The sequence below is a fragment of the Nesoenas mayeri genome, assembly GCF_963082525.1.
Source record: "Nesoenas mayeri genome assembly, chromosome: 8".
In the NCBI taxonomy this organism is placed as follows: Eukaryota; Metazoa; Chordata; class Aves; order Columbiformes; family Columbidae; genus Nesoenas; species Nesoenas mayeri.
This window is the reverse complement of record NC_137554.1, coordinates 22,116,628-22,259,913: the sequence shown is the minus strand read 5'-3', so window position 1 is coordinate 22,259,913 and position 143,286 is coordinate 22,116,628. Positions and strand designations below refer to the sequence as shown.

At 43.8% G+C, this 143,286-nt stretch overlaps 4 protein-coding genes across 10 annotated transcripts; 1 reads left to right on the top strand and 3 right to left on the bottom strand.

The window, feature by feature from the left end:
- Positions 1–47,935: 47,935 nt before the first annotated feature.
- USP24 (ubiquitin specific peptidase 24) lies at positions 47,936–112,061 on the top strand. 7 transcript variants are annotated; one of them, XM_080348563.1, is made up of 67 exons: positions 47,936–48,374; positions 60,476–60,641; positions 61,592–61,659; positions 62,920–63,063; positions 63,574–63,696; positions 64,557–64,592; positions 65,169–65,234; positions 66,130–66,195; positions 67,095–67,169; positions 67,921–68,079; positions 69,350–69,464; positions 69,970–70,073; positions 71,273–71,380; positions 71,862–71,957; positions 72,068–72,229; positions 74,068–74,175; positions 74,831–74,980; positions 75,733–75,864; positions 76,392–76,503; positions 76,748–76,824; positions 77,732–77,872; positions 78,017–78,070; positions 78,255–78,370; positions 79,008–79,074; positions 79,242–79,352; positions 79,542–79,640; positions 79,724–79,894; positions 80,552–80,637; positions 80,785–80,878; positions 81,135–81,290; positions 83,440–83,537; positions 84,294–84,389; positions 84,545–84,773; positions 85,718–85,877; positions 86,168–86,323; positions 86,898–86,968; positions 87,677–87,837; positions 88,703–88,764; positions 89,012–89,203; positions 89,485–89,602; positions 90,887–91,031; positions 91,489–91,608; positions 91,847–91,972; positions 92,181–92,279; positions 92,491–92,573; positions 92,809–92,950; positions 93,358–93,477; positions 93,856–94,076; positions 94,488–94,612; positions 95,244–95,385; positions 95,725–95,875; positions 96,655–96,750; positions 97,592–97,695; positions 98,103–98,216; positions 98,981–99,077; positions 100,530–100,646; positions 101,260–101,352; positions 101,692–101,797; positions 102,690–102,811; positions 103,304–103,417; positions 103,679–103,744; positions 104,009–104,075; positions 105,804–105,882; positions 106,250–106,325; positions 107,335–107,421; positions 107,745–107,855; positions 110,661–112,061. In XM_080348563.1, exons 1-67 carry the CDS (start codon positions 48,075–48,077, stop codon positions 110,679–110,681), a joined length of 7,749 nt encoding a protein of 2,582 aa, XP_080204689.1. In that variant the 5' UTR covers positions 47,936–48,074; the 3' UTR covers positions 110,682–112,061. The 7 variants fall into 7 exon arrangements, 5 of the variants coding, with proteins under 5 accessions (XP_080204689.1, XP_080204688.1, XP_080204687.1 ...); XM_080348562.1 differs by lacking the exon at positions 110,661–112,061 and adding an exon at positions 108,013–110,647 and having other exon boundaries at positions 101,263–101,352; positions 101,695–101,797; XM_080348561.1 differs by lacking the exon at positions 110,661–112,061 and adding an exon at positions 108,013–110,647 and having other exon boundaries at positions 101,695–101,797.
- Positions 112,062–112,606: 545 nt separating this feature from the next.
- Positions 112,607–117,216, bottom strand: PCSK9 (proprotein convertase subtilisin/kexin type 9; the record flags this gene model as incomplete). The annotated part of the gene is made up of 12 exons (XM_080349082.1): positions 112,607–112,774; positions 113,061–113,242; positions 113,825–113,990; positions 114,103–114,251; positions 114,408–114,578; positions 114,883–115,066; positions 115,200–115,396; positions 115,498–115,639; positions 116,189–116,322; positions 116,527–116,647; positions 116,776–116,964; positions 117,055–117,216. 12 exons carry the CDS (start codon positions 117,214–117,216, stop codon positions 112,607–112,609), a joined length of 1,965 nt encoding a protein of 654 aa, XP_080205208.1.
- A 3,964-nt stretch (positions 117,217–121,180) lies between these two features.
- Positions 121,181–124,603, bottom strand: BSND (barttin CLCNK type accessory subunit beta; the record flags this gene model as incomplete). The annotated part of the gene is made up of 4 exons (XM_080349225.1): positions 121,181–121,466; positions 122,176–122,409; positions 123,276–123,355; positions 124,427–124,603. The coding sequence occupies 4 exons, from the start codon at positions 124,601–124,603 to the stop codon at positions 121,181–121,183; spliced, it is 777 nt and encodes a 258-aa protein (XP_080205351.1).
- Positions 124,604–126,233: 1,630 nt separating this feature from the next.
- Positions 126,234–129,160, bottom strand: TMEM61 (transmembrane protein 61; the record flags this gene model as incomplete). Its single annotated transcript, XM_080349160.1, has 2 exons — positions 126,234–126,516; positions 128,811–129,160. The coding sequence occupies 2 exons, from the start codon at positions 129,158–129,160 to the stop codon at positions 126,234–126,236; spliced, it is 633 nt and encodes a 210-aa protein (XP_080205286.1).
- Positions 129,161–143,286: the final 14,126 nt, after the last annotated feature.

Here is a 143,286-nt window from a genome sequence, read left to right as displayed (position 1 = left end):
GGCACCTAGAGCTTTTGCACTAGGCACATGCAACAAACTCAAATTTTCTCCCCCATCTCGGGGAATATTTTCCCTAACAAATCCATTTCTTTGGAACTTGAAGAGAGCTTCTACGAACAGGCCTTAGCAAGATAAGCCATGATGAAATAATTATGAAGTTTACGGTGTTGGTACAATCTTTCCTATATATATTTTAAGAGCACCCAAGCAAGATTGTATAATGAAAAATCGGCTTATAAAAGTGTCATTCAGCTGCTCTGTATTCACAGTTGTGATCAGTGTTAAGTCTTCACAAAGACAGAACGCAAATACTGTGGATACTTTGAGCTCGGAGTCAGCAATTTTCTTTAATAATGGCTTTTGTTTAGTCAAGTACAGTCAGGAACAAAAGGAAGGCTCTGAGAAAAGCTGCAGTAATTCCTTGAAAATAGGAGTATTTTTCTTCTAGAAAGCTCCTAAACATCTTTTTTCATAAAGAATTGTAGAGTCTGTTAAAAGTTTAACAGGACTTTAGATAGCAATTACAAATGCCTATAAAGTTTCACTATCTGCTGAGATTTGAGGGGTTCTGGGACACTTCTTGCTCTCTTCAATCTTCCTCCACAATCCTGCTAAGGATGGCTTTGTCCTTCCAAAGCCCCCTTTCTGTTCAGCAAGCCAGTCTCTATTTGCTTCTGCAAGCATCATTTTCCTATTAGAAATGATGTTTTTATTATTCTCCTATCATGCTGAGCAGTGGGGGATATTACTTCTCCAACAGCTGGAGTGCAAGGCCTCTTACCCTGTGGGGATTTGGCAGTTACCAGTTGCAAACCAAGCGGTGCAGCGAGCAAACTCTGCAAAGAGGATGTCTTTACTGTCGGCTAACGGCACACAGATCGCTCCATTCCTGCAGAACTAAAACCAGGCCACTGTTTTGCTTTTTAACAGACAATAGGTCTCTTTCTCCCCTCCTCCAAAACAGGCCAGGCACAATAGATCCAAAATGAAAACCTTTTGTGCGCACATATTATTTGATTTCAGGCTGCCTAGAGTATAATGATGATTTTTTCAGCTCCTCGCAGCAGCTGCCAGCATTTCTGACAGCCTGCACAAGGAGATGGGAGTACCAAATATCTTTGTGCGTGTTATTTGCTAGCATTTTTATTTTTTTCAAAGGCTTTCAAAAGACTGTTTAAGAGATTGCTGCCAGCCCTCCTGGTAACCCCACTGCATCTTCCTTATGGAAAGAAGTTCATCAGGGAGAGTCACCACTTTGCTTCAGAGAACACTAACCTATTCTGTGCTAAAATAGAAACTTGCAAAGCGCAGGAGGAACTCTGGAGATAGAATGAGAAAAAAAAAAGCACAAAGACTCTCAGAAACAACAGAAAGACTCTTCTCACACTTATATAAGAAACATTATTAGTCAGAAGAGTAGGACTCAGCCTATTTATCTTTCCCTCATCTTTTTCCTCCACCTCTGTCCTTTTATAAGAGAGAAGCTCTGGATTCTCACCTTTTATACATTCCCTGGGTGGGGTTACAGCCAAGCATAAGTAATCGCTAATGCAGCCTCAGGTATCTGGCTGTGTAAGTGGCTCTGCAGGACTTAATTTTTTAAATTATTATTATATTTTTTTAGGAGTGTAGATGGGAGAACTCTTTTGATGTCTTGGGTAAGTACTAGCTAAGATGAAAATGAAATATAGGAATTTTGCGGGGCTCTGGTTTATTTTTGCTTTTTTTAGTTGTACCACATCTTTATAAAGGCTTTTCAAATAACTGAAGCTTTGCTGTAGATTGTCCAGGTAAGAGCAGCCTGAACAATGTCTGATGAACTACAAGATCACTACATTTAGACACCCACCATGTGAACGAATCCCTATACTTGTAAGAATGAAGACGAGGCCTGAGCTTTAAAATGCTTTCCCGCTTTTCTCAAAGGATGAGATCTGTGTTGTATTTGGGACACTCGAGGGCTGTGAGCTTGCGAAAAAGCAATCTTCTCAAATCTTGCTAGACCTATACATCTCATTGTACAACTTTGCATTTCCTTAGTGAGTTTAGATTTCATTCGTGGATAGTTTCTGTCTCACAGGAAAGGTTAGAAGGCCAGCCCAGGGGAGGTGCTCTAACTGCAGACACCTTTTCTTTTTAGAAAACTGCCAGTTCTCTGTATCTTGCACCACTGTAGAGGTCTGTGGGTTCTTCTCTTGTCCTGCTTCAGCAAACTCCTTGGATGCACAGTGGCACACTGCTTCTTTCATCATTAGTTAAAACACCCAAAGCAAATCTTAATGTGCTTCTCCAGGCACAGCTAATGGGCTGATAGTTGTCTTACCCTAAACATGCTGAACACTTTCTGAAGCTCTAAGGCAGCTCTTAGGCCACCTCTCGGGCTTGGCTAAAGCACTCTCTAGTCTCACTGCAGATGATGGAACTAAAGCCCAGAAAGCTGGAGAGAGGCTGTCAAGAGATGACAGTAAACTTTACCATACAAGGCCCTTACTTCCAGCTACCTGGTTATCTGCATAAATGGCTTTGAAAATCCATGCTTTGGCTGTGACAAGTAATGGATGTCTTGGAGGAGAGATCTCAGAGCTGTGACATCTTTAATCAATAGTCATTGTCATGTGCTCAACGGTAGGTGATTTTAGAAGCCCGGAATGTGAGATTTCACCTTTAAACTTAAGCGTTGCTCTTCCTAAGGCTTATAAACTTATTATCTCAGGTTTGTCATATGACAGTGAAGTGGAATGGATTCATCCTGGAGAAAGGAAGAAGATACTTACAAAGGGCTTTTTGTTCTAGGTTTGTCCTGCTTGGAGAGGAGGAAGGAAAGAAACCAAGCCCAGGGTGTTGCTAAGCCACATCTTTCACAGGAAGAACAGGATTCGAGCATGTTCTGGCTCACAGCACTGTAGTCCAACTCTCCCAGCCTTGTGGAGTCCCAGGCTCTGGTGGCTTTTAGCTCAGGCCTATCTCTAGAAACAGGTCCGAATGTTTGCAAGCTGGGGAACACAGCTGCTGCTATTCACCGCATGCTGTCACAGTCTAAGCCAGGGGCCTCCTGCCTTGTGATTGCTGATTTCAGTTCATTTCTCTGATTTAGTGTTTCCTGATTTGCAGGTTGTTAAAATACTTGTAAAAAACACTGGTCTGGAAAATGTTCCTAAATAGTTATGTTGATGACTAAAAATCAACCTGAAAGAGCTTTAATTCATAGCAGCTTATATAATAAGGGAGATTTAGGGAGAGCTTTTATTCTCAACTCATATTTTTAATGTTTCATTCATGTTCATATCCTGTACTACAGACCCCAAAGTGAATTTATACAGCTAAACTCTAATTCTACAGTCAGGAACTAGTTCATTCTCTGGAAAAGTTTTCTTAGGCAAATAAATTCTTCGATCCGAAGGTTTGTGTTGTGTTTATGTTCTGGAGGGCTTGTGGAGAATTAGAGTCCTTTCCCCTTTGGAAGGGGGTTCTGGGAATTGAAAAGTTAAAGTTAAAATAGTGAGACTAAGCATCAGTGAGAAACTGAGGTCGAGAGTGTGTCCTGTTTGCTTGCTGTAAGGAAAGATCACAACATGGTCTGTGCGAGGGGATTAGTGCAGTACAGCCTGAAACATCCTGGGTCTGCAAATGAGCAAGACACATCCAAGACTATTTTGATTGTTACCTTTGGCGCTGAGAGGAGAGAGATCTGTTGTCATTAGCCCAGGCTAATGTTTAGGCCTGCAATAGTGTCATCGCAAGTCTCAAGTTTCTTATTTAACCAGTCCCAGCTGTGTCAAATCCTGCCTGCAGCAGAACTAGAAGCTGGAATTAACCATTGAACCTCCCAAAACGTATGACCAATTGACTCTATTGTAAGGTCTGGTTAGGACCATTTTGACATGTCTTCTGCTGGAAAATGTCTTTGTTAAAACTCTTCAGAAACGCATCTGCTACTTGATGCCAAGACAACTCAGAATATCCTGAGTGAGGCGTGGCCTGGATAGAAGATGGGCTTTACCACATCCCAGGGGAATAAGTTTAGTCTATTGTGAGCTGTTTCTGGTTTTGTAATGACTCTCAGCAGGGAAAAAGCTGGAGATACCCAGTTTTTTAGAGAACGAGAGAAAAATTTTCTGCTCAGCTCTGTTTTCAAGTCTTATGTTATTTAAGGCCTCAGCTTGCAGCGAAAGAAGTTAACACAAATATCTGACTACATTCAAAAAGCCCTCAGTTTCTGCATTAGTGGAGAAGTACAGGAGTTCACCTGTCAGATGCAGGCAGCCGCAAAATAACTCCCACATCTTCATGCAGCATTGCAGGTCAAGGCACGGGTATTCATACACTCCCATCAAACACAGCAGGTACTGCCTCAAGATGCCACAGGCTCACGTGAGAGTTTACTTATTTACACAGAAACAGAATTTCTCAAGGTCTTGCTAGTACAGAATTTCTAAAAATCTGGATCTTGCTTAGTGGCCTAATATATTAACAGAAACATTAGGAAAAAAAAAAAAAATAAAGAAGAAAGAAAAAAAAAAAGGCCCTGGCTAGTTAGTGCAGGTGCCTGCTTAGCCTGCCAAGGGGCAGGCGTGAGGGGGTGTAGCTGTTTTCGGCTGAAACCAATTACCTTGATGAGCGAAGTAATTTGGGCTATAAAGACACTGTCTCCTAGTCTTGTCAGCAAGGTTGCCTTTTACTTGCTCAGCCTGTAAGGAGGAGACCTTCTGGTAATAGGCTTTGTGTTGGGCAGGTGATAGAGTCACCATCCCCGGAGTTGTTTAAAAGGCGTTTAGACAAGGTTCTTAGGGGCATGGTTTAGAGCTAAAGTTAGGTTATGGTTGGACTTGATGATCTCAAGGGTCTCTTTCAACTGAAATGATTCTACGATTCCAGTGCATTAGGAAGTTGGATGTACCCAATATCTGCATTTGTTAGGCCAGATCTAAGTGAGATGACCTCCCACCTGCCATGACTTGCTAGACTTCTCTTTGTAGAACAGTGCATCTTCCTTGTCCTTCTGTCAGGAAACATCTGTCAGCCAACATTTGCTTTGCTTTATCATTCTACTTCTCCTCACTTCTCCCTGTGCAGAACAACAACATGCTAAGATACTATGCTAGCTTTTTGAAGATTACTGTGACAAAATGATCCTGTCATGTGATCTTCAGCAAGAAGGGCATCTGCAGGTAAGGTATGCCTGAGCCATGGCTGCCCTGGCCCTTCTGAAAGCTGTTTTGAGATTGCAAATCCATTGTATGGTGTTGGGACAGTTCATGGGGTCAGTTCTATTGCACAGTTATCTGAAAATTAAATTGAGGTCTGAGTTAACTGTAGAAGGCTCCACAATCTACAAGTGTGCCATATCTGCAGAACCACATGCCAGCCTTCCTTGAGGGGAGAACAGCCAAACAATCCAATCCATTACACCAGACCTAACCAGTCAGAATTCAGCACTTCTTACCAGTGCTCTGGGGCAAGTGCACTAGTAACTGAGCAGAGCTGCAAGCAACTGGCTTGGAAAACAGTACAGTGAAGGAATGTCCATTGGTACTGTGTTAAGTTACTGAGGAAAAAAACCTCTATCTGCTAGAGGAATTGATGAACCAAAGAAGAAAGAATTGAAAGATTTCATCAAGCTTTCACATGTAAAACAGCAGAATGGTAGAACATGACCTAGTTCTGGGAAGGAAGAAAGTAGGATGTTTTAAGAATTGCCCTGTTATGGCTACAAAGGTTCTGATGGGCAGAAGAGAAGAGCAACAGCTTACTAGTAACCCGAGATGAATTTGGAAATGAGATGTACACATTTCTGAGGGACAGATGTGTAACGTTGGTGCCAAATAAACCGAACACTGAGATCCTGAGCTTGAACACAGAGATCAGCAAGTTCTACCCTCTCCTTTAGCAATTTCCTCAGCTGCAAGCAGTTTAATTTGTCGTTATCTCCTTGTGTGCAAGTGAGAGTGAGAATACGGAACTCAACAGTTTTAGCATGGAAGTGTGGGTCTTACCACTGAAGGAGAGAAGTCTTCTCTGCTCTACCAGAATGTGTGCCACTTACATCCCTTAAGGGATCCCTTAGGAAGCTACGAAGGATGCAGCACAGACTGAGGCTGAGAGTTTTTAAAAGCCATTTCCACTTTGTTATTAACATGTGTGAATATTGGATTTCATTATTTCCCCTTTGATTTTATGACTATGGCAGATTATTCAAAAGCAAACTGAAAAAGGCACTTATTGCCTGGGTTTGTTTTGTTATTTTAAACCTGTAACATTTTGAAGCATCATGAAGAGTTCTGGATCATATTCATAACAGGGAGAATGCTTAATGAATTAAAAGAATTTGCCTGCAAGTCTGAATACCACCATAAATGGAGAGCCAGGATGCCATGTGGAGCGGTAAGGTCAGTTATGGTTCTGAGAACCCCATAAAATTGTGCTGTAACTACTGACAGAAGCACCTTAAATGTCTATTACCCTTGCTAAGGCTTCCTGCTCTCTCCAGATGACCTTCTATAACGAGACTGATGATCTCCTGATAACAGGTTTTCTTGGTACACTTCCATGTCTTCCTGATATTTCGGATCTTGCTAAAAAACAGATGTTCTTGGAGTACTTGACAACCTCACTTTGAGCACTGACAGGAACCAGAAATTGAAGAACACAGAAATAAGAAACCTTCTTCCTTTTTTTTTTTTTTGATTGCACCTGATCATTCTTGAGTCTTGACACTGGGGACTAAGATTTGGGCAAGGATCCAAATTGGTTCTTCCCCTCAAAATCCATCCTTAGGTCCCTACATGCACATTAAGGTGAGCATTAAGTCTAGTGTTTCAGGCTTAAATCTCAATTCCCTTGCTTAGGTTCTGAGCCAAATATTTGCTAAGGGAGAGACATGAACAGCAGACGAGTAGCCTTCTTCCAGGATACCTGTTTCCACTCAATGTGTGATAAAATTACAGATGATACTGAGTGGTTCTAGATGTTTTGTCAAAGAGACCAGCTAATTAAGCAGCACTGTGGCCCCACCTTGAACAAATATATGGGTTTTGTTCAGCACTTTTCACAATATATTGCCAAAGTGCAGGCAGCACCGTGACCTGAAATTATTGCCTATGTCATCTGCATTTCAGACTCTCTTCGGGTCACAAAGTCTTGTTAAGTCTTCTAGAGGTGCTGCTTCAAAGGATGTCCAAAAGGGGAAAGGGCTATGGAGGGTGTGTCATTAAATACCTGTACCAAAATGACACACTGCAAACTAGAAAATCCAGGCTGTACCCATAGATATTTAAACATGTATTTTTTTCTGTTATGTCTCCCTTCCTCAAACAAACCTCTTTGGCTTTTTCACCCAGAGACAACTGCATTTGACTGTTTACATGATGTTTACAACTTAAAATGCATCTTTTGTGTTATAAAGGTTTTCCAGTACAGTGGGTTATTAAGTAATCTTTTAATGGCTTCAAGGATCATCTTATCAATGAAAAAAAAAGGCTGCTGAGCACACAAGTCATCATAATTTAACATAATTGTGATTTGAGTAACTGGGAAACTCTCATTCAGTCGAGCAGATGGCACCTGATAAGGTGAGTACATATTCACAAAACAGGTTATTGTCAGCTATGTGCATATTGGATATAACCACAACACTTCTGGACCTCTGGGCTTCCTGAAAGAAATGTGAATCCATAGGTACTCTGATATCTTGGCTACTGACCAGTTTAATATGAACTGAACACACCATCCAAACAAGGGGCTCCTAGACAGGCTGTCAGTAACAGAGGTTGAACGTGGGGCCTCTGGAAGGGGAAGCGCTGAGCTCTGGTGCTCTGAGGTTAGAGGTGAACAGCCAAGACTATGGCAAAGCTATTCTCCTTCTACTGCCCTGCTGAAAACAGTGCCCCACAGATCAGACAGAGGTTATACTTATTGTTGCTTCTGGGGTGATTAGTTTTGGTTTTTTGTTTTGTTTTTTTTCACTTTATCTCACCTGGCAGACCTAGGTAGCACTGCTGGGGGTGGCTGGGTGACAAACCATTCCAGGAAACTGATCCATGTGGAAAAAAACCACAGGTTTTGTTTCACTGGCAGACAACACAACCTCTTGTATCCGCATACCTGAGGGGCAGTGTAGAATGGGTGCTCTGAAGCTTGTGCTATTGTCACAGGCAGTGCTGGTGGCCTGGGGACCGTAGATGTGTCAGTCAGGTGGTGGCAGTAAAATCCTGCAGCTAAAAGTGCTTCCATTGTGTCAAGCTGCTCCTCCAATGGGAATTCTGCACAAATCATGGCAGTGCTCTGCATCAAGCTTTCTGTAGGAATAGAAGGTAAAATAAGTAGTAAGTAACTTAAGTGATGCTACTGGCTTGCTTCAAATTATTCCAAATTAAGTCATTTTTGAACTTAGAACCTTTGGTTTAAAATAAACCAGAGAGTCATCAGGGAAGAAAAAACCTGCATGCCATGAAAACTGAGCTGTAAGTTCATGGTATGATTCATTTTCCCCTTTCTTTTCCATCCATTCGCGGCCAGCCAAATCCAGCTCTTACCTGGCCTTTCTTTACCCTGGAATTCAAAGTAATGGGAGGAAGAGAGGAGCTGATGTGACAGGATGTTTGTAGAAGGCTTTTCCATGGGTGTCGCATGAATTGTTCTTGACATCGCTCAGCCAGTGTGCTGCTTCTTTGGGTACAGACAGAGATACTGTAGTGGTACAGAAACTGGGCCTTAGTAGGTCTGGATGGTATTAACGTGGGGTTTGGACAAAATCACGTCTCTCCATTTTTTCTAAGCCAGGGATGGAGAGATCTCTCTCACACACACCCCACACATACACATACCCCCATCCAGGGTATGGCACGAACATCTGAAGGCCCTGTAACTACCATTTTTATTGTTGATGCTCACTTTCATCACACCTAGTATTTGCTACTTCTAAGAACGGCACTCTTTGCAATGTGTACGGAGATTAATCTTCCAAAGAGGAATTTAAATGGCAGGGTGGACCCTCCAACCTAATACAAGGGAGGTGATGCCCTGTCTGTTTTTAATTAGAACTAGCTTTCTTAATGAGGTAATGTTCTGTTATGCTGGGTTATCATCTCCTAGAAGTCAGGGCAGCAGGCGAACTGTTGGGGAGGGACACTTGAAAAACATCAGAGGCAAGCTGTTTAATGTTAGTGCTATCATTCATCACCCGGGCTCTTTGGAGAGCCTGACAGACGGAGCACGTCCTGTGGGGACTCCATCAGCCTCTGGCGTGCTGCTTAATGCAATTTAGCCAGATGTATCAAAGCGGCAGGCGAGACCCTGCTATTTGGACAGCATTTATAGCATCCTGGGCAAATAGTCAGGAAATGTTCAATAATGTGCCTCGTGCAAGTGTGGCAAGAAGCAGATTCTTAGAATGACAGGTTGCCAAGAGGAATCCTGGCAGTGCCTCATTCCAGCTTTTAGTCATATGCTGGTTTTGTTGTTATTGTTTGAGGGCTTGGGTTTTTCTTTAAAAGCTGCCTCAGTCTGAGGTTTCAAAGACCAGATTCAAGGTGATTTGAATACGCTCATCTGGTTCTCGATCAATGTGTACAGCAGAATCCCTGGCTCGCGCACGCACAGCGTGGATCTGGGCCCTGTGCCCACTGGTGTCATCCCAGCAGCTGGAGCAGCGCAGAGCTGACTCTTGCAGCAGCCATGAATGCTCGTGAGGCAAAGACATCGGTGTTGGGGCAATCAGAGAGAAAACGCCATCACAGACAGGGAATTTAGTGGGGACCTTGGCTACATCTCTAGGCTGCAGCATGGGATGCAGCCTGGTACACTGACAGCCTCTGCTGTGGAATTTAAGAGGGGCTCTGCAGAGTGTAGTTTAAGTATAGCTAACTGTTTGATACTTAAATAATATTAATTCCCAATTTTTGCAATCTAGACCTTTTCCTGAAATCTTCTCAAACTTCTCTGCCAGCAATGGGAGGAAAAAACAAGGTTAAAGCACCACTCCGTGGGCTGCTGGCAAAAAGATGTGTAGGCTCCAGAGGGGGAAAAGCTCCAACGGGCCTGGAAAACGAATAGCTGGGACGTGTATTTTCAGCCTAAAGATCAAAGCCTCATTAAATTCCGAATGCAGAAGCAAAGCTGTCCTTTGCACCATTTCAAAAAAGTTATTACTTTTAGCAAAGTTCTCCCCAAAACCACCTTTCTGAGAAGACCTTGACTCCTCCTGGGAGCCAGAACCGCAGCCCAGGAGGGATGGACGTGCAACCCAGGCACGTCCCCATATGCTGCGGTGTCAGCTTCACCTGTGAATTCAGCTTTGGCTCAGGGCTGGCACATAAAGATGTAAAATCCAGCTGGGCCTTGCAGCTTTGGAAAGTTCTTTGATGAAGTTTCCAGCAACAGAAATGTAGCATGTGCAGAGCCTTGCATCCTGTTGCTAATAAGTCTGTTTTTACACCACTCGCTACACTTATTAACTTTCATTTACATATTTTTCCCATAATCTTTTTAACATGTGACTAGATGACCATAAATCCTGGAGAGTGAGGAGTGCAGGCTATGTTGGAAGAACAAGTGCTTGGGGCTCAGTTTAACCCTTTAATTACCACTAGAAAGACCAGGTCCAAGAAGCTGGGTCCTGCCCAAGGCAGATGGGTTGGCAGGGAAGGAAAACGGCTGTGAAGGGAACAGATTTTCTTCTTGCAGTATCCCAAAACAAATACAAAATGCCAAGTCCCAGAATAGAAATTAATGAAGAATGGGGCATTTGAAATGTTCTGCTAACAAATACTTGCCATGGTTCTGCATTGGTATTTAGCTGTTGATGAAAGCCCCACCTGTGGATTTAGCAACCAGGTTCACTAAACCAAGTGGCTTTTCCATGTTTCACAATATATGATGAAGCAAAGGACATCTGGTAGAACTTCTTAAGGCAGGACAGAATGGGATGGCTGGCCAGTGGATGTGAAACACCACCTCCCACTGCACAGCACAAGTGCCCAGCGATATCCAGATCCATGCACCCCTATGATGAAATAGGGGATTATGTGGGGACAGGAGGGTACCAACACTGAATTTCTAGGTTTGAGCACTTCCCCCACTGCCCTTGGATTTTGGACTTCGCACTGAGAGAAATGATGACAACTTGAAAAATTACGCGATACATATTTCTAGATATTTTTTATACATATATGCACATGGTTGCTTCCAGTTACCCTGGAATAACTGTTTCCTCTATCGAGCCAGCTGCATAGATGCCTGCGCAATCTATCTGTTCAAACATACTTCAGTCAACTTTCTCTAGCTGATCTGGCAAGAGTTTTTCTTTCTACAACTGGATCTTGGCCAGTAACTACTTAGACAGCCTTTTGACTTTAGGTCATGGCTGTATGACACTGAAGGATTCCTTTCATTTGTCTCTCTACAAGTAATGACGCAAAAAGCAAAGGACTGTCATGCCTGTAGTTGAGAAGGGACAGTTTAATTTTCTGTGCCGCCTATCCATGTGTCAGCTGGTTTTACACCACAAAGCAGAATGCAGGATGGATTATCTCAAAAATAGTGTTTTGGACTGGCACTCGAGGGTTCAAATCCTGACATATGTCCTAGAGAATCACCTATTTTTCCATCTGATTGTATGGAAATCACTTCTCACCTCAAAAAGTTGCTGTAGGGACAATATCCTGTTATGACTGGAAGGCTGAGAGTAGTGATGAGTTTTAGGGGAAAGGAATCTCAGTCCCAGGCAACCAAGAAAGATCTGGAATAAGATCTGCCAGCAGCAGCAAGGGTGAGCAGAAGGGGACAGTGTTGCCATGAGGAAGCTGAGGTCCACTCCACCTTTCCCAGTGCCACCCTCTGTGACAACTCTACTCAGACTCTGAAAAACTCCTGGCAGGTTATGGCATATACATTTTGCATGTGTAAATTTATCCTGCTCTTGCTAAAACTTCAGCTTGGAATGACAACCATTCACAAATGTTTCACATGCACCAACTGAGAGGCCAGAAGAAAATGTGGCCTTGATTAACAACTGTTAATCAATTTCCATCTCAATTAAATCTTGTTCCAAATACAGCGTGAGACCACTCAGTTTATAATGCACCAAACCTTATGTTGCTGCTCTGCATGAGGAAATCAGACCCCAGTCTCCAAGACTGTCATCCGAGGGACTTTCACAAGCAGTAAAATTCTATTTTCACAAGAATCAGCACTTTACTTTTCTGCAGCCATTTCCTAGATGACTTAGGGCATATGACTTAGGGCAGTCTGCTGGGACTGTTTGATAAGGGCTCCTGATCTTAGTAATACAGCTTAATCTTCAAAAGTCGGATTTCAGCACTACCTAATCACATTGATTTGCCTTTGCCAGTCATTATGCTGCTGCAGGCTTCAAAGATTTTGGTGGCATAAGGACATCTTCAGACCTATCTTTACTGTATTTCCAAACTCCCCATGCAATTCCATGTCTCAGAGCCTATAATATTATTTTAATTGCCAGTTCACTGCTTTAGAGGCACCTTACTTCATAACTTCTGCCTTGCCTGTAATGATGAGATTTCTTGCAGACGCAGTTCCTCAGAAAGATTACAATCACTCTAGAAACACCTGCATTGGAAATAAGTCTGGCTTTTATTAGTATGAATTCCTACTGCTGACAAGCTCTGGGAAGAGAGGATGGGGGAAAACCAAGATCCCTTTGCACAGCTGGAATATAAATGTGAAATTTTCTTCCCATTTATTTTTCTTCTGTAAATGATTTAGCTGCTATTGATCAAGATTACCACCAAATAAAAATCAGAATCTACTAGCTTGTGGTGTTTCGTACAACACACTCATAAAACAAATCTATGCCTCCACCACTGGATCAGGCCATACTTTTTACTGTGATATGTACAGAACTGGAAGTAGCTAAGAAGGATCCTGTGTTAGGACTCCATAGCGCTTATGGGAGACAAAATAATTTAGTTGTTCCAGTGTCCTGCATCCTCTTTAGTCTTATGATATTAAGGACAAATATAAAAGACTGACCTCATTAGCTGTAATGAACAGGTACACTAAGAAGCAGAGAGGTCAGAAGTATTAAGGGAGCAGAATAAAGATGTGTAATTGACTGTAACATGAAAAGACATTCTTAAGCCTGATGCAAGCATTTTGGGTCATAGTCCTATTACTCTGCTCTCGAACTGTTGGGAACATGATGGCTCATTGTGTCCAAGAAAGACTAAGTTTTCAACAAAGCCCTACAGTGGTAGAGATGACACTGTTTCAAAAACCTGAGGTTAAGATAATAGAAGATCTTGGGACCCTGAAAACCAGCTAAACAAGAAATAAAAAGCCATCCCTTACAGGAAACCGAAGGTCATTAACATCCTTCAAGGATGGGCAAGTCACCATCTAAGAAACAGCTCAAGATGTTCACATTTTTTAAGGAACGTTAAACTACTAAAGTTTGCAATTGTCCCAGGCTCTGGACAGAGCGATGGATCTGTTTAAAAATTAAATATTACATTTAAAAGCTGTGAAAGATGTCACAATATTTCTTATTTTTTAAGAAGCTGGAAAGTGCTGTTTTTACAGTGATCTACTAGCACAGGAAAAACAAAAATGAAAAAGTCTCACTGTCTGCAGGACTGATTTCTCAGTCCACACAGAGTCAGTATGAAACACTTCCAATCCACAACATCCTGCTTTCTCTTACTGGATAACAACTCAAGCCCAATATATGATCAAAGAAATGATATAGTGGGGGATAGTCTGTCCCACTGCTCCTGCAAGAGTTACAGGAAAGAACCTCTAATGCAAAAGCAGAAAATGTAGCCCATTTACTGACTTCTGATAACATTTTCTTTTACCTTCTCTAGGTTCTTACCTTATCTATCTTTTCAGACCCAGAAACCATCAGAGACTGGGCTGGCACAGTTACCACCTGGTTTTAAATAAAGCTATTTGTCATGCATATCCATGTAACTTCCATTCATTTAAATAGCCTGGAGTTGGTGTAAGACAACTAAGAAAAGGAATGGCCTTATCAGAGATGTTCCTTTAGTAGGAAGGTGACACGTCATATTTTGAGCGGAAGAAGTATTTAGGGGAGGATCCAGCAAACCACTTGGGTACCTACAGTGCAAGCTGGATGGATTTCAGATATCAGAGTCCAAGAAGGTAAGACAAAAACTCCATGAAACTAAATAGTTTCTAAATTTTGCATTATGGAGGCACCCAGTGAAATATGTACAGAGTTTTAAAAACTGAGACCACTGGAAAACAAGGGAATATCTCCTGTGGCTAGAGTAATGCTCCCTCTGGCCCTGGCAGCTTCAATGGGAAAGTTGGAGAATCCCCTTCCCTCATCCCAAGTTATCATCCAGTATGAAATGGAAAGAGGAGGATCAGAAACCCTCTGGGCCAAGGAAGGTCTGAAGTGTTATCTCTTCCACCTTGCCAAGTGTTGTAGCTTGAGGTCTGTCACCACTGTCACCCCACCTGGCTGCATTTGGACAGAAAGCCTGTCCCATGGAGCAGCACAGCACCACAGACCGCTTTGGGCAGCGAAGGACAATCTCATAAAGTTGGTTAAATCCAGCCTGCAGGTACTTCGAGTAACACAAAGTACCACGAGAGGAAATATTTCAGACACCCTTTTCTCTTGGCTGTTTCTCTTGGCAGCCTTTCACAGCCCTCCCAGCCAGCTGGCCGAGGTTAGCGCTGGTTTTGGGTGCCTAACTCTTCATTCAGTGCACAACCCAGTGCCTAACACACATTAGAAATGGCAACACACTGTTGCTCACCACATGGTTAAGTGTTGAGCTGCCACTAATAAGGACTCGTCCACTCACAATCAAGCTCCATTTCTTCTTCCCAGAGTAATGTTGTATTACTGAGGAGTATCTAAACACAGGCTGCAGAAACAGAAGGACTTTGCCTACTAGGAGATAGGAGGTCACTGCGGTAACAGGCATTGCTGACTTCAGTATACTTTAGTCAAACTTAGCCTGTGGTTAAATATACAAGTCCTTTGCCCTTTAAGACTTAAAATAAATTTGTCTTAAACTACTGCATTGGCTTACATTACAACATAAATTATGAAAAATAAGTTGGCCTCAAAGCATAGTTTTGCTTAGCTGCTCTGGGCATGAACCATTTCACTCGGACTCTGTTTTCCAGACCACCTATCTCCCTCACCAGGAAGATGAAGAGAAAATAATCAAGAGGGGCTGAAGCCTATTTAGACAACTGGCCAGCTCCTTGCAAAGGGCTCCTTCTCAGTTAGAAGATCCACCACAGAGGAAAAACAAAGCGTGCTAAAGGCTGAACATGGTAGCGATGCAATGGTATGGTGTTACTGGGCAGAAAGGATCAGGTTCATTGGTTTAAACAGGAACACAGCACCTGGTCAGGATCTACACCTTTCTTCTCCTGTCTCAACCCCCTCTCTTGCTCTCACAGTATTGCAAACTACAACTCTCATCATACCAGTCACTTGACAATGATGATCTCAGTGCCCTTTATGAGACCTGTAAACAATTATAGTTGAAATTAATATGAATCCATCAGTACGAGCTCTTGAACTTTACAACCAAGCAACAGTGACATGTACATCCTGAATCTTGTCTAACAGCATGATCAAGCTAATTCAAAGGGGAGCTCTATTAAAATATAGTACTGATACAGTACGTCGTATATCAGCTCTAACAAGAGGGAACAAGAAAACTCCAAAGACACGTCTGTAAAGGCACAATTGCACTGTATTGAGCAGTGCCTTTCAACAGCAAGTCAATCATCACCGCCCTTAAACTTAGCTGCAGAAACAACATTTCTAATTCTCATTCCCAAATGTGGCCCAGGGTCGTGCTGCCTTCCCAAGTTTTACAACAGCTCTGCAGAGGTGGCCCCACTCCTCATGATCTCATGGGGAGATTTTCATTGACTGCCTTGCTGCCTCCTCTTGGTCACTATAGGCAAGCCTCTGAAACTGTGAAGGGAACTGGCTGCACCTCACTTACATTTAATCTGTACCCTACTTTGGGTTTGTGCCTAGACTTGAACTAGGAAAAAAGAAAAATTAAAAAATAATTTATGATCTCATGAACCTTGAGAGCAGAGGCCCCTGAGCATCTTGTGAATGACAGCAGCACTCTTAAGTCTGGATGCTAGCCTGCGTTTTCAATCCAAGAGGATTGAGAGATGTTTGGAATTACATAGCGAGGAATCTAAACTAAACCAGGTGTCTTCCCAGTTTTGCCAAAAAAATAGTTTGACACATACTAGCTTATAAATAGATGATTCTGCCAGATCAAACAATGATATATTACATTGACCACTCAAACGGCCCAACAATGAAGCAATTTTCATGAGGATGCAATAATTTTTTACTTTTTAAAATTGAAAATAATAAACAGATTGGCTTGTATTATCATGAAAAATGTGCTAAAGGGTAAGGTCTGTGAAGAAAAATCTGACAAGTCATAGGTCATAAAAGTTTCAGTTCAAGCTTGTTCATATTATAGTGAAATAAATTATTGCTGAAAACTTCTTTCAAAGAGTTCCTTTTTGATTGGGTCTTGGTTTTAAGATGAGCAAACACTTTAAATGTGAGCTATTTCCATTGTTTGTGAGCAATAAACAACAGGCTGAATAGAAAAGCAGAAACCACAGGTCATTCCCACTGGTGTAAAAAAAATGCTCCACAGCGTTTTCTTCCAGCCACAGAACACCCTTTATCTAACTGTGACTGTGCCCTGCACAGGCACCTAAACAGGGATTTCTCAGCATCTTACAAGGTTTTTCTTCCTTGTACAGGTACAACCCATAAACTCAGCTGACACCTGGGAAAATCAGACAGGCCAATGCAATGCTGATGTGACTGACTAGAGCATATTCCAACAGCAGTGGGAGCATCAGTCTTTTTCTAACTCCATTTATTGGAACTGTTTGCCATTTAATTTTCATTTTGTTCTTCCTGAAATATGACTGTTTTGATCAAGATGAGCGGTGACTCCGAGGACAAAAATTATTTTGAATGGAGATGTGATGTAGCTCAGTATAACTGCATCAAACCACAGCAGCACAGGGCCCCAGTGCCTGTGCTGGCCTCTGAAACCAGGAATTGTGGGTTCGAGTCCCAGCTGCAGTGACTCACCACCCTCCCAGCAGGTGCCTCTGTTCAACTGGTTATGAGGCCCTGGATGGGGAATGCGGTGACTTGAGGAACAGAGGACAATGGCAGCACATTGCTGCCCAGCCGAGAAGGAGGAGGGTCCATTCCTGAATAGGAATGGACCGGACTGAACCTACTGAATAGGTACGAGGCCTTGCGAGCAGAACCAAACTACAACATTGAAGAAGGTGAGAGTCATCCTGCATCCTCCATCAAAAGCAGCTCCCACAAAGCAAAAAAGGCTGGTCCTGCTTGAGGAGACCCCTCTCTAAAGGGCACAGAAGGCTCTATGTGCAGGCCTGGCCCACTTCTGAGGGAAGTGCTGTCTCACTGGGGCCAGCGTTAAAGGCTTAGAAAACTTACTGCCCTGGTTAAAACCATTTAATGGTAGAGTTACGTTGTGGTTGGACTCCATGATCCTGAGGGTCTCTTCCAACAGAAATGAAAGAGTGCCTTGCACCTAAGGTGTCTGCTGCAGAACTAATCAGGGCAAATAATTCACTGAGAAACCACTTTTTTCTGACAGGCTCTGGAGAGATGCCTGAAAATGGTGATAAGGAGCTGACAGGGAACCAGCCACACTCAAATGCCTTCCAGTTCATTTAAAGATGCAGAGAAAATCTCCTCGCCACATTTCATGTCTTTGGGACCCTTCCAGTCATGTCCTTCCTTTCTGACAGTCTTCCAGCTCCCTGGAACTTTCTGGCCCTCCTTAGAATTCTCCTGTCTCCTCCCGGCCAGGACAGGTCTTCTCTTCTCAGCTGTTCTGCTTCTGCTCGGGAGGTTCCTGTAGAAAAAGTCGCAGGTGGTGTGCAGCATGTTGCTGGGACATGCTGCCGTCAGCTGCTCCTCTTCCTCACTCAGAGACCCACTGGATCCTTCCAGACAAAGATTTTATCTGATGCAGCAGCCGCAACTCTCCCTCAGTGGCTGTTTCTAGCAGAGAGGCCTGTGCTCCAGCAAGTGAAAGTGCTCTAACACACAGCACATAACTTTTCCAGGCTCCACCACAGCATCAAGCTTAATGAAACACTTAATTATCAGACCTCAGGATTTCCAAGCAAGACAAATGGATGTCCTGCACTGGGGCCTGCCTGTGCAATCCCTCCTCTGCTGAACACCTGCTGTAGGGGACAGGTAAAACTAACAGGCTGAGAAACAAAATAGAGCATGCTTATTGATAGCAATGAGGACATGCTGGTAATTCATTCTGCCAGCATGAGGAAAGCCTGGTTACAGGATCTGAATAGCTGCTTGGCATTTGAGAAGCAAGGAAATAAATCCAAGGCCAGAGACCTCAGCATTAGTCCAAGAGCTAGAATAGGAAAACCTGAAATGATGGCATTTGTTGATTGAAGGAGCCTCACCTAGAACAGGGAGATCAGCTGGAAGCGTTTGGCATGAGTGGACACAAGAAACAGGTGCAGACCAAAAGACACCACCAAAAAGATGCCACTGAAACTGTGGCTCTTGCCCTCATTTCCACTGTCAGAACATTCAGTGAAGTCTGCAGCAGCTCTCTCCTAGCACTGAGGCATGGGACCCGACACGTAGGGAGCACTAAATTCTTAGTTTCCAGAAAGAGCTGCATACTCTCGTCCAAAGGACAAGCACTCAAACCATGGTGGCAGTGTGCAGGTTTCACGGTACCCGTGTCACACCGAAGCACAAGGGGTCTGCAGAACTGACTGTTCCTTTTGTACTGAACACAAGGAAGCCCCCAGAGTTTTTCCCACCCCGCACATTGTTTTTCCCTCCCAGCCTGCCAGCCACAAAACACTCACCAGCTTTCCTTACATTACAAATTTAAGATCTACCTGCAAAAAGAACCCAAAAACCATGCAGCATGACAAATGTGCAGAACAAGAGCAAGAGAGCTTAAGGCTGTCACCACTGTCTCTAAATCTCTTTGGTAGCTGGGAATTTGTGAGGTGGAAGGTTTTCAGTACTGATCTGCTATTATCTCAAATGGGTTGTTTGATGCTCTGAATTTTTTTTTTGGATCTGTAAAACCAGTAAAACACAATAGTTCTGGTTAGAAGAACTCTTTTGGGGTGAAGTGAAAAAGAAACCATTGCTGGAGAGTATCTGGTGTTGATCACAAGGAGAATAAGTACTATTTGCCCAGAGAAAACAAGATTTTTCCACTAACCTCTTCTGCTTTCTCAGCAAATTTTTCTGTTTTCTCTAGTCTGCAGTCCTTCTCTAGCCAGTAAATTCAATATCTTGTGAGATCTAGAGAGAACAAAGTGAGCATTAGACAGACAAACAAGGAAGGGGTCAATTATTGTATTAAAATCCCCAAGTGCACTGTTTTAGCACAAATTTCACATTTGCTTTCACATGCTTTTAAGTGATTCCTTATTTTGTACCTTATAAACGGGCACCAGATGCCAGAGAGAATGAAATTGCAGTGAAACTCGAGATCAAATAAGTTCTGCCCTGACCTAAATCTACTTTAAAAATATCATACATGTTTTTCCCCCCCAAAAGATTTAGCAAAATTAAAAAAAAACCCCTTTCTCCTAATTTGTCACCATAAGAAGTTGACAAGGAGAAACGTGCACACAAGTTGCAAAATCTCAAAGATTTTGTTACTCCTGGTCACTCCTCTTTTGAGGCACTAAAGGACTAGAATTATCCTTGTCTTAAAATCACGAGTTAGCTTTCCTTTCCCAAATTCAAACATCCAACAGCTGTAAAAATGGCATCCAATCAAGTGCTGATTCTGCCAGTTTTGCAGTGTTCCTGCTCACGTCCACGTGTCTCCTCCCGCACACCACAGCACATCAGCGGTGCCAGGAGGAGGTAGGGCAGAAACTGGCTCACGACTCATGTGCATGGGCCAGTGGCCAAGCGATCCCACTTAACGAGCTGGCCACAGATCCACATTTCATGTCGAAACATGGGGAGAATTAGGAAACTTTCTAAATTAAATAATTCTACAATAGATGTTCTTCTGTTGTTGCCTTTTTTTTCTTGAAAACTTTTTTCAAATTTTTAATTAGAAACACTTTATTTCTCTCCTTTTAAAGCCCTCCTGGATTGAGTTAGTTGGATCAAAGAACAGCAAGTTCTATACAAGTAAGATCATGTTAAGTTACTGAATCTTTTTATGAACTATCTGGCTGCCTGCAGTGTGGCTAAAATATTTTTTTGCCACCATATGAACTGAAGAAAGGCTGCGAGTCTTTCATGAGACACTGCTCTCTGAGAAAAATGTAACTTAGATGTAACTTGTTGCCCCACATTAATCTCAGGCTATCTCAACAAGTATTTCTAACTATATTTTTAACAATTGGACATATTGGGACTGACCTCCTGCTCTGCCAGAGCACTGTCATGATGCCAGGGAGCTGAGCCTGACCCATGCAAGGCCCACACAGCTTTCTAGAAGGTACAAGTCACCACTGTCTTGCTGTAAAACCAAGAGCAATGCTCTCCCCTCTCCAGAATGTCATAGAAGTTTCATTTTCCCACACCTTGGACTGATAAAATGTTATTTTCTGAGTTTGCCCCTCCTGTGATAGGAACTGTACTCCTCTTCATAGCCCACTAATTATAAACTTTGAACCAAATGCGTCCTGCTGCCTTTTCATCCCATAGCTGTTTACTGCCAATAGAGAGCTAATGCTCACAAGTGGATGGTGTCTTCAGCCACCCTGAACACACCTCTGGTCAAGACACCACTGTGTGAGCTCACCACGGGTCTCACCAGGCAGGTGGTTCTCTGCAGAGAACCTCTGACACCTTCCCAGGCTTTGGGAGACAGAAAAGCCAATGTCCAGCACTGGAGAAGGGAGACACAGTCCTTTCTCTCCATTGGCATTCCAGCCACCTCTGCCCTTCCCAGGCTTCTGGAAACACTTTATTCCTCCTGGGCTTGCTCAGGACCTACAACAGCTTCCACATCACAAACAGGGTTTTGTTTGCACAGGTCTCACTTGAAACCCTCCTTATATAAATAAGTTATCTTTTTACAAGCAAGAGAGACATGAAAGAACTGGATATTCCTATCATTTGTCCATTAGTGTCTTCCACAGTCCAAACCAGAGGGTGCCTGCCATGTTTTCAGAAGTTGGATCAGTTTGGCTGATCATAAAGACATCTTCCAGGCATAAGCCACCTTAAAGGACAGGTGCCTCCAGTGGCTGAGTGAACATCCACCTAACCCTTACACATGTAAAGAAAAGGTGTAGTTTGCATCATGTTATTCTAAGCTTAGAGAACCAGCAGGCAACCACCGCCATGGGTCTTGTTCCCTTAGGGCAATGGGATACAACTTATCTCCATCCGTCAGGAAAAGAGAAAGAAATGGTATACGGGCATCAAACCTACAATTTCAGTATTGGCCTATGAATGCCATGACTTAAACCTCTCTTCCTTTCTGTTAGGGAAAATGGCACTTGAAAAGAAGCAGCTGGAAAGACAAGAGAAGTTAGAAAAAATGGAAAATGCTGTATCACAGAGCTCTGACACAGGAATGAGTGTTTGCAATGTAACAAACTACCACAAACAGCTTCCCTCAGTCCACATGCAAGCTCATATTCCTAGGGGAGCTTGTTTTTCAAATATGGGGTAGCTTTCCCATGAGTTAAAGAGAAAAACATCAAATCTAATTATTTTCCATTTATTGTGGATTGTCACAGGGTCAAAATATACCAAGTTATTACTGGGCAGCTGACAGAGGCATGCTTGTGTGTCAAACCCTTTAGATCAGAAGGTGAGCTGAGTCCTGTTCCTTTTGAAGTCAACAGAACTTCCCTGAGATATTTCACTATGTCCTAACTAATGCTGCTCTTTATGGCAACCTTTAACTATGAAACACTGGGGATTGTCTAAGTTAGACACCTGGTTTTAACTTGAATTCAAGGTAATACAGCTCTTAACACAGGGGCAGGATGCTTAATGCCTTTGAAAAGCCTGATCCATATATTTGGAGAGTGCAGAACCACAGGGAGTAAGTTTGGAAAGTCACTTGTGTGATCTCTCACTAAAACTCCGTTGTACTGTTCAATAATCCAGCCTTTTAGAAATTTTTGCACGCTGCTTACAGGACACACTTAATCCATTTGACATAAATAGGAAAAGTTGTTTGTATCAAAGCTTGATAGGTTGGAAACCTTCCTCTTTCTACATATAATATGTAACAGAACAACTTCGGGAGCTGAAGTTGCTGAGGGCTAAACCCTGTCAGTGGGACCTTTGCCACTTGCTTCATTAAAACCCCAGTGTGGACCTACAGGAACAGTACATACAGTTAAATTCAGTGTTGTTGCACAATATATTCTCTCTCCAACAGACGGCACAGGGAAATTATGCCCTTTGCTGCACCTCTGTATTTGTATTCTATACGAAAGTCTTTCATGTCATGCTCTCTTTCTTGTCAGGTGGCGGGCTCAGTTTGTCAGCCCCCAATTCCGCAAGTGAGACTGATGAATTTACCACTTGATCTTAACAGGCATTTGAATTCCACCTCCTATTAAAAGACATCTTTATTCTCCTGCTTAGGTTTTGGAGAGGAGCTCACAGGATCAAACTCTTCCACCACTTTGAGGTCATTAATGATTTGCACCACCAGAAGCTGAGTTTAGCTCAGAAAATGTCCTTGGCTGACCCACCAGCAAGCGGTCATCACTATATATACAGCTCTTAATCCAACACTGTACCTATGATATGCACACAGAATTTGGCATTTCACTCCACTGCATAAAACCTTTGAATTTCCTGGAATTTAGAACATTTAACTTCAAAGTTCCGGCTCATCTGCTGGTGATGGGTCGTCTCAGTTACTCCTGTGTGTTTACTTCTAAGAAGTCTGCCCCACATCCTGTTTTCTGTGATGTTTGTAAGCGCTTTGGGGATGTTCATTGCATCACCCCCATTCAGACAGAACATCTTAAGTGTGGGATGACACACTGGGATTTGGAAGTTGGAGGAGGTGTCATTACAGCTCTGTGGATGCACTTTACTTGATGGCCAAAATATTGTAGATTAATTGCCATTTACTAGGTTCCTGTGAGGCCTTCTTAACCTACTTGTATGTAATGAATGGGGTTAATTAACTGTTTCTAAAAATACATTCATTTCCCCAGTAATAAAAGCCAGGGTACTCTTCGAGTCATCCAGCCTCCAAGTTGGTCCACCTGAAGTTACTTAGAATACATCTGCAGCCACAGTACAGCCATCACTCCTGCCACTCCTGCTATGACTGGATCGCCCAGAACTACAATCCTGATGCAGATCAGCTACTGCAAATAAATCTACTATCTGGTTAGCCACGGCACCCCACTGGTGTTGATAACTAAGGCCAGGGTAGATAGTAGCAAGTAGGCATTTAGCAGTGGGCTGCTAAAGGGCAGCAGAATATTCTTTCATCCTGGTGGCCTAACTTGCCTGTGTGGTGCCCTGGAAAGCCAGGCTGGCTGGGAAAAGGCAGGATAAGGACATCACCTAACCGCATTTTGAGCAGATCAAAAGAGGAGGGGAGAATAAGAGTCTGAACAGCCAGAGGCAAGGAAGCTGAGAGAGTCCTGGACAAAGGTAACCACCAAGAAGAGTTAATAATAAACCAACACACAAGGGCACATGAGAGACAAGCACTCCGACATAAAAAGCTGTTCACAAAAATCTGCAAATGAGCTAACACGAATGAAAACAAGGGGTTTGGAAATTGGATGGTGGCAAGAGAAAAGGAGAGGTTGTTGTATAACTTGTTCCTCCTGCCCAGACCTGCCGATGCTGGGATTCTGACTCGCAGCATCATCACTTTTCCAGTCTTGGCCTCCTGAACCTGCTAAACCTTTGCTATCCAAACTTTTCTTCCTTTGAACAGCCTGATAAGGGGCCAACCTGTGCAGTAGCTTCTCACTGTGCCCCGAAGGGAGAACACAATGAGGCCTATAAAGCCAATTGCACTTGTTACCCGAGGCAGCTTTTGAACTCTACACGGAGAGGCTGGAATGCCCCCTTCCATTTAGTAGAACAAAGGGCAGCCAACCTGCAGGGTTTTACATCTGAAAGTTAAACATGAATGTGATTAATGTGTGGCTTTGAATTTCATGTATTATTGAATTGTATACATTACTCCAGGCTGGGAGGTTTTTCCCTTTTATACTGCAAAACAAATATATGTTCTGTTTGGGAGGGGTGAAGAGTAGAGAATACCAGGCAAAAGTATTTCCATATGTATTCCCCAAATCCTCTGCCTGAAGGACTTGAGCGAGCCAGGATTTATACTGTGTTCCACTGACCCTGAAAAAACAACTTGAAACAGATTCAGAGAAGATGCACTGGAGCTCATTGCAATTGCAATGCTGGATACTTATTTGACAGCCTCCAGGAATCCTTCCAGGTCCACCCTTTCCTGTGAATCTGCTAAGGCTCCAGAAGATTATCAGAGTTAAGCTAATGTGCAGGATGCTGGATTTGAGGAGATGGGTTGCCCCTGGTAAGAGTCATAAAAATGATCATCTCTTGTAGCCAGTGCTTCGACTCAAAGACTGAGTCCTTGATCCCATTTAAGTCATCATCTTCTGACAGGAGCCAGAAAGCTGGACCACACCACTCCTCTACGATTCTGCTCGTTTCGGTGGAATGTTGCACGACCCGAAGAGTACCCTGGCTTTTATTACTGGGGAAATGAATGTATTTTTAGAAATAGTTAATTAACCCCACTCATTACATACAAGGGACAACTGTGAAGTGCACCCAGACACTTCTAGTCAGGACCTTTTCATTCTCTGTATGGCTTTGGGCAAGTCTTCTGACTCTACCAAAACATAACACAAGACTACCAAAGGTGCCGAGAAATACTTGAAAATTTTATTTTAGGGAATATAGTTCTTTTTTAATTAGAGCGTTTCCCTGGATAAATGTTAAATACAGATCATCAAATGGCCAGTACCTCATATGCACTACCTGCCTTTCTGTGGCAATGGATCTCCTTCTGCAAGTCCTGTGCATTTTCATTCATTCATTCATTCATTCATTCATCCATCCATCCATCCATCCATCCATCCATCCCAGGCTCCTGATCTGCCAGCTAGGTGCTCATTACATTAGCGATTATCTATAGAATTGAGCAACATATCTGCAGAAATGATGCAGCTACACAATATTAATGCTCTGACAATTTTACTCTATCTTACGCTTTTGATTTCCTGAAAAGCACCTTCAGCTTTGCCTCAAAGACAAGACACTGGTCTCTCTCCCACCATCCAACTTGGTCAGTGCAGACCCAGGGTGATGAGTTTATTGAGATCACTCTTCAGCATCCAGTCAGATCTTCAGAGAACTGTTTGCATTTTGATAAGACCACTGGGAGAAGGGATTTGCAATTGTGTTATATACCACCACTCAGCTCTTCTACAAGGACCATTACTAAAATGTCTAGTGAGTTGGGCTTTCATAGGATGCCTCTCATAGGTCAGGGCAGGGAGGACCTGGAAGAAATGAGAGACGATATAAAGAGCTCCCCTTTTCCAAAGCTCAGATCTAGATGGCTTCCCATAATTTTCTATGCCAATTTGCATCTGGAACTTCATTTCCTTGTGGAATGGAGCATGGCGGTTATGGAAGCCATAAATAGTTTCTGGCTTAGGAAGGTGACTGACCTATGTTCTGGACAGGAACACTGTAACCTTGTCTCCTGTGCTTTGGCCATTACTAGCTCTGTGATTCCAGGACATGAATATGGGTTTATCCTAACAGCACTAGTGGCTTTCCTGACTTGACAAAGCTTATAACAGAGTTATGCTTCTTTAATTCCTTACTTCCTAATCAAAAGGTCCAAAGAGTAGACATGGGAATTGTAGCAGTGATTCTTAGACCTGATCTATGTCCAGTACTAATTTTGCTAGAGTCTTCCTGAAATATATATAGAAAATATATTGACCACTTAGGACCTTTTAGGAACAGGGGAGCCCAGAATATCATATCATTGATTCCTGGCCTGAGATCAGCCCAGTAACTTCATCCTCAGCCTGAAATCTGGCAAATGCTGCTCACTTGCATGTAGCTTACAGAATTCAACTGAAGCTCTGGTCTCTGAACTGTAAAAACTAAACCTGTTCCATCTCCAGTTCACCTTGGTGCAGCACATATGCAAACCAGACAACGTATGACAACTACATTTCTGTCAAATGTGTGAAATTACATTATATGGTGCTGATCCTGGCTATAAAATTTATGCTTGGGCCAGAACGACAAATAAGCTTTGAGCACAGGACTGTGATCCTCCATCTAGCCATAAAGCATGCATCAATGTAGCAGTCAAATGTAGCAAAAATACATTTTGGTCCAGACCCTAGAAACAAGAAAATCTCTACAGCTCCTCTGCAAAATGATGCTTGCAATGGTCCCATACTGCTCCCCAGCCCAGAGAACTGCCCATTTGCTGGGGACATCTGCGTCACTTTGGCTATTGTCTGCCAGCAAGAAGGCCTGATCTGCATCTGAACTCATTCCAGGGATATTTCAATAAATTTACAGTTTCCCAGTAAGCCCAGAAATCCTTGGTTAGGACATCCATGTCCTGGGCAAGCTAAACTAACTCTCGCATTTTTAATTTGGCATGGCTGGTCCTCCCCCAGCCTCTTAATTAAACACAAAAGGAAAACATAGAAAGTCTGACAAGACCCACAGAGTGCACTCTCTTTCTGTGTGCTCATGTGGCTCCATTCTTGGAGGCTGACCCAGGGCAGAGCTCTCCTCTTCTCCATATATTTTCCAGTGGAAGCACTTTTTTTTCCCTTCCATAGATTTTTCAGACTCCAAACTTCAAATTCATCAAAACTGTCATGGGGAATTTGTAGGATGGGGAGATATTGCGGGTCCAATCAGCGTGGGTGTCACAAACAATTATCCGCTGCAGAATGATCCCAATTAGTAAACACCCTGCTAACAGGCCACCTCCCCAAGGATGCTGATTGCCTGTGACAAGTGTTTTTTTCAGGATGTCTGCTGGAAAACTACAACTTGAGCCTTCGTGGGCTGACTTCTGGCAAATTCCTTGTTAACCCTACAAAAGGATCTACACAAGAATAATTAAAAATAGATTGGAGTAGAAACTTAGAGTACATTTAGCTTTGTCACCCAAACCCTTTATAACAAGACCTACTTCTCATCTGGAATAAAATGGAAATTCTGTTCCCTGTCTCAGCTTGTATGAGGCACTCCGTGTTTTCATGCTTTGCTCTAGGCTTTTGGAACTAAATAAAGATTTCAATACAAACACTCCCAGTTTCTCCTTTTTTCTCTCCTTTTCTGTTGGCGCAAAACTCTTAAAGACTTGCCCGAAGCACCAAGCTCAGTGAGTATTTGAAACCTAGCTGCTTACTCCTTGCTTCAGGCATGCTGCCTTTTCTGCTGCATGCCACTATCTAAAAGAACAGCCTTTAACAATCCCAGAGCTATTTTTATGGGATGAAATCACAAAGTGGGAGCAAATAAAGGTATAAAACTAAGTATTTTTTTTAAAGTAACCTTTTGATCACCCGGTTCTCTCCTAAAATGGACTGGGGAGTGATTAGGCACGCATCTTCACCCTGATGTGCTAGCAAATCAATAGACAGCAGGCCCAAATCTGGTGTAACCCAGGAATAATGTCACTATATGTAGTGGAGCTGCAGAGAGACTGAAGAGAGGAAAAACAGAATTCTGCTTTCCACCACATGAACTCAGCCTCTGCAGTTCACACAAGACAGGCCAGAAGACAACTGGGTGTAGCTAAAATTCAACACATGGTAAGTAATGCCATGAGTACCCAGTTTGAAGCTGCAGTATAAGATCATGCTATGAACTACCAGTTGTCTGGATCAGAAGCTTTCAGCTGAACGGCTTTCACACCAAAAGCATGCCATATTAGCATTACTGCTTATAACCAACGGCTATAGTATGACTAGCCACCATTTTAAATGCTCGCATGTCTAAGTCACTATTTCATACTGCTATCAGCAGATGCTCCAAAAGACTAAACTGCCAAATGCCACATAAAGCAACACAAAAGGTCATGCTTCGAGCAAAAAGCACTGAAGAGTAGCACCAGTTTGCAACTTCCTAAAGAATTTGCAATTTCCTCACTGGTAAAAGCTGAGAAGGGCCCAGGCAGCACTCCATACAAACTGTGGAAATCAGCTGAGGAAACCCTTCATCTTTCTCCAGTTCCAAAAGTAGCAACCAAGCTCAGCGATGCAAGAGTGTTTCAAGTTTAGCTCTTCCATCTTCACAATGCTGACTGTGTTTTACAGTGTTGCAGATGATGCAGGTGGAAACTCAGCCTGAGCAGGGGAGAAGGATAACCTAAGTATTCCTATTTTTCAACCAGGTGGTCAGAGCTTTATTGGATGCAAGTTGGACGGAGAAATACACTGCTGAGGCACACAGATTCCTTCCTGAACTGACCACAGTATGTAAGTGACCTGCATGCATACATCTTTCCAAGGATAGGAGCTGAGTATGGACTACACATTAATGTTAAAGTCATTGTATTTGGACTCCTCACACCGCAAGTGGGAAGCTTTCTGGAAGAAAATCTCGTATTGAGCCACAATTGGTTGGGCCAGACAATACTCACATCTACTACTGGGCAGAGTAATTTCTTCTTCTGTGGGACTACTGGGTAAAAATCTCACGACCTCCCAGCCAGCAGTCTTGCTCTCAAAGAATGGGCTTTAGTGCCATTCTCCATTACGTTTCAGGTGTACCAAGTCCTCCCATACCATTCAGTAACACTCTCACACTTTTGCAATTTTGGCAGGTTCCTGTACAACCTCCCTCCTTCTCCTCTGGCCTGGGGTAAGCAGACTCTCCTCTTTAACATGTGGTGAGAAGTCGATTCATTTAACTCATCCCTCTGTCTTTCAATTCTGATTTCAATCCAGTTGACTGGTAATTTCTTGGCAGTAAATTCTACCCCAACTGTATCTTCTGTGGGGGTAAACTGCCAGATCGCTATAGATTTCCACAGAGGTAATGCTGCCTACCCCAGTTTACAGTCTGGCCCAAAAACCTTGACTTCAGCTACCTTGTTGTTAGTCTATCACAAGCACCCAAGTATGCAAGCCCAAACTATAAACTGCTCAGTTCACTGTCTCTTAAATTAAAGCTTTCAGGGTTCCTTCTTCCTAAAGAATTTTGCTTTCAGATATTTTTCCCAGGTAGAAAAACTTACTTTCCTCTTCTCATATTCCATCACTTTCATTATTTTTATCCCACTAAAATTACCCAACTTCCCAGTTTATACCATGCATCATGTGCAAGGTACTCAGTAATGTTTGCAAAACATCACACCTCAAACTTTCATTAAAATGCTCCTCATTGCTTTGCTCGTGCACAGGAGGAGCCCTCAATAAAACAGATGCACCAACAACTTTCATCAGTCAGAAATCTGCATGACCAGAGCCATGTATCATTTGTCATTTCTACTGATCCACATGACTGAGCTTCTATCCAAGACCAGCCAAACAATTTTAGAGGGAGGACAAGATCTTGTAAGACCCTCTATCAAATGCTCTACTAAGCTCCAACTGCAATATATCTAATACGATCCCTTTGTCGGATAATTTGCCTTTGCATGATTGAGGATGAAATTGCTCAACTGTTCTCTCCCTGCCTCTCCTCCAAGCACAATACCAAGTGGTTTGGGCAATTTAAGAATTAGTCCAAGAATTTGTCTTGCTTCTCTCCCATCCTGGTGGCCCACACTAAATCCCTTCCTTCCATATCCACTAGGGCCTCTGCATCCAGAGCTTCACCATTCTTCTTCTTCATCTCGAGAGTGCAAAGTTATCAGGACAAAATGTGAGAGAATATGTCCAACCTGCTCACATAAATCTAACAGCAGGGCCATTGCTTTCCTATACACCTCCCTCTTTCCAAAGGAGGTTAAGAAAGACTCTGAATTCCTGTCTCAGTTGAAGAGACTCTTCAGCCCTCTGTAAAACTGCCAGGGGTACAGACAATTGTGAATTCGGGAGAAAAAGCAGGCTCGCTGTCCACCAGGGGAAGGACTTCGCACATCAAGCTGAAGACAGAGAATCTGGCTCTGCTTTAAAGCGAAGGGACATAGTTCTATTTCTAGCCGGGACATTGCATGAGTAACTCCCTCTGAAGTCAAAGGATTTTGCCCTCAAATCTCCAAAGGGCAGAAACTGGGAGCCATGGAGTCAGTCATTGTGCACACATACGCAGGCACGTCGGAAAAAGAGCCAGAGGCTATGAATGCATTGCAAAGAGCAAGTTTTATTTTAGTTACCTCTCTACTGGGGGATCTCTGAAGTAGCACCTAAGCTCCCAGGCAGAGGTGACACCAGCGGGGACGCAGGCGCTGGTCAGTTCAGCCCTGCTGGAAGATCACTGAGCTCGCCTGTATTTCAAGGCTTCGGGCAGGTGCAGCCTCCCGCTCTTTCTCACAACAAAGCAGGAATCTCAGACATAGTGATAAGGTGCCTAGGGTTTCTCACAGGCCTATGTTATCTAACATACAGGTTATACTCATCAAGCACACAAGGTCAGTAAAACAACATGTGATGTATGTGCTTTTCTTACAGACAGGTACAAGTCACTTGAGTGTATTTACATTTAACTAACCTCCTTGCCAAATCTTCCGCTATATCCCCATACAGTCATTGTGCCAGCTGATGGAATGAGCATCTTCCAACTGTAAAAAAATAGCTGTGAACACTGAGATAAAGCTGGAGTCACTGGAAGTGTCCTTGCAACCACAAACAGATTTATGACCCAAAATCCAAACAGGAATTATCATTGCAACCACTGCTAATGCTAGAAGACATTCACTGCCTGCTTATCCATCCTGTTTGGCTCACAGATTTCAGTGGTCCTCCTCAGGACAGCCACACAATCTATGGGAAAGCACTTGGCTCCTGTAGATGCCATGAATTTTCTGCGTTCCCTACTCTCACACTCGCCAAGTAAGTCTTGATTTAGCTACAGTAATCTCTGCTGCTTGTTCCCATAAAAAGAAATATTTATTTTATAGGCTCTGATCTCAAATGGTAGGTAATAAATGGCCTGCCCCTGCATCAGAACTAGGTCACTGACCCACTCTGCTGCCCTGCAAACATGTCTAAATTCACCCAGCCCCAGAACCGCAGTAAAAGCCAAGCCTGCCCCAAGTACCCTGGGCTGCCAAGCTGGTAACCCTGTGTTGGTGTATCATAGGCAGAGAGAGCCTGGCCTGGAAATGCGACCTGAGAGATGATGGGACATCAGCTAATTCCATCCCTCGGAAGAACAGCAGCCTCTAATTGCTTTCTCCATTGCAGATCAAATATAAGCTACACAACCCAATGGGAAAGACTTCACAGCTTGGGCAGTTGGAGCTTTCTGAGCCATGAAGGAGCAACAGCACTTTGTTCTAAGAGGGAAGTGGTCCTGAGCTGGAGCAGCTCGGGCCACCAATCCTTCTTGGGGAACGTACACTGACCAGCTGACACACTGTAGATCAGCTTGAGAACTGAGAATGTTCTGACAGACCCTGATTTCTAGCCACAATGCTTCCAAGTCATGGAGGACTCAGATAAATATCTGAGTTGGGCTTGAAGTGTTTTAACGCAAATAGCCGCTCTAATACCACCACATGCACAGGTACTGCCAGGTTTAACAGTAGAGCTCATGACACTACCAGAGCCAACAGCTTCACAAAGCCTCACATCAAGTTAGCGAAGAAGTCAGCATGTGGCCACTGTGCCTTCTTCAGCCTCGGATCCCTGACCACACCATCTCAAGCCTTTTGGGACTCTGGTGTGGGCCCACAGTCTCATTTCTGTCTACTTAGCCAGGACACAGTTTTCATCAGTTTTATGAGCCTGCACCAGGAAGGCAGATGACACCTGGCCCAGCAGAAGGCTTGCCACTACCCAGGAAATCTGCCAGAATGGTTTGAACCAGCAGAGAGAGCTTGTACTGGACCAGCATGCTCTCTTGTGTGGCTGCAGAGTTTTGGATCCAGTACTAACAGCCCTAAAGACAGTTTTATGGTATCATTGGGGTAAGGACTTTGCTTGAACTCCTTTGGTTTAAGCCTTGATTTAAGCTAATGCATAATTCATAATGGGGATGATAACAGATGGCAACTTGTTAAGCCACAGGAACTCAATCAGTTCTGATCACGTGACAACACTCTAAATAATCTAAATCATATCTTGCTGCAAAAGCTGTTCTGCTGGGGCCCTGTGTTACAGAGACACCATGGCACACCGTGGGAGTCATCCTGTTACCAAGTCCCCCAGTTTGCAAAGGGAGAAACCAAGACACAAGATTGAGTGGTTTCCACGTGCTCACTCCTCCTGCTCCTCTACACCAGATCCCAGCCATGAGGCCCTGGTCTTTCCTTCTGTATATGTTGTGCATGTTTACAAAGATATTTGCAAGAAGTAAATTCAGACAAAAAGCAACACTTAAAAGAGGAGGTGGGGGTGCCTGTCCTCCACAGCATGGCTGTTAACTTCAAGCAGACTCTCCAGAGAAGTTTGTCACCAGATGCAGGAGAGTGTATTCAGATCACTTCTGACTACCATTTTTCATGGTCTGCTCAGCAATGTAGGCAATCAAAGAGCCAGAGGGAAAAAAAGAGACTCCATAGGGAAGGATTCAAAACTGAAGCAGTCCAAGCCATTGTACCCTGAAATATTAAACCAAATTCTAGGATTCCTAATATTGGGTATGACATGGCAGTGAAATGTCAACCCCCATTCTTATGCCAGAATATCTCTTTCTTCTTCAGCTACAGAAGGAAACTACCTTTCCAACATGCAGCCTAGACCCCAGTGACACAAAGACCCTTCGACGTGTCTATCAGAACCAGAAGGCCCTGCTGAACTCCTCAGTCATTTCAGCAAGCACTGTGGGATAAAGGGGAGCAGGGAGTTTTCCTCTTACGAGTTTCAGCACCTTCCTTTTCTTTCCACCAATTCCCAGGCTGCCGCTTGCACATGAAATCTGGGCTCTGAAGGAAAGATTAATTCCCAGTAAGAAGAAGCAGTCTTCTGAACGAGAATACTCTTTAGGAAAGAAATGTTCCAGGAATATTCCAACACACTCTCGATTACAGATATGCTTCTACCAGCACAATGGACAAAGCACTATAAAGAATATAAAACTTTAGTGAATTATTATTATCATCTCAGCATACTTATCTATCCCTTTGAGAAGACACAGAGTTTGAGTCTTCTCTGGAATTCCAATCAATCATAATCAGCCCATTTAGTCCTGGCTGAAGCACAGGCATTGGCTGCTAACTGTAAGCATAATTAACACAGACTCCTATCTCCCGCCTCCCAACATATTACAAGGGAACACTGCGTGCACTCCATTCACCCTTAAACATCACTTGACTGCCAGAACATTTTTACTCTTCACTTCTAAAATCACCATCCCCACCCCCTTTTTTAAACACTTCAAATATAAAACTGCTCATGAGCTGACCAGCTAAATTTTCCTATAGTAACTGTTGCAGGCACTTCATCTCCTGAACAGAAAGGAAACTGCCACCTAAAAATCTTTCCCCATCCCAGAGGTGCTTGAAGCCCTGTTTGTTGGTCTAAACACAACACATGGAGTTCTTTGGCACACTAGTTCTCACCAAAGCATAAGCGTGAACTTTTTCCCTGGTGCACTATTAACACTCAGCAAAGATGTTTGCAGAAATATTATTACATAAAACAAAGCCCTGTGCATAAGATGGACCAGATTCTCAGCTGGACTAAACTCTTTTAATTCAAGGCAGCTATGCCAAATGACATGAGCAGAGATACAGATTCATGGTTTCTCTAAATTTGTGTTAGAAGTGAAAGACATAACAGTAGATGGTAACAACCCTGTCCTGATCTTCAGGCAGTGCTGTAAATCAGAAAATATCTCGTACCATGGAGGATCCTAAAATAGAGGAGCTTCCCCTCCAAAATTATAACAATCCCAAAACTTCTCACAGACGAAGCAGTTTTACATTCAGAACAAGGCCCTGCAAAATGCCTCTGTGCTGCCTGGGGTAGTGTCCAATTCTCCATCACTTTGCAAAGTGACTCCAAAACTCTCGGGAAGTTGCAGCCAGGGGCTGTACTGAAGCAGGCCCCAGGGAAAGTGCAAGTGATGGGTTTAACCACAGAGAAACAGTCAATTCCACTTTTGCCACCATGAGTGAAGACTCCCCAGACAAGGCTCAGTCTCTATTCCTCTGTCCCCAAGGCTGCTCTCCCTGTGACAGCCAGCACAGCCAAGCTGCTCTCCCTGGGTTGCGGTGCCAAGAAGAATGTCTCAGCAAGAGCGATGGACGCTGCCTCTCTGTCTCAAGCCCAGACTCAGCAATCAGCCCTGCAAGAAGGCTCTTCTTACACACAAGTAACTCAGCTTGCCTTTCTTAGAAGGAAACCTGCAGGAACCCATATCACTCACATGCCCACCTGTTCAGGCTCCTTAAGGAACGAATGCCTCTTTCCATCTGAAAAAGCAACCTGACAAGTTTTATTTCAAGCAAGTAATGACATGTCTGTCTTATTGCAGAAACCATCAAGGCACTAACTTCAAAAGCAATGAATCTTACACTCCACTCTTATTACAGGGAATAGAATTATAGGACATTTTTTAACATAGGGAACTGGAGTGGTCTGAACCCAGACTGAACTTAATCTCTCAAACAGGCCGAAACCCAAATCTCCACTCCGAGTGCTTCCAAACTTCAGGGCAGGTTGCATCTGGCTTATGTCTCTCGGCCCCAAACATGCCAAGTCCTGCATCTCCATGCAGGTCCTTGACAAAGTTCCCAGCAAACCGGTGCGTTGGCTACTGGCCTCTGAGGAGGAGAGAGAGAATGAAATGCAAGATACTGCAACCGGGTGACCTAGGGTGATAAAATTGCCAAAGGAAAACAGATAGCTGGGGTTGCAGGGAACAGCTCTAAAGAAACCAATGCCAGAGCAAGGAGCGCCAAGGCCAAGAGCTTTGCAGAGGGTGGTGGAGGGAAGGAGGCTGGGGCTGTGGAGTGCGGGATGATCAAGCTGAGCCAAACCAGAGAGAGAAGGTGGCCCAGGGTCCATAGCCTGTCCAACAGTGTCCTCTGGTGGCAGCTCCTGCATTGCCACCCACAGCCGGTGCAAAATACAGGTCTCTTTTATCTTCTCATCACACGAGTGACTAATGTAAGTGGACAAATAACAGTTGCTAAGTCAGTTTGATCTGGCCTGTAGCTATAAGGCCAGGGTATGGTTTTGGTCAAGTTGAAGCGTGAGCAGTGCAAAACAAATTGTCGACGTGAATGCACACGCTCCCGCCTTGGACTTCCCGTGGTGACCTGCGGACTTGCCCAGGCTGGTCACTGACAGCTGGACCTGCACAAGGTAATCACTCAGCAAGGAGGCTGTCACCTGCACAAGGTCTTCCATGCAGCTGGCCAGCAGGAATCTGAGCCTGTCTTCAAAACCTGGCTTGTTGCATCGGAAAGAAAAAAAAATCCTTTGGCTGTTTTTCCAGCTTTCCCTTTTCATTGTGGTTTTAAAGAAAATTCTGGTTCAAAGGCCTGATCTCAGAAAGGTGTAAATCACTATGAAAATATGAAGTGGTGATTTGGAGTGAACACTTGTTAGGCTTGGAGACTGCCTTTCCCTTGAGTGAGCCCAGCCAGGCAGCACCAGCACAGAGCCGCTGACTGCTGGCACTGAGCTTGCAAGGCCACGGGCGTAAATGAGGCTGGGCACGAAGTCAGGAACTTTCCACTTTCAGATGGCTGGTTTCTCACCTGCACAGGAGTAAGGAAATCATAACGCAGCCACTAATACACATGAGCATTCACTTCATGGCAGACTCCCAAAACCAGATGTCACATACCTCAAAAACCACAGAGGCGACACGTACACTCCCCTGAAAGAAGGGATGGAGGAGCAGAGGCAGGGGAGATGCAGCAAAAGAGAAACCATTTCTTCCTGTGATGTAAAATTTGTGCTGAATTTTTTCATGCAACAGTTCTCCTTCCTGGCACCCCAACTCCTTCCACTATAATCTGACTTCTGGTGGTCCGCAGGCCAAGATTGCCAGGTGTAGCCCATGGCTCGAGAAAACCCATGGGCTGCCAGAGGAAAAGGCAAGCCCAAGGAATGGGCACAGGGCTTCTCTCCTGCTCACCAGACCCACATGCCACATGTGTTGTCAGCCTGAGCAGTGCAGAGAAACCCCAGTGCTTTGGGGTTGTGGCTGACCCATGCTCCTCAGCACTATGGGGACAGATACCAGCCGAGCTCTGCTAGTCAGCATATGCTTTCCCACCTAATACTGTGTTTTAGCTGTCACAGGACAAGAAGACCTGGTCAGCTAACCAGCTCCCTGTTAACCCAACATACGTCTGCACCTACAGCCCCCCGCCAGGATTCAGAAACCCACCTAGTAAGCATTAGGCATAAAAAATATATTTCCTGGAGTGGGAACTGGCAAGGGCAAGCAAGCAGAGACATTATTTGGATGCCCCTTCCTCTGAACACTATTTGCTGACAGGCTTCTTTACGTCTGGAGCTAGCAATGCTCTTCAAAGAGTAGGCACTGTCTGCTGTGGGGTACTGCAGATCAGAAGTGATTTTTTTCCTTTAAAAAGCAGAAGAAGGAGTAACAGCCTGGCAGAGCACAGAGCAGGTGTCCTGTGCCCCAGGAAAGTGGGTTCCTAAAACAGAGATATCTCATCATGATCTTGGCAAAAGCAAACTGAGAGCAGAGCCCAGAGCCTGCTCCTCCTGTCTGAGCGCACGAGGCTTTCTCATGTGGGTAGCTCTGCCCCCCTCTACCTCCCCACTTCCCCAAGCCCTCCCTCAGCCTGCCCTGGCCTTGCCTGGCATCTCGTGGTTCCACACAGTCTCACGGAGGTGTGTACGAACTCCTCTGCAACGCATGAAAACCCAGCTCTCCCACTCTCTGTGTAGGTGTTTCGACTTTGATTTTGGGTTTGACTCACAATGTGGGCACAGCCCCCAGGGACTTCCTGGCTGTGGGGAGCCAGGCAGCGACAGAGCAGAGCAGGCAGCCCTGGGATGGTGTAGAAATAGAGCTACAGGCACACCGGGAGATCTGCAATCCCCATGAGAGGTGCACAGTGAGGGGAAGTGACCCCTCCAGTGAAACAGGTAAAAGAGGTGAGACATTTGGGATCACAGCATATTTTTCTTTTCTTTTTTTTTAGAATTAGCTCTGTGGCTCCATGTGCATTTACATGAAAGGAGAGATATCCATTAACTTTGCAGCCCCAAGACACTCACCGTTCTGAGGCTCTCTGACACAAGCACTGCCTATTTCCATGTATCACTCCTTCAAGAGTACACGCAGTGAGTGAATCTGTACACTTCCAAGCCACACTGAGTTTTCTTGCTAACAATTATTTTGATAAAAGACAAAACAAAAGAACACAACTGCTCTGAAAAACTCTCCCTAGCTGCCCCCATGTTGCTGTAACATGACGTTTCAGTAATCTGAAAAGGAGATAGAGCAGATAAATGAGCTTCTCCAGGACACAAAAAAGGTTGAACACAATGTCAGACACTGCCAGTACAAAACAACCTACACAAGGGCAGGAACAAAAACAAGATGCAGCAGAAATGTGCAGATGTGAAACCAAAACATCCCATTTGTTAAAATACCTGTATTGAGCAGTCCAGTGCTCAGCTTCATGCTAAATTACTCAGTAAGAAGCCAGGGACAGGCTCTAAGCTAGTATAACCCCAAACGGCATCACTGAGATCAAGTCAGAGATGCCTCTCTCAAACAAATTTCTGTTCCCAAATTGGTCCCACAACTCCATTACATCTGGAAGTGTAAATGCTCCGAAATGTTTATGTTGCAATTATGATTTTCCAACATTTACATAAAACTCTCGTTTACAAGAAAAAACAGATTAAAGTCTTCCACCATGAGTTCAAGAATCCAGCTAGCAGATTTCTGCAGTTTCTTACATCGCTTTCTTGTATACAATGATAAAATCACTTATTAGATACTTTTCCCATAATTGATTTCATATGAAGCTCCATATAAACCCTCTCGTGAGGTCCTGGAGGGGATGTTGGAATCACCTACAAAGTCTGTAACTCTGACCAAGTTTACAAATCACAGCACATATCACATTCTCACACAATGCTCCAGCAATCGTCCCTTGGCCACCTGGACACCCATGAACAGCAGGTTCCTCAGCCCAGATCCAGAGCCCACCAAGGACCAGAGCCCACCCCCCAGCATGCCAGGATCTCTTAGGGGAAGAACAAGAGTCTCATTTCCACACTGCAACCACATCACATTAGCCTTGTTTCTTATGGCAATCAGGCTCATGCTATCCATATGGGGTGCATCTCTGTCTGTTTAATCCTACTCAAGTCCTTTGGTCAGTCCTAACCAAGCTGGACACTGAAGTGCAGGCCTCAAAGGTAGATAATTTCCCTCAGCTTCATAAAAACTAAGAGACAGAAAAATCGTGTTCCCACTGAGAGAAGGCTGAGAAGCTTACCACTTATTAGTCATCAGCAAATCCATATGTGGAAAGGTAAAAGACAATCAGATACACTAGAAATACAGCTATATCAATCTTGCTGTTCAAGAAACCTCATGCTTTACAGAGTGAGGTAATTTGCAACTTATAGGCGAGGAACAATGAAAGCAAGTTTCTGTATCTACTTTCAGAAGACTAACTCAGAAGAATATTTAATAAGTACAGAGACTAACTGCCATGTGTTTAGAACTGGACTGCTCAAGAAAAAGGGCGATTTCCCCCAACACACCAGGCTGAATCCACTCCAGACATGAAGAGTAAAAGTAAGCAAATGCTGAATCCAGACCAGGACAGAGCTATGTGCATCTGCTGTGTAGAGGAAGACAGGAGAGGGGGCTGTGCAGCAGGAAAAGTGCCTCTCTTCACCCTGAAAATAGGAGATCATGCTCTAACAGGCAGAGCCAATGTGGAGTGTGCTGCCACTCCACTCCAGCTCCTGTCTCCATAAATCTATCCCATTGTAAAGAGAATGCTGAAGCTCAGAAGTGGTGAATTAATTTCAACTCTGCCACTAACCTCCTTTGCAGTCCTGGATCAATTCTGCCCTCCTTGTGGGGATTACCCTTAAATCAGAGCACAAGATAGAGTTGTGGGATCTCTCTGCACACTTATAAATAGCTCACGTACACATTTCACAGGAGGGCAAATGCCAGTAAGCAGCTTTAACAGCAGCCCCAGCAACAACAGCAGCACTGAGAACACTATCACCTTTCTCCACTGAGTCCTTATTTCCAGAATCCATCATACTAATATGGACAATTAAAACCTGGAAGAAGTCCCAGGACACTGATAATTAGTGACTGTAGGCCAGGCCTGAAACATAGTGAAGGATCAGCAGTTATGAGTCTGTGAAACAGGCTGGACAAGTCACATGAACTGAGCATACAACTGGCACCTCTAGTCCTCATCTCATTCTCCCCACAAGCCTGGACCACATCTCACATGTTTTCCATACCAGGCCCTTCTACCCACACACCAGGAAGAGCTTTTAATTTGCCAAACAGTTTTGCACAAATCACAGTGTGGGAGAGAGGAGATGTTTTAAGGCATAAATAAAACAAGCCCAACCTGGCCAGTGGAAGGATAGTGATTCATCACTATTAAATCACGTTAGATCAACATACTGTGGTCAGGACTCCCAGTGTTAGGGATATGTTGCAGATCTGGGCTATGCCACTTGGCTGGACCCCATTAAGAGATAAACACCCAGGTAGCCACAGCTTTCCATGACCTAGTGCAGCAAACACGTCCTCCATCCATTGCCCAGCCAAGGCCCGCTCTTGAGGATACTGACAACACGAGTCGGATTGCTGATCCACAGAACCATCGCAGGAATCGACTGCTCTGGAGGCTGTGAGATGGCATAGGTTTCTTATACCAGAGTTTTTGGCCCAAATCCTACAAGTCAGGAAAACTTTGCCAGCTCATCTGATAAGCACCACCTCCAGCAGAACTGAGATGCTGTTACTGGTGTTGCTTCCAGCACTACTAGGAATTTAGCTGATTTTAAACAAGTAAGTTTTAAATTATTGTGTGACTATAAAAAACCTGTAAAACACACAAAGCATTTTCAGTCCTGCTGCACACAGAGCACCTTTCTTTCCACTGAGGTCTCTAGATTTGACATAATCAACCTTGAATTAAACACGACCAGCCTGGCCAGCTGAGGGGACTACCTGCTGCCGGACGGGATTCTTCACTGCTCAGTAACATCAGGATTTACAGAACAGTCAGAGCCCACAGCATCAGGAGCTACATGGATGGACTAAACAGACCCCACTCCATACTTTTTTAAAAGCAGGAGCCAGACAAATGCCACAGGGAGAAGGGAAGAATCAATCATATCATTATATCTCCATGTAGCATGTGATGGAAACTGCTATCTTGTAGTAAAAATTTTGCCTATGATTATTTGAAGATTGAAGGGAACAAGAGTTTATTTCACCTTTTAAAGTACAGACATACTTGTGAGAGCAGCGCACAGGCAGCAGCGACTGCAGCTGACAATGTAGTGCAGCATTAAAAAACAAGGGAAGTTGTCACTGCAGTATCGTTAACAGATCAAAGGCTAGGAGCACCCTCGGAGTGAAAGGAGTAGCTGATAACAGGGTACAGTACCAGAACTGATACATGGGTGCGACTCAGCCCTGAAGCACCTTGCTGGTGAAGACAGAAAGCCTTCAAATGAGTCACTGACAGATCAAACACATTGTGAAATGGACAACATGGCTGTGCGTGCCAGCAGGCAGATGAGGCAGGAGGAATCCAAGGCTTTAGGCTCTCACAACCTTGAAGAACCTCTTGGTATTTCTTAGAACTTAGGCCTTGTGTTTGAACCAAAAATAATTGCATGCTTTCCACCTGCAGATCCCTACGCAGAGCACCAAGGCCTTTTTCTGGCACAGAACAGCTGCTGCCTTCCACCCCAGCGCTGAGCTTCAGTTTCAGTTGCCCTTTGGTCTGCACTTAATATTCTGCATGAAATTACAGAATCCACCGAAATGAGAAACTGAGAAAAAGTGTGCAAATACAACTGAACCAATAGTAATGTTAAAGACATTTAAAAAGGGAGATTTTTCCGTCACAGCCCCTCTGCCTAAATAGCCCCAGATTTTCAGTCAGGATAGTGGTTTTCACCTCTCCCACCTCCAAACTCCTGCATGGGGCTGCTGGTGCCTAGCAGCTGCAGTGCTCTGGTACAAAATCCTGGCAGCAGGAACACGACTGCAGGTTTCCACATCACTGAGGGGGGTGTTTTATTCAGGAGGCAGAGGTGCCTCTTAAGAGCAGGAAAGGAGTTGTGAACCATTCTTCAATATAAAGCTTTTTTGGTTCTGATTTAAGCCCAGCACTACACAGGCCTCTGTTGCTGTGGAACCAAGTAAAACAAAAAATAAAAGGCACCAGATCTGTAAAATGGATTCTCTCCCTCAGCAGACTGCTTCCTACCCATTCTGCATTTCACTAATTAGAGCTTTAAAAAATCCTCCAGCTTCGCAGATTTGTTTCTTAAGCTTCAGCGTAGAATTTAGACAATAAGAAACTGAAGAAGCAGGTCTTACTTTTAAGGTCAAAACCTAATTCAAAAGGAATCTGCACAGGGCAAAAAGTCAGCAAGGAGCTCCCTGTAGCTCTATCACATTGCACCACATTTCAGCCTACATCAGGGAAACACCAGCCGCTTTTGTTCCTGGATATCAGATACACGCACGCTACAGAAAACAGCGTTCACCCTCAGAGTGCTGCATGTTCCCACATGCACTGCCACCACTGCACTGCCTTTAGCAAGGCTGACTCAGTCCGTAAGTTGAGCACATCCCATCAGCGTTGGGCTCACTGTACTGTTTCCTAATTTCCTGAATAGAGTCTATATGCTGTTCCCCTCCACAGTCTCCTGCTTGTCTGCATTAAATTCAAACTCCTGTTCACAGCTTTACTGATTATAGTAAGACTGCAAAGCCTGTAAACATTGGAATGGTATCACAACCGCCATGACACTCACAGTGTCATACCACAGCACCCCTTCCTGCAGCAGCGTATTAACTTCAGTGGCTCTATATCACGGGATTGGAAGGATCTCTGAGAAGGGATCAGTATATAAGGTAGGACAATTTGAGGAAAAAATAAATGCACCCAAAGGCTACCACGTGAAACTGCATGGTGCCTCACAGACTTGTTCAGTGTAACAAGAACACCACAAGTTTCCATTTCAGATTGGTTTGCTTCTAAAATGTCACTGAGTGAGTTTGTCCCTGCACAAACTGTGCTGTACCATCTACTATTACGTAAAGTTTCCTCAGCTAACTTGGTGGCAGGATGGAGTGAGCATTTGAGTGCCTGTGTCTGGGTGGGACTCTCAGGGTGCTGCTGCAGCTTGACACCAAATATCCTGTTTGTACTGTTTCTCCCCATTGCTTGTAGCTCAGCCAGGGCCCCTCCAGCATCAGAAATAATACTATCATTGCAGTTTATGCGATACTAAACTCACATGTCAACATGTCATTTATCTAAAATGACAGTAAAGAACTGTAACCAACACAGGGAGAGAAATGATCTTTAAAAGAATTGATCTTACCTACAACCACACAGATCAAAAATGGATTAGTCATAACTGCAGGTTTTTTCAGGGTTCTGTTCCAAATCTAATTCTATTGAATAGCTTCACTCTGTATTTCTGCATCTTAGTGCTTTAAGCTTATTTTAAAGTTCAACCTTAGCTTTCATTTTTCACAGCTTATGAAGCTTGTTTCAGGAAGAATGAACAACCCCCTTGCAATTGTTTCATTTTCCAGCCCAGAGCTGTGGAGATGTGTTGTGAGACCCATGAGATGGTCTGAGTTGAAGAGCTGAAAACAAACTCATATAATGAAGCAGAGGGAGCAGATCTGCTCAGCCCCTGGAGTCTGCTGTTCACTCATTGCAGTTGAGTTTCCTTAACATACTGTTTCACTCTTTTCATACTCACATCATGCTGCTTCCATTCAAGGGAAACAGTATGAAACTTCCATTTTTTCTATTCAGGAGCCGAGTGGGAACTCAGCTTCTGCTCCAGAAAGAAGGGTCATGGTTCAGCTCCTGTTCCCTTTGGGTACTAGAATAATAACGGGGAGAGACTTGCTGGAGTAGGTGCATCAACACCACGAAATCTGTTCACCTTTCTTCTTTCCCTTTCAGCCTCTCTATGGTTTGTAGCAGTTGTAAAAATTAATATATGTTGAAGAGCTAATGATAGCTCCCCATCTCCCCATAAGGCTTGTTAGATACCCATCTTAAAACAGCTAAATATTGTAATTATGATTACTACTGTGCATGAGTCCCAGCTTAAAACCAAGGTAAACTGCATCTTTGCAAATCAGTGCTGACAGCAGGCTTTGCCTTGGCAGCTACCCCAGTACAAATCTCCTTTCTAACTAGACAAAAGCTGTTAAGGCAGCAAAAACTCCTAGCACAGACGAAGTCTAGAAGTAAAATTGCATGAATCTGTCAGCTAGTACACACGAACAGATTCACACACTTCTTGTCTCTGCTGTAATCTTTGTTTTGTGTGAAGCTGCAGAGCTACCTGAGGAGTCAAATGCATTTCATTAGCTGTCTATTGCAACTGTACTTTTCAGGGTGTTTACATAGTTCTTCACTACACTTTTAACCCCTCTACTAGAGTCAACCAAATACAATTCATCAATGCCTACATGTAAGAAATGTGATTTTCCATAATTAGAGGGGATTTGCACTATCTGGTCCCCGAGACACTTTTTTAAAAGACACCTACTACATTTAGCTATAAATAAAGCAAAAGCAGGAAACTGGGAGACTGGGTGGGACAAGGAGTAAAGGGAAGGAAGGACAGCTAAAGTAATTCCAGAAAACCTAAATTAATTATTTGCAATGCTATACAAAACCCAGGTTCTGTGATATCTCAGATATCCTTTCTTAAGGCAGTAAAAAGTTCCTTTGCTTCAACAGCCAGCTACACTAAAAAGCAAGAAGTGCTTTGCCTATCCACACCACAAACTTAGGGAAACCTTTGTAAACATGTTTTTCTTGCCAGTGCTTGGTATGCTCAGGGGTACAGGGACAAGATGTTTCTCACCAGCAAGTTACCTTCTTGTCTCCATTGGGTGATGAGTTTTCTTGCAAGACAATATAATTTGCTTTTGTGCCCCTTCTGTTAACCTAATTCAAGTCTACAAAAAAAGAATTTGCCCTGCAGCCTGTGGAGAGTGTTTCTGTTCATCTGGCACATAGGACAGAAGCCTCTTCTTATCATCATGAGATTCGACTACATTAGATGTTTAAAATCAGTGAGAAAAAGTTTTCTTCCCTTACAAATGAAGGAGCTGGATTTCATACAGACTCACACCCCTCCTCATTCATGCAACAACTGCAAAGGAATTTCTTCCAGCTGCTGCAACTCTAGTTTTCATACAACTCCTGTGATTACGTACCATATAGTGGTGAAGCCCTGTAATTAAATTTTGTCCTGATTTCTCATATTTAGTCATGATTTATAAAAGATTTATGAACAGTAAGTTTTAGCTCGTATTAAGTTTCCCTTGGTAATATATTCCAAAATATAAAACACGAGAAAGATGCTCTTTTATCCTGAGTAAAACATGTACGTTAAAATAAAGACTTGGTGGCAACATAAACTTTACATTCCCTTCTGTCGAACTCTGTAAGTATATATGTAGCAGTCGTGGCTGCGAAGGTACAGCAAAGAGGCAAACAAAATGAGGGTAGCAAAGGATGTTTTCCAATTACATATGAGATTTTGGTTGGAATTCCCCAACAGCTGTAACCAAGGGAAACCTTCAAGTTCAACAAGGCAGAGTCACGTCTTAGTTTGGCTGCATGTGTACGTTCCACCAGAACAAAACGGCTGTTTCTCTTTAAGGGAAAATGCTGCATTTGCTTGTTCAAATAGTAAATGAGCTGTAAACACAGGATTTGCTTTAAAACAGGCTTATGAAGAAAAGCATAAAAGTATTTTCAGTTAAATATTGAAAAATGCATAAAAGCATTTTCAGTTAAAAAACACAAATTAACCAGACACTTCTATTGTAATACCTCTGCAGAAGTGATTGCAATTCTCCATCAAACTCTATTTTTAGATTACCTGACAACTCCATGGTCAACCCAAAAAGCCATGTTCTATGTCACAGCATGACCACTTACCAAACAGTTGTTTCTGTTCCAAAATGTCTCTTTCTGTAACATAGGGGTTCCTCATGTCCAGACATGCTTCAGCACACACATATGATGCATTCTGTAGAAAGTAACTGCCTTCCATAAAGTAACGTGATCAAATAACTAATAAACTTGTGTCATATCGAACTGGCAAATACACAGGCACAAACTCCAAATTATTCAAAGGCAGATCTTGAGGATATTTGCTCCCCACTTCTTTGCCTTGTCTCCTTGCACCTCCTGGTGCCCTATCAGATTCATTCGCTGCTTTTCTCGCTCTCAGTTAGACAAGTCTGATGTGCTTCTCTCTGCAACTTTTCTTGAAGTGACAATGCATGAGAAACATTTGCAACTTGGGATTTCCAGGCTGAATAACTTCTAGAAAAAGATGCAGCCATTCTTTCACTAAGCTGGAAGGTACAATCTGGTCCTTCAAGTCGTCTCAAGAGAGATGCTGTCAGGGAAGTGTGTAAAAACTAATTTTAGCACTAGCACACCTCACTGTCATTTATGTTCAGCTGCTGTGTCCAAGTGTTACCCTTACACACTGGTAAATTCAAATTCGCTTCAAACTTCCTTCAGGACAGCTGGACTACAGAGCAAAGGTAATTTAACTGTAAAGCATTCTCTTCTTTCTTGGCCACCTGGGATTACAATCAGTTCCTCCATTACTTTTGGTATGTTTTCATTAGTTAGCTCAGCACAAATTTACAGGAGCACTTCCTTGAAATAAATCTGAAAGCAATAATGACATCTAATAAAAGATATTACTTTTTCCTACAAACTTTTCTTCCATTAGGAGGGGAAAATGATGCCAACTGACTTCACCAGGCTGTGAGGATTCAACCGTTATTTATAATATGATTCAAAAATGAGAAAGTGTAATTTAAGTATTGGCCACATGAGTAAGCAGTGAGTCAATATTCAGCATATTAATTGAATGTATTTGAAGTGCTGGAATGTTTCTGAAGCCTGCCAGGCTTGAGCCATAATCGTTACTTTTATAACAGTTCCTTTTATAACTGGAGATCAGCGTGAATGAAAGACCCTCCTTAGATCCAGAAGCTGAAGTTCAGAGTCATATGCACAGTACCTCCACACTACTGAATGTCAGACTACAGAAAAAAAAAAAAAAACAACAGAGATGAATAAGCAAGATAAAGGAGTCATGATTACCTTTTGGGTTAGTATACAAGGAATATGAGGCCACTGGTGGCATACTGCAACCTAAAAATTAATCCAAAACCTTGCCAATCTAACAGACCAATCCATCAGTTTGCCTCTACAAACAAACTCAGGAGGAGAGACAAGACACTGAGCTCTGAAAATTCATGTAGTTTAGACACCTGAATATTGTTAGTGTCCCATACACCTGAACGTTTCCTTTACACTGAATGTGATTTACATCTAAAACTGCAAACAGCTGCTTCTAGATTCCTAACCCCAGTGCTTTCAGTGATATCAGCCACTGTGAACACAAAATACTTTGCCATAAAACATGAGCCTCCAAAGACAAATGAATATACACAGATATCAGCACTGATCTTGGCAAATCTTTCATCTGTTTCCTCCTTCCTCCTCCGGACATAGAAAATACATGTTTAAAACAAAGTGATAAATTTTGCCTGAGAGATTGCCAGGAGATCCAGATCTACTGACTTTCATGCAGTACCAGAGCTCACTAAGTGTGTTTAAGAAACACATACAACTTACTTTCTGCTTTGGGCAGCATTTTTTTGTTGTCGTTATCTGATTGCACTCTACTTCATCCTGTATGGATGTGCATTTCTGTTTGCTGTATTACATACTTGAAGAACTCATTTCTCTAGAGCAATCCCCTGGCAGCTGGCAGTGAGGGCAGCACTTGGCCTGTGGTCACAGAGAGCTCTGGGTGCGCTGGGACCGTATCCTACCCTGGGCAAGCCCCAAACGCCATCACTCACCTCCTGCACCCCAGGACTCGCTGTCCAACTGCCGCCCACAAGTGGCAGGGGCCAGGGCTTCGTTTCTCCTTAAAACCGACCCTCACCACCTCAGAGAACGCTGCCCGCCGCCTCCCCGAGCGGCTCCCTCGCTCCCGCCCACAGGCGCTCACCGCGTGCGCGAGCGCTTTCCCGCCTCGCCCGGCCTCCCCTCAGCCCCGGGGCCTGCTCGTGTTCCGCAGTGAAAGCCCAGCCACCGGCCCGCCGGCCGTGCCCCTGCGGGACTTATTCACTAGTAAGAGCCGTAATTAAAGGAGGAACTACCAGCAGCGGGCAGGAGGCCGGGCACGCAGCCCGGTTCCCGCTAGGCGGGCTCCGCCGCAGGGGGCCTGCCCGGCCGCTGAAGCACCGCCAAACCCGCCCCTCCGGCTGGGGTCCCGTTGCCCTGGCAACGCCTCTCCCCCTCACGTGACTCCCGCCGGCCACGCCCGCCTGCTCCCGTTACTATGGCGACGGCCGCTCCCTCCCATTCCTCTCCCCCCTTCGCCCCTGCCAGTCCATTCACGCCCGGGCTGCACCACCCCCGTCACGTGACGCGGGGCCCGGCGTGCGCTTCCCCAGCCGGGCTTCGGCCGCCGCTTCCGGGCTGAGGGCGGGGCGGAGGGGGTGCGGGGGCGGCCGCGGGGAGAGGCGCTCCCGTCAACATGGCGGCGCGCGGGGCGGGCAGCGCCTGAGCCCGGTGCCTCTCGGTGCGCGGCCGCCTCCCCTCCCCCGGCCCGGCCCGGCCCGGCCCGGAGCGGCCATGGAGAGCGAGGAGGAGCAGCACATGACCACGCTGCTCTGCATGGGCTTTTCGGACGCGGCCGCCATCCGCAAGGCCCTGCGCCTGGCCAAGAACGACATCAACGAGGCCGTGGCGCTGCTAACCAACGAGCGGCCCGGCCTCCACTACGGCGGCTACGAGCCCATGGAGAGCGGGCAGGGCCCGCCGGGCGGGCATGGCTCCCCCGCCGGCGGGCAGGGCCCCCGCGGCGGCGACGGGGACGGCGGCGGAGGCGGCTTCGACCCGCCGCCCGCCTACCACGAAGTGGTGGAGACCGAGGTGAGCTGCGGGCTGCCCCGGGACCCGGCCTCCTGTCAGCGCCGGCCGAGGAGAAGCTCCCCGGGAGCCTCCCTGCTGCGGGTGTGCCGGCGGGCAGGCGGGAGGGTGGCCCAGGGGAGCCCTGGCTCCCCGCGGGGTCGGCCTCGTCACCCCCGGGCCGGGCGCTTCTCCCGCCTGGCCCGCTCGGTCCCGTTCGCTGCCGGGTCGTGCGCGCCGTGGCTGCTGGTTGCAATCGCTACAAGGTGAAGAGCACCCAGGCTATTCCTCGGCATTCCAGGAATGTGTGACTACCGTAGGATTATTTCGTGTGCACCCCCTCTTGTGCCTTCTTGCATAAGCCGAGTGACTAATGGCTATTTTTTTTTTAACTATTCACACAATGTGAAGGAAAGGGTGTTACTTTGCATACGATTTTATTTGGATAAGCTAAATATAAATTCAGGAATAGAAATGCAGTGAGTTCAGATATTTTCAAAACAAAGATTTGAACTTGTTACTTACATTACAGCTGTATTCTAAAATGGACCTGAAGTAGAGAATGCCAACCTTTCCTAGTTCCTCTCCGTCCTCCTTGTATACCTTATTCTCTCTTCCAGAACTCTGAACTCCTTAGCCAGCAGATACACTCATGGCACTTTCCCTGTGGCCTGGAACAGTCTAGTAGCACTTACCTGTAAAGCTTTCTCCTCCTCCAGGTCTTTTTTCCAAAACTTTTCAGAGTGCTCATATGAAAAGAGCTAATTAATAGTGTCCAGACCCTGGAACTCAAGGGGTGAGAACAGAAGAACAGCCCTGCTGTGTGGTACTGAAGGGCCACCTTGCATGGTTTGTCTCAAGAAGTGGCCAATAGCAGATTCCTAAGCACATGAATAAAACCAGGGAAACTCACACACCCTCCCAGGCTTCAGTGAACAGTGTCCTGAGGATTTCCTGCACCAGAAGTGGTATCTTTCTGTGTATATATCTGTAAATATTTATATATATTAAGAATACATGCACATACCTTCTTGTACATGACTGCACTTGCACAGATCATCCCTATCCATAGACTCGGTCTGTTGAAGTTCAGTCTTGGAGGATAAAGATATGTGATTCTGTTAACTGAGTAAATTGGGTTAGGTCCTCTGCTCATATAAGATGATGATATATGCTTGTGGAGTAAGGTGATCTGTGGGATGGCATGTGTGCTGTGCAGAAGAGGAGTCACTGTTTAACTTCACTGATAGAAAACAGTTCCCTATTGCTTCAGACCCTTGCTTTGAAGGCTTGGGAGTGAATTCAGATCTCTAGCCAGCAAGAGGGTGGATTTTCCTATCAGATACAGTTATGGTTGGGACAGTCTGGGTTGTCAGTGTGACATTTTGAGAGAAACTGTCAGTGTAAACTTGAAAGAAGCACTTCTTTTTCCCTCTCCTGTTCCTATTACAAGTGACACTTTGACAACCCTGACTAAGAGGGCTTTTTTTCCCTTGTTATTTCAGCTTGTATGTCTGATCAAACTTACACATTATAGTTTCCTTTGTCACTCTTGTTCTTGTTTGCTTTGACTTATATTCTTGTTAATCCACAGGAGGGAAAACAAAACATTTCAATATAGGTAAATGACTGCAAATCCACAAAACAGGCATTTCAGAAGTATCTTGGTACATGAAACTTTGTACAAATTTGGGCCTCAGTTTAGTAATTGGATCCATTTTTACAGGAGCATCAGTCAACTCTTGCATGTGTATGCAAAACAATATTTTTGTAATGTAAGAGTTATATAGCTGTAAAAATCTTAAGACTTGGGATTGTTGCCTGGGCTTATTTGTCTAATATTGCAGTACAACCTAGCAGCTTTTGACATATATTTTATAAAGAGAAGGAAAATTAAATATGATCAGTTGTTGTTTTCTCTATTCTTCAATGTAATCTAGAACCACATTTAGTAAACTACAGCTATTATTTAGGTGGTTAATCAGCAAGTAGCTTTCCATTCAGCACAAGCTTATGGCATAGGAAGCAGTACAGAAAGCTATCACACAAATAGCTATAGTATTCATTGTAGTCATATACATTATGTTGGAACATATTGTACCCCATACTGTCTTGTGGTAATTCAGATGTTATTTCTGTTTATCTTCTTCACAGTATCATCTTTCTTTCTGCCAGCCCTTAGAGCGTATGTTCCTCCTTCTTATCATCATAGTAGTTTTAACTTTTATTTAGTGGGGAGGTAGTGGTGTGCTAGATTTTTGGTGTGATTTATCAGCAATGTCTGTGAACATATAAATCAAATTAGCACAACTAGTAGAACTGCTCTCCTAAATAAGAATTTCCAATCTAGGAGTCTTTTCCATGAGCAAAAGTTAGGATTAGATTCATTTTTTATTTAAAAAATAAGAAAGCTGTAGTGATTCTCCAAGACCTGTGTGTAACAGGACTGTACTTTCTATTTACATTCTTTTTTTTTTGACTCAGTAGAGTTTACCATGCATATAAGAATAGATTTATGAATGGTTAAACACTACATTTTCCCTAATCAGTAATGAATCCATTATGTTTGCATATGCTTATTTGGTTTCTATTACATAATGTTAGGATCTGTTGTGTTCATTAAGCAGGTTGATCAAAGAAAGGCCTGTCTGTTTTATTTGAGAACAGCACACCAACCAGATACGTATCATACTAGTAAAACCACTTTTTTATTTCAATAAGCGTAAAACCAGTGTGAATCCTCTCTGCGTGATCCAGCCTGCTGGTCTTCAGAGGTGTCTGGAAGCGTTACAGAAGCTTGACTTTGGAAAAACTGACCCAGAAGCTAGACAGCTGCTCTGAGCTGGCCTGACACATACTGTATGCTTTATATGTGAGACTTGAGATGAAGACCTATATAAATTCATTTTAATGAAGGCTGACGCTTCAGTTTCAGCAGGTTAATGTCTTCCAAAGATTGTACAGTTGATTCAGTTTTACGTTAATAGCTGTGGTGTGCCTCTGGAGTTGACACTGTTAGAGTGACCATGCTTAACTTATTAGAAGAAAAAGGGCCAGGCAAATTTGGAAATACAAAGGTGGCTTCGCATTGGTTTGTGTAGTCTTCTGAAATATCAGGAAGTTCAATTTTGGGCTTACAGTTGGTTTGAAGTTTTGCCTTGTATAGTACCAAACCACTTTGATAGGCTGAGATCACCTGTTTTTACAAGAGGTAACTTTGCCTGACATATCTTCTATGTTTATGTGTATTGATGAAGTGAATCTCGTAAGTACACTTTGGCAAGAATTTGGGATTTCTGCATTTATTCCTTAGGCAACATACAGATTTTTACAGTGTGATTCTTTGCTGATGGGGAAGGGTGAAAGGACGGTGTGCTCCTCCTTTCATTTGACTGACAGATAAACTGTTTTATGAAGTGCTGGTAAATCCATATAATTTAAGACTATAAATTGGTATGATGACAATGTCTGTCACTGTGTCCATGAATTGCTGAGAGTGACACAAGTGGTGACTTTCCTGAGTTGGGGGGCAAGGGATAGAGAAGAGCAAGTCAAAATGAATGTGGGGATTATGACCAGAGAACCTCAGATTGCAGTTGGGGGTAGGAACCCACTTACACTAAAAATGTTGAAAATATAACAATAGTTTGTATAACCTTTACTCAAGTAGTCTCGGTTGGTTTTTAAACAGCTTCTGAGAGTCATTACTATGACCTTTGGAGTAAATTGTTATTAACAGATTATATTACCTTCTAGCTATTCTGTCTCATTTAGCATGTGCTCAAAGATGTGTGTGTGCTTTGGTTTGTTTTTTCTTTTTTTTTTTTTTTTTTTGGTTGAACTGGATCAAAAGCTCGTATGCACCAGATTTTACTAGATAAGATTTATAATAAAACTTGTCCAAGATTGCTTTTAGAGGTGCTATTTAATTTAGAGAGAAGAGGGTTTTGTGCAAGAAACAGGCCAGCAACTGTAGTGAGTAGCAGTGCCAGGAACATTCTCGCTAGTCATGCTGCAGAGCTGTGGTGTTCACAGCCCTCTCTCTCCTCATTATCAGAGCTCAATACCCACAGCAATTCTGCCACAGAAGTGCTGTGTCACAATGCAGGTGTAATTTCGCTTTGGATTTAGCTTTGCGTGTGTAAAATGGGGATAATGGTGTGTGCCTTAGTAGTAGTACCACGGATGTAACGTTTGTGAGGTTCTTTGATCCTTGAATGGAAGGAGCTGTATTTATTTAAAGAACAAAAAAGTATTTAGCCTTTGAGCAAATTAGAAGAATTTCACACTACAATTTTATAAATTTAAAGTCAGTCTCCTGTTTTGTAAGTAGTGTGGAGCTTTGCAAAAGTGAATCTTTCTGGCATTCTCACATGGAAGTTTTACAGTGTGGCTTGTCTAGGAATTGGCCTTGTAAAACAATTAAGCAATCAAATAAAGCTCTGTGGTGGATTCTGGCATCGAGTCCCTGGCTGGATGCCATCAGAATGTCAAGTGGAATTAGTATTTTAGTGCCTCTGTTTTTTGGCATCACTGTTTTCAAAAATCAGTGGCCCTGGTGTAGAACCCTTATTTAGGTTCTGGTTATGTTAGTGCTTTCTTGGACTTTGAACAAAAATACCCTAATTTTCATTCTTGATATAATGCAGACAATTAGAGATGCTACATGAAGTTGGGGAAAACAGGGTTGATACTGACAGGTGCAGTGGGTTAATTTTAAGTGTAAGCTTTGTTTTGAATAATTTATAAACTCATTATCATGTAATGTGATTGTCAGACTAATCCTTGGATTGCGACTAGCGCTTTGTAATTAGGGGTTCATCAGCAAAGGTGATGCCCGCAGGGTTGATGGAGGCAGGAGATGGTTCTGCACAAGCAGCTTCTCAGCTGGGCAGGAAGCGGCTTTGATAGAATGTTCTCTGGAGGCATTTTCTGGTCATCTTCCCAGTTTACAGTGCTATTCTGTGGCAGCTGTTTAATGAGGAAGTAAAATACCAAGGAAGAATGAGAATAAAAACAAATTAGCCAGTGTTAGTAGTTAATTCCAACAAATCATTTGGATTGCTTTTGGATTAAGGAACAGTAGCTCTTTGTATGAGAAGGGCAAAGATGGAAAGGAGGTCCCTGTTTCATTTGTAAGCTCTTATTTAAAAAAAACTGTGTATTTGTACTGCCATAGGAATAGTCCTTGGTATGTATGTTTCAGTGATGCCTCATGAGCCAAATTAAAATGAACTTTAAAAAGCCAGTGTGCTCAATGTTCTTGGTGCTTGAGCTTCCTGCTCACTACTTACCAGGAGTTCTGGCTTCCCTTGTTCTGATACCTCTCAAGAGGTATTTAAAGTTTCTGGTTTTTTTTTTTTTTCATATTAGTTAATCACGATTTTGTAGTGATACATAGTATAACTTGAACTTTGTCAGCTGCTTTGTCACTTCTAGTCTCTGTGTCACTCCACACCAGCATGCAGCCATAGAACAGAAGTGTAGATGAGTGAATTTATCCTACTTTCCAGAGCCTGACCTTTGACCCATAAAATGTTATAATAAATACTTTCTCTAGTGTTTCTGCAGCACTTCTCTATGAATGCCTGGTGTTTTGGCAAAGGAAGGTAAAAGCATTTACTTGATTTTAAGTACTGAAATGCTAAGCATTTGTGATTCATTGTTTTATCACATTAAAGCACAATGTTTATCTGATTCCACACAAAGTTATTTTGAGTTACTTGGAAATAAGCGTGGAGTGGGGGGGAGGAGTGCTTATGAAAACTCAAGGGCTGGGAGGAATAATGGTAACAACTCAGTCTGGCTGTTTGTAGTTACGTTAGTGGAGTAAGTTTTTTAAATATATCCACCAGCAATACTGAAAACACATGCAAGATAAGCATGTTTTCCTTATTTCCTTATGAATGGCATTCCTCAGGGTGCTTTCCATGGCCTCTCCCTTGCCTACAGCTAGTTATCAAACTTCAAAATACATTGCCAAAAGTGGTTGTAACTAATCTGTCTGCCTCGTGTTCCACTGAATACTATGGTAAGAGTAGTATGAAAGGGCGAAGATACTCCTTTTTTAAAAAGTTAAATAGATCTTCTAATTCAAATTATTTTTGCAGGGCCTCAATTATTTTGTTTTGCTGTAATGCTTAGTACTGTGTTTACATCTCAACAACTAGGCAAGTACATTGGGGAATATTGCTTGGTAATATCGCACTGTCACCCTGGAAATCAGGGAGACCTGTACGAGCAATATTTCTAGAAGATTCTAGTTAAATTTTAGCTTTGCTGAATTTATTTTTATTTCTGTTTTTTAAATGTATATTGTGTCTTTATTCCCAGTCTTATACAGTTCTCACTTGTGAGAAATGGGGAAAGAGGGGAAGCCATGGGCTTTTTTGGTTGATTTGTTATAATCCCTTACAACTACTAAGAAAGGTTTAATTTAACCATACGTTCTTGCTAATGCACTTGTATGACTCTCAGTTAAGGTCAGTGTCCAAAACGTTCTTTGAGGACATTCACTAAATAAATCAGAATTTTCTTAGGACATCTTTATGGCGAGGTGAGAGTCTAAATCAGCTTCACTTAGGTATAGTCTGTAACACAGGATTTATTTTCCTTTAGTGATAGACTGGTTTCATTCCTTTATATTTACATGATGAAATACTAGCTTTTTTCTTATGAAAAGACTGCATAGTAAAAGTTTGGACTAAAGAGTTTAATTTTGATGCAAAAAGAATAAAACATGCATATATCTCCCCAACAGTCTTACTTTATCTTAGCAGAACATAAATACCAAAAAGCATTCACATCTGTTGCTGTACTCAGAAGTTTTGCCCACAGATATTTTCCTGTGGATGAAAATGGAAGAGCAAGATGCTGTATCTTTTTAGGACTTAAAACAGTTAAAAAAATTTACTATACTTTGCAAATAAATAGTTACTCACCAGTAAAGCATTTAGAAAAAATCTCAGTGGGTTTTCTTATTGCCAAATATGAAACATAACGTGGAAATTCCATATACGACACCATTTTTCTGAGGGTTAATAATATTGTCATATTCTTAAAAGGTTACCCAGCTTGCTCTTAGCAGTGTGAGTTGAAGGAGCTTCATCTGCTAGCAAGAACAGGCAGCTGGGAAATACTCTTCAATTTTGTTCCCACATCTGCCTCTTCGTGTGAGTTCGAAGAAGAATACAGATATGAACATGTAACTCTTTTTAAACATTCAATACCTCATGCTTAGTGTGTTCAAGTGTAAGTACAAAGTAGTAGCTTTGATTTACTTGAAAGCCTTTCAATTCTTACCCCTGTGATTTGGTTCTAGGTAACAGAATATCCTACTTTTAGGAGTTAATTAAAAGAAAAAAGAATTGACATCCCAGCTTGAAAGTAAAAGCTAATTTAATCAATAGTGTGTCAGGTAGAGGGACTGTCAAGTCATGACTTTAGGATTCATAGCTTCTCCCGCAGACTGATGGACATAATAGATCAGAGAGCAGCAAAATGCTCTGTTTTTGTGGGTATTCGATGTGTTTCTCTTACCTCCACCTGAGCACCTTGCAGTCCTTGCAGACACTTGGGCTGGTGCAGCAGCGCTGCGGCACAGGGCAGTGTCACTGCTGGCACTTCACAGCTGGGGAAGCTGAAGCGCTGAAAAATTGATTTCCGCCTTATTATTTAGTATGTCCGTGACAAAAACTGAATGGTGCACCTAGAATTTTTGGCTTCCCATTCTGGCTTTAGTTATGTTTTTCATTACTGCTTTTCAGAGCAATTAAATTTGATCCTGTTTGTAGGTATGTAGCAACAAAGCATGTTTTGTTTGGGTTTTTTTAACAAAACAGTGAAGCATCAAAAATCTGTTTTCTTACCTACAAAATGATGGTAATTTTATGAAAATCACTTACTGTAGAGGCATGAGGGTGAAGAGAACTTCTTGATCTGTTGGTGTCTTAGAAAGTCTGATTCTGTTGCTTGTTGAAAGAAACATCACCTTAGGGTTCTGCTTCATAAGTTGCACTAGATTCTCAAGCACATAATGTGACTTAGCTCTGGTGATAATAAATTCTGCTGGTAACCTTGTATCAAAATCAAATTAACTAATTTAAATTATAATATGACTGTAATTTCATTACTAAGACTGCCAATTAGCATCAAAACACTCTCTTAAACTTATTGTTTTATGGAAAGTGACTGGTATGGTAAATGTCAGCTTTACTTAAACAGTGTTGTGTGAGTTAATTAGCTGAGTATTGCAGGAATACATTTTGCAGCTTTGAACTGTGACCTTTCAGCAATTAATTTATATTTCACTTCTTGTAGGAAGGCTGATCTTTGTTCTGTGTTACTCTCCATGGAAGGTTTTATCCTACAGACTTATGCAATGCTTTATTAATCAGATACATAACAATTTTTGTTTATTCAGCCTTGCAAACAACTCTGGGAGGTGCCAGGTCCCCAGAGTGAGAATCTTGAATCAGTACTTGAGACTGTTCACATGAGGATATTTCTCTTGGGGGCCCGTGTGTGTATGTTTTGATATCACTGCGTTTGCACACCTTGAAGATAACCCAGAAGAGTCAAGTAGTGCTGTTAGAATGGAGGGATCCTCAGGGCTTTTGTGTAATAAGAGGTGGATCAGAAGGCATAAAAAATGTTTGCCAGCAAATGTTTTTTGGTCTCAAGATTCCGGCTGCAGAAGGGAGAACAGTCACAGGATGTGCGATGTGCACTGTGATTTCCTATCTCAGAAAACAGATAGTTTTTTTGCAAACTTTTAAACAGCTTATCTTTGGATGAATTCTTGACGGCAAGGAGTAGTTTCTTTACTTTTTATTACTCTGTTGTTGGAAAATATCCCTACAAATCCTTAACATGTCAGGTGCCAGTCCAGTATAAGTCTGTTCAGCCACAATTGTTTAGTCCTGATTTAGGTCATCATCAGCTGGTAGATGCCATTCTTAAGTCATCTGTTTGAGAGGAGGGACTTTCTATATATTTTTTAAAAATGTAATTCCCCAAAAAAAAACACTTTATGGGAGGCTGACATGGCCTTGTGTACTATTTATTATCATGTATAGCACACTCTTTGTTTAAAAGCTTTTATTTCAGCTGTGGACCCACATTAGTGTCTGCTGTGACAATTCCTGTATCCTTAGTTATGATATAAAGTGTTAATTGTGGCTGCCTGTTCTGAGCTGCAATGTGTTGCAGTTGTGGACGTCAACAGAGTAAGATCTTCAGCCTGTGTTAATTAGCAAGCAGCATAACATAGTGCAGAAGCTGAGCTGAAGTTGCACTGTGTGACCACAGCTGCTGTTGATAAACCCCTCACTTTGAAGAGCAGTACACAAATTGATGTAAAAGGTGGATGGTGAACAGTTTGGGGGTTTTTTGTAGAGAAGGACACTGATTTTGAAAGAGCAGCAATGAGCCTTTGAAGAGACTGTTACTCGTACTAGGTACATTGTAAGAAACAACTTGGTCTGTGCTAATAGAAACTAAACATAGTAGTAATCTCCAAAAATACAGCGTGTTAAATTTATGGATTATTTGAAGGGGAATTTGAGTTTTGAACTGCCTGGGCATTTATTTCAGCCTATTGCAGATTTCACAGTAGCTGTGAAGCTACTTGTATATGGTATGTTCTAAAATTAATAACTTTATACTTTCCAGACAGGGTTTTAGTAGCAGAAAAGGGAGAAGGAAGGAAGAAGACAACAACAAGGAAGAAGACTTGTCTCTAATTAGTGGAATATGCCCAAGATGTGCTCCTTCAGTGCAAATAGTTCCCTTTGTTATTAGGGCAATATTCCCAGTATCATACCTGTTGTTATATCTTGTGTTTAAAATAAAAAATAAAAAAACTTTTTCGCTACGTTTTTGCTAGACTCAATGCAGCAATAGGCCAGACATATCCTTAGCACAATTTATGATAATGCCCTTATTTGTGGCAGCTGATTGTACAGTGAACACATGTTTTTTCACTCTTTCCTTATGAATTTCCATAATATTACAGACCTGTGGAAAGAAGTAAGGAAAGTGCAATGTGGCTTAGAGGCAGATGGGGAAGCAGAACAACAGATGGAGTTTGTCAGCAAGAGCTGGAGATCTGCAGCACTATTAGGCTGCACCTCTGGAACTAGTGTTAGCAATGGATATTTTTATTTGACGTGGACACGTTCCTCCAGGGAATGCAGCAACCGTAGCTCAGTTAGTGTAATCTTTTGTTGAAGTGTTGCTTTCCTTTGCTACAAGTCTAGGCTGAGCTGAAATGTTGGACCTAGCAATTAAAAGTTTATATTGTACTCAGTCTACCTTTATTAGACTAATCGTTGTATCCCACACTGTTACTTTAAGGGTTTTCTTTGTAACTGCACCTTTATTTTCTACAGGAAATGGATTTGTGTTCTGGATGGGTGTCCTTTAGAAAAGCTGTAAACTTAACTGTTGCTAATACAACAGCATATTTCCCAGAAAACTTTTGCTTTTAAATGCTTTTGGTGTCTTTTCATTTAGACCTTCAAACATCTTTTCTCCAAAACATGAATTCTTTAAATGGGGCATAATTTGGTAGATGTGAATTACATTAAACTTCATGCACAGTACTGGGTCAGCTGACTGCACTTTCAGAAGCTGATATTCAGGTCTGTTAAAGCACAATTTTCCATCATGACAAACTTAGGACTAAACGTTCAGTAGTGGGTTGGGGGAAGGTGGCACCTTACTTCCCAAACGCTGACATGTTTGGAGGTTTTTTTTGAGTGCTGTTCTGTGTTCCATTCCTATAAACTTCACTGCTGCTCCCTAGAACCTGTCAGTAAGTCCAGCACTGTTTGCTACCATCACCTGCACCAGTGAACTTTAAAGGGTCAGCTCTGTACCATTGCTGTTTCCCTGGCTTCATATTCTTGAATCATTGTGAAAGTGAATGTGGCACATTTGTTTCTTAATAATAGCAAGTGCATACAGAAAGCTGGAAGCACACTCACCCGCATCCATAGATTTCATTCTTTGTATCCATGTCCTCCCCAGTTCGGTTCTTTTTCTGGTTTATTCCTCTCTATTTGTTCTGTTCAGTTCCCTGGCACTGTTTTTTAAACTCTGAATCGTGTTTTCTGTTTGTCCTTTCTCTACACGTCCCTGGCTTGTCTCTCAGGGGATCTTGTTACCATCACCGCACTCATGTTTTCCTCCATCTCTGACAGTTGCTCCTGGTTGCTGCCGGGCCTGATCCAGACATTCTGGCCTTTCTCCTCCTTGGCTTGTCTGCCCTTGTCAAGGCAGGGAAAGTTAGTCCCTGTGAGCTCTTTGACACATCAAGTAGTATGTGAGGTTAAAAAATAAACAAAAATAAATGAATAACTTGTCCACTTGTTTGTTTGGCGCTCCTGAGACAGTTACCTTGTATGGCACTTAGCAGAGAACGTGGGGCTAATTCTGAGTTCTGCCTGTATGCAGAAATAGCTGCTGTTTAGTGGCACTAGCAAGGAAACCCGTGAAGCTTTGCCGCAGGCATCTGCTTGCTTTTTCCGTATTTGCCTTCCAGAACATTTTCCAGTAATTCACTTTAACTTCAGGAAAAGGACAATTGTAGTTTCCTGGTTGGACAACTATATTTGAGATGTAAATTTGTCTTTAGATAATTAGCTATTAAAAAAGAATCCTGATGTACTGCATTAGTGTCTTATGTTTCTTAATGTGATGGGGTGAGAGGGTGATGAAATTGGCTTCCCTTAGGATAAACTCTTCCATATTCTACAGCAGTTGCTGAGCAGAGGATTAATATGCAGATCTATGAGGATCAAGGTTTGTACTCTACAGTCTCACAGGGACTGGAAATACTTACCACTTGGCTGTAGAATCTGATATGCTAAGGAACAAGATTTGCCACTTAAATAGGCAATTAGTTATGTAAACATAGTAGTTATCACCTACATGAAATACATAAAAGTATATAATCCCTTCAATTCAACTTGAAATATTAAGTTCTGCTTTGAAACACACTAGCAGCCTCAGGGTTGCTGAGAATTTAATACGTTTGTCATGAGCACAGTCACTTTTTCTGAAGCCTTCAAAGTGTCTAGGAGAGAAAAATTGTTTCACTTGAACTTCCTTTTTATTCACAGAAAAATGATGAAAATGGGAATTGCTCTGGTGAAGGTATTGAGTTTCCAACAACTAACTTGTACGAACTGGAGAGCAGAGTTCTAACAGATCACTGGTCCATACCCTATAAGCGGGAAGAGTCTCTAGGCAAGTGCCTAATTGCATCCACCTACTTGGCAAGACTGGGTAAGTTCTTTTTATGCACATACGAAGTTTACCTGTTCAAAGGTTTTCATGGGTAATATGGGGAGTCATGTCTTTCCTATGAATCTTGCAGTTGTTTACTTGGCACCCTGCAGAATGATCACATCTCTGTGAACTGTTCTATCCAATTCTCTAAAAAGAATGTTGGAATATTTTTTTTTTTTCTCTAAAGCAATTTGTTTACTTAAGCTTTTTTAAAAAATGGAGCACGTTTCTTTATTTTCTAAAGATCATAGGAATTACTGGTTTTCAGAGCTGAATTACTGACGCCTTTTTTTTCATTGTGCTGGTTATTTTCAGTTCATAAAAACAAGCTGTTGTCTAAATCTGTGCTGTACCACACTTATATAACTGTTTGTTTTTCCCTGCTGAAGTGCTTATACTGCACTAGATGCTGAATTTGACTTTTCTGTATTCAGTATTGATACACATAGAGTAAACTGTGGAGTTGTCCTGTGCAGGGACAGGAGTTGGACTCGATGATCCTTGTGGGTCCCTTCCAACTCAGGACATTCTATAATCTGTTGGAAGAATGGAAGTTATTAGGTGGTTCTGGTTTACTTCTTTATTTCTAACCTGTATTCAAAGGGTGTGCTTAATTTGTTTTTGGGTGGAGGCTGTGAAGCATCAGAAATGATCTGAAGTTAGTATCTAAGTTAGAAGCTTTGAAGAGAGAAATACTTACGGTACTAATATGCTTGAAGAAGTTGTAAAAGAACATGGGGAAACTTCTTATTTCTAAAAGGCAAGTTCTCTTGACTCACACTTTTTTGTGGCTGAACAAGCATGCTGGTTATGAATGAACAGTAGCACATTTATTACTGCTGGTTTTGGTCAGTGTTCCAAAAAACCTGCAGCGAGCTCTGTGCAGTAGTCTTAAAAGAGTTGGGGTTTTTAAAACACTTTTAAAAAGCACTCTCCTTTCTGCAAAGGTCTTTCTGATTCTGATGAGAATTGCAAGAGGTTTATGGACAGATGTATGCCTGAAGCATTTAAAAAGGTAAGTAGCTACAGTGGACCAATTCAATGTTTCTTTGCGTTGTTCATGGTAGAAGCAGTGTCTTATCCAGACTTCAGAAACTATGATAACTAGTGAGTATGTTCTTAGATTAAAATCACACTCGGGTTATTTTCCCAGATAAAAATCATATATAAACTTACATTAAAAATCATACAAAGTCCCAGTTCTGCAGCTCTGGCCAGTTCTGGTACAGAGCACTTTTTTCTTTCTTGCTTGCTTGCTTTCTTTTTTTTTTTTCCCCTTTTTTTTCCTTCTTAAATGAGGAGCTCTATATTAATTAGTGGAGTCTAAAGACAGGCTTAAAGACCTTTGGATACAGACATTAATGGCAAGTTCAAATCAGATTTCCTTTAACTCTATTTTTTTCTGTTCCTTCTTTAGAGGGTTGCTAAATTCTTCTTAAAATACTGAGAATATAAGTATGTTTAAGGAAGACAGCCAAATGATTTTTTTCCCTTCAATTTCTATTACAGTAATAGCTTTACATGTAACACTTTTAAGTCACTTGGTATTTTTTGCATATTAAATAAACAGTATAGATTGCACCTCCAGAAGGATAATCTGTAAAAATCTCGGTTAAGAATATGCTGAAATATTTGCAAGAAACTCTCTTGTTTCTTCAAATGGCAGAAAAGGTAATTTTATTTGAAGTATTAAGTTTTTTAACTGCTCCCGTTCAGACACAGCAGAAATTTGCAGATGGATGTTCATGTCCTTCATAAACAACCACATTAGACCAGATTTGAAGAACATGTTTCAGTAGGTGGGAAAGCAGCATTAAATACCTCTCTCTTCATGGTACATGTTCTTTGTTTTCCAATAGAAATTGTTCAAAAAGTGTGAATTGGTAAATGGTTATTACAGCTGAATCAGTGCAGCTTTGTGGCACGTCTCCCTGAAGTAGTTGTGTCATCAATCTCCAAAAAGTTATTTGCCTATTAGTTGTTGTTTGCAAGAAATACAATCTTTACTAGTGTGTGGAAATGGAAAGCAGTTTGCTTTGCGACATTGTATTTTCTGTCATAAACTGTGATTTAAGGTGTCCTTCAATTAAATTACAAATTTAATTAACACTTAAGCCATTAGTGCAGGAAGAGTATCTGAAAAACACACCAGACAGCATTTAGTACACTCTAAGGAAACATCTGCTCTGAAAACAGTCTCAAGGGTTGATAGATTTCTCCTTTTTGGTGTTTGTGCTCAAATGTTAAAAAATCACCTTTTGTTTGTTTGTTTTAGCTGTTGACATCCAGTGCTGTTCACAAATGGGGAACTGAAATCCATGAAGGAATATACAACATGCTTATGCTGCTAGTGGACCTGGTTGCAGAAAGAGTAAAACAAGATCCTATTCCTGTGGGCCTGCTTGGTGTACTTACAATGGTATGTGACTCTTTGATGGGGTTTCTAATCTTTGGGTATTTGGTATTTTATATTTATGTTGCTGCTGCTTCTTCTAACTGTGTTTAAGTTGTACTATATTGGTTTGCAATCTGCAGCCATTGCTTGCTGCAGATTTTTAACATCCAGTATGCAACTCTTAGAGGACTGAGTGCTTTTCAAAACTGCTGAAAACTAGTGCTCTCAAGAAAAAAAAAAATAAAATCACATCTGCTGTCACTTCACTGTTTAGTTTTTAACACTAGTACTTTGAGTTCATCTCCCCTTTATACAGATAACTGGCTCACAGGGGTAGTGGATATTGTCTATACAGAGTGGAAGCTTGAGAATGCTTTATACAGTGAGAACAGAGAGGCAGCAGCAGGGATCTTCTGTTAAACTTTACTTTTTGCTGGATATTTAACTGTCAACCAGGAGAATGCTCAACTGAAAAAGTCAGTTTTGAGACTGGCATAAGCTGTGATGTTCATTGCCATGGGCTTTTCTTTCAAGGCGTTTAACCCCGACAATGAGTATCATTTCAAGAATCGAATGAAGGTATGCCAGAGAAACTGGGCAGAAGTCTTCGGGGAGGGGAACATGCATGCTGTCTCACCCATATCCACTTTTCAGAAGGTAAGCATGCCCTAAAATCTGTTTTTAGGGTAGATGTCTTTGTTTCAGAAAAAGTTGTTTGATTAGTAAGTATTTATAACACAAAAAGCTTAAATGTGTCACCAAGAATTACAGAAAATAGATCTTTACTGTATAAATGAATTGGTCCTTTCAAATTATCCCAGTTCTCTGTTAGCAGCTGGATTTAGAAATCAATGTACTTTCAATGTTCAGAGTATCACAACAGTTAGAGGGGTGGATCTGTTGCATCCAAGGACTGACATCTGCTTGGCTGTTGAATGTGAACTGATGAGGACAATTCAAAGTGTACAGTTTAGCAGAGAATTTGTGCTTTTCTGACAGCCAAGGACAGGGTATCTTCAAGTCAGACATGCTGACGAGAAGACAGTTTTTGAGATTTGCACTGTCTTGTCACAGTAGTTCTAGGTGGGTGAGTTTAAAAAAGAAACCTTGGTGTTGTTGGTCTCTCCTTCAGGAAACAAGTTTGTGGCCGTAGAAAGAAAATTCTATGTGTGCTGCTTTGGAGAAGGTTTGTTAGTGATGTTCCACGCTGCTAACATGCTATAAATATAGTTGATTATGAGTCAGCAGCCACGGTGCATAGTGTTTTCACAGCACATGGTCAGTGATGTCAAGGGGAGTCCAAAAAAGGCTGATGCTAATGAGAATGTCCCAGAGCTCTATCTACGTGCGTTGGAAAGGAGCTGTTACAAACACGTTGCTATTTTCTTTGAAATAGTAGCTCATGTGTTTTGGGTGTGAGTTAGTGGGTTGAATGTGTCCATATCTCTATTTCAGAAGACAGATGTTGAGCATTGATTGTTGCAACTACTAATTTGTTAATATTTTAATTGTTCAAGGAACCTCATGGGTGGCTGGTGGATCTGGTAAACAGGGTAGGTAAATGTAAACCAAGCAGAATTGTTATTTGTCACTTGAATTCATTGGACGTCAGGGATTAATTCTTCTTCCCCTCACCCCCTTGACTTGTTTTTCCACTGTTCACTTTTGTGACAACCACAAAAAAATAGTTTAAGATTTTCATCCCGCTTACATGTAGGGAAGGGGCCTTGCTAAATAAATGTTGTTGAGTTGCTGCCTTCTCACTTGAGCACCTTCACTCTAACATGACAGCTATGACTGGGGAAATTCGAGAGCTCAGCTTAGGCTGAAGTGCTGTTTCCCAGTCAAACGTGCTAGGCCAGTCAGCTGTTGCTATATGTGGCCTAGCTTTCTTCTCTATATCCATTTTTACCTAAAACAGAGTTTCTAGCTTCATGTTTAAACTGGTACTAGGTATAATTCCACTCCCCAGTGTTGCCCCTGAATTCCCATGAAAACACAAAGCTTATGTTGAATGTGATGTTCTATGGTAAAGGATACTTGTGGGCATCCCAGGAATTTTTGTAATAACTTATTTAAAAGATACTGTAGTTCACTAACATACTGATTATTTAATTATTTATTTTCAGTTTGCAGAGCTGGGTGGATTTTCAGCAATTCAGTCCAAACTCAATTCAGAAGATATTGAACTTGGGGTAAGTTCATCTTCTGTCCCAGGCCTTTTCCCTTTCCATTACACACTTCATGTAGAGCCAGACATGTCCCTTTTGACAGCGCTCTTAGCTCTACTCCAGTGCCAGAGAAACATTCTGCAGAGCCCTGGAGAAGTGCTGTCAGACTGGAAGGCAAATGAGGTTGTGTGTGAGAATCCTGACTGAAGAGTTTTAGAGACATCCCAGAAAAGATTAAGGGGTTGTGGACCTTTCTGGTTAACATTCAGCCTTCCAGTTAGACACCAGTCAGTCTAATCACACTGTCAATTCACAAGTATGTCCCTGGTTTTCTGTTTACTTCAGCTGTAGCTGCATTTAGCTGCAAGTGAATTGACTTCTCTCATGTATTACAGAGATCATGGTTTAAGAAAAAAAAAAAATCCTTAGGAAGACACACACTGTCTAATCCTAAGCAACTTCTCAAGACCTGTGTCTAAAAATTGACTGGGTCACCAGTTGTAAACTGGTTTTGGTGACAAAGCCTTATTTGTTTAGTTTTAGCTTCCTAACCTATATTCAGAAGGCTTCATAATCTTTCAAACTTTAAAGAACAAGGAGGCCAAGGGAAAACAATATAATTTAAAATGTTGTCCTTCAGTATAAAATCAATCTGCTTTCAGTGAAATGCCATTTGGAGAGAATTCAACTTCTTTTCTTGGACTATTGATATTTGCTACTTTATAAAGATTCTGTGATTCTGTGATATGTATTGTTATAAAGGAATTACACACCAGAAGTGATTTGTAGCAAATGACTGGAAATTACTATATGAGATAAATGACACTTATTCACCTTAATTTGACTTTTAAAGTATAGATCAGTAGCTCTGAAAAGATCTCTTATGTGTGCAGCTAAATACTTGCTGTATTTCTTTCAGGCAATCTCTGCGTTAGTTCAGCCATTTGGAGTTTGTGCAGAATATCTTAACTCTTCTGTAGTACAGGTAAAATGTCTTTGTTATGATTTCTTATCAGCACATAGTAAAGCCTTGAAATGTGAAAGCAGTAATTTTCTCAAATTTAGATGGAGCTCTCAGCATTAAAGTAGATCATGGGCAGTATGGTATCAGAAAGACACCTACATGAGAGCCTGTTCTTTTTATCATAGGAATTTGAAAAAAGAGGACTGGAAATTAGTTTACAACTGTGTTGATGTGAAACTGGTGACTAGTTTGAAAAGCCTTCAAAACTCACTTTGCATAAAGTACAAGAATCACTTTGAGCATCCTGAGGGTGGTGGATAGAGAGCTCAGATGATGTTCATATTCATTTTCTAAGCGCACTGATATGTAGCCACTTACCTACATCTCCAACAGTGAGAAGCTTTGCCACTGCCATTAGAGAGCTTCATCAGTGTAAAGCATGGGGGAAAAGAGTCTAGTTTGATGAATTTTGTTTTAAATTTAACTTTTTGACTGAGATCAAGCACATGGATATGAGAGTTTACACTGGAAAAAATTGTGGTAGAGGAAAAAAAATTCTCACCTAAGCTCACCGACAAAAACTATTGATTTAATAAGAGACTGAAAGTCTTTATTTGAAGAGGAGTTAGTTTAGAAGCCACTGGGAATCAGTGGCATATGCCTCTAGTATCAGATGCATTTTGAAAGAGCTGTTTCTTTTTTAACCTGTATTATAGTGGTCTGAAATGGCTTCTTATTATTAATTGCTTCTTTTTCTGGACATACCTACCAGTTTTATGTATGTTGTAGGTGTTGCTTTATGTCTAACATAATTGTGAGCTTTCAGCTATGTATTTTCACTTTGCTGCAGCCAGATCTTCTGAGTAATATAATTAATTTCAGGAAACCTAAAATGATTGTCCTTTTCTCACATTCTTTAGCCCATGCTGGATCCAATCATTCATAAAATGATCAAATATGTACAGAATGTAGAAGAGAAGGACTTGAAAGACAAGGTAATGTTTTATATATTAAATATTTAGGAAGAACTTCCTATGTGTCTTGGAAATGCTGGCAATGTAGACTAGAACAATAGCTTTCTTTTCACTGGCAAAAATACAGCCCGTTCTCCATTCTGACTAGCCAAAATACATTTAGCCAATTCCACTCAATACCCTTTTCAGTAGATATCTGTCATGACCCTCTTAAAAATATTTTGCTGCATTTCCTATCAATTATGTTTTTGTTGGTCCCCTTCTGAAGTGCACAGTGTGTTCACTTCTCTAACTGACTTGAAGATATGTCCTGTCTTGCAGTCTGTTAAGTTCTTTAACTGTTCGCTTCCAAGAATTTGGTAATTGCTGATAAAATGTCTATGTAATTTGTGACTACTTCCTGCGTTACTCTGAATTTGACATTACATTTTTGACTGTTGACTTTTTGCTTAGACTTAAATTGTTAATTGTAATCTGGAAAGTATGCATAGGTTGTGTAATTACAGAGGAGCAATTTAGTGTAGCAAATCTGTAGAAGATTTAGTGTAGCAAATCTGTAGAAGGAGAGTCCACTTTAACCGAAAGTTTTGTTGTCTTAGAATTTCTAATGTACAAGTAATACTTTTTGATGTACGTGGTACTGCATTTCATAGATTAAATGGTCTATACTGGATCACTAAGCCTACTGTTTGTGAATCATTGGAGTCTGAAACAGAATAGCAGAAATAGCAAAGCTTCTGTTTTTCCCTTTTTGTTGTTTTGTTTTAATCAGAGACTGGTCAGTATCCCTGAGCTCTTGTCTGGTATCAAACTGCTGTGTATGCGCTTCCAACCCGACTTGGTCACTGCGGTAGATGATTTACGGCTGGACATTCTGTTGCGCATGCTAAAATCTCCTCACTTCAGTGCAAAAATGAATTCCCTCAAAGAAGTAGGTTTGCTTTTTGTGTGTGTACATGTGCATGTGTGTAGGTGGGATGGGTGGCTAGTCACTCATTGAAACCATAACCTTAAAAAAAGAGATGGTGCAATATTTCCTGACAAATTACATTGCCATAGCAAAAGCTTAGTTTGTGATAAATACCAAAACAAGTTAGTATGACAGATGTCATTTGTAATATTAGTAGCCACTGCAAGGACTGTGGCCTCTCACTTAGAAAACAACTAGCCATAGTTTGAACCTTTTCTAAGAACTGCAGTTTCAGATTGATTTATGAGTGATGGTCTCTGCTATTGAGATAGCTCTGATAATTCAGAGCATCCTATGGGATATCCCTTTTCTCTTTTCCTCTCGTTAGAGGAAAGCATGGGGTGGGGGCAGAAGTGACTTAATTCTAGATTGATATCTTAGTTCAGTTAGATCAGATCATTACATGACTGTATTTTTTTTATTATGGTTGTACATGGACACTGTAGTAGCACCTACAAGCTGGAGTTTATGGACCAAGGCTGTTTGTGCTAGAATCGTTATAAGTAGAAGAGGAAAGCAGTTTCTTTTTCATGGGAGTTGTGCTTTTTCATTCATATATTCCTCCCAGAACTCATACAATTCAAGTGTCCCCAAAAAAGGCATTTTTTTAGTATGCAGACATTGTAAGGGGTTTTAGAGTCTGTCTTTTGAGGATTTTGCTGCTTTATTCATGGGAAAATTGAGCTTTTAAACCCTATTGCTGTTTGGTTCTTAATCATAAGTGCCATGTATCCTTGGTGAAGTGATAAAAATACGGCTTTTGGAGGCGTTAACAGAAATGTACTCTTTTCTCCCTAGAGTGAGGAGCCTGTATCAGTTCTGTATTGGATAAAAAATAGGACACTGATTTCAGTGTAACAAGCAGAAGCCTGAGATAACCTACTTCTGGTATATGTGTAGAAATATTCCTGGCACAGAGGCCAGCGTTTCTGTGTCACATCAGAAATAAGAATCCACTGCATCAGAGCCTGGTGGCGAAGAGGTGTTTCTGGTTAGAAATTTGCTTTCAAACAGTTTATTATAAACAAACACTCACCCACCCCAAAATAAACAAACCAGCCCCAAACAAAAATAATAACCACCAAACACCAACCAAGTAAAAAAACCCAAGCACTGGGATTTCAGGATTTGCAGTGAAACTTCCCAGTAAGCCTTTTGAATAGATTTTATTGTGTACATGTGTAATGCATGTGGGAATCACTGTTAGAATCTCACATTTTGCAATTTCTAGGTAACAAAATTAATAGAAGACAGCACTGTATCCAAATCAGTGAAGAATGCAATAGATACAGACAGATTACTGAACTGGCTAGTAGAAAATTCTGTCCTGTCTATTGCTCTAGAAGGTAAGCACTTTCACAAAGACTTTGCCATGTGCTTTGAATGTCTTAAAAATTTTGTCTGTCCCTTTCATTACATTTTAATGGAACACTATCAGTAAAGGAGTTCAAGGTTTTTATCATCTTCAAAATTGCTTAAGGAAAACCCTGCAAATTCTGCTGTTATTGTCTATTCCTGTGTTTCACATCTGTGCAGATGTCTTCTGCTGTGCCTGGGGTTTTACTCTCAGTTTCTTTGTATATTGTTAGCCCTTAGAAAAGAGGTCTTGGGTTTTTTTCCAAGTAGTAAGGCCCTGTAGGTGTGAACTGCTATCAGATGTATAAAATAAAATTGGAAGGAGCCTTTTCTTTGTCTTTGAACTGATAGATTTGTTTGTAACAGTAAAGATTTTTCAAATGAAGATGACTTTGTTCTTCTCCCTTTTAAAAGAACTTGTTTATTCTTATGTTTATAATGTTATCTACTGCTGTTTTAAATATATTAATTTAGTTACCTTTCTTTATTTCATAGGTAATATAGACCAAGCACAATACTGTGATCGTATAAAGGGAATTATTGAACTGCTGGGCAGTAAATTATCTTTAGATGAGCTCACTAAAATTTGGAGGATTCAGGTAAGCAACCAAGACTAGGCAGGTGCTTTTAGACTGTCTTACAAAAGCAAACATTCTAGTGGTAGAATTTTTTGGTTTCTCTTATAATATAAGCATCTCTTTATAGTGAAGTGGAGGTGTTGAGACGTTAACACCATAATTAATGCAAAGGCTTTATTCTGCTTTTTCCTTTACCATTTAAAATCAAATGTTCTGACAATTTCTTGTAACATAGCTGTTACATTTTATGATGAAGTTCAGTTATTTGCAACAAGTGTTAAGGGGCAGCAAAAATATTTGACTTGGAGTAAGAAGTTGTCAGCCTGGAATACGTGGTAGAATGTTTGTCTAGATGAAAGACCATGCCTAAGGATATTAATTTTCATGGCTGGAGGTATAAATTTGGATGCAGCTCACCGTATGACTTGAAAGAGAGTGGGCTCAGATGGTATGAATTCCCATTTAACTTCCTGTACATACATCCAATTGACTGACAAGTCATCTTTTTATGTTCACTTTGTGTATATTCAACTTATGGCTGTGTAGGAAAGGTTGTTTGACTGCTTAATGCAAATGACATGTGGAAAATCTGACCAGAAACATGATCTACTGCTGCAGGAAATGGTTTTCTTCTCTGTCCAAATGTTGACGTTTTAGACTAAACTCATGGGACGCTGTCTGATCCACAGGATGTGCGGGCACGGTAGCAAGTCTTGCATGCTTAGTAGAGCTGAAGTATGATTCTAGCCCGCTCACTTGTATTTTTTAATAAAAAGCAATACTTCCTCCCCCTTCTGGCTGTTGTTACCATGGTGCTGCCATCAGTGTGGGAGGAGATGTTTTCATTGCTCACTTTTGAGTAAAGCCTTAAAGAGCATTGGGAATGGAGCACCCCACATGTGAACTTAACCAGGCAATGGGAAGAGTGATGTTTGTGTTGCTGGCACCACACCTTGCAGCAGTATGTGCCATCACAGCATCGTGAAGCTGCTGTAGTAACGGCAGACTAACGTGTTCTTTCCTGCTTTGGAATTGCTTCCTGAGACCTCTCTGCCAGTGAAACAAGGAGCAGAGACAATTATTCTACCTTGTGTTTCTAACATGTCAAAAGCTGTTATTCTTTCTCAGTATGAATAGTAGGATAAGGCTTACAGGAAGATTTTTCTTTGTCGCATTTGGGATAAAGACCTACCTTCATATGTTTGCCTTCCTCTTTTCAGTCGGGACAATCGTCCACTGTGATTGAAAACATACATACCATTATTGCTGCAGCCGCCGTGAAGTTTAGCTCTGATCAGCTCAATCATTTATTTGTCCTAATCCAAAAGGTAAGTTTTCACATGAATTTACATTCCTTAGGAAGTAAATGATAAGATATACGCATGCATCCAACATACCAAAAGGCCAGTTCCTTGAGTACATTTATATTTCCTACATAAAAATATAGAATTGGCTAGAAAATAACACTTTTAATACTGATCTTTTTTTTTTTAACCCAGAAGCCTGTTCTGCTCCTTGACTTAAATTTTAAGTGCGTTGTATAGGCAGTGCTAAGGTACTTAAAAAGTGATATTTTAATTATAATATTTAATCTCTTCCAGTTTATATTTGAAAAAGAGTTGCGCAAATTAGTAACTGTAACTCCCAGTAACAAGAATAAGGAAATATTCATGGTGGAAACATACTTGTCTGTATTTTGATTTTCCTGCAGTAAAACAGTTGTGAATTGTATTTTTGTGTACACTTGAGACCAAACAGACTGTCAGTGTTTGCAGCTGTAGTAGCAAATGTTATTTCTTTGCCACCCAGAGCTGGGAGACAGAGAGCGATAGAGTGCGGCAGAAGCTGTTGAGCCTCATAGGGCGTATTGGTCGAGAAGCGCGGGTGGAGACGACCACTGGAAAGGCAAGTGAATGTGAAATAAAATCTCTTTGTTTTTTTTTTTTTAATTAAACCTAGGGCTGCTAGTCTCTATATTCACTAAGTCCTGTCTAATCTTGCACCACTTCTTCTAGGTTCTGGAGGTGCTTTGGGAGCTGGCTCATCTTCCAACGTTACCTTGTAGTCTTATACAGCAGGCCTTGGAGGAACATCTGACAATCCTCAGTGATGCCTATGCGGTGAAAGAGGCAATCAAAAGAAGCTACATCATCAAGTGCATAGAGGATATTAAGAGGGTTGGTTTAATATTTTATCTTTTCCAAAATTAAATGTTAGCTAGCCTTGATGTTGCCCTTTCTTTCAAGATGCACAAATTGTGTGTCCCATCTGTAAGTTCTTACCTTGGGGAGTCCACGAGAGGGGTAGGCTTTGTGTGAGCCACTTTGTTGACCATGAGACTCATAGTAAGTCTCTTGCCTTTGTTTTAAGCAAATTTTCAGCACAAGGAGTGATCAGTTTATGGGAAACTACCAGGATGGGCCCAAGGTTAGAATTTGCAAATGGAACCACTATAAAGGTATGTCAGTATTTTAACTGTCCCTTTCATGTGAAAGCCTAGATTAGTTTTCTTTGAGTTAAGCATGTGTTCTGGCATGGCCATTAAGTCTCAAAATGCAAATTGATATTTAAATCATAGTAGTTTTGTATTTTAATAAAGTACTTCAACTCTTTTCATCTAACATAAAGAGGCCACTCCTGCTGCTGCCTATGCTCCGCTGTTTCCTGGCAGCAGCAGAGATGTGCATGGCTTACGAGACTGCACACACTCTATCCTGCACTTCCACATAGCAGGTAGTTTTTCTTGAGGTCAACTGGAATGCTTCTGTCTTCTTTTTTTTCAGTCTGAAGTGTACCTGTAAATAAAGAAAAAGACTTGTGCTTTTTTCGTTAATTTATTTCACGGTAAATTAAGTTTTATCTGTGTTGCAGCATCTGTAGAGGAGTTTAATTGTTTAGGAGCCATAGTATGTTGCTTCTTGATATTGATCACACTCTTTTTTGTGTGTGTGTTTATGAATAAGTATTTCAAACTTGGAGTTCTCAGTCTCATAAAACTTGCAGTCTTTTCTTTTGGATCTTCTCTTGTCCTTTCCTGTCCTTGTCTTCATTTTAATTACATTCTGGCAAGGGCCTTAACAGAGGTGCTGCAGTGGGGAACGCTAAAGGAAAGTTGTAATAGGTTGGAAGAGATTGGGGTAGCCATGCAGCAGATGTTTAAAAAGACATCATTTTCTTATTTCCCTTCATTAGGGGAAATGAAGATATAAACTGGGAGGGAATGTAATATTAAGGAAGCATTTTCAAAGTATATGAGTCTTCAGTAGGGAGCTCTCTGTTATGGGCAGGTGACTGTTACCTCTCCAAGAGTAGGTGGCACTGGTCGTGATCAGTGTTTAAACCAGACATCACTTCTCTGAACAAGCACCCTCAGTACTGGTTTGTGTGGTCAAACTTTACAGAAAATGAAGCCTCCCAGAAAAGTGATGAGCAGTTCTAACAATGAGGTAGGAGGGTTGTTCCTTGCAGGATCTCTTCCAAAATGCAGCTGAAGTATCCTTTGCTTCCTATCAGAGGGCTCTTTGCAGCACCAATCAGAAATTTCATCTCATCTCTTAACACTCAGTAATATTTCAGGTTCTTTCTTCTAGTATTCCTGCTTTAGCAATAATTAATATCATTTGACTGGATTTGTGCTTTTATGCCCTAACAGGCCTGCTTCATCCCTCATAATTGAGGAAGGTGGTGGTTATCTCTCCCTGGTGCAACTGGGTTCTCTGTCTACTTAATCTGCATGTTCTCTAGGCAGGATGTGGTACTTTGGGCTTAATAATGAGGATAGCAAAATGGTGTTTGTGTCTGTCAAATGACTTGTTGCAGAAAGTGAAGAAGGTCACCTTGAGTGTGTTTGGAAGGGGACCAGGACCAAGTAACTAAAGCCTTTGGAGACAGTAGCTGTTGTTTTGAAACAGTGGCACTAATAGGAATCGTTAGGCTTCTAGGAGTCTAAGAGGAAAGTTATTCTGTTGTCGAGCATAAACACGTGTGTAATTGTTTTTACCTTTCCTACTACCAGTCGTCCCAGCACAATAATCCTCAGTTTGTGTGGGTGGTGCCAGCGTTACGTCAGCTTCATGAAATCACACGGTCATTTATTAAGCAAACTTACCAAAAACAAGACAAGGTAAGAAAATATGCTGAGATTATTTTTGAAGCCCTTGTTACGTCTGTGTGATTCTGCTTCTATAGAACATGGAAATTTGAATTTAGAAGTGAGGAGGAAAAAAGAAAATACTGAAAAACACTATGACGAGTACAGTATAGTGATGTAGCGTAAACAAACTGTTCAAGTAGAGATGCTGTGGTGTGTGCCATCCATGTATGTGCACGTAAATTTATGTATAAATCTGTTTGCTGTGTCAGGACTAATTTATTTTATTCTCAGCTTTCAGTAGAATAATTAACAGGCAGAATTGAACAATGGGTGGAGTTTAGACCAGCTGCTTTGTAATTGAATTGACATTGACTCTTGGAAAACAGACTAAAGTGCCAGCAAGTCACATGTGTTGCGCAGTGGCTGGGTGGAGGTGTGGGACATTGTTTGCAATCTGCAGCACGTGTGTTTCAGCACATGCTGAAAACACTAACATCAGTGGGCTTTGGATGCTTGGAAGGGATACAGCTGCCTGGGGAGGGGGGGACATTACTGTTTCCTGTAGGAGAGCAGACTGCTTACATGCACGTGCCTGTTTGTGTATTTTCTTAAAAACCTCTTTTCTCTCTCTCTTTTTTTGTCGTCGTGTGTTTTTTGTTGTTTTGTTTTTTTTTTTTTTGCCAAGAGCATTATTCAAGATTTAAAGAAAAACTTTGAAATAGTGAAGTTGGTGACAGGAAGCTTAATATCATGTCACCGTTTGGCTGCATCTGTGGCAGGTCCAGGAGGGCTTATTGGAGCAACATTAGTGGACGGCCGATACACTTACCGGGAGGTACCGAACCCTGAATTTATTACTGCCTTAGGTTTTTGAGAACATGATGTAGTGTATCACTGCACAACTTGCCTAAGATTAGATGAAGTTTCGTTCTTGGAATTCACTGGTGTGTATGTTCTCTTTGGTGAATAATTACATTAGTTTTTATTTATAGTTCTGACGCTTCTCTATTAGGACTTGTTTTAGCCTTTTTATTACATTATATTCTAGAGCAAGGGTAGGCAAACATCACAATCTACAAGTTTCTTAGCAAAGCCTTTAATTAGTCAAGAGCTAGATCTTCCCACCCCAGGATCTCCTGTCTCTAGCTTGTGCAACTTCCAGCTTCTCCACCATTGTAGACTATACCTTTGAATTTGATGTGAAGTTCTTGAAACCTGAAATATATTTGCTAGTTAGAGCATGGAAGCTACGCACACAGGTAGCTTGTAATGGTTTGTTCCTAAGTTTTTTATAGTTATTTTTTCCACGCTATTTGTGACTTAGTAACTAGTGTAAAATAATTTCCACATCAAGAGAGTAATAGCAAATTCAAGGAGACTTCAATGTTCCTTTTTAGAAAGGTAATCAAGAAGAAATAATGTTTGAATTGTGTAAAATAGAACTAAATCTCACCGCAGAAACGACTTCTGTTTTCCAGACTGTACTGTTATTTGACAACTAAGTTTGCAAAAAATAAAAACAATGCTTAGAGTTCTTGTTTCAGAAAGAAAAGTCTTAAGACTGAGTCTTTGTTTCCTCTTTCTTAGTATTTGGAGGCACATCTAAAATTTTTGGCGTTTTTTCTGCAAGAAGCCACCCTTTATTTGGGCTGGAATCGTGCCAGGGAGATCTGGGAGTGCCTTGTAACTGGCCAGGATGTTTGTGAGTTAGATCGGGAGGTAAGAAAAATTCAAAAAGTTGGTGTTTGTGGTTGCAGAGTGATTCCTAATGGATCATGAATAGTATGTGTATTTGTTGAGATGTGTGAAACATAAGTAGCAAACACAGACTAATAACGCATTTATAGGTTTTATGTAAGCTGATGGAGCAACTGTCACATGTTCACATTTGACTAGGATGCTCTTTTAACATTAAATTTGATGGAAGGATGAACTTTGGCCAGGAGATAAGTTGCAGGCCTATGGATGCTGGTTTGAAAAGGGGTATGTGCGAGTTTGCGGAATCATAAAAGAGACATTCAGCATTATTTGGGTGAAAGATGACTGTGAAGATGGCATACCTTAATGCTGTAATACAGCCTGTATAATACCTGAGGTTACTAGGAGATCAGATTTTGAACCTCTTGCTGTAGAAAACTTTAGTAAGATGAGTTACTTTAGTATCTGTCATAGTTCACCAATGTTGTCTAAAATGAAAATACTTGCATTAACAAAGGGGTAAAAATACATGTACCTTTCATTCACAGATGTGCTTTGAGTGGTTTACAAAAGGACAGCATGATCTAGAGAGCGATGTACAGCAACAGCTTTTCAAAGAGAAAATTCTTAAACTGGAGTCATATGAAATTACTATGAATGGTAAGAAGATGGCTTGGGTCAACAAATTTGGTTTTGAAATATGTACCAGAAGATTGCTTCTTAAGCCTTCAAATTAAATATCCAAACATTTTTGTAAAAAGGGGTCTTTTTCTGTCATTTTCAGTTTTCATAGTTGTAGAAGGGAAAGGGTCATCTCCTGTATTTGATATCTTCATTTTTTTCCAAAAGGCATAGAAACTTAGCCTGACCTGAATAAAAAGCTTGCACCTTTTTTCACTTTCAGGTTTTAGTTTATTTAAGACTTTCTTTGAAAATGTGAATCTGTGTGACCATCGACTGAAGAGGCAAGGAACTCAATTGGTGAGTGTTCCGGCAAGTTTGTTCTCATATAATACCTGTGGCATCTTGGGGATGGGACGAGATGAGACAAGGATTCTTTAGCAGCTGTTTGATGTGATCCTGTTTGTATTAATATGCAGATCGTCCTTCTAGCAGTAACATTGTTAAATTCTGAAGCTAAAATTCCAGAATTATGACAGTTAAAATTCAGCAATTGGTAGCTGGAAGCTGGTATGTAGCTTCTAAAATTTTGCAGGAGGAATGAGTGAACTCATTTTTTTTAATTAATAATCATGAATTCTAGTGTGCATTTTTTGCTTTTCCCTAGCAGAGAAATAGTCCTTTAAAAAAAAAAAATTAGAAGTCATCTTTGCAAGAGATTTAGGCTAATCATATTCAAATTCTGACCTACAATAATTTTTAACTCTACGATCCTTCAATGTTTCTGTTAAATTATTAGTTATATGTTAATTAGTGTTCTGTAGGCATTTTAGATCTTTATCACAAGAGAGTCAACTAACTTCAAATGCTTAATTATTTGCCAAGTATCATAGTAGGTTTTGTGATGGTTTATTATGTGGTTAGTTACCATATTGCCCTTTGTGAAATAAATTCCATTCCCGATTAAATTTTTTTTGTGCTTTTTAAGTTGTTAGTTTTTCAAGTTGGCTTGACTGAGAGTGTTCTTGGGAACTTGTTTATCCACCTATAAAAAAATTATCTTTTTCTAGTATAAATATACAAATCCACAGCTATCGATTTCACTTTGCATGGTGCCAAAACTTGGCAGTGTGTTGGAAAAAAAAATGTTTAAGATTCAGTCAAAAGATGTTTTTCCAGCAGATGGAAGATTGGTTTGTTCCTGTGGTTCAACTCACTGTTGTGTAAGAAATCCAGTCACATTTTACTGTTGTTCATTCTTGTGTAGAGTGTAGAAAAACTGGAATTAATAGGAATGGATTTCATTTGGAAGATTGCAATGGAGTCACCTGATGAAGAAATTGCCAATGAAGCTATTCAATTGATAATAAATTACAGCTATATTAATCTAACTCCTAGATTGAAAAAGGTAGGCACATATTTGTACATCAGACTCCTTTGACATTCATACAACCTTGATACTCTGCATATTAAAATGTGTTATTCGTTTATTTATGAGTAATTCCCTTGATTTTGGTTTAAGTTCTAATTTGTTTGTACATTTTACCTTTAGGATTCAGTATCACTGCACAAGAAATTCATTGCTGATTGCTACACACGATTAGAGGTACAGGACAAATTTTAATAGTTCTTTTTCCTGCTTTGTATCTTAGAATTAGAATAATTGACTATGACAATTCTATTTAAAGAAAAAAAAATTATTTCCACAAATATTTCTTGTCTTCATGGCTCTCCAAGACATACTTAAATGTCCATGTCAGCCAACACTTGTACTCTGCTTTGTATTCTAGGCAGCCAGCTCTGCACTCGGTGGTCCGACATTAACACACGCTGTTACAAGAGCTACAAAGATGCTCACAGCAACTGCTATGCCTACGGTAGCAACATCAGTTCAGTCTCCTTACAGGTAGGCCTGCCTTTAAAAGAATAAATATGACAGCAGAAATTTCTTCCCAGCTGCTTATCACATGACTTTGAGTGCTGATTTAAATTCTCAGTATTGGTCGTTGTATATTCTGGTGGTTTCTCAATATTCCAACCACAATGCAAATTGAGTTCCAAAGAGATTTTGAAAAACCAGTGCCTAAAGAAAAAATCCACAAGAAACACACTCCCTCTTCTGGCCTCCTGAAAACCAAAACCAACCAACCAAAAAAAAAGAGAAAACCACAACCATAGACTATTACCTGCCTATTAGTCTATATTTTGGGGTAGCAGGGTTTGATTTTTTTATTTTTTTTATTTTTTTTTTATTGGGAGGGAAGAGGACAATTTTTCATCTTTTAGCTTAATGTACACACCTAAATGTGTGTAGCTTAAATATACAAGCTCAGGGTGGGACCCTTAGAAACATGAAGCTGCTTCTGAAGTTGGCTGCCTCTCAAGCAGTGTAACACAAGCCTGTTTTCCTAGTTAATTTCAACTGAATTAACTCCAATTTTAAGGAATTATGTTTGAAAACAGATCATTTGTGGTAGTTACCCATGGATGTTGAAAATTAATCTCTGAGACAATCTGCTCTTGTTTTCAATGTTTATCTCCAGGTCAACTAAACTTGTAATAATTGAGAGACTGCTGCTGTTGGCAGAGCGTTATGTGATAACAATAGAGGTAAGAGATGTAATTTCTTACTAGGCAAGGGTAAGAACACAGCTTCTGATACTATTAAAAACAGTAAAAGTTATTTAAACCTATGCAACTCTAGTGACTTTGTTACATAACATCATAGAATTATCTTGTTTTCAGGGGTAGTATTTATTATCCTTTTCTTCCTGTAGGACCTTTACTCTGTTCCCCGAACTATTCTACCTCATGGTGCCTCTTTCCATGGACATCTTTTAACACTTAATGTTACGTACGAGTCTACCAAAGATACCTTCACCATAGAGGTACGTGTGCACAGGTCATGTGTGTTTTTTGATGCCTGAGCAGAACAGAGTAAGCTGGTTTGAAGGAGTCTGGTCAATTTGAAAACTCTGCAGAGGAGCAGGAAGACTTTAGTGGAAGACTTTCCTTTTTTTCTCTTGGAATTTACTGCTTGAGCAGACTTACTGAGCAAGGGTTGTTTGATTTTACAGGCTCATAGCAATGAAACTGTGGGGAGTGTCAGGTGGAAGATAGCAAAGATGTTGAGTTCGCCTGTGGATAATATACAGATATTTGCCAATGACAGCCTGGTATGTTAACTACAAAGAATTCTCATTCTTTATGAAATTGAGTCTCTTTTCCAGGACTAAATGGTAAAAATGTTTTCTTGCAGCTAACTGTGAACAAAGATCAGAAACTACTCCACCAACTGGGCTTCTCTGATGAACAAGTCCTTACAGTAAAGACATCAGGAAGTGGGACTCCATCAGGGAGCTCTGCAGATTCCTTGAGCAGTTCCAGCAACAGCGGCAGTGTATTCAGTTCATCCTATGCAATGGAACAGGTACAGTGTAATAACCTACTCAGATTTTTCTTGGAGGGTGGATAGTTGAAGGAGACAGAGCTGGAGTGGAAGAGTTTCAGTACAGTGAGACAGGAGCTATTCATGTCAGCTTGAGCATCCGGTCTTTGGTTTTGCTTTCAAACTGCAATCGAAACAGAACGTTTAAATACACAACTGCCTTATGCATGGAGATTGGATTTTATAATCTGTATTCTGTCACCTATTGTAGCCTGCAATCTGTATTGTTACCTATTGTAGCCTGCTTGGTGTTTATTAATTTCTACAGGGTCTTTTAAACAAACAAGACACGTATGTTTTCATCTTTACGTTGTATATTTGTTGGGGGAGAGTTTTCCAGATTTCCACTATTAATGAAGCTGCAATATGAAAATAAACTAGGAAGCATAAACTAGTGTATTCAGACCACTCCTGGCCTGCTTTGAATGTCAACCCTAACTTAACAGTTGACTTCAAAAATTCATTGTTATAAGGGAAATGGGCTAATGCAAAAATCAAAATATTGTTGCAGTCTAGAAAGTAACTGGGATTTCTACAGGCCAGGTTGGCATCTGGATCAGTTGCTTCAGTAAAGAACTCTTTTAAATTACTTGCAACAGAGAGGAGAGAAAAAGGCCTTTATTTCTGCTTAATTCTCAGGAGAAATCCCTCCCTGGAGTAGTCATGGCTCTCGTCTGTAATGTGTTCGATATGCTTTACCAGCTTGCCAACCTAGAGGAGCCAAGGTAAGCAAACTAAATGGTTATTAAATGTTGAAAAAATGCTCATGCTGCAAAGTTTTAATAGCTACTTATTTCGCAGTGCGCAGGCATCCACCAGGCCACAATGTGGCTGAGCTCTGTTTGCGCAAGTAACTTCTGATAACTTTTCAGGATAACGCTGCGAGTAAGGAAACTTCTGCTCTTGATTCCCACTGACCCAGCTATTCAGGAGGCTCTTGATCAGCTTGATTCGCTGGGAAGGAAGGTAAGGATTAAACAATAATCTTGGTGAGTTTAACAAAAAGGATTTGGCTACCAGGTTTCTTGAATTTCCTATCAGATTATAACCTGTGAAGGGTTTGAAACTCCAATGCAAAATAATGCTTGTGTTAAGGATTATTGACTTATTTCCAAGCAGCTAGAGTCAGGAAGGTTATTACAGGGATTACAGAAAAACTATTGTCAATTACAACAAAATGCAGTAGTCTCAAAATATTTCTTCTGTGGCTTATTCCTCTTAGAAAACACTGCTATCGGAATCAAGCTCTCAGTCTTCAAAATCACCATCCTTGTCTTCAAAACACCAACATCAACCCAGTGCTAGCTCAATATTAGAAAGTCTTTTCAGATCTTTTGCTCCAGGCATGTCCACCTTCAGAGTGCTTTACAATTTAGAGGTAAGAAAACAATGTAACTTCTTTCTACTTGTGTTTCTGAGCACTAAGGTTTAAGTAGTTTTAAGTTTCGTGAGGAGGAGTCCATCATGACAGGGTCATCATACAAAATGCAAATGTCATGTCATAGTCTGCTTTTATGTTTGTGAAAAATTTTTCACAAAATAAAAGGGGTAACAAGTTCCCCTTTTGAGACTTTACTGTGAAGCCAGGTCTTCCTTTTTGTGGTTTGCAAGGTGGAAGGAGTAAGTGGAGAGGAGCAAAGAAATATCGAAGTCCTTAACCATTTAGGTAAAATTCCTGCTTGAATCTCCAGAAACTCCAAGTATGTGATTTTTAGTGTCTATATAAAAAAAAAGGTCTCTTTTAGAAATTAATGGGAACTGTTTTTCAGTTTGATTTTGCTCAGTTCAATTTGAAAGAAAAACAATGCTAACTTCCCTTCTATATAAGTACTATATTCTGTCTGTAGAGGCTAAGGATAAATATTTTTGAGAAGCGTTCAACTGTGAAGAATTTTCAGTATCCAAATGTGCAGGGCTTTTACCCAGAAGCTTCTGGCCTGTTTTAGCCGTGCATGTAAAATGAGTGGAACACGTACAGTTGTTTTTTTTTTTACCCCTAAATATTCTCCTTAGTAAGTTCTTTAACCAAAACACTGGATTGAACCCTGTAAAGAGGTTATTTACAAGTGTTCAGTGCCTGGATTCTAAAGAGTGTGAGAGTTCAGCTGGTGTCATTTTTAGGACACAGTAGTCTGCACACTGTAGGAACCTAGGCAGTTTCTGGTTCTACTCACAGGCACCACTGTTTGTAAGGACTCATTACAAATACGGTTTGAACAACTTGGAGTTGGGAGGACTGGTTGCCAGCAGCTTCAAAAACAGTGGTCAGTGTTATTCTCTTTTGTTCCCAGTGTGTGCCAAGATTACTGTAGGAGTTTTCTTGTAGTTTTTTTCCTTTGAGTTTCTGCAGTCTAATGTTCACACTTCATCTTCCTGCGCTGTCATCACTGCAGTGCTCAGATCCCCTATTTTCTGTACAGCTGGAATGAAGGATATTTGATGATGCCTTTGAAATACGTTGACAAGTTCTATGACTAAGAGCAAATGGCTCAGCATATCACAGCAAGGGGATCTTGTCGCACTGGCAGGTTCTATTACAGTATGACGAGACAGTTATCTGCTGCTTCTGTGCCAGAAAAAATAATAAAAGCAAGTAATAAATTGTTTGCTTTTCTGGCAAGGAATGAGAAGCAGTAAATTGGATTAGATGTGTAGATTACATGAGCGGACTTGTTCCTCAAGTCCAGTCAAACTGATAGGAAGATGATTTCTGTCAGAAAAAGGATGACGTGCTTTTTTTATCCCCTCAACTGGTGATCTGTTGAAAAAAATAGGAACCAGTCTGAACTGCTTCTGGAAAATTGTACACAGAGAATCTGGAGAGTGTACAAAAGAGATAAAAATTAAATGTTGCAGATTTTCAGGGTTATATCGTGCAGTGTTGTGAAAAGATTTCATGCCTGGAACTGTGTAAACTAGTCTTCTTACCTGTGAATCTGAAAAAGATGTATTTTGTTTGCCCACATGCGGCATTGTTGGCTGTACATGCCAAAGACACTTTTCAAGAAAGCAAATAACTTCTGGTGGTTTTCTGGGCTTTTGGGAGGGGCTGGGTTCTTTTGTTTGGGTGTTTTTTCTTTGTGTAAGATGAAATAAAATTGGTTATAAATGTATATGACATCTGACCCACAGAGACCACAGACTTCCTTATGGCCATGTTTCTGAGCATAATTGCCTTCTGTGAAGTTTTGTGCTGACTTAAAACAGGAGAAGTGACACACTGGTGATGTTCATAAGGCTTGTAAAATTACCTAGACCATCTCATAAAAAAAATAATAATAATATGGTTATGTTTCAGAAGGCATGAATCAATACATAAGCCATCTGTAGGGTGTTTTAGGGGATACTGTCAACTGAAAATCTAGAAAGGAGAAGAATTTGGGCTCTTAAGGAGCACCAGCTGAACCTGAAGACATCATTTCATAAGTGAATTGTTAATTGCTTCATTTGTAGTGGATTTTTTTTCTGATATACTTTAATCTTCAGCAGATGAATAAATAAGCACCAGTATTTTTTATTTATTTTAGGTACTGAGCTCCAAGCTGATGCCAACTGCAGATGATGAAATGGCAAGAAACTGTGCCAAGTCTTTCTGTGAAAACTTCCTCAGAGCAGGAGGTTTGAGGTTCGATTTCAAAATCTTGACTCAATTTATAACAATTAGTTAACCGTTCTGTGTGGTTTCTGATTTCCACACCGTAGCACTCTCTCACACCTGTCAGTGTCTTTTTCAGAGAAAAAAAAAGTCCACCCAAAGCTGTTTTTTCGTTATCCAATGTCTGAAAAACTACTGTAGCTACCATAGAAATGCAACAGAGTACATGTTGTTAAACCTCAAAATAAATTTAGGTGCATATAAGCTTGTGAAGTGTAGCTTTTATTAAGGTATTTGGTGTTTGGATAGTTAGCGTTGAAGTGTTTCAGTTCAAATTTGTGAGCATGTACATCACATTGTGTCCTGCAGAGATACCAGTGGACATTTAAAGCAGTCAAAACCTAATGTAGTGGGAACCAAACTAAATTTTATAGGCTCCAAAATTCAAACACTTCAGATAAAGTTGAGACACCGTGTGAGTGGTTTGGAAGACCTGGTAATACTGCTTGTGCTTGTCAGATTTATAGAGTATACGTTGCTCTTAGTAATTCTGTCAGCCACCCTCCCTGCCCCATAGGTCCTGAAGCATTTTCCAACAGGAAGCCTCTATCTGTAGATGTAGGAGGGGAAAATGGGGATTTAAGTCTCCAAAGACACAAGTTTGGCAGTTTTAACTGGCAGTCAGCTGACTGAATAGGAAGGGGGAAGGATAGAGGTAAATTAATTTCAGCTCTCTCCTATTGCAAAACATTTTCAAACAGTCTTTTGTATTGATTTATTTTAAAGTTTGGTGGTGAATGTGATGCAGAGAGATTCCATTCCATCAGAGGTAGATTATGAAACAAGACAGGGGGTCTATTCCATCTGCCTGCAACTTGCAAGGTATGTAATTGCCTTTCATTAGCAAAAGTGCTCCTTTCTTGGCTTTTAGAGTGTGGCTTGTCATATTTAAGATTAATCAGTACTTTGAGATCTGTTTCATTCACTTGCTGTAAACATTCAAAAATAAGCCTGATGTTTTTGCTCTCTGAATGTAGGTTCTTGCTTGTTGGCCAAACAATGCCTACCTTACTGGATGAAGATTTTGTTAAAGATGGGGTAGAAGCGTTGTCCTCGCGCCCCTTCCGTAACGTCAGCCGACAAGCAAGTAGACAGATGTCTATTTGTGGAACACCTGAGAAGTCATCCTACCGCCAGCTCTCCGTGTCTGATAGATCCTCCATTCGGGTAGAAGAAATCATCCCAGCAGCAAGAGTTGCCATACAAGTAAGGAAGTGTTTGATTTATGGTGATGTAGCAGTGTTGTCTCCAGTGACAGCTGTGTAACTACTGGATTTTTAATCAAAAATCTGCATTTTATACAGGTTCTTGCCCAGGTTCTCTTTTAAAAGCCTCTGAAAATCCTGACCATCAGTTTCTCATCCTGATCCTTATCTGAATTTTAGCATAGTCTCAGAAATTATTTTGGCAGTACAAAGGGAAGCAGTACCACAAAAATGCTTGCCAGAAATAGATGTACTCAGAAATCTTACTTGAGGTTTATTTTCCATCACACTTAACTCTAAGGTCTTATTCTTGTTAATTTTCTGTGAATAGAAAGGAGGAGGTTCCAGCTTGAACTTGTGGCTTATAGTCCATGTTTCTTTGAATTACAAATTTGGGGCAAGTTTTTGTTTCAAATGGCTCAATGAAAATTAAATTTTCTTGATGGTACTGTAGGGAAAAAGGAAATTTTTCTTTTCAATACTTTGAGAAAATGCTGATTTCCCCTTTATAGCATGTCAGTGTAATTAACCTGAGACTGGCTATTTACTAAATGATCAAATCTGACAAGAATTCAACCCATTTGGAAGTTTGAGTCCAGTTGAAAAAAAACTTGATAGTTAATATTACAAGTGTGGTAAGTACTTGGGCAGTGCTCCCAAAATGGATTGTTATGATTGAAATCCACATGCCTAACTCCAGATGGGTGAAAAGGCTACCCTAGTGAAGAGTTAAAAAGCAAAACTACTTCCTATTAAGGGAGCAATATTAATCTCTTATTGGGGAAAAAAAAGACTCTTGTATCCTTGAGCCTGCTTAGAAAAGAGAGAGGAAAACAAATCCAAATGTCAATTTGATGTGATCCAGAGGATACATTGCTGTTATCCCTGTGACTAACAGATGCTGTTGAATGTTGCAGAAGTAACTGCTGTTTCTTGTCCCTGCAGACAATGGAGGTGAACGATTTCACTTCCACAGTGGCTTGTTTCATGCGCCTCTCTTGGGCTGCTGCTGCAGGACGCCTGGACCTCGTGGGAAGCAGCCAGCCCATAAAAGAGAGCAACACGTTATTTCCTGCAGGGATTCGAAACAGACTTAGCAGCTCAGGTAGGTTAACTCTGTCTCTAAACCAATCTAAATAAAGTGTTTTGTTTATTCTTACTTGAACACTTTTGAAGCTTGAAGCTGGATTCACTGGAGTTGCACTCAATGATCTGCTTGGGTCCCTTCCCACTCAGGATATTCTATGATTGAATTACACAAATCTGAGCAAAATACTGTACATTCATGTGGCATTTGGAGGAGTTTTGGTTTTTTTAATTGCAGAGAACTGAGCAGAAGCTGAAAACATCTGAAAATTTTAATGGATTACAGCACTTGTTCCTTTCTTAATGCAGGAAGTAACTGCAGTTCAGGAAGCGAAGGAGAGCCAACCGCGCTGCACGCTGGCATCTGTGTGCGACAACAGTCCGTGTCCACCAAGGATGCTCTGATTGCTGGAGAAGCCTTGTCCCTCCTGGTAACCTGCCTTCAGCTGCGCAGTCAGCAACTAGGTAAGAAATAGAATGGGATTACTCACAATCTGAAATACAAGTAAGGGGGGGGACGGCTTTTGGAGACAGACAAGTACAAAAAATACTGAGACATTTCTAGCTTTGTAAGCTGAGACAGCCCAAGTTAAAGCCATAAAATTTCATTTAAAAATACAGGTGTTTTGGTTTGGGTTTTTTTTTTTTTCGAGGATTGAAAAACGGGTGGCATGAAACAAGGCGGGTAGTTCCATGCCTTAGTGAAATGTTTTGGGAAAGCTGACTTACTGCCTGTATATAAATATTTGCACAGGCTTTGAAGTGTGTAGTTCTGTAAGCGCTGCTGTTTGCATAGCAAGTGTTTAGTACTTGAACCTTTGTGTACATGAAGCGTAAATATTAGTGGTGGTGGAAGGAAAACACTGTTATAAGGTAGTGCCGGTCTCTGGTGATGGGAGAATAAGCAAATAGCCCTCACTGCTTTTCAGTGTTGACAGGGGAATGTCCTCTGTCCTGTGGTATTTTAACGCAAGACTGTAACTGACATATTTTGAATTATTATTTTTAAAAAAGATAGCCTGGTACTCTTCTGTTCTAGGGTCTTTTTACAATTTGCCTTGTGTTGCCGATTTCATCATTGATATACTGCTCGGATCACCAAGTGCTGAGGTGAGGGTCTTTCTCTGAAAACTTCTTTATTATATTTCTGAAATACGTACTTTGACCACTTTGATACGGTCTGAAGATAAAATTGTTCATTACAACTATTCCCACAGTTCTTTGTATTTGAATGAATAATGTCTGTATAGTTGTTAGTAATTCCAGGATCTAGTGATGGGTTGATAGAACATGCTGAAGTATTACGTTCTTTAGGCTTGTTTAATCCGTGAGGTGCACAGGACTGTGCTGTAGCTAGTCTAAAGAAAATACTCTCATTTTGGTGAGACAAATTCTGTAAAACCACTACTTTAGGGAAACTTCTAAGTAACTTTCATCTCAAAAGATTTGGGTAAGATTTATTGGACTCTTCTGAACTTCTGAAAAATTCTTCCAAATGTCAGAATCCTCCTAAAATTAATTCTTTCTGATTTGATTATTCTGAATATTCTAAAATCTAGATATTTTCAAGTCACACTTTCTTCATTTAATTGCATCTCCTATATTATCTGAATTTATAATCTGTATTTAATAAAGCATGAGATCTTTTAGCTCAGGGATGAACGTGGATTGCTAAATCCATACAAATAGAGAAACCCTGGCTGTGGGGTGAAGAGCTTATTGTCTTTTCAATGTCTGTTTTTTTCCGTTAGATCTCTAGCAATACAGAAGTTTATCTTTTGCAACACTGCTAGTGTTTGACAATGACACTTGTTTCAGATTCGTCGTGTTGCCTGTGACCAGTTGTACACCCTTAGCCAGACAGACACGTCAGCTCACCCAGATGTACAAAAGCCAAACCAATTTCTCCTGAGTGTTGTTCTTGGTGCCCAACTGCCTCTTTGGTCACCAACCAGCATCATGAGAGGAATCAACCAGAGGTAAGTCAGATGTGTGTTGACTGAGACAGCAAATCTGTCACATTTTTAAATGAGCAGGGCCATGGAAGCTCTGAGGCACAAGGGATTAGGACTTTACTAGTCTGGCAAAAGTAGATGTCTCTGTCATGCCCCAGATAGTATTGGAAGTGTGTAAACTGAAGGAAAATAAGGCTGAATTCTCAAGGTGCACTTCCTCCTCTGTGAACTCTTACAGTTCAGCTTATTTGACTTCCCATTTGGAAGGTGGTAGTTGCTAAGCAGGCCCTGCTCTTTCTAGGATGTGGTTGTGGCAGTCAGAACCTGTCTGGAATCCTGTGTGAGGCAGAGGTGATGGGATGTGTGACAGTCACATCGAGTTTATTTGATAGTGTTGCATAGATCCAGTTCAGAAACCAATCCTAAAGGTTCCAGCCTTTTCAGTGGTGTCTGAACCCATGACTTTACCTGATTTCTTGTTGCTTTTGTTGCCCATTACACCCGTAAAGACTGGAGTTGTCAGTCCTGTTAACTTGTCCCTTACTGGCCAAAGTTTGTTGAATGTAACAGTAACTTTAAACAGCAATTTCAAGAGGAATATGAATAGAGGAGAAACTTGAGAAGTTAAAACATGTTGTTTTATTGCCTGATAATTAACTAAAATTTTTATGAGGTGAAGAAAGAAAGCAGGATTAAATGTTACTCATAACATTCAGAAGTAGCTGTTGGGAAGGAATTTGTTTTAAAGCTGCAGCATGTGCATGCAGAAGCATAGCTAGATAGCTATGCTGCTTTGGATTAGATAGAGCACACAGGCCTTGAAAGCAACTGCTTAGAAAAAAGTTTCTGATTTTAAATTAAAACCTTCCTCTATTTGTACCTGTTTCAGACTTTTGTCCCAGTGTACAGAATATTTTGACCTGAGATGTCAGTTATTGGATGACCTCACATGTAAGTATGTACAGGCACACTTGTCATCCTGATCATGGCTTCCAACCATGTCCTCCTTCTGGAGACAAGATGTAGAATTGCCTTCGCGGAGGGGTTGCACCACCGTAAACTTAATGTGACCTGCCAGTATGTTAATGCCTGGCAAAAACAGACCATTATCAAAATGTGTGAAATTCTTTGTATTTATATTCTGCATTTATAGAGCTGGTTTTTTTTTTTTTTTCTGGGTTTTCTTTTTCTCTTGCAGCATCAGAAATGGAGCAGCTAAAGATAAGCCCAGCTGCCATGTTAGAAGATGAGATCACCTGGCTAGACAATTTTGAACCCAACCGCACAGCTGAGTGCGAGACCAGTGAAGCTGATAACATCCTGTTAGCAGGACACCTGAGGCTCATCAAGACTCTCCTCTCACTTTGTGGTGCAGAGAAGGAAATGGTTGGTAAGTACTGCTTTTTACTCTGAAATGACTGGACTGGTGTGAATTCTGCATAGCGCTAACAGATGACTTGAGGAATAGGCAGTACACGTGAAGACTCTTTAATACATCAGTAGAAGTGATACAGAGCTATGAGAAATAATTTTGGCAGTACCTTTGATAAAATATTTGGATTTTTTGTTGTTGTTGATATGGTGCTCTCAAGTGATTTTGCTGTTATGAAACACATTCTGACATGTGCAGTGATAAGTCTGTAACAGTACATGTGGATTACTCTGTTACAGGTTCCTCTCTGATTAAGCCACTGTTGGATGATTTCCTCTTCCGAGCATCCAGGATTATTCTGAATAGCCATTCACCAGCAGGCACTGCTGCAATCAGTCAGCAAGACTTTCATCCAAAGTAAAAATAGGGTTTTTTTTGTTTATGTTGGGTTTTGTCTGAAATCTCATGAATGCAAATGTCACACTGGGGCTACAGATACCAATTTAATACCAATATCGGAGCATTTCTCCAGTTTTCTACATTTCCTACAAAAGTGTCCAAATAACATTTTTGTATGTTTTTGCGTGGCCTAAAATCTGTGCTTTCCTGTACTTCCAAAGTCTGTGCTTTGTTAGATCAATGTTGAACTGCAAGCCCAACCAAGTGCTGGTTTTATGAATCCAAACCCATCATCACTTGGGAAGTTGGCTAAGTTGGAGCATAAGCAGGAAATAAACTTTCCAAGCCTCTTGTAAATAAGAATCTGGAAAGTTCTGCTATTTTTCCCTTCAAAAGAATTGTGTTTTTTAAAAACCTAACACTGAGCCAGTCTCCTTGCACTTGAGATAACTGATAATAGCACAGAATAAATCAAATAGAGAAAAAAGAGTGGGCTTCCTCTTTTGTGTCACACCTGCCTCCTCTTATTGCTGTGCAATACCTGAAGGATGGGTAAATTAGCTCATGTGGAGCTTCGTGCTGTTGCAGCTCCATTTCTTACATTATACTGACTAGATGGTGTTAGAGCTGGACCAGGCACATCCTCACTGCCTTTCCACAAACCCCAGAGAAGGTTCCAGCAGAGCATTTAGCAACCCCTGAACTCAATGGGACTTGCTACACCTCAGTGTTTTGCTCCATTGCAGTTATCTCAAGTGTACTTTTTTGTTGGCTTAAAGTAAATAAAGCCTTTTCTTTGGCCCTAAGAAGAAAGGGCCATTGTGTTTGGTGATCCACTGAAAAAACCTTAGGTCTAAGGTCATCTCTTGTAGCAAGTTATCTGGCCTAGCTCTTTCAAATCTTCTCTCTGTAAATATGTCATTATGTCTCCAGCATTGATACAGTGATAGAGTATCTGTCTATTTGTCCTCAGATGTACAGCTGATTCTGTGCTGTCTTTTTAGGGCACCTACTTTTTCTTGCTACTGAATGTTAGCAATGGGTGTCTCCATGTCAGTAAGGGAGGGTTATTTAAAGGAGCATTTTCTGGTGTTGCTCTTTTGATTTGATTCTTCCCTGTTCTCCATCCCCAAGAAAGAAAAAAAAAAAAAAGAGCACTTTGCAGTCTCTCCGGAGTGTTTTATCAGCTAAAGTGTTCCTTTTGAACATTAATTACAGCTTGTTCTCAGTACTATGGCTTTCTTGAATCAGAAATAATTGAGTCATCTACAAAATAGATCTCAAATGTGGTTTTCTTTTTAGGTGCAGTACAGCAGACAGCCGATTAGCTGCTTACGAAGTGTTAGTAATGCTGGCTGATAGCTCACCCTCCAATCTCCAGCTTATTACAAAAGAGCTGCTTTCTATGCATCACCAGTGTGACCCTGCACTTACCAAGGAGTTTGATGTAAGCAAGAAGCTTTTTTTGATTTGTATTAGTGTGTTTTGGAATGCTGTGTACGATCCTATTTCACTGCTTCATTCATGAAATTTCCATGGTCTTCAATTTAAAATGACAAAAAGGAGATGAGAGTAAATGCAAAAACATTTGATCTTCCAGGGAAGCAAATATTCCAGTGAGTCTTTGTCAGTTATTATCTGGGTAAGAAAGAAGTATTTCCTAAATATCGCCAATTCTATTTACGTACATTTTAGGCCATTTTAACAGATTCATGCAAAGCGTTAAATGTCTAGATGACTAAATATAGTGCTCTTGCAATCTTGCAGAATTTATATTCCTGGATTTCCATTAAATTGCTCTTTACAGCTCATATAAAGGTGGTTATAGGTGCTATAGTACGTTGTTGGAGTCTCATGCTTTTCATAACTTACCAAGACAAAAAGATGTTTGTCATTCATTCTAGTATCTTCCACCAGTGGATAGTCGCTCCATTTCAGGATTTGTGGGATTGAAGAATGGTGGGGCTACTTGTTACATGAATGCCGTCTTCCAGCAGCTCTATATGCAGCCTGGCCTCCCAGAGGTAATTGGTTCAACATCCAGTTAAAGCATCTTTTTGAAATTACTGTTACCTGAACTGCAACATAATCTTAGCACCATTTGTAAATGAATTGTTTAAATAAAAAAAACCCCGTGCATGTACATGTGTGGGCATAAATATATACACACAATAAACATGTAAATTATAAGTTATGTCATGACAATTCGCAATAATAACTTTGGCAAGAACCAATTAAATAAGGTTATTTCCTTCCTTCCAGGCCTTGCTTTCAATTGATGACGATACAGACAATCCAGATGACAATGTGTTCTATCAAGTTCAATCTCTTTTTGGTCATTTGATGGAAAGCAAGCTACAGTATTATGTACCTGAGAACTTTTGGAAGGTATTATATATATTTTTCTTTAGAATATATATATAGCTTTCCTACTTAACAACCATTTATTCAGTGTTTGTTCATTGCAGAATTTCTAGAGATCATGTAATTCCTACTTTAAAAGTCCAAAAATGTAAAAATAGCAAACTTATATTAAAATCACTTTCTTTAGTGACGAGTATATGGGCCACCTTTCTTTATATACTTATTTTTATAGATTTTCAAGATGTGGAATAAGGAACTTTATGTTAGAGAACAGCAGGATGCTTATGAGTTCTTCACCAGTCTCATAGATCAAATGGATGAGTACCTCAAGGTAAAAGCTTCAGGGATTTCTTTCTTTGTTTATATGCAACTCCTTGGTACTTTTTTTCTCTTTCTCCTTTGTTCTTCAGAAAATAAGGCAGAGAGCCATTCGGCTTATTTTATAATCTACATAGTATCCAGAAGTTTAAAATTCCTGTTGCTTTCGTGGTCTTCCACTCTGCAGTATATCCAACTGATGTCTAACTTTACATCTCCAACAGAAAATAGGAAGAGACCAAATATTTAAGAATACTTTTCAAGGAATCTTCTCTGATCAGAAGATCTGCAAGGACTGTCCTCACAGGTAATGGTAAATTTAGTGCTTTAGTTACCAGGTTATTTGCTCTCATAACTATTAAAATATGTAGGTCAAAATAGCACAAGAAGGTACAGACATATGCCTTCGTCAGCATCACAGCTGTTGATGGCTGTGGGGCAAATGCAATATTCTTTCCTTAGCATGTGTATGTGTCTTGTTAATGTAAGTTGGCTACGTTCTACTCTGTCAATGCCTTGACTGTTTCTCTCCTTGTATTTAGGTATGAGCGTGAGGAAGCCTTCATGGCTCTCAACCTAGGTGTGACTTCATGTCAAAGTCTGGAAATATCATTGGATCAGTTTGTTAGAGGAGAAATTCTGGAAGGAAGCAACGCATACTACTGTGAAAAGTGCAAAGAAAAGGTATTGGTTCTTAATGCATGTGAAAGAAGATTCAGCCGTAGTTTTGATATTTTCTTAAGCATTACATGGTCATACAAGACACACTTAGATACTGCTTACTCTTTCTACGTTGAAGATGTAATCAAAAGGTTAAATCCATGCCGATAGCATTCCTTGTTCCCCGTATCTTGTATTGTAGACAGAACACTTAGACATATGGCAGGATGGTAAAATGTCTGTAACATCTCCAGCCCACTGCACAAACTCCCTAATACCTGTAATAGTACACTATCTGTACTTGTTGTAGTTATCCCATCGCTGTACTGTGCAACAGCTGGAGATGGCTGGGGAATTGTGCATCTGTAGAAGAACACTACAGAAGCTTGAGGTATATAGATAGAGGTGATACTCTGTGTTTTCTTTTTAAGAGAACTACAGTGAAGCGCACATGCATTAAGGTCTTACCTAGCCTGTTGGTGATTCACCTGATGAGATTTGGCTTCGATTGGGAGAGCGGACGTTCTATTAAATATGATGAACAAATAAGGGTAAGACAACTTTTCTCTTTGGCACCACCCCCCCATGCTGCTTCATGGAGTGCTTCCTATTTGTTCCTCCTTTTCCCCACATTTTGGTACAGCGATTTTGTGTACATGGTACACTTACAACATGATCATGCTACAGAAAATAAACCTTGTTCCTTAGAGCTTTCCTTGTCTGCAGCACTCTTGGGATCCTTTCAGAAAGCAAGAGCAAAATCCTCTGTAAAGACATCTAACTTCTGTGTCATAAGAATAAAAAGCTGAAGTACCACATTTTCCTTCAGTGTTCCCAATGTGGGAAGTATCAGTATGGTTCTCATAAAATTACACAAAGGATGTATACAATATAATCTCTTGGTTAATCCCAAATATCTCTTCAAACAGTTTCCTTGGATGCTGAATATGGAACCTTACACCGTGTCAGGGATGGCTCGCCAGGACTCGTCCTCAGAAGTGGGCGACAACGGTAGAAACGCGGATCAAGGGGGCGGAGGCTCCCCGAGGAAGAAAGTTGCCCCTACGGAAAACTATGAGCTCGTTGGTGTGATTGTTCACAGCGGCCAGGCACATGCAGGGCACTACTACTCCTTTATAAAGGACAGGAGGTAACAGCCAGGAAGATTTGCGGCGGGGGCCTTTGAGAGTGGTCTAGAGATGTTACTTGTTTTGGGAAGGTCCAGTGAGCCATTCAGCGCTCCATCGGAAACACTCTTCCCTTTCTTAACACCCAGCATTGTGAATGTTAAGACAATAATGTGGGACACCATATTATAAAAGCTTCAGCAATTCTTTCATACCTGGTTTTGTAGTTTGAGGGCTTCCTATGACACTTCTCATATTTCTAGTCAACCTCATTTTTTAAATATAACTTTGACATTGAACTAAGCTTTTTATTTACTGTCAAAACAAAGGTGATTTCAGGTTGTCATTTCAAGGATATTCAGGGTGGTTTTGTTTTTTACTAGTCAACCAAGTAACTTTGTTTATGTTGTGTTTCTATTCTGTTTTGATCACAGGGGATGTGGAAAAGGAAAGTGGTATAAATTTAATGACACCGTTGTTGAAGAATTTGATTTAACTGATGAAACCTTGGAATATGAATGCTTTGGTGGAGAGTATAGACCTAAAGTCTATGATCAATGTAAGCAGAAGCAAAGATTGATTTACAGTAGCTTTATATTTCGTACTGGTTCTCGGGAGAGGTAGAGCTCAGTCCGTTATATCTTTATTTGGTCTAATAATCCCTTTGAAGCACTGAAGCCTTCTGCTTACTGAAGAACGTAACAGCTTGTATATGGCCTGTTCATTGAACCATATTCACTGTTGTTCAGCACTTTGTAGACTTAGGAGGAGAGGACATTCAAAAGTTAAATAGCACCTTGTTTAAAATTGTCTAAAAAAAAAAAACAAACACAAAACCACAAAACAGGCCTTGTTTTAGACTTGTGAAAATGACTGTGCATAGGACATGGTGTGGCATGATATAGTTAAACTTTTCAACACTTTAAGGAATTGATTCCAAAAACATTTCCACCAATATTCAATTGTTTCATAGTTATGACAATTATTTTTTAAAATACATATGCTTTTTGCAAAAATATTTTAGAATTTGGGTTTTTATTATTTGCTAACATAGACTGATGTTTTGCTCTGACAAATGACTTTATGCTGCCACAGCGTGTATTACTTTCACACCCGGTTTCACTTCCCTATAGGGATGAAAAAGATACTAAACCTTCAGAAGCCTTAATCAAATGCCTTTCTTCCACCAGCGAACCCTTACCCTGACGTGCGCCGGCGCTACTGGAATGCCTACATGCTGTTTTACCAGAGAGTGTCTGATCAGAACTCTCCAGTCTTACCAAAGAAAAGTCGAGTGAGTGTGGTGCGGCAGGAAGCCGAGGACCTCTCGTTGTAAGTTCCTCTGGTGTCTGTAAAGGTTTCTCTTTTGTTGATATCTTGACCTTATCTCCAGAGCTATGAAATTAATAATTCCTGTCTGAAAAAGGACTATACTCACCCTTCTGTTTTGTTTTTTAAGCTGCTTAGTGAATAGTCTTTTAATGCTTTTACAACCTCCCCTTCCATGCTGCTGTCACTAAGTAAGAAGTTTGAGCTGACTGATAGCCTCAAAAAGTATTTAGATTGTCATCTAAATTTGCCTTGATTATACTGGCCTACTAGTATTTTAAACTTGAACCGTAAATTTGTCACAGGATTTCATTATTCACTTGGAGCTTGTATATGTTTCAGATCTGCTCCATCTTCACCAGAAATTTCACCCCAGTCATCACCTCGACCCCACAGGCCCAACAGCGATCGCCTCTCCATCTTGACTAAGCTGGTTCGAAAAGGAGAAAAAAAGGGACTTTTTGTAGAGAAGATGCCTGTGAGGATATATCAGGTAAAGCACTTTGAAAGTGGCAACTAAATCATACTCTCATGAAATTTAAGCACCTGGTAAGTGGCCACTTTGAAGGTGGCCTTGAAGTAATTCCTTTCTTGAAAGCAAAGCTAGAAAATAATTCTGGATTCTGACGTAAAGTTCTTAACAAGTTGCTTAGTGATACATTACTGTAGGTTTTTCTGTCCTTTCTCACAAAATTGGCCCATCATTCTTTGCTTTGAAGAAAGTGCATGCAAATGAGTCAAACATGAGCAGCAGTCAGCATGCAAGCAGGGAGAGACAAGAGCAGAGAAGATGCTTCATTTGAAGTACACTTGAGGAGTAATGGAGATGATGGTAAATTACAGTCATCCTCACGTCCTTGACTTCACAAGAGTGTAGAAAGGGGAGGAGAAGTAAGAGAAACCAAAACAGCTTCAATCCGTTCATGTGTTAGCTTCTGTAATACTGAATATGATCTCAAAGGGGAAAACACAGATGTTGAAGGTGAGTTTGCAAGTCAGGACAGAAAATTGGAGGTGTGACGGCATTGGAAGAGCAGTGGCAGGGTGGTAGAACATGGATATTCGCTGTCATAGAGGAGCGTCTTGGTCTGCCGGCTTGCAGCTCTAGTCTGTACAGGAGAGGTTGTAATCTTGCATATATTTGGCCTTCTGAACACACCATCTTGCTGGTCTGACACTGGCTTTTAAACACCACACATACATAAAACATGCAATTTTAGTTAGAGGAGTGTACTTTGGTAACATTTTAATATTTTTTGCCTTCTTGTACAGATGGTGAGAGATGAAAACTTGAAATTTATGAAGAACAGAGATGTCTACAGTAGTGACTACTTCAGTTTTGTTCTGTCATTAGCTTCACTGAATGCTGTAAGTACCTAGATTTTCATTCTAGACTATTCAGAATATGTTGGGTAGAAAGTGCCACAGAAGCTATTTGGGTCACAACCAGGAAAACTGGAAGAGAAGAGTTAACATGATTTTTCTTTTCCAGCTGAGCAACATATTGTCTCCAATAATTTTTCAGGCTGATAACATCTGTCTCAAAGCAGACTCCAGCCTCCTGTTCCAGTAGTGGGAGAAACATCATTGTACCAAAATAAAATTTGTGAAATAGCACACGTGTTTTTGTAACAATGCAAACTAAGCTCTAGAGCAGGGACATCAAACTCATTTTCACCGGGGACCACATCAGCCTTGCAGTTGCCTTCAAAGGGGCGAACATACTCTTAGGACTGTATGTAGGAGCAGTTACATTGATCCAGTCCCAAAATTACATTTGGCCATTTGAAGGCAACTGCGAAGCTGCTGTGGCCCCCGGTGAAAATGAGTTTGACACCCCGCTCTAGAGAGACATATTCCTCTCTATATGGAAGATCCAAAAATGGGTGTTAGTCACCTCAAAGTTGGTGCTTTCATTGGCAATACAATTTACTAATCAAGTTTTTCTAAATGGAATAATAAGCAAGCCAGCATTTATTAAATGTATTAAATCCACAGATCTAATGGGCCTTACAGCAAGTTTGTTCCTGTTTTAGCTATTTGTTGACTAATGTCATCAGTACTGGAGACTGTTTTTAGCACAGAAAAATGCTTTGTTTTATTTTTTCTAAATGAAGTAAGCTACTTGAACGGAACATGTTGATGTGTTTAAAAGAAGACGTGCTGCAGGCACACTTCTGCTCTGAAGTAAATTTGCTGTCTCTTTCAGACTAAGGTAAAGCATCCTTATTACCCATGCATGGCAAAGGTGAGCTTACAGCTAGCAGTCCAATTCCTCTTCCAAACCTATCTCCGAACCAAGAAGAAACTCAGGTAAGGCCTTGTTCTGGGTACTGTAACAACATATTTTCCTGCTTGTTGTGCCTATAGCACCTTGAAATACTGCAGGTAGTATGGACATTTGCTGGAGTAGCAGCACATTTCTGCTTTGCACTGAAATCCCATCACAGAGAAATCTGAAAGGAGCATAAGGGTCATGTATAACCTGACAGTTTGCTGCCTCTCCCGGCTCTCCATTATTTCAGTGGTAGTGGATTGGGCCTGGAAAGGCTTTAATGGATTTAAAGGCAACAGGTTGTTCCAAAATACTTCTTAAGACAGCTGATGTATGTTCAATTAAAGTCAAAATTCTTTATATTGGGCAAACAAGAAACACAGCTTAGGTTTTGGAGGTGTTTTTTTCTCTTTCCTTACTGACAGTTGTCCCTGTTTTGTTAAAGGGCTGACACAGAAGAATGGATTGCCACCATAGATGCACTGCTATCCAAAAGCATCGATGCTTGTCAGTGGTTAGTTGAATATTTCATTGGGCCAGAGGGCCGGGAGCTTGTCAAGTAAGTACTGGTAATTCTGTCTTAGGTGTTTTGTGTCTCATGTGGATAAAGCTTCCTAATAACATGATCTGACCGATACTGATATATTCCCAAAGAGCTGGCTGTGCACATTCTTTAAACAGACACTCTAGATAGTCACTTAGGTGTTTATTTCTAGTATTTTGTGTGATTGTGCAGCTGAGTAATTCTGAAAATCTAATAAAATAGTGCAGAGTATGTGGAGGAGGATGCAAATGTTTAATTCAGTGGAGTACCTTGGAATGTGTTTGTGTCTGGTCACTCCTACAAGTGGTGGGAAAGGAGAATGTGGTCAAAGTGTTTGGGGTAAGGTAAGTTAAATACTTACCTGACAAAGGGCACAAATAAACTGGAAAGAGTTTTTCTTGCCAAGTTCAAGATGAGCTAATAGATGTTTTGAAAACACCCAAGACACATTCTTGGAGAACTGACACACTTAGAGAGGTGTGTCAATGTAAAGAAAATTTTATCTTTGAAGTTGCGTCGAAAGACAGGATCCTGTGATAGCTCTTAGTTTTAGCTTTGTTGTTACTTGGATGAATAAATATAAAGTAATACGATAGGCCTTAGCAGCTACAAGCAGGAGTACAGGAAAGTTAAAGCTTATCCAAAGAAGTACAAGAAGTATCTGGATTGTTCTCCTTTCTACAATAACCAACATCACAATAAACACAACACTTAATCAGAGTATCCGTGTGTACCCGTTGATTCCAGTTCTCTTTGCAGCTTCGCCTTTTATCTTCCAGGACTTTCCTCCTGGAGTGCAGCGTGCGAGAGGTGCGAGTTGCTGTAGCCACTATTCTTGAAAAAACCCTCGACAGTGCCTTGCTTTATCAGGAGAAGGTTGGTGTCACCTCCTCACCCCTAGCCTGTTGATTGTCCCCACCGAAAGGCTCTTGCTGTATTTGCAGACAACGCTGTGTGGTTTGTAAATGACAGGGTGAAATGCCCTTGTCTTGGTGCTGCTTGTAGCTCTTCATTACTTGAATAAGTTAATGCTCATCTGTTCCTGCCCTGGGAGGGAACATGCTGCTGTAATTCTCAGAATTTTAAGTTTTGAAGTATTACTGATTTCAAATCATCTTATAATTGGTATTGCATATTCTTTTAATAGTTTGGAAACAGTGTTTTCTTAAGATTTGTTACATTTTTCTGATTCCAGAGATCAGCTTATTTTTTAGCTGATTCTTCTTTCTCACTTAGAAGCCTATAGCAGTAGTAAGTGATTTATCTTGTTCCAGAGAGAGACCATAAGTATGGTGAGTGTTAAAGGTTTAATTTTCTATTAGAAAATCTTGGCAAGTAAGCTTGGAAGTGCAGCTTTGTTACATTTTGCTGATCTTAATATTCTAGGAAAATCCAACAGGAAATGAGTGAAAAGGAGTCATTTGTAGAATGTTTGAGATTCACCTGTTTCCCTTGGGATACCAAATCATTTGTGTTAAGATAACTGAGACAGAAGTATTATCTGTGTTCTGGCGTGTTCCTGCTGTCAGTTCTCAGTGGGGGCTTGGACACTTTTAAATGTCTAAGTCTTGTTTAATCTGTTTTTTTTAACATTAAATGTTAATATTTGATCCAATAGAATATTTTTTCTATCTAGCTTCTGGGATCTATGTATTCTTTTTCATCCTGTGTTATGGATAGAAGGCACTACGGTTCTATAGGCTTCTGTTGGGAAGGTTTGTCATGTTTAGAGATTTAAGGAAAGGCTGTTCTGAGGTCCTACAAGCTGAAAGCAGTAGTAGGGAGATGAACATTTACAAATATAGTTTTTGGTTCATTTATATTGGCTGTTAGTTGCTATCTTTTAACTGAGATGTAATAAATTATATACCACTGTGTATACCTGTAGTGTGCTTTGATGCAAACTAAACTGTAACGTCATTTTTTGCGTAGCTTAGTGTAGATAGTACGCTAGGGTGAGACCTTGAGTGACATCTCATTTGTTTTGCTTTACTGTAACAACTGGAATATTTGAACATCAGCCTGAGGAGTAATTTGATTTGCTTTAAAAATATTGCAAGGTTATGTAACTGAGTTCCACTTCTTTGAGTAAGTCAACTACATGCTAATGCTTTCTTGACTTTCATCTTTAATATATGCAGCATTCATTCAGAAGAATTAAAAGTTGAAAGGCTGCAATCCCGTGTTAGGTGTTGATACTCATCACAGCAAATCTATCTGACAGCACAAATGATTTTGTTAACTATACCTTAACTCTGATATGTGAAACGCTTATGGTTTTTAGGCTGTAGACAACTCTTTACATTCAATTTAATAATTTTTTCACAGTTAAAAAGTCTACATCAACTGTTGGAGGTGCTACTTGCTCTTCTGGATAAAGATGTACCTGAAAACTGTAAAAACTGTGCTCAGTACTTTTTGCTATTCAATAACTTTGTACAGAAGGTAAGAAGCCATTCCTTTTTCATGCTGTTTTAAAGGACAGTAGTAAAGCAGCCAGTCATCCATACTCATAGGAGGTCTAAGCAACACAGTGAAACTCTTCCAGAACTTTTATTGTTCTTTTTTTTATTGCTGTTCTCTTTCTTTCTCTTTCTTTTTTTTTTTTTTTTTTTTTTTTTGGAAAAGGACATGGCTTTGAACACTGACTTAGGATAACATAACACAAAAATACAGCAGTGAAGTATTCCAATTGAAGATGTCATATCCAGAGTTTGAATTTTGGGTTTCTGTTTTGTGGGGGTGTTCTTGACTGTTCTTAAAAATACGTGTATGTGTGGTGTGTGTGTATATATATGTGTGACTGGACTGGACTGTTCACCCCAGTATGGTTTCTCTGTTCTTTTTTCTTTTTATAGGACAGTTATTTTGCATATGCTAATTCTGATGTGGTTTATATGAAACAGCTTTTTTTTAGAGGTATACCTTGTTGAACTGTGTGATTAATTTTTTAAGAATAGCAAATGCAGTGCTTAGCCCTTGGGTTTTACTTTTTATTTCCTAGAGCACTAACTCTTTACTAGCACAGAAATGTAACTTGTTATTGTTGTCTGAACAGCAGGGTATAAGGGCTTGCAGTCTTCTTCTCAGACACTCTGCTCTGAGGCACATGATCAACTTCCTCCTTGGCCCCAACCGACAAAATAATCAGGTAAAGTTTATGTAGCATGTGCTGTGCTGTACTTTTTCTATCCTTGTGATTTTATGATGTTTAAATTCTTAAATACTTTTCATATGGTAGGATAGATGAATCCTTGGATTATTCTGCAAACTTCATGCAAGTCTTAATCTACCGATGTGTAGTTAGAGTGGAAATGGGCTGTTTTGGCAGAAGTGAGCATCCTGGTTTTGATAATAACAAAATTTTCACCAACTGCAAAGTAATTAGAACATGGTGATGGACCGTTAAGGACGTCGTTTTATTTTGACCTAACAGAAGTTATCTAAATTAACCAATCAAAAGTTAATTAAATCTCTTATTTGGCTCAAGCAGAATCGCAGGTGGAGTTCAGCACAAGCACGTGAGTTTGGATATCTTCACAATACTGTGGCACTGCTGGTTTTGCATTCTGATGTCTCTTCACAAAGAAATGTTGGTAAGAATTGCCTGTTTGCCTTTTGGCGACTTTACATTTCAGTTACTTTGCCTGGGAGTAACTTAGTATCAGCGAGGAAAATACAATAACTTTTAATTTAAGGCAGTAATGGTTCGTATATGTTTGATTACTTTTTATCTGGCTGTAAATGTACCAAGAGGCTGTGGCAAACATAAGGTATTACAGGCACTTGGGCTGTGGAGAAGTCTTTATATTAATATTATTGTGTGTTCCCCTCCTCCTCCATGTGCTTAAAAGGTCTTTCCTCATGTGAGTGAATCAGGCTGTGTCATTGTTGGCTGGAACAGACTCACAACCAAACAGGCTGTATTAATATTTTGCTTAGATTTGTTATGCCTTTTGCTAATCTCAAGGGGAGTATTTAGACTGAGCTACTGAATAACAAGCAATGAAATACTCTCTTAGATATTTCTTACAAGAGGCAGAAATATCCAAATAAAGATAATAAAGGAACAAGTTGAGATCTTCAGTTTACTGGGAGAGGAATTTAAAGTTGTCTTTTTATAATAATGACTTGATTTCTGTTTAGAGTTAGAGGTGGTAAAAAATCGTAAAGTAAAAGAAAGGTAAACATTCTGAATATGATGAATGTGCGACAGTGATTGGGAATGAAACTAAGGCTCAGAGTACTGATACTAAATATGAACATTTTGCTTTGACCTTCTTGTAGTTCATTTGCCTGTGTTGTCACTAAAGTAAATGGCACTTCAGTGTGCAAGAGATCATTACTCAGAGTGGCACCATATGAGCTATAAGCTAATTGAGATGAATGTCATTAGAGGTGACAAGGTGCCAAATAAGCAGCAATGTCTTCAAGGTGTGTAGAACAAACTAATTTATTAGTGGATTGTTTTTGTATTTGCTGTTATAGCTCCTGGTCTTTTTAAGCAGCGTCTGCCTCTAAGCATCACCACTTCAGGTCCACTTTTGATGCTCCATGAAGAAGTGGAAGCCTTGTTATTCCTGTCTGAGGGAAAACCCTACTTAATGGAGGTATCTGTTCTAAATTCTGCCCTGCTTAAACCTAAAAGCTGCTCTGAAGTGATTTTGTTGATAAGTATCCTTACATGAAAAACACCTCATGTTAAAAAGCAGCCAGCTGGGGCGTATAAGGTTACTATTTTGAGCCTAAACAAGAAGGCACCCTTGGCTTCTTCTTGACCCCTTCTTATTCTAGTTTATCCCTACACTTAGGGATCTGGTTTGAGAGTTTACAAAGTTAGCAAAGGCAGCTGAACACGTTCTGCAAGTGCCCATGCAGTTAGATACCATTTCAGCTGGAGATGCTGCCTTGAATTGTACTGACCTAATGGATCATGCCTGACCAGATCCTTGGTGGTGGGTCAGGAGGGCAGAGGTTCAGCTCACTGGACTGGAAGGGTGCTGGGAGACAAAGCTGCCTCCTTCCTGGAAAAGGCTAACATTCTGTTACAAACTTAAATAATTTTATTACAGTATCTGAAATTGTTTACACTTTTCCATTAGGTGATGTATGCGTTACGAGAGCTGACTGGATCTCTGTCGGTTCTCATTGAGATGGTGGTGTACTGCTGCTTTTGTAACGAGCACTTCTCCTTTACTGTGCTACACTTCATCAAGGTAGGGAGAGAATCGAATTTTTGCACAAGTGTTTCTTCTAGACTTTGATTTTACTGAGACACATGGGTTACAATGACACTGGGGTGTGCAGAACAAGCAGTACAGATTGTTCGACTGGGGAGTTGTTGAGGGGGATTGGAGATTTTTAGGCTTTTACTGTTTAAAACAACACATTTTCAAAGATCTGTAAAAATGTCTTGTAATTTTTTGCATCATCAGCATATTTTACTAACTAAGTAACTTCATATTTCCTACATGCAGACTCAGCTGGAAACTGCTCCACCTCATGAACTGAAAAACATATTCCAGTTACTCCATGAGATACTGGTAGGTGATGGGTAAAGACTTGTACAGGATAGATTTTGTGTCAATACAGAATGAAAAAAAAAAAAAAAGAACCGCATGGCTAATTTTAGCATCCACATATCTTTTAATCTTCAATTGGGAGTTTTTATTACTTTTTGACCTGCTGTCTTGATAATCTGGTGATATATGAAACTTCACAAGTGTTATTTGTTTTTCATGTAGAGGTGGATAAAACCATTCCATTCCACACAACTTAATTACATTGACCTTTTTATTTTGTAACAGGTTATTGAAGACCCATTACAAGTAGACCGCATCAAATTTGCCTTTGAAACTGAAAATGGATTAATAGGCAAGTAAGCCAGTGGGTGAACACTCCTGTATCCTACTGACCCTTAGGCTGATGATGTTTCATATCATCTCCTGGTTTCTAATCCTTCTAAACTGTTTTTATTTCTCAGGGAAAACAACTTGACACATTTGATTTAGCCACCACCACCCAAAAAAATGCTCCAAGAAAATCCAAAGTAAACATTAGAATATTACTGTAACAGCAAACTGGAAGGGAATCTAACTTTGAAAAATTATCTTCAGCAACAGCAGTCAGTGAATCCATTTGTTACAGAAGCTTTACTGAAGTTACTAAAGCATTCAAAAGCAGCAGAAAAGTCCCAGAAGCAATGAGAGTTTCCTGGATATGAAACAGAGAAGAGGCTTTGTGTGCAAGAGAAATGTTGGGAAACCACACAGTGCTCAAACAGCACCTCTGAGTTAGTGCAGCTTGAGCATCCCTGTCGTAGCTGTTCGGGTGACGAGCTGCTTCAGACTCTGACTTTCACCTTAAGTCATTTTGAATTCTGTTTAGTGAGAAGGAATATTTAGCTTTGTTCTTTATTTCTCTCTTACACTTCAGTGCTGTGCGGTTTAGTACTTTCCGTGTATGACTGATAGAAAATAATGTGCAGCAGTGTAAGCGAATAGCTAAGTGGATATTTTATTTCTGGTTAAATTGTTCCCGCTTGGGCCAATTCTATTCTGTAACTTGGGCAATACGTGACCTTTTTATCCTCTACAGAGGAGAGCTGCGATTATTCAATTGGATTTTTATGTTAAAGGCTTCAAGAACTGCTGAGTTCTGGGAGTGGAAGTTGTAGTTTTAGTTTGGAGCTGCCTTGCAGCAGCACAGAACAGCACTCAGCCTCACTGCACGTGGACCGTGACCTGTCCCTCACATTGACTAATTTTTCTCCAAGAAAGAAAATCGGCAAATAGTAGTTTTCTGTGGCCCTCAGTAGGGTGCTTGTGCATAATTTGCAGTACACCAGTGCTGTAATTTTAATCATCTGCTGTGCTTCAGTGGTAGAAAAACTGGCAATTTGCAGTTCCCTGATGATTATTTGCCAACTTTAGGGGTTTCACTGCAGTGATCTTCGATAACTGCTAAGGACAGAGCAACTTTTGAGTAGCAAATCTGATTGTGGAAGCTCTGAAAATCTTTGTGCTTCTCCTCAGTCAAAGGATTTTGTTAAAAGATGTGGGAATTTATGCCATAGAAAACATCCTGGTCAGAATGGCCTGGGCTTGTGCCCAGATGTCCCATAGTAGAGTTTGATGACTGTTGAATTCCACTGTGTTTGGATGTGTGAAGCAGCTTTAAACATTCTCCTAGCTTTGCAAATTTTGATCCAGGCAGAAGCTGGTGATCTGGTCCATTTGTGTGGGTTTTAAACAATTCTTTTTTCCTTCAGATAGATGTAACTATAGCAATTATCTAACATAGAATGGATTATAGGGGGAAAATAACTGCATTAGGAGAAGACTGTTTAAAATTCAGGTACCACATTTGAAAGAATTAATGCATTTTCACTTTGATCTATTTTTAATCCAATGGAGTTGTGGAATTACTCAAAACTCCTAGCAGTACAGCAGTGTGGTTAACACACATACTCGTGCTAACATCTGTAGAAATAACTTCTACCACCTAAGTTAAAATTTTAGCTGCATCTTTGCTGTGTTTTCAGGCTGGTTGGTACACAGAAATCTGAATTGTGTTTTTTAATTCATGCGTTTCTCCCCACAGCCTTGATGCACCACAGCAACCATGTGGACAGCAGCCGCTGTTACCAGTGTGTCAAGTTCCTGGTTACTTTGGCTCAGAAGTGAGTAATACAGGTTTTGGAGTTTAATATCATCCCTACCATAGGCCCCTCTGTGACTATGCTACTATTCTTTATACTTTTGGTCAACTTTACTTTTTGTTACTGTGATATAAGTGGTGCTCAAAGCACTGTGTCAGTATGAAGTTAAATTGTTACTGATTAGTACCTCAGTTGGATTTGTCATACAACAACTGATAATTGCTGTTCATAAAGGCAAAGTTCAGCTGCATTCTGTAGGGCAGGAGCCTGGCACTGAGACCGATGTAAACATAAGGAAATGGTCATGGATTTTCGCAATATATTGATTTGATTTAAGTTTGCCAGAATGCTGTGTTTGTAACTAATGAAAATAATTTCAATTTCCAAGGTGTCCTACTGCAAAAGATTATTTCAAGGAGAATTCTCACCACTGGAGTTGGGCTGTGCAGTGGCTACAGAAAAAGGTAATTTGGCTGTTACTTTACTATGTTTACAGTGAGAATTATGAAATCTCTATGCTCTATATGGCTTTCTGAGATGACATTAAAGACAAAATACTTTTTTACAAGAACAGTTTGGGTGCACCTAAATCTGATACATGCAAGAACTTCAATAGGGCCCCATGTGTTTCATACATAGATGCTTGTACGGTGAGTAAAACCAAGAGTGAATGGTCGTAGTGATTATTCCTTGCCCCGTGGGAAGCTTTCAGTGCCACTATATTCCTGTTAGAAGGTTTCACATTTTTTAAAAAACAGTTTTCCTTTGACTGTGTGTTGATGTGTGAGAATGCATAAATGCGTGGATTCCTTACCGAATCATTGCAGCTTTACACAAAACATAGCTGTTGACAGATACAGCTTCTCCCTCCCACACATGTAGTTTCTGTTCTTCCCTCTAAACTTAACGGAGTTTGGCTAACACATCTTTATTAAATACCCAAGGACTCTTTGGAAACTTAAAGCTCAGAAGAATTGGCTCAGGTTTCCCTCCAGCCAAGCATGGTTATGCTTGGTCTCCCAGCCCTGCACGTACAACACAACAGTGTCCCAGTTCTGGCCTCGTTTCTGGCCCAACAGCCGCTGCCAGGCAGATGTCAGACACAGGAACCCGTACTGGAAACAGAGTTAGAAGGATGCTGGCAGCACAGCTGGCACGACTTGTTGTCGCAGTGAACTGACAGGTCTGGATAGTTCTGCTGTATCCATTTTTACTTGGTACTGGCTCATGTAAACCCTGAATCCACCACTACAGGGAGCTGGTTGCTGGTTTTCAGGTGAGGGACAATAACCTCTCTGTTCTGGCCACATTAAAAGAGCATCCTTGTCTGTGCCTGAGATCTCCAGCTGGTTGCCAGAGGGTTCAGGAAGCTTGTTCCAGACTTGTTAGTTCACTTACTATTACAAGTGGATGAGGCTTTACACATCTAAAACTCCTATGACAATTTTATGGCTTTCTTGGCTTTTTACGCAGATGTCTGAACATTATTGGGCTCCCCAGAGTAACGTGTCCAATGAAACATCAACTGCAAAAACGTTCCAGCGCACTATTTCAGCACAGGTATGTGTCAGTCTTGGGAGATGATGTTAAACTTTATTTTGTTTCTTTTTTTTTTGCTTTTCAGTTAGTATCCTTGGTTTTGGCAACTTAGCGTATTCCAGTGCACTTAAGACCATTCTTAGAAGCCTAGACCCTGAGGTTGTTCCTAAAAAAACTAAGCTGTGAATGATATTAGTCAATACCTCACAATTAGCTGTGGTGACTCAGCTATCTCATTACAGCAGCTGTATTGTTTCAGAATCAACTTTAAAAAAAAAGCGATATTATGGAATAAAGGTTATCTCCATGGCCCCTGACACTCTCTTGGACTGTTTCCAACTCAGGACACGCTGGCCTATGCCACAGCCTTGCTGAACGAGAAAGATCAGTCTGGAAGCAGTAACGGGTCAGAAAGTAGTCCTGCCAATGAGAATGGAGAGAGACATCTGCAGCAGGTAACAACAACAAAGGCATGATTGTCTTGTGTTGCGTTGCTCCGTTATCTTGTTCCTGGGGCTCGAGTCAGAACCATTGCTGAATTTAGAACAACTGTGCACCTTACAAAAGTAACTTGCCACATTTTTATCTCTTCATCCCTTGTGTGTATTGAAGGGCTCAGAGTCTCCTATGATGATTGGTGAACCAAAAAGTGACCTTGATGATGTAGACCCGTAGAGGATCCTATGGACACAGGAACAGATCAACTCAAACACTTAATGCCTGGTAACTACTGAAACTGGAGTCCCATTCTTATGCTGTTACAGGAGTCTGGAAGAGAAGCAGCTTTACAAGGCCAGAGGCAATGCTGGAGGAGGTTGTTTCCCTGAAAGCCAAAAGCGTTTTTTTAGCCACAAAGGCTTCAGATCAATAAATACTCTAGAAAACTGCATCTTCACCTGCAGTAGCTTACGAAAGTCCAGACACCGAAAACAGTTTGTCAAGAAGATTTTATCAAATACACAAATGCTAGTGGTTGAATTTTTATGTGAACATTAAATGAGTGAATGTAAAACTGTTGCTTTTCTGTGATGCTGCAAAAAAAAAAAAATCTTTTGGTTTTTATACAGCAAAAAAAAAGGATTGTCCTTATGTATGGAGGGCAAATTTTTAATCTTTCTGATAATATTGAATAGGAATATTCAAATTTCTGTAAAGATGTGTGATGACTTACATTTCATTGTAAAATATTAGTTAAAGAATGGGTTTACGTAAGGACTTCTGTATTTAATATGTCTCCCTGCTAATTTGTAAAGCTCTTTATGAGAAGGATCAGCAAGATTGCTCTGTAAGGAGAGATTCCTTACAGAATGCTTTGGTCAAGGAGCTCTGGAATGGGTCGTCTTTTCTGGTACTCTTCGAAAACCACAGACAATTGGGAAGGGCAATAAAAGCTTTGCTCTCTAGGTATGCAAGTGTTTATCATTAAAGGATTTTGGTGGATTTGAAAAAAAAAAAAGTTAATGAGTAGTTTAAAAGAAAGAAAAAGCACTTTAAGATGGAATTCTGTTACAGTTTTACTCATTAATTTTTTTTTAACCTTTGGAGACATATTGAATAAAATGTAGTCTCAATCATGTGATCTGCAATCACTTGCTTGTGCTTTGAAATCACTGAGAAAGTTGGTATTGGTTGTATATGATGAATAATTCCTTGAGTGAGTTGGGAACACTACTGTGCAGATTTTATAGCAATTTTCACACAGGGAAAGAATGATTTGGCTTTGTTTGTGTTTTCACTTGACCAGGCAATGTTTAAAATATCACAACTCTTTTGATTTGCTCATAAACCACTGGAAACCAGTTGGGATGGTTTGAGCACAGTTTTGTTCTCCATGTCAAGTGCAGTTCAGTGATTTCTGGCTCTGGATACAAGCTTCTTTTGTGCCAACTAACTCTTCATCTTTTGTACATTTTGCGTTTGTCACGTTTTCTGCACTGCTTTTTGCCTTTATTTATGGATTCTGCCTTACTTTAAAAAAAAAAAAAAAATTATATAAACAAACATGCACAGAAATGGGGGACATCTTAAGGAGTGCCTGGGTACCTCCAGAATAGACAAATTTGCCAAGTTAAAGGCACAACCAGCCAAAAAGTGCCTTTTTTCTTTTCCTTTTTTACATACTGTTGCCAAAACAGGAAGCAGCAGACAGCTTTTCACTGTTGTGCACTAATAGAAAAATTAACCAGTCATTTCACTGTTGGGAGTAAACATCCAATCTGATTGCAGCTGTACAGCTTTATAACTTATTGCGGGTTAATAGAACCATTGTCACGAGTTGCACGTGCGAAGAAGTAAGGGTGACATCGTAGCGAATCTCTCGCTTCCTTTTCCAAATGATGTCTTCATTGACACACGGCAGAGTTAGCGTTTTGTAGATGTTTCTGATAATGTGCCAGGGCATTTTAAAATGTGATGTTTTAAATTAATGTTGAATAAATCATTTCTTATGGGATACTCCTTTCTCCCTTTCCCCCATCCCTAACACTTCGGGCCATAAATCATCAGAAGTCAGTACACAGCAGTGATGGTGATGGAAGAAGCTGGTAACGTTCCTATGGGTTGGTACCACTTCTCACTTCAGGTTCCTGTTATTTCCTATGGAAACAACGTCCTCAATTACCGCGGGCCCAGAGAAGCGTCGATAACGAGAATTGCATCCCAATGGCTCATCACCACTGTATACTTGAAACCAATACAAACTTTTTCATGGTTCTGCTCACGCTTGTACAAAGTCGATGGTTATAATTTGCAATAAGATGATACTTGGTCAATTATTTTTGTTTCCAGCTGCTGTCATTTGAACCTGCTGAAGATTATTTTTTGGAAAATAGAGTTCAACAAAACTAGTTTTTGTGTAAATTGTGATGCATTTCTATGTTGTAATTTTTACTGCCAATCTTTTTGGATGAAAATGTTTTTATACAGCTTACAAAATGTTCAGTGAGGAGCAGCCCCAGCCTGCCTGTGAGCATTTGGGGAGATATTGTATGATGAATACGTAGACATTTGGCACTGGAAAAATAGGCAGTCTTGATGAACAGTCTTGGGATTCCTGGTCAATGGAATAAAGCTATTCCTTTCACAGAAAACCAGTGTAATCTTTAGATTGCGCATATGCTGCTCTGCTGCTCTGCTTTTGTCCTGTTGATCCCATTATCTCGAAACCATTGGTGTGAGATGCAGAAGGCTGGACAGGCACCCTCCCCACCTACGAGATACTAAGCCAGGGCTAATCTTTTAATATTGTTTCCTTCCACCAGGCCAATGCAGGCTTGAACTAAGCCGTGAAAGCTGGATCTGGCTCATCGTGCGTGGAACGTGCTCGCACCTTCTGCTGGGAGCCGGCGGGCGAGCGGGCAGCAGGATCTTCTGCTCTCGCAGGGCAGTCGGTGGAGGTGAAATATTGGGGAGTTACAGCTTTGTACGTCCACTGAAAAAAAAGGTGCCAGCTGTGTCTAGGCTGTTTGGGAGCTCTTAGGCCAACATCCCTTTTGTGCAAAAATCAGATTATAGCCAATAAAAAAATGGGCTGTAATTATGTACATGTTATGTAATTACATGTTTAGGTTGGAGTTGGCTTTTTGCCATCTTTAGGTGATAATTTAATTGTTTCTAAGTGGTGCTTCTTCCTGTGTGTTGGTCTTCTCTTGCCAAATGAAGCCGGAGGAGCTTCATCTGTGAAGATGAACAACAAATCTGTGAGGAGCTTTTTGCTGGGGAAAAACACCCAACCCAGAATAGCCAAAGTTTGACAGATTAGCCTGGTGCTTGTGGCATCAAGCTTTATTTTTTAATCTGTCCTCAGGTAACACAACAAAAAATTATACATTGTAGTGCCAGGAGACTGCTAATCACCAAAAAAATAAAGTGAGACCCAGCTTCGGTGGCTTCGGGTACTTCTTTCTCTGCTGCTATGAGTGCATCTATGAGTGTCTACACCTTATTTTCTCTCTGATGCTTCAGTGTTTATGGAGTGAAGACCAGTGTTACTGGCAACAGCAGCAAAAAACACAAGGGCACGTTCCCTGAGTTGGATGACTGCTTGTTTCCATAACTGGAAGCTCTTGACGTACACCACTGTTTTAAAAACAAATAATGTTTGTTATGTGTGTGTGGGACAACAGGACTCAGCCCCTGGTCCCTGCGCCTGTCCCAGAGCTCAGGTGCCCTCAGGATGCCGGTGATGGTCCAGGGACACCTTGAAGCAGAATGAGCGACTGTGCTGACCCGCTAACAAAGGAGAGCTCGTTTAGGGGAGCAGCAGCCCTGCCAGGCGGGTGCCAGCTCCCCCTTCCACACTAGTAGCCCAGGGATGTACATGAAGCCGGACAAAGGATCATACCTGCTACGCACTGGTTATGAATTTTTTATTTTAAAAAGACGTTTATAAAATGTTTATTTATAAAATTTCAAATAAATATTTAAGGTACAAATGTAAAAACCAAGATACTATGAAAGCTTTTTCTTCTTTTTTTTTTTTTTTCTTTTCGTTTCAAAAGGAAGTACAGCCAGTTCTATGTGTCTTGGGAAGCCCTGTTAAAGAAATGTATACCACCAGCAGATCATTAGCTTTCACTTAACGACAACAAAATAACACTAACAAAGCAGTAGCTGACTCTAGCAATGCAGATTAAAATCTAATTAAACAAGCAGACTGTTTAAACTAGAGCCCTTACACTTGACTAAAAAGTAATGTCCTAAGTACATGAGTAAGCAGGTATAAAACTGGCCAAAAATGGCAGGTGCTAAGGAGCATTAGCTGACATCTAACGAGCAACTACCAGAAAAGAAAGGAACAACCCTCACCGCAATTGGCTTTGTTGCATTTTTTTTCAAGGTAGTGGTTTTGTCGTGTGCTGAGTGACAAGAACAAAGAGCTTTGAGATGGTTTGTACAGTCAGGGTGTCTATAGAAAGGCCCGGTGTGTGGTGGGGAAAGGATGCTGGGATGGCTCCAGTGATGGGGCAGGACTTTGGGAAGCTCTTGCAGAGCCACCCTGGGGCTTGGCCCTATGGCATGCAAGAGAGTGCGGAGCTTGTACCAACCACGGCAGCAGCCCAAGCGTGGAGCGTGTCGGAGTGTGGACCATGCTAGGAGCGCCAGCTCAGCCCTGGGAAGGCACCGAGCTGGTGACACAGCCATCCAGCCAGGCTGCCCTCCCTACCACGCTGGGCCAGGGCGGCTGTGGCTCCAGCTCAGCCCGTCCCTAGGGCCGGCTCCGGCAGCAAATGGCAATGGCCGTGGCCACACTGCTGCCCGCGACACCGGCTGCCACGCAGGTGTTGTCCACGGCGTAGGCTCCCATGGTGCCGGGGCTCTGGGAATGGGCGTTACAGCCCGTTAGTGTCCAGCCGTCATCACAGGCCACTGTCACCTAATGGGGGAGAAGAGGTCACACTCCATGGGTCAGCAAAGGCTCTGCCTGTCCCCAATGGTCCCCAGGGCTCAGGGTGATGTGGCTGGTGTTGCACTGAGCCGCTGGACCCCACCTGTGGGGAATGTCCTAATACAGGTAGGTGACTGGGGACATCGCCAAAGGCTGGGGTTGGAGCTACAGTCGCAACGAGATGCCAAAGCCAACCTGACCCCAAATCAAGGTGGCAGAGGGATGAGCAGAGGCGAGGAGAGCACCATGGCAGAGGAGCGTGCACCGTCCCTACCTTCTCCACAGCGCCCAGGGACATGTGCTCCTTCACCTGGCACTCAAGATTGGCAGCAGGGCAGCATAAGGCGTGTGCCGTCACCTCTGTCCTGACAGCACAGTGGCTGGGCCCACTCCCTGGCCCCGGGACGGGTCTGCCAGCGTCACCCAGCACTGTGGTGGGGGAGTGGAAACTGCACCCTGCAAGGAGAGATGGGCTGTCGGCGTAGGGCAGCCGTGGCAGCATCCCAGGGCAGACACCGGCTCTAAGGGATGTCCCCACTGAGCCCTGAGCCCTTCCTGCCTCTGCACATGCATCACATGTCCCACTTCAGTACTTAAAAGGGGCCTATGAGATGGTGACAGACTTTTTAGCAGAGCCTGTCATGACAGGACAAGAGGTGATGGTTTTAAACGAAAGGAAGGCAGATTCAGGCTGGACATGAGGAAGAAATTTTTTACACTGAGGGTGGTGAGAGCCTGTCCCAGGTTGCCCAGAGAGGTGGTGGATGCCCCATCCCTGGAGACATCCCAGGCCAGGCTGGAGGGGGCTCTGAGCAACCTGATCTGGGTGAAGATGTCCCTGCTCATGGCAGGGGTGGCACTGGATGAGCTCTGAAGGTGCCTTCCAAACCAGACTATTCTATGATTCTATGATTCCCTGCTAGCTCAGCACTCAAAACCAGCCTTTTATCCCCATCTCCCAGAGTTTTTCTGGTAGAAACACCCTTGGTCATTGGGATGCTGGCTCAAGGCTCTGTAACCCGCCATGTCGGGCATTACCGGTCAGCACATGGTCCCGCGAGGAGCAGCCAACCCCCTCGGCCACCACAGAGCTGGTGCTGATCCGGCACTGAGCCCTGGGCCGCATGCAGCACCTGGCGATGGCGTAGACACCCTGGCCCCGGAAAGCGTTGTGGGCCACACACTGCTTCTGCCCATCCTTGTCCTGCAGCCGGGGCAGCACAGCGTCACCAGGGGTGCTTGGGACATGGGAACACCCCTGCGAGGCCAGCGGCCACCCCAGGGGCAGCACTTCTGGATCTGAACACCCTGCTCACCTCCATGTGTTGCCCCAGCCACCGGCCACTGCGGGAGAAGCTGGAGCAACTGAGCATCTCCTCGGCGCCGGCACAGCGAGCCACGGCCGTGGCGTGCCGGGTGAGCCCCGAGCGTGCCGACCACACTGAACGGCAGTACAGCTGCTCGTCTGCAACGGGACAGATGGCATCAGTGGCACAGCGGGCACCCAGAACCCATGCACTGGGACATGCCCTGCCAATGTACCGTGCTCTCATCCAGGCACTTCTCTCGCCAGCACGGGCAGAGCTCTGCCGAGCACGCCGCGAGCAGCCGAGGTCTTTACCTGCACCCAGCCGGGCGGGCAGCCTGGCCACACTGTTGGGTGTCTGGAGCTGCTGCTCCTCAGGGAACCAAGCCATGTCCATGACATTCTTGGTGGCGAAGTGCAGGAGGCGCTGCCGGAGCTTGGCGAGGCTCAGCTGGGGCTCGGCGCTGAGCAGCATGGCGGCGATGCCTGCCGAGAGCCAATAGGGGCTGCAGTGAGACCTGGGGGCTGCACAGCCACCTACACATAACCCCCCCAAGTAACACAACTCCAGAGAGACGTGAGAGGAATCGTTGCATCCCATCATACACACACACAGGATGCGGAAGCTCTGTGAGGTCTGTAGCACCCAAACGTGCCAAAACTGTGGCACTATGGCACTCAAAAATGTCCCCAGCACAGGCAGCCCTGACATCCTGTGCCTGCAGGGACAGATGCCCAGCACTAGCAGGCAGATGGACAGCCCTGCCCGCCACCCCACAGCCGAGCTCACCTGCCACATGCGCGGCCGCCTGTGATGTCCCGCTCTGCGCCGTGAAGCACGTGCTGCAGTCGCTGGAGGCGCCGATGATGTCGTCCCCCGGGGCGAAGAGGTCCACACAGCGGCCAAAGTTGGTGCCCAGGGTGCCGATGGAAGCGGGCTGGTCCTCACTGTTGGTGGCACCAACTGTGAAGACCTGCCAGGGCAGTGACCATGGGCAGGATGAGATGCACAGCCCCAGCTCACTTGGCAACAGAACAGATGAGCCTGGAGAGGTGGTAGCATGTCCCCACATGTGCCCAAGCTTTGGGGACCCCCCCAGCCTGTACCTCCGATTCAGACGCTGGCGAGTAGAGGCAGGCATCATCCTTGTAGTTACCAGCAGCCGCGACCATCACCACCCCCATTTGCGCCATCCGCCGACAGCCAGCGTTCAGCACACGGCTGTAGGCACCAGCGAAGGGCAGCAGCACCACCAGTGGTCCATAAGGCTGAGCCTCCAGCCTCTCCATGATAAACTCCAGGCCTAGGGGATGAGACAAGGGATCGGACACTCTCACAGGAGGGGGATGAGGCAGGGGGCTCCAGGAGGGAGTGCGCTGCTCCCCAGGGCACGGGGTGACTCACCGATGAGGGTCCCACTGATGGTGCCTTTGCCCTGGCAGTTCAGCACGCGGAGGCTGTGGATGTTGGCACCCGTGGCCACACCAGCATCGCGCCCGCTCAGCACCCCGGCCACGTGGGTCCCGTGGCTGTCACACTTGTTGGCCTGGCACAGGTACTATGGTTTTACACCTGGGCTCATTGCATCCAAGTAGGTTTGCAGCATTCTCCCCATCCCACCCTACCCCTTGTGCTTGGCACCAGCTAAATCCTGCTGCAGAATAAATCCTTAAAAATATTTCAGGGTGGGGGGAAAAGAAAAAAATAATCCTGTGTAGAAGGAGAAAAGTTGGCGGAAAGGATGGGGGATGCAGCCGGCCTTCCTTGGGGCTGTGTTCACACCGGGGTCCCCTGTGCACACAGCAATGAGGGTGTACCTTGATTCCCTCTTGCAACAACACCTCGAGATGCACCCATGCACCCCCTCCAGCCTGCTTTCCTGGGAAAGGAGCCCTGCTTGGCTCAGCCACAACCCCAAACAGACCACACTGAGGGTCCCAGCATCCTCCAGCTCCCACTGCTGTGCATCCTGCCCAGCATTTTACCACGAGCCAAGTGACCCTCTTGTCCTGAGAAGCCCCACAAGCCTGACCAGTTTTGCAGGTGCAGGGGGATGCTCTCACCAGGCTACAGCATGCGGCACCCAGAGGCTCACCTGCCTGTGGAAGCGGGTGCCGTCCTCCTCCGGGACATTCTCAAAGTTGGTCACAAGCACCTTGCCCTCGATCTCCCGATGGGTGCTCTGCACGCTGGTGTCCAGCAGGTAAATCTCCACCAACTCACCTTTATCTACCACAAACGCAGCAAGGTGGGGAAAAGCGACCACAGCCACAGTTAGCCCAGGCACCTGGGATGCTCCCAAAATGTAGCTCTAGAGACACAGCACCATGGAGTAGGGGGATATCCCCCATCTCCTTGAGATGAGGAGAGGGGACGGGGTCATTGACCCTTCCCCAAGCCCCTGTGGTTCTCCCCATACACCCTGGCACTTACTGGGCGGGCTGTAGGCACCCAAGGGCTGGAGCGGCATGATCCTGCCCAGGTTCCAAGGGATGCTCTGGGCAAAGATGTAGGCGTCCTCCTCGATGTACTCCACGTGCGGCAGCTTCAGCGCCTGCGGGGAGGAGACACAGCGTGGTGGCAAAGCTCCTGTTCCCCCAGAGCTTAGGGAGAAACCAGCGCCCATCCCTCCTGCTACCCTTTGCTGTGACCCACCAGCCCAGGACCCTCTGCCCCACGAACCATGTCCAGGATGTCCCTGCTCATCTTCACTAGGAAGGCAGGCAGCAGGTGGAAGACATGCAGCACCTCACTCAGGTACCCCCGCCGAGCCGCCCGGGCCTGCAGCCGCCGTGCCGTCCCTCGCACCTCGGCCTCACTGCTGCCCGTGTGCAGCACCACCGTGTAGCGCCCAGGCAGCCGCCACGACACCTGTGGGGACACGAGCACCGGGCTTGGGGGACACATACACGCGTGGCTCCTGGCCTCCCCCTCCGCTCCAACCCGCCCCACACTCCTCACCTTGGCGGCGCGGTGGAAGGCGGCGGGTCCCGACGGAGCGGCCCCGACGGCGGCTGCCTCCTCCTCGGCCGCCCGCAGTGCCCCCACCAGCTCCTCCGCCAGTTCCGCCGCCGCCCCCGCCAGCACCAGCGCCAGCACCAGCGCCAGCACCCGCGGGGCCATGGCGGCCCCGAGCCCCGACGGGCAACGCGGAGCTGCCTGCAGCCGCCGAGTCCCCTCAGCGCAGCGCACCCCCGGCCGCGGAGGACCCGCCGCGCACCCGCGGAGAAGCCGAAGAGCCGGAGCGGACCCGCGGTTGAGGCTCTGCCCGGCGCGGCGGGGCGGGGACGGCGCGACCGCCGCCGGCCCCATCGGCCCAGCCGGGCGGGTTAACCATTAACGGGGAGGGGAGCGGGGGGCGCGGGGGAGCACACGGCGTGGGGGCGCGGGGCGAGCAGGGGCGCCGGGAGCGCTGCCCGCAGCAGCCGCTGCTCACCAGCCAGCTGGGAATTCCCCCCCTGAGTGCCCGTGCATCCGTGGGAGCTCTGGCAAGCGAAACGCAGACGCTCAAGGACTATTTTCAGAAAGGGATGAAAGCTTTTATGTGCCTCTTACTGGCTTACTTCAGAGATAAATTTCCATGAAAGCCTCTAATCCTGTTTAGGCATTTTTTACAGAGTCGTCACACATCGCAAATATTATTTTTTCTGGGATACAGTTGGTGCTTTCGCTGCTGCTTTCCATCACTGCCCCTCCACAGCGCTGGGCTCCCTGCTGCCCCAATATCCCCAGTGACATTCCCTGCCCGCTGCTACTGGGGGAAATAGCAATTTTTTTATTGTTATTTTTATTTTTTTTTACTGGCTATTTATAGGCTCCTCAGAGTTTTTATGTTTTATGTGGACGTACATGTTTTGTATGGATGTATAAGTTTTATGGAGATGTATATGTTCTGTTTTTAATGAGACCTCGACTGGGTGCCTGCACCCTGGTTTGGGTTAGTGGGGGGACGTCAGACCCCACTTCCCACCTGCTCTCTGCCACGGTGAGCTGACATTGCCAGGGTCTGGTGTCCAGCAGGCTCCTGAGGGGGATAAGTCTCTCTCCTGTTTTTTGGCTCAGTTTAATCAGGCACCGCTAAGTCCTGCAACACACAGCTGGTGCTTCAGGACACCTTCAAGGCAGGTGAATCACTGGGGGACCCCATTCTGGAGGGGAAAGTCTCCCTCTCCCTACGGACTCATTTGCTTCCTTTTCCCCTGGGGGACAAGCTGTGTCTGAGGGACGGACAGGGAGAGCCCACAGAGAAGGGTGTGGCAAAGGTGAAGCCCCACATGCACCCACATGTGCTGAGCAACACAGGAAGGTCTTGGCCTGAATACCCAACCCCAACACCTGCACAAGGAATGTGAGAGACACCCAGACCCAGAGCTCTCTGGAAGGAGTGGATATCTGCAGAAAGATTATTTTTTGCATTAAAAAATATCCAGAAATAGCCAAAAACTTGCATCTTGTAGAGAAGAGACCTGATTCCCATCCAGTCACACAGGGGAGCTTCCAGCAGCAATTCCTGCTGCTGCTGAGGGCAGTGGTACCCCCAGGCTGTGTCTGTGTAAAGGGAGTGGGTCCTCTTTAGTGGAGCGGTAAGGAGAGAGCAGAAAAGGCAAGAGAGAAGACCCCAACCAGGGGGAGAGGGCACCTAAATCCCCTGCTGGCCTCCAACCCCAGGGGAGCCGTGGAGCCCTGGGGCTGTGCTGGCAGAAGGCAGGGTGACGCTGGGCCGGAGACCCTCCCGCACACCCTCTATGGGGGAGGCAAAAGGAAGAAAGACAGCCTTTTTACCCCCTGTTTTTCGAGCAGCTGAGTGCAAACTGACCGCTCACCGCAGAAAGGCTATTTCTGCACCAGCCGGGAATCGAACCCGGGTCGCAAGAATGGGAATCTTGCATGATACCACTACACCACTGGTGCGCTACCGTGATCGCGCGCCGCGACCCATTCCCGCGTGCGCAGCGCGGGCAGTGTGCACCTGCTCTTCCCCGCCTGTGGAGGGGTCAGTCCCGTTCGCGAGTGGCCGTAACCGGAGTGTCCCGCGGACACGGGGCTCCCGCGGGAGCCGAGCGGGCGGGCGGGGCCCGGGGCTCTGCGGGGTTTAATGCGATGCAGGAATGTCCCGTTTCTCGCAATGTTTAACTGCGTTTCGGCGCGGGGGGAGCTGAACCCTCTGGTTGCAGCAGCCTCTGCGCAAGGACGCATCGCTGAGCGATGTGGGGATTCGAATCCAGCTGCACAATGGCAGCCTGGAGGGGGAGGAGGCTTCAGCTCCCCCATCTCACCCCTCTGCCCTGCCCAAAGGAAATACTTTGGATAATTAGTTTCTTTTGCCAAAAGTGGTAGTGAGTCCCAGGACGTGAGATGGGCAAAAGCTTCCAGGTCTCTACAGGGTTCCCACACCCAATAAGAGCCAGTGACACAGGGCCAGGTCCTGCCCCAGACACTGTCCAGAAACCAGCCCCATCCCAGTGGTTTCCCCACAGCCACCCCACTCCCCCCAGTCAGGAAGGACGGGCAGGAATAGAGCAAGTGTAAACTGCTGGGTGATGCTTCCTCTTGGACAGCCACTCACAACCCTGCCAGCAATATTTAGCAAACACAGGTGTCTTTGTTCCCCACCTGCCTGAGGGCATCATTGGCCATAAACACCCCAAGTGCGCAGGGCGCTGTCCTTGTCCCTGTGCTGTGATTACACGAAGGTGAGCAAGGGCTGCAGTAACACCAGGATGGGTGTCACTGGGGCACAGAGCCCCCAGGTAGAGCCATTTCTTGCAACACCCTGGACTGCACAGGCAAAGCGCTCACTAGGTGTGAGGAGCATCATTTCCAAGGCTCCCATGCTCCATCCCCCTCAGGTGCTGGAGGACAGACAGCTTTCCCTCCACTTTTGGGCTTGTCAGACTGCATACATTTTCTGAAGAGCCTCTCTGCCAGTAGGTATGTGCTCCCAAGCCTCCTTGGGCCATGCCAGGCACACGCAGCACCCAGTCCAGCTTTCCGAAAACAAGGTGAGGGACTCTCAGCATCCCCATACTGTTGGATCTGCTGATGCTTTGAACCAAATTCAGCTTCCCCAGGGAGGCTCAGCCATGCAGAGCCTATAGCCTTGAACAGCCAAAGGGCAGGCAGAGGTCACAGCTCCTGCCAGTGCTGCCATCTCTGCGTGTTGCAAACAGGCTGCTTGAAGCCACTGTATTGCCCTGTTGTGACAAACCAGCCTTAGCTCCATCCCTGTGACTTGAAACAAACACTTTTTATCCAGAGAGAGTTCGGGGACAGCAGTTGCTGGTGTGCAAAGCCACCTACAGTGCCACAGCTGATGACACCAACCCAGCTGAGAGAAGGTTGCCCAAAGCCACAACCTTGAGTGGCCTGAAAGCTGCAATATGCTCATTGTTCCCAGTACCAGCTGGGCTTTCTCACCCCATGCCAAGCCTGGCAAGCCCTCAGGAAGCCACAGCCATTCCCCTGCACCCATCAGTGCTGGAAGCTGCTCCTCATGCAGGAGATGGGGTCTGCACGGTCTCTCCCCGCTATCACCCCCCTCCCGACCTGGAGAGCCTTTCCAGGGCAAAAACATCAAGGCTGGCTGCTGCAGGAGTTTCAGGATTTAATTTTAATTCCAGAGGAGCTTTGATAAGTGAGAAAAAGGCCTTGGAGACATACTTTCCTCATAAAGCCTACCTGAGGTGAATACATCTTTACCTACCTAAACACTGATCCTGTTTCAAGCAGCAAAGCTAATCTCTCCCCTTCCTAAGCACATTATTTAGCCCAGATCCTGCCCAGGCCAGCATTCGTGCTCATCTGCACCCACCCAAAGGGGTCAGTGAGAGGGTCCTTGTCCCTTCTGCTGCAGAAATTTGGGAAATGATGATGCTCCTCTTGGTTTTGCAGAACAGCAGCCTTTGGTGCAGGTGGGGGAGGGGGTGCAAGGGGCACAGGATGGGACAGGGGAAGGGCAGGAGCCTGGGCGCTCCTCCACACTGCAGGGACTTCTGGGGAGCAGCCCCAGCCTCTCCCTTCCAGGCTGTGATGTTTGTGTCCCCTCCACGAGATGGGTCCTTGCCAAGTGGCTCATCTCTCCAGGAAATCAGTTTTCAGGTTCAAAAAGGCAGTCACTGTCCTCAAGGAGAGTGTCCGGCCCCTCTCGGAGCCCATAATACAGGTCATCCTCCTCCCTGGTGCCTTTGCGGGAGGAGCTGGGGTTCTCTCCCCTGGCTGGAGAGCTGGTTGGGGTGCAGCCGGAGTGGGTGGTGTATGGTGGGGGACGACCCCGTGGCACGGGGCTGCTGGGCACGGAGCCCTCCAGCGATGGCGTGTCCATGTCCTCCAGGAGCGATGCCAGCGGTGCAGCCCCCGTGGCCGGCTGGGGGGGGCTGCGGGAACAGGAAGGGCTGAGAGGCAGCAGGCAGAGCTCAGTGTCACTCAGCCAATGTCCCAGAGTCACCAGTCCCCTTGTTGGATGGCCACCCCAGGAGGGCCCTGTCTCAACCCTCACTGCCTGCCTCTGTGGTTTCAACCTGACTGCTGGTCCCCCTCCTGCCCATGGGACAAAGTAGCTGCTGCCCTCGCGCGCTGTGCCCATGTCCTGGGGAGAAAGCAAAGCGTCTTGTCCCAATTGGAGCTGCATTTTGGCAGGGGAGGTGTGTGGGTGCTTACACCTTGAGGCTGCACCAGAGACTCCCATCACCTCCAAAGCGCTTTTGGGACCTCCTGGACCAATGTTTGGTCATCACATGTGGCATTTGGCTTGAGGGACATGTACTGACCATCTCATTTCTATCCAAGTCTGACCAGGAACTTGGGATTGATTCTGGTGAGAGACATTGTTTGTATTTGTAAAATGAAATAGAAGCAAAATGCAAATCGCAACCAAAGGCGATTCAGATTTCCTCCTGATTTCACCCTGGTAAATATTTTGGTCCTGAGAGACCCCGTGGGCTGAGATACTGTCCAGGCTCCAGGTCTGGAGGTCAGTGCTGTGGGAGCACTGCCTCCTCTCCCTCTCCCTTGCTTGGGGTCTGATGCCCCCAATTTCACCTAACATCACCCCAGTGCCACCCCAACCCTGCAAACCTCACGTACCAGCTGCCTGCCGCCGTTTCCAGCAAAGGAGCCGTCTCTGGAGGGGGATCCCCAGCTCCCCCCTGCTCCCGATGAACCTCTGCTCTGGCCTGCACCATGGGCTGGGAGCAGCTGCGGGGTCTGGGCTGGGCTGTGGGGGTCGAGCCCACTGCCTGCTTCTGGATCTGCTCGTAGGATGGCAGGCTCTTCTCGTAGGTGCTGGTGGCCTCTTGGTTGGGGGAGGCTACAATCAAGCTGTGGGTGAAGGAGGAATGGGATGCTGAGCAGGACCTGGACCTGTGCAGAGCCAGGACATGCTTGGGGGCACACATACTCCATCAGGTGCTTCAGAGGCTACTGAGACCACACCACTACCCTTGCCAGCAGCAGGGCCAGTGGATTCTTGAATCATAGAATCATTTTGGTCGGAAGAGACCCTTGAGATCACAGAGTCCAACCATAACGTAATATTGTCACTAAACCATGTCACTAAGAGGCATATCTACACATCTTTTAAACTCCTCCAGGGATGGTGACTCCACCACTGCCCTGGGCAGCCTGTTCCAATGCCTCACAACCCTTCCTGGAAAGAATTTTTTCCTAATATGCAATCTAAACCTCCCCTGGTGCAACTTGAGGCCATTTCCTCTCATCCTGTCACTTGTTACTTGGAAGCAGAGCCCAACACCCTCCATGCTACAACCTCGTTTCAGGCAGTTGTAGACAGCGATAAGGTCTCCCCTCAGCCTCCTGTTCTCCAGGCTGAACCCCCCAGTTTCATCAGCCGCTCCTCATCAGCCTTGTGCTCCAGACCTCTCACCTTCATTGCCCTTCTGTCCTTGCAGGGGGATTCCTACAGGGATGCAGTTGGATGCTCTGCACCCTCCAGCTTCGCTCCAGCCCTGGGGAGCTCAGCCAGCCCTTGTCCATCCCCCCCTGCCCCTCCCCCCTGGGCCCTGCTTGTCATTTTTTGCTGCAATATGTGTCGTTGTCCCTGGTGCCAGTGTGCTCAGACACTGCCCTTGTCCCCGGGGACAGGCAGATAACTGTGTGTACAGATGAAACACCTGCCAAAAGGCAAATGGCAGCTCACGGCACCGGGGTCGGGAGCTGGGACCTACTGGGTGTCCTTCTCCGGCAGCATGAAGGGTTTGTGGTCCAGGAACCGCTCGGCTTCGAGGTCCACAGGGACAAACGTTATCTGTGGGGAAAAGAAATGCAGAGCCCAGGGGGATTCACTGGGCATCATGGGGACCCTCATCTGTTAGCGGTAAAAAGTCCAGGGTGTCCCTGCAGTTGAGTGTTTGGACATTTCCTAGCAGATTTGAATATCTTGCTTGGAAAGGAGTTTTATGGGGAAAATCAATAAGAGTTTGAATGAACCCAGCACTGCTTCACTCTCAGCACCTTGTCCCCAGGGGGTTCATGTGTGTCCATGAGCCACGGGGAGGTCCCAGGGCCCATGGTACAAGTCAGTGGCCGGTGACAACCCCAAGGGTGCCCTGTCCTTGAGCCCTGAGCACAGTGACAAAGCCACATCTCCCCCTCACTGGGCTGAGCTCAGCTTTGCAGGGAGCTGGGATCAACTTCACCCCAGTCCCAGGGCTCCCAGCTAGTCCTGGGGTCCCATGCACCACCCCACATTTTGGGGTGCAGCCAAGCTGTTAATGGACCGCCCTGCAGCACCGAGATCAGCCTCACAGCCGACTTCTCCTTGGAAAAAAGCCCTTTCTGCCAGCTCAGTGTCCCAGGGCAGGGACGCGTGGCCACCCTGCCGTGCCAGCAGTGCCCTCTGCCAAGGAGACCAGCAGATCAGGGCTGTGCTCGGAGGGGGTGGGCCCCTCCAAAACCTCCAAGGTCACAACAACCCCTTCTTCTGAAGTCCTGGGAGCCTGCTGAGCCCCCAACCCCCATCGGTGCAAAGAAGAGGCTGTTTTGGGAGGAGATTTCTATGATAGAGAAGAACACGAGCTGATTTACTTGGGCTTATTCCCCTCTGCTTGCTTGAGAGCTAAGCCCCAGTCTCAGGGAGGGGTGCAGCGGGGCGAGGGCGTGGGGTCGCATCCTGCAGGCATCACTGGGGAGATGTAGCAGAGCACGAGCCTCACAAACGAACACATCCCCCTCTGGACCGCCCCAGCCGGCTTTCCCATGGGATCTCCTGCTACCCGACCCCATGAATGGGGAAACTGAGGCACAGCCCATGGCTACATGTCCACAGTAGCTGAAGCCCCCCAAAACCAGCCCCCCGAGATGGTGGGACAGACCCTACCTTAGGGTAACACTGGCACATGCTCCAGGTGATGCCAACGGCCACGAGCAGGACACCCAGGGTGCAGAAGGTGATGTAGATCTGGGGCTTTTCCACACTCATGATGAACATCCCCGTCATCACCAGGAAGAAACCCAGCATGATGAACCCATAGCGAAAGGTCTTCTCCTCAGCCATGGGTGCCAAGTTGTGGAGGCAGGGGAGGAGGAAAGATGCTGGGGAAGCCCGTGAAGCCCGTTTCCCTGCGGCTGCTGCCTGCTGAGCACACCCTAGGGTACAGCAAGGAGTGGCTTCTGTCTCAGGAGGCTGCCAGGGGCTGAGGATCAGCTGCAAGTTGAGCCTGGTCCTGCCCAGGGCTGAGCTAGCCAGTTTTTAATGGGTTTGTAATGAATGCAAACACCCACCCGCTGTTCACACTCCAGTGAAGCCGCCCGGCACGTGTCCACATAACCTTCCCTGCAGGCAGCGGCGGTCCGACCCCATGTCTGGGATGGGGAGGAAGAGGAGGACGCGGTGGCAGAGGCAGGAACACGGAGAGACAGAGACACAGGGAGTGGTTGGTCCCGACAGGGCTGTCCCAGCCCTGGCTGGGGCCTGGAGCTGGACTCGGCCATAAATCAGAGCTGCAGAGCCCCAAATGAGTGGGATGTCAGGGTGCAGCATGTTTGCAAGGACTGCAGGGCTGCAGCAGGGGAGGAGTGAGCACTCCAGAGTCTTTTTGGAGGCTGGTGGGTTGGGAATAGCTACCACCTTGCTCCAGCTGGGTGCTGGGGACTCATCAGTGGGGCTGCAACTGGGCTGTGAAGGAGGGCTGAAGCTGGGGAAGGATGGAGCAAGGTTGATCCACCTGGGGGGAGGAAGGACAGAGCGTCCATGTGCCCTGTGTTTGGTAAGATGGAGCTGGATGGTCAAAAGGTGTCCCCTTCCCACGACACGTCTGATAGCCAGACAGCAGCGGCTTTAATTAGCCTTCATTCTGTTCCCTTGCTTGCCTTCCTACATGGGAGCACAGATACCTGACTTACGAAAAATTATTTATTATATTACGAACAATATGTTACATTTGGCTAGGGCTCTGCAGCCACACTGCAGCCCCACAGGTCTGCAGGGGGCCCAGAGCAGCCCCTTATTTCAATGGGATGGAGCAACCAGCAGCAGCCCCTGATGCTGTCAGCCTTTCCCCTGGGCAAGGCTGCAAACCTTGGTGGTGGGCAGGGAGGGGGCTGTGCCACTCAGGTTGTCTTTTTATAGGATGCTGCCTGAAAAGCCAAGTGCACTTGGGTGCCCTGAGCACACACGTGAGCTGCTGGGCATCTCTAAACGAAACAAAGTGAGGCGTGGGATGTCGGTATGCGGGGAAAGCAAGGTGGAAGGGATGGAGATGTGACTGGAAGGGGCATTGAAGAGGAAGAGGAGCAAACAGCTATTTTTTCTCTGGCCCAATTCCTCATTCTTTTCTGCTGTTTTTGTTATTGAGCTCTTGCTTTGAGTGGGCAGCCCCCTGGCCTGATCTGAGCTTCTCAGGGTGGGTCAGAGCAGAGAATGCAAAGCATCTGCAACAAGCAGCAGTTTTATTAAAAATATGAAGGCTTTCAAACATGCCAGTTGCCTCCAAGGCTCCGAACACATCGACCACAGGACCCGCAATCCTGACAGCCCCGGAGTGATCGCTGGGAAAGAGAGACGGACCCCCTCCTCCTTCCCTCTCTCACCTGCCCTCCCCTCACCCCAGCAAAGGAGGGTCTCAGTTTAAAGCTGAGGGACCAGACAGCCACCCGCAGAGTCCCAGCCCCATGCCAGCACCAGCTCAGACACCCCGGATGCTGATGTTCTCATAGCTGGGGGGAGGTGTTGCCTGCGGCTCCCCAGGGTGCTGGGTCTCCAGCCAGGACGAGCTGGGGCGAAACAAGGCGCTGTCGGAGGAGCTGCGCCGGCGGCTGCCCTGCCAGCTCTCATCCTCCTCCAGGTAGTACAGGGGCGGCGTGATCTCCTCCTTCCTCCCTGGGGGCTGGACATAGGTTGGGACACCTTGGGCAGGTCTGCAGGTCAGGGCTTCTTCGTAGGTGGGGATGGCGCTGGAGTCCCAGGTGCTGCAAGGGAAGAAGAAGAAACCCAGCAACACACCCTGTCAGCTGGAGCATCCCAGCACCTAACAACTGGACCATCCCAGTGCCCCATCAACCAGACCATCCCATCACCCATCAACCCCATCAGCTGGAGCATCCCAGAGCACAGTGGACACATGTGCTGGGAACGGCACATGGGCAGGTTTTGCATGTCCAGAGCAAGGAGAAGACCATGTCATCTGCTTCCCAGCACCAGGAGGGTGGGAGCCATGTAGGAGGATGGGCACCATCCATCAGACCTTGCAACAGGCAACGTTGCCCAGTTCCCACTGACTTCATTAACCCCTCACCCAAGAAGAGGATGGGCAGCCTGGCAAGAACCTCTGGTGTTTAGAGCTATAACACAACTGCAGGTGTGGCTGATGGCAAAGCAGCAGAGGTGCTGGCTCTCGAGACCTCTGCCCCTTCATTCTGCACCATGCTGCTGCCCACGGGCAGGAGAGCACCTTCATCCTCATCACCTGCCAAGTCCCAGAGTCACGCCTGAAGCACTGCAGCTGCTGGCCAGCTGAGTGAGCGGTTTGGCACAAACAGACGGGCAAGAGCCAGGTGTCCTGGTTCAATGCAGTCACACCCCATCCTCATGCCTGATGGAGCCCTCCGCACACCAGCCAAACCTGGTGCCACCTCCAGCAGCGCTTTGTTGAGCAAACATCATTTGTGTACAGGGAAAACCTCTGCCCAACCTTTGCACAGCGCATGGCCCTGCTAGGCGCTCTACGAAATGGTGCAGCACCAAATACGGAGAGGCTTTAAAAGCAATACCCCCTCCACTTGCTTTTGTAGCTGAAAACCCAGCAAAGCTTGCTCAGGGAGGCTGTGGGCATTGGAGGGGCACAGCTGGTCCCAAGGGAACACTGTGATGCTCTGCAGGGATGTCTCCTTCACGAACTCAGCAGCACTCAGTCCCTGACCTATCGCCCAGAGCATCTGCGCCCTCGTTTTTGCTGAACAGCTTTGGCTTGCAAAGGGATGCTGCCCTGGAATTACAGAGAGGGGGATTTCTCCCAGCACAGCATGCTTTGCTGTGTGAACGCCAGCACGTTTGGGGCTGGAGGAGCTGCTGCAGCACCAGCAATGCCAGGGTGATGCTTTCCCATCCAGGAGGATGCTCGGGGAGGGGACATTTCCTGCAGGGGACACAGCAAAGCCCTCCGCAGGAGGAGGAAATCCCCTAGACTACCCAGACCAGCCCACAATCTTATCCCAAGATATTCAAATGGGCACTGAAACCCCTGGAGAACCAGGAACGTGCCTCCCACACTAACTGAATTTTTATGGTTTTATGTTCTTAAGAGTTTCTTTTAGCGCTGCTTTTCCCCAGAGCCCGATTTATGCTGGAGCTAAGGTCTTTGCTGTGACCCCATAAAACAGCACTGGGAAGGGCCGGCTGGCTTGGCTTCCACAGCAGTCTCTGGAAAAAAAAGCCCTTTTGATCAAAAAACTTTTAAATCAAGAAGTGGAAATAGTCTCAGGCCACACAGGAAGAATATGAAGACCCAACAAGTAGCAGTAGTGCCTAGGGGCTCAAGGGGTCTTCCCACACGCCAAAACAGGCTTTGTAAAGAGACTCTCCACGTGCACTCCCCTCTCAATGCCAATCTGAGGATTATTTTCCTTCTTTTTTTCTTTTAAGTCCCTTTTAACATAGATTTTGCTTCCATTAAAGATGCCACAAACCCCATCGTCCTTACAGAGCGCTGCAGGCCTGTGGCACCAGGGAAGCTTTCAACAGCTGGAGGTCTGGATGACTTCCCCTGCCCCCAAACCCAGGCACTCTGCCAGAAAACCAATGCGGTCTTTTGCTTGGTGGCTCTGCTAAGGACATGTCTGCCTTGGCCAGTGATGGCCCCGCAAGGCAAGGATAGCTGGCTGTGGCTGAGACAGCCATGGGAGCAGACAGTGAGCATCCTTGACTTATAGAATCATAGAACAGTTTGGGTTGGAAGGGACCTTCAAAGCTCACCTGGTCCAAACCCCCTGCCATGAGCTCCATCCATCCAACATCTCCACCCAGCTCAGGTTGCTCAGAGCCCCGTCCAGCCTAGCCTGGGATGTCTCCAGGGATGGGGCATCCACCACCTCTCTGGGCAACCTGGGACAGGGTTTCAGCACTCTCAGTGTAAAAAATTTCTTCCTCATGTCCAGCCTGAATCTCCCCTCCTTTAATTTAAAACCATCACCTCTTGTCCGGTCACAACAGGCCCTGCTAGAAGACTTCTTCCCACCCAAGTGCCGTGAAGCAACATGGCACCCACCTGCAGTTCCACTTCTCTGGAGGCTCTGCGGTGAAGTACTGCAGGTCCCTGGGGAAATGGTACTGGTAGCGGCGGGACACTACCCTGGCATTGGCTTTCACAGACCAGAGGAGCCCAAAGAGGAGGAGGATGCCGCCGATGCCACAGCAGAAGAAGCTGGCTGAGCGGAGCAAGGCGCTGGAGGAGGAGCTGGGAACCACCTCGGCTTCCCGGGGCGGCAGGAGGGGAGTCCCACCACTGGCAGGGCTGCCCACCTCCCCGTCACTCCACCAGGCAAAGCACAGTGTCCCTGTCACCAGCAGCACGGCCCCGGTGATGGTCACACCATAGCGGAAAGACGCAGCTGCCATCATTTGGGAGGAGGTTTTACGAGGGAAGAAGAGTAAGGCAAGGCATGAGAGAGCCCACGTCCTGCAAGAGAAGAAAGGAACTGGGTTTGAATGGGGCTAGGTCATGGAAGACCTGCCAGAGGAGAAAACTACTGAAATGTGACCTCTCTGGGGGGTGCACTCTCTTTAGCTACTTACTATTGACAAACAAAGAGGGCATTTCCACCTCTGCCTTCATCACTTTGCCTGTTCATCAGCAAATTAAGATAATCTGATGGGTTTCGTCTCCATTCCTCAAGCAGGGCTTGCTTCCTACAGCAGGGACTTAAACTGCACCCTGAGATTGGGGAGCACTGAGCTGGAGCTCGGCAGGGAGCAGAAGTCCAGCACAGAGTCAGTGTGACCAAGGGCAGGTGGAATTACATTATTTCAAGACATTATTTATCAGATGGGCCCACTAAATGGAAAGCCAAATTACTTTGTAGTGAAAGAAACACCATCTGATCTAATCTATGTTTAATGAAGGAATCTGATGAGAAGGGGGATTTAGGAAACTGGCAGGACGACTGCAGGACTGGGAGCCCCAATAACACAGTCCGGCATCAGTGTCCTCCAACTTGTCACCGAACTTGAGCAGGACGCAGCAGATAAGCTGGGTTTACATTGGCTTGCAGCAGTAGATGCTCAGGAGAGTGCAAGGACCCTACTGACCCATGAATCCAACTCCTTTTGACAGCATCACATTTTCCTGGAATTTTTTTCAGCCAATATCATTTGGGGGAAAAGAAAAAACAAACAAACAAACAAACAAAAACCCTACAGTGAAATTTTCATTCCACCTGCATGGAATTACAGGTTGTTCCATGCTGAAAGCCTTAGTTGAAACAGCACCAAGAGTTGAAATGTTGAAATGTTCATCTCCTGCAGTCAATGCTCTTCTCATTTTGGGGCCAGCCTGGTGAGGTTTGGGAGATGTCACGATTCCCCTGGTGAGGTTTGGGAGATGCTGCAACTCCCTTGCCTGAGCACGGGGAATTTTGCAGCCCCCAGCTCTGTGCACACCTGGGAGTGGTGGCAGTGAGGGGGAGGCAGATGTGGAGGGAAGGCAGAGCCTCTGGGAGGTGACAGATTGACAGCTTGAGAGAATAAACTCTTCTCTCTTGACAAAACGCTAAAAGCTCCTCCAGCCTACCCGGCACGCGCTCCCACTGTGCGTGTGTGGGGGCGGCTCCTCTGCGCTGGGTGACATTACCATCACACCATCCCCTTACCAAACCCCGTCTTGGGCTGGCCCGGCTCTCCTGAGCCTCCTTGAAAGACCCGTGATGTTTTTCTCAGCGGACCAGCCACTGGAAGGAGAGGATGAAGGAGCAGGGGTGAGCTGTGAGGCTGGGGCAGGACCCGAATCACTGCTCTCTGAGCCTGCCCCTGGCTCCACTCCTGGACACTCAGCATCCTGCACATCAGTTCTGCCTCTGAACTTCCTCCGAAGACACCCCTTGTCAACTCCCAAACTCCCACCTCCACTCACCAAGCCACCGTCACATTTTGTTTTGCCCTGTCTCCTCCTTTGTCCTGCTCCAAAATAATCTTTCTAAGGAAAAAGGTTTGCATGTTGCATGGACAAACAGATATGGATGCTAATAGTTTACATAGTTCCAGTAAGATGCTGAGAATAGCATCCCCCATATAAAGTTATGCAGATGGTGATTCATAGGGTCTACTAAGCATTACTCAGAAAAACACTCTTTTCCAGCAACACAAGAAACGAAAAGAGTTTTTAATCTCTCCCACCACCATCAAGCAGAAATCCACCTCCACACCGCGTCCCTCCACGACACTTACAGCTTGTCCTTCCACATCACGCAGGCTGAAGACCTCTAACCACATGCAAACACACCAAGAGGGACATCGGGGACAGATGCACCAAAGCATGAGCATGTCATTAGGAAGATTCTTTCCTGCCTTTATCTGAATTTGCTAGTATTATTAGTATTATTAGTTAAGGGGTTGGTACCCATACAAACCATACTGATGATGATGCTTTGGAAAGAGCATCCCAGAAGCTGTGCTGTCCTCAACCTCCCAAAAGCGGGTTCAGAGGGAGCGGAGCCCTCGAGAAGTGCAGCACATGTACACCCCAGCCCAAATACCCCCACAGAGGCCAGCAGCTGCTTCGGCCACCTTGAGAGCAGCGATGTCCGAACCCTACATCCTCTCTAAAGAAGCAACTGTCACCCGGTGCCACCCCTGTGGGACCCGTCCACACTTCAGCCGGTGCCCCCGCGGCCTCTCGCCTCTGGCAAAGTGGCCAGCCAGGGACAGAGGGGTCCGCGTCCCCTTCACCCTCCCGTCCCGGACGCGCCGCCGTGCTCACGTACTCACCCGCCGCCGCCACCCCGCTCCGGCCGAGCGGCGGCTCCCGCGGAGCCCGGCCCGCGGGGCGGGCGGGGCCGGGGCCGGGCGGGGCCGGGGGCGGGAGGCGGCGGCGGGGCGGGCGCCCATCGCTCCCCTCCTGGCCCGTCGGGGCGGCGGCCAGGGGCGCTTCTCGGAGCGCTGCTCCGGGCCCGACCCGTCCCGTCCCGTCGGGGCGCAGGACTACCGTTCACTCTGGCCAGGACCCCCGGTCTTGGCGGAGGGAAAACATTATCATATATAAAAAAATAAAGAGAGGAAGAGGAAAAGGAAAAGGAAAAGGAGAAAAGCAAAGGCAAAAGAGAAAAAAGAAAAGAGGCCAAAAAAAAGGCACCAGAAAGTACCCCCACATGCACTGGGTTGCTGGTTTCTGCTCGTTGAGGAGACAACTTGCTGGGAGGAATCTCCCAGCCCACAGGTGTTGGGGAGAGCAGGTCAGGAAGGCTGGAGGCACCCTGGGTGTGTTGGTTCTCGCAGTGGAGGGAGAACTTGGCTGGGGTGGCACTGCCCGTGCTCCCACGGGGCTGGGAGCACAGAGCGCCCCCGGGGCTCAGGGGTTGGGGAACGGGCTTGTCAGGGCCCTGGACACAGCTTCAGGCTGCAGAGCCCATGAGAGTTACCCTGTTGCTGGCACACCTCCACTCTGTGGATACCACTGCCCAAAGGGTGGGACACCAGTACCCCATGGATGGGACACCACTGTCCTGTGGGTGGGACATGCACACTGCAGCACGGGGGGATCTTTGCCACAAGCCTTGGTTCTCCTCATGTCTCTGTCAAATGCCAATAGTGCCCCTTTTCCTCATTCCAGCTGGACCTTTTCACCCAGCAGCACTCACGAGGGCCCCTGTACACTGAATAAGCTGTGGGTGCTCTGAGCTGAGGCTCAGGCTGATCCGCATGACTGGCACCTATATTCCCGCACACTTCTCACCACCAAGGTGGGGGTATATGTTATGAACAGCTGTTATGCTGTGCTGTTGCTGTGCACTCTCACAGATGTTTTGTTCCTCTTGAGCTACAGCTGAGCATCCCGGACAGACAAAGCCATTTCTATGGATACATCTGTGCTGTAGCTGAACCCTGGGCTGCTGTTCCTGCACTGCTCGCAGCTCCTCACCTTGTTGCTCCAAAACCAGCTCGGGGTTTATCTGCAGAGGCTGCAGGGACTGATGCAAAGCCCTGTCGTGTAATTCATATCTGCTTCATATATGCTTAGCAGCTGCTCAGACCAGCTGAAAATGTGTAGGTGTGCAGCCCCTTTTACCTGCAGACACTGAGGAATTTTACAAATGGTAAACTGAGGTACAAAGAGGGCTGGTTCACAGGGGACTTGGCCCTGTGGCAGGTTTGGTCTCCAGCACAGAGGAACATGGGACAGGGGTCCCCAAAGCCAGCACCCCAGCACGGTCTCACCCCACATGCTGGGATGCAGTGAGGTACTTGAACCCCAGGCTGCGATCCCTGACAACAAATCACACATGTCCTCCAAACACTGTGGTCCTCACTCCTTGGCAGGACAGTTTGGTTCAGGGATCCCAGGAGAGAACATATGGATTCCCCTATTGCAGATAAGCCTGTGCTGAGAACTCACGTTACCATCCATGAATGACACGGGCACTGTGAATCACCTGTTCCCCGTTAAAGGACAATGAGACACCTTCTTCTGTTCATTACCTGCTCAGATATTATATTTAACTGAAATTTCATTGTCAGCGGCTTCTGAAGCACTTCAAGAGGGCGTTTGCAGGCGGCTTTGTGTGCTGTTCCTAGCACAGGGCTGCATAGAGGGAGATGGCTCAGCACCAACGTGTTATTGTTCTGGCCCTTTAGTCCTCCAGCCCCAGGAACCTGCTGGGATCTTCTGTCCTCCCCAGAGAATTGGCCCACAGGTAGACACAAACACACAACAAATATCTTCCAACAATGTAGAGGCTGTAAGTGTTGAGTTTGCCCATCACAGCAGAGTGCCAGCACCTCTGGCTGCTTAGCAGCACCTTGGCCAAACTTCATTTTCCTTCTCTGAGAACTTTCCTGCTGGTGGACAAGGTGCTGCAAGACATCACAGGGCACAGGCAAAGGGCTTCTCCAGAATAAAGGCAAAATCTTTGCACAAAATATGTAAAACATCCCATGCACGGTGAAACCGCAGTGGAGAAAACAAGAAGATATCAAAGATAGTTACAGCCCCTGCAAGAAGAGGAACAAAGGAGGAACAGAGAGGGAGAGATTGTTCCAGTAATTGCCTCCCCCAGGTAAGGATGCTATGCCTGATCAACGCTGCTGGCACAGAAAAGTGCTGCCTTTTGATTAATTGTTCACCACATTTTGCTGCCGCAGCATATCACATGTAAAATAGTGTATTTCACTGTATAATCAGGCTAAATAAATGAGCTTTTTCTATACCTCCCTGTGCATGTGTACACATGCATGCACTTTCTGCCCCGTTACGATACCAGAGCAACAAGTCAAGTAAATTTGGGTGCACCAGGGCAAGAAACCTGGAGAAGAGGAGCCCAGCCTCCCTGCCAGGATCAGTGGTGTTGACACCCTGGGCCAGGTCACAGGTCTCCATCGACGATTTGGCACCTGAGCCGCTCTCCCCGGCAAGCACCACTGGGCAGGGTGCTGCCACCTGTGACATGGTCACTAAAGAGCCACTGGTGAGGGCTCAGGGGACACGTCTCTGCAGGCATAAGGTGCCCACATGGTTCAGATCCATTCATAGGGGCTGGCAGAGCTCATGTTCCCCTTAGCATGGGCTGCTGGGCACAGCAGAGTTGGGTGCACCCTGCAGCACCCAGCCATGAGGATGTGCAGATGGGAAGGAGTCCCTACACTCGAGAGAAACCTCCTGCTGTTTATCTGTGCCTTAATTTGTGTATTCTTAAAATACCTAATTAGTTGCATTAGTTGATGTCCTGGCTCAGGCACTCCTATCTAATCCAGTCAGTGAATCTAGGCATTGAAAATGTTTGTCCTACATCTTCATATGGTGCAGTTTTCACCAGTGTCCTCGGGCTTATTTTGGGCAGCTGGCCATTTCATGGTTCTGCTGTGTGGGCAGCTGGAGGTTTTGGGACTACTCATTCTTGCTCTCCAGTAGGAAAAGCCTGGCATTTGGATGTGAGAGGTGATCATCCCCATGACCACAAAGTGATGTTTTTCTTGTCCAGGTTCAACAAGAAGTACTGTTTTTGTGGAAGGCTATTTTTTTGCCCTGAGACTTTACTGACTGCACAGGCCCACTTTGTACATAAGATACTTTGTTATTTAGTTCCAATGCCTTTTACTGGATTTGAATTATAATAGAAGAGCCAGAGGTGTATAAACTACATTCAGCTCAGTCACTTCTTTCATACCAGTTTTTGAAATGGTTTCTGCACTAGCTATGTCCATCATCTAGCAGACCTTCAGACCCAAAAACCTCGGAGTGTTTTAAAGTGTGCTAACCTGATCATAACAGTGTCCTAACCAGCAGTTTGTAAAGCTGCACTATGCTGAGGATCATGGCTGTGAGGGAAAGTCCTGGAAAGGGTGAAGTTCTGATACCCTCATCCACAGAGAGTCTGATGGACCAGCAATGATCTCAAATTCCTTCTGCTCTTCATTCGGGACTTGTGTCAGCAGGAGCACCAGGCTGATGTGTCACCTCCTGCTGAGGCTGTTGTGTAGATGAACAGTGTAGAAAAGCTGTGTGTTTCCTGCAAGGGAAATTTCTGTGTTGCAAATGGGGACAGTAAGAGCTTCCTAGGAGCTTTCCACCAAAATCTGCAAAGGATCTGAAATTTGCCTTAAAAGGGCTGGGGGAAGGAAAGAGTTAAATCCAGATTCCTCTGCTCAGTATTTAGTCAGGCAAAACTCCTCCTGAGCTCTGGAGATTTTTGCCTTAGGGAGGCCCCATGTGCTCTGCAGGTTTCAGGTCTGAGCTCTGTTTCTCCAGGAAGAGGCAGAACCGCTGTGCTAACAGGCACGTAATCCACCACCCGGCGTGTTTTACATGCTGCAGATGTTGTGGCTCTGCTAGAGCATGAGCTGCCATTTGGCTGGTGGCAAAGAAACATCGATTTTCAGCCTTGTAGGTTCCTCAGTCAAGCAGCGCAGCTCTCGCATCTGAGCCGGGAGCGAGCAGCGACCTGTGCTGGGCACTGAGGCATGGCAGCAGCTGGCTTGACTGCACACATCGAGGGTTCATGATGGAACCCCTGTGTATCCTTGATTCCAAATCCTAATGGTCAAAGAAGTAGCAAGCACTTATAATCAAAGACAAAACTGGCTAACTTTGTTTTCTAGCAAACACAGCCTTATACATGAGATGAATGCCAGCTACCCCGACACCCCCAAGACCCTGTGCAGTCTTCATGCCTCTGCTGTGCTGAGCTATTACAGTGCTCTCCAGGGAAGAGGAAATGGGTTTTTTTTTTCTTTTTTATATCAGCACAGAAATGCAAAAGAGAAGCTTAAAAGCAGCATTAATTGTGATATTTAGAAACAGGATGGAGCAGCCATCTAACTCTTCTGGTTGCCACCATGTGTGAAGTCACAAGGAAGCCACTAGTGTCCAACACATGACCGTCCCAGATGCTCCACAACTGGTTTTTACTCCCAGTGCCCCCTGAATCATCCCACTGCCTGGCTTTGCACTGGGCTGCCCACAAGCATTTGCCTACATTGGTGTGCTGTGCTGGGAGAAGGCTGGGTGATATTGTGCTGCTTACAAAACTTTTATAGGGAGTATGACAGCCTGAGGAGGTACACAAGGTACGGCTGAAAGGGGAGAGAGCAACTTCTATTAGTCAGAGGGATTTGTAGCTGAGAAGAAAAAAAAAAAACAGGCATAAAAGCCCTTCTGCAGGTCAGAGTATTTAGGGCAGCCCCTGGTGTCTAAGAGCTGTAGGTGGAGCAGCATTTCCCACACCTGTGGTGTTTCTTGCCCCACCTGAGGAGGTAGGTGGTGTTCAGCTTGCTGCTCTTCACACTGTGTGGTCTCTGTTTCAAACAGCAAATGTCACTCTCTCCCTCCCAGCAGCAGTGATGCTGCTCTGGCTGTACTGCTGTGCTCAAAAGCTCATTTGCTTTCTTCAAAGCTTGTCTGCAGTGTCATCTGCTGACCTAGTAAAAGCTGTTGTTTCTGCCTGTACACCCTGCCTTACTTTTAACCTGGAACATTTACATCTTCTTACCCGAGTTTCTAGGTAACTGAAGACAACTTGGAAGTCCTGCAAAAATGAGAGGAGGTGAGTTTGGGAAATAGAGGGCTGCAGCTTCTGGGTAATGGCATTAAAAGTGTCAGAGCCAGGCTGGCTGCAGATCCCAATGGCAGTGCTGGGGTTCATCAGTGGTGAACTTGGCTCACTCTGATTAGCTCTACAGTTTGAGGCTTTGTGAGACCCCCTTGCCAGCATGTTCTCCTGATTTACTCCTGAAAGAAAGAGCAGTAGCAGCAGCTTTCTCCTATGGAGGTGTAGGAGCAGGTTGCTCCTATCTCTTCCCTCGATGTGTCAGCAAAAAAGACCCTACACTGGCCTGGGAGACGGAGAAGGACATGAAGGTGAGTAACAGATGTTTATAAAGATGCATGTTAAGAAACAGATGGAAGACATTGCCCAAATTACTTACCTTCAGGCTGAAAACCAAAAGTCTCTGTCTCCCATATCGAGACAACTTACCATCAGCATCTCTGTGGCAGGACCTCAGGGAAAGCACACATAGCACCCCTGAGACAGAGACCTGCCATCCCCGATGGAGAATATATGCTTTCCTGCTTGACCTCCCTGTCCAGTCACCTGGGACCCAGAGAGTTAATCTTTCTCCCCAAAATATATCCTGTCCTTTCCTCAGCTAGGAGCTAGTCTGGCTACTCATCTTCTTTCAAAAAAGTGTAGTTTCACTTCCCCAGAGGTGTAAATATTCCTCTGCCAGAAAACTGTCAGCTCCTGTTGGTGGGTGACTCCTTGCCTCGCAGCCAGATAAAACCCTTCTCCCTCAGCGATTCACAGTGTCACTTGCAGTAAGAGGGAGAGCCCTGTAATCTGCATTAGCCTGGATGTGAACAGACACCTCCCTGCAATAGAAGTTCGGAGCTTATTGCAGGCTCTTGGCTGATATTAGCGACAATGGTAATTAACTGCCCTGAGATGACAGCAGTTTGTTGCTGGCTGATCTCCCGATGCTTTTCTTGAGCATTTTGTGAAAAAAGGATGGAGAGGGCAGAAGAAGACAGAAAGCAGTTGTGTGAGTCTCCAGCTCACTATACGAGGCTTGAGAAGAGCTGGAGACAGGATCTGTATGTTTACCCATTCTCAGATCAATTTTGGGAGTCATAGGATTCCTGTGGGGGGGGATGGAAAGGCCACTGTTCCCCATCAGCGCAGTTTTGCAGCCATCACATTTCTGCGCTTGCTAGAGGTATGAAAAAAACTGGGGTTTTATTGTGTCAGGAGGTACTACTGGAATTCCTGTCTTGGTTTATGAGATATTGCTCTAATCAAGTCTGCCAAATTGAATTTTACAGGAATCTCTTGTGTTAAAAGAATCTGAACAATGGCACCCTCATCACCTTCCTGTGCACAGACCTTTGCCAGTCACTTACTCACAGGGGCAAGGACCACTCTATTAATTCAGTCCTCAGTCTGAAATTGTCCTGTATCTCCAAGGATGCTCCACACATGGGAGCACGTCCTGTCGCTCCCGACAAAAAGCGGCAGGGACCTCTTCTCAAAGCCTGCAGCTTCCTTCTGTTCAGCTCCACACCTGTGGGAGTTGCTTCCCAAAATGAGTTCTCACAAAGGCACTTCTGCCATCAAAAGGAGGGAAGTAAAATGGCTTAACAGATAACAGCAATCAGCTTTTGACCTGATTTTGTATCCACTTTTCCAGCGGAAAAGGGGCATTTCAGCCTATCAGCATAGCACTGAACCATATTAAATACGCCTCCAGTTATCTTTGATAAGACTAATACCATTCCTTATTATTGGGACAATGGTATATTTTTGTCACCCTTAATTATTAACTTATCTGGCTGTGATTGCTTTGCTTACAAAAAGGCTATGCTAAAATAGCTATACAACTCTTCTATAATCAACATCTTTAACTGCTTTTTTTAGCTATTCTTTTCCTTTTTTTGCTTGGCTTTCAGCTTTTCCCTTTTACTTTGGCACAGGTATGTAAATCCACAGGGTCAGATCCCACAGTTACACTGATGTTTTTGGATCGTGGCCTGGGGTTTTATCAGCTCACATCATCTGAGCATGGGCCCATGAAGTTCTTAGAACACTGAAATAAATGAAAGCAGACAGGTGACAGAGTGACAGCACCAGATGGAGAGAACAGCAATGGCCAAGGCAGCACAAGTCTGAGCTTTATTTGGAGGAGAAGGAAGCAGAAAACTGGAGAAAAATGTGGCCTATGCAGAAAAATAACTTTGATGCTGGCAAGCCTTCACCATCACATTAGCCCCAGATGTTTTTCCTGTGTTCCCACAGCATTTGCCATTCCAGGCATGAGGAGCCCAAAGCAAGTGCTGGGAGAAGGTACTCAGGAGTCGCTCATCACCAGCCGCGGTTCACAGCTGCCTTCATGACAAAGTTCATCCTGGGCATCTTGGAGGCCACCAGCACACATGTCCATTATATGGAGATATATATCAGGAGTCTGAAATAACACACTTAGTGCACAGGGTGCACCTTTCAGTGACTGCAGCTCCTTTCTAACGCCCATCATAGTCAGTGTCTCCAGGATCCCACCGATGGAAGGAGATGGGACCACCACCACTTTTCCAACAGCCTCATGCCCAGAGGGACCATGAAGCCAACTGATGGATGTCCATGAGCTCATTCTCCTCCACTACTCACCCAGGAGGACAGCGGCCTCCCTCAGTTTGTATTTTCAGTGCTGGAATCCCAAGTCCTTCAGCAACCAGCTCATGGTGCCAGCTACCTTGCCACAGCAGCTTCCTTTTTGCTGCTGAGGACACTGGCCCCAGTCACAATGGAGGGACGGCTGAATTCCTTTCCCAGCCTGGCTCTCTGTTTTGACAAGCGATTCTTTTTACAAATCCCAGACAGCATGTCTTTTCACAGGCAATTATAAAGCTGGATTTAATACACGTCAGAGAGAACACATGAAAGCTCTCGCATGTTCTGCAGCCATGTTTTTTTCCAGCAACTCTGCAAATGTGCTGACCAGGGGCTGACCTTGCCTCCTGGCACAGCCACCAAAGGGTGGGCCCTGTTCTGCCATCATCAATATTCCAGATTTCACTTCACACCCTACATCTGCTTCCTCCCAAGATGATGACTGGGGTCCCCCCACCCACCTGCAATAACTTGCTGCTGGAAGAGTGGAGCCACGTGACATGGCCAGTATGCAAACACATAGGGTGCTGCCTGGCCATCCTTGATTCCTTGTCCTGCCTTGCAGGACCAGAGTGATTCCTTCTCTTTGTGAAGCCCTTCCCAGGGCAAGCAGGGTGAAGGCAGCCTTGAGAGGACAAGGGGAAGGCAGGGACAAAAGAGCAAAGTCACTCTGAGGACTAGATGTGCTGAGCAGGCTGGAGCTGCAGCCACCTAGAGACTCCTCCCCAGTCCTTCCATGGCTATCACAGATGTTAAACAAGATCCTCCACTTTACACTAGGTCTACCTCCACCTAAAATAGCTTAATCATCCTAAAGGTCCTTGTCTGAGCTACCAGATGATGTTTCACCTTCCCTGATAGCTACCTGGTAGTTTCTAAAGTAACTATAATGCCATTGTCCCTTTTTTGTTGGTTTTCTGACAGCCACCACAGCTCCAGTTGTTGTACTAAACCCTCTGCCCTGCTCCTGCTCAAGCCATCACGCATATCTGCTCCCCCACATAAAATATTTGAGATGCCTGAGAAGCAGGTCCTGGGTAATGGACATCCTACTGACAAATACCTTTCAAAAAACACCATCTAGAAGCTGGGCAATCGAGCAACATCAGGTAAACCATGCTCTTCCCATACACTCTCTAAAGAAAAGGTTTTCCAAGGTACAGCATTCAGCTTTGGTGAATCAAACATTAGTAGAAATGTCTTTTGAAATTTCCTGGGCCTCACAAATATGTAGCCAGGTGGGGAAAGGTGACATGAAGCCACTCCAGTTCCTAAGCCCCTGCTTTTCAGACAGGTAGGACCAGCACACCAGCTATTTTCCATTTAGATTTACGATACCGAATGGGTGTAGCAGTGTTTGGCCACCCTTCCCCATATTTCTTGGAATGTCCCCCAATCCCAGCATGTGGCTGTCACGTTCAGTGGGGTCTGTGCTTCTCCTGCCCGGTATAGCCCTGAGAAAGGCACAGAGCACTCCTCGGACCAGCCCAGCTTTAAATCTCGCTGCACCACAAAGCGACTTTTTTCTTTCAGAGGTGACGTGTAAGGTTGTGTCATCCCTCTGGAATATTCTGGCAGTTGTTCTGATATCATCAGTCTCTAAAACAGCCGATGATATTCCTCTGTATTTTTTCCTTCAAGCTGAAATTTGTCATTTTTTCTCAATTATTGGATGTACAAAAGCTCTCAAGATTTGTTCACCCTATATCCAGGATAGTATCACAAACAAAGTTCCCCTCCAGCCCCCCTTCTCCCACTGGCTTTTCCTTCAAGGTGACTGAATATGTGTATATTTTCTCAGCAGAGGGAGCTTCTTGCCTGGCAGTGTGAACGACACCTCCCTCCAAACCTCTGAAACCACACCCCATTTCCAACAGTGCCACAATCCAAACCAACACACAGGAAACCCAAAGGGAGGTGACAGGGAAATACACTCCTAACCCTTAGTAACAACAGGCTGGTTTGTTGAATGAAGGTTTGCAACCTTCCCCAAATTCTTGATTAGTTTTCATAACTATTACTGTTAAAATGCCTGTCCTTTTCTTGTCCCGGTACCATCAGCAGCAGCTCTGTGGCAGTCAGTACCAGGGCTATGAGAAAGCCTGAAAAAAGGGGCTTTTTAACGCTTTTCAACGCTTTTCTTTGGTTCCTCCAAATGCCTCTTGATATTTGTCTTGCAGAGAAAGAAGTTTTCAGCCCACTTTTGTTTGCTCAAATGCTCTGTATATTATTATCATCTCCCTTTTAGCTGTCTCCTTACAGCTGTGTCTTTCCATTCTTTCTTTGTCTTTTGTGTAGTTATTAATAAGCCCTGCTTGGTAACAGAGTTCTGCACAGTATTGGGGGGGCGATCTGTGACCAGGGAGATGGGCAGCTCTGTCGTCGTCACCAAGAGGCCCCTGCTCTGTCCCCTGCACCCCACCTGTGCAAACATGTGCGGGGTGAACTCCAGCAGAGAGCTGATCCAGGCAGGAAAATAAAAAATATTTTTAAAAAACCAAACCAAACAAAAAAAACCCAGTTCAATTCTTCAGTCAAATCAGTTCCCCAACCTGTTTTATCGAGTGACGGCAGAAGCATTTGTACCGCACAGCGTGCCCAGAACAGCATGAGTGGGCGGGTGGGATGGCAGGAGGGAGGGAGGAGGGCTGCTTTTTTAAGAAGCACTAACAGTTGAAACATACTTAAAATGATAATTTAATTGAAGAGACCGAGGATTTTAGTCTTACGAAGATACCAAGGGAATCTTAGCTTTTCAAACCTGATTTGCAGACGATGTTTTCCTAAGCCTACATAAATTGTTGGATGACATTTTGCTCACATCTAAAGTAACTAAAATTGAAAAACCGCAGCATCTCAAACATCTGTCTGCCCTTCTTCATTCCCTTCTGATTCCTGTATTTTCTGTGCTTGGCATCGCTGGGTACACCGGCAATTTCACCATAATCTTAATGGTGATTCACTCCTCTCTTTCATAACATGGTTTCACGTGGCAATCTTCAAGCTCACCTACTCCCTTCTTGCTGCCTAGGGCCTTATAACAACAAGAACATGGCTGACACTATAAACACTTCTAATAGTTCCTTATACAAACAATTTCAAAACAGTATTTACACTGAGTGTATAAATATCCCCCTATAAATAAATGATGCTGTTACCCAATAAGACCGGCCCTTGATCACACTCAGATCAAGAATAATTATTTAGTTCCTTCAGAGAGGTTAAAATAATGCTGCCTAGGGCACGGGAACCTTCTTTTCCATGCATAATTCTAGTCAGCAGACAAATTGGTAAACAAAAGCAAATAACATCAATGCGGACATAAGAAAGAAAAGCCCTAGTGGGTAAACTAGACAGAAGCGCAATGAATAAATTTGGCCGTGAATACATTTAGGCTGGAAATTAGGAGAACATTTTCAAACATCAGAGCAGGGAACTTTCAGACTAGTCTTTAGATAAAAGCAGTGAGACAAAAAGTGGACTGGGTTCAAAATGAAGCCTGCAAGCTGTCTGAACAAGACAAGGTGTGGCTGTCTGTCACAGCTGAGCTCTGAACCTTGGTGCAGCCAGTCTGATGCTCCCGAGTATCTCCTGCGGCAGCTCAAGGCAAAGGTGTTTGTCCCGCTGACAAAGAGGCACCATCTGACACTTTTGTGTGCTGCGTCACTGCAGTAGCATCCTCACAGCACACCTGGACACCGCGTTCCTCACGGAAGCCAGCAGTGCTGTGGCAGCTCTCTGTGTCACTCCAGGGTTCCCACCAGCATCTCCTGTGGAGGCCACTGTCATCTCAAAAAGCACAACCCTCCAGGGACACAACGGATTTCAGCTTTTAAAAAGCAGCTTATCCTCCTTGCAGACTTTATGTATCTTCCC

Bases quoted from the DNA above. Each gene is read 5' to 3' on its own strand.
- USP24 (XM_080348560.1), top strand. From the start codon at position 48,075: ATGGAGAGCGAGGAGGAGCAGCACATGACCACGCTGCTCTGCATGGGC. The intron at 85,878-86,167 runs GTAGGTTAACTC...TTCTTAATGCAG, and splicing joins AAACAGACTTAGCAGCTCAG to GAAGTAACTGCAGTTCAGGA. The intron at 103,745-104,008 runs GTAGGTGATGGG...ATTTTGTAACAG, and splicing joins AGTTACTCCATGAGATACTG to GTTATTGAAGACCCATTACA.